This window comes from Cupressus sempervirens, chromosome 5 (assembly GCF_028749045.1).
Source record: "Cupressus sempervirens isolate cs-2001-9-10 chromosome 5, ASM2874904v1, whole genome shotgun sequence".
NCBI lineage: Eukaryota > Viridiplantae > Streptophyta > Pinopsida > Cupressales > Cupressaceae > Cupressus > Cupressus sempervirens.
The window spans coordinates 446268258-446412436 of NC_143122.1; the positions used below are offsets into that span (position 1 = coordinate 446268258).

A 144179-nucleotide genomic window follows, 5' to 3' on the forward strand; every position below is an offset into this window, starting at 1 on the left:
GGTGCTAAGAAATTTATGCTTACCTCGAAGATGATATCATCTCCCCTCACCTCACATGAACCCAACACCAAAACCTTATTCACAAAGCGTCCCCCTACACTATTGTAGCCAATACTTTATATCATTAAGGCAATCATAATACTCTCTCTAGGTGTCTAAACTAAAGCAAGGTCGCCATGGCATTAAAAGAGGTACATTCTAGACTTTGTGGTGCTTACATGAGCAGTATAGTCCTAGCACGAAAGATCCTAAGAGCTAGCTACTATTGGCTTGCTATTGAACATGATGCATGTGACTTTGTCAAAATATGTCTACCTTGTCAGCAACATGCAAACTTGATATGGGCCCCATCTCGAGTTCTTCAACCCATTGCACCACCATGGTTGTTTGCGTGCTGGGCGTTTGATCTTATTGGTGTTAATGTACCCCTATCTTCTAAAGGAAAAAATGAACCATCACTGCCACAAATTACTTCACCAAGTGGGTTGAGGCAGTCCCACTTACTAATGCAACAGGAGTTCAAGTGTCAAAATTTATCCTCTATCATATTGTTTGTCACTTTGGTATCCCTGCTATTGTTTTATAGACCACAAAGGTAACTTTGAAAACCTAAATATGGAAGAGTTGTGCACCTCCCTCCGCATTCATCACTACTTCTCTAGCCCATATTTTCCACAAGGTAATGATAAGGAAGAGACAACTAATAAAACCCTACTTAAAATCCTCAAGAAAGTTGTTAATGATTTTGATTAGGCTTGGCATCTACAAATCAATCCATCCCTATGGGATTACCATACCTCATTTCATACATCCATAGGCACACCCCCATACTCCTTGGTCCATGTTGTTGAAGTAGTCTTACCTATTGAGGTTAAACTCTCATCCTTGTGCATATCATTGTGAGAACAAGTATCAAATGAAGACTACAAAGTTGCTAGACTCACATGGCTAGATCTACTAGATGAAAGAAGGAAACAGGCCTATGACCACCTCATAGCCTATCAAAATTGACTCAAACACAATTTCAAAAAAAAGGTCCTCCCACACCAATTTCAAGTAGGTGACATGGTCCTCAAAGAAAACATCAAAGTCTAAGTAGACCATGAGAAGAATGGAAAGTTTGAGCCCACATGGCTTGGTCTATATGTAGTTATAATATATTTTGGCTCAAGATCATATCATCTATCAACACTAGAAGGTGAACATCTGAATGATCCCACCGACATCATTCACCTCAAGAAGTCCTATGCCTGAGCCCCTTAGTATTTTTCTAATCTTGAAAAAAGAAAAAAAAACATTCAAAAAGCATCCTAAGACATTCTTCATCATGGTGAAAACCTAGCAATTTAGGCACCTGATGGTAACAAAAAATATTTAAACAATAGATTCAAAAAAGAAAAAATAGTAAAGAAAAATAAGTGTCCAATGGTGAAATCTTGGTAATTCAAGTGTCTTGGATAGGTACCTTGGTGAAAACATAGCAATAGGTGTCATGTGTACTCAACCTTCCCATTATATATTATAAATCCACACCCTTCCCCTGCATCTAATCATCCATCTCCCCTTGTTCCCATGGTGTTCCAGCATCACATCATAGCACTATATGTATCATTATCTCAATTCCTAAGCTTGGAAATAGAATTAGAGCAGTGTATTATATCATAGTAATTTCATATTGTATCATAATCATGGCAGTCCCACATGTATCATACTCCCTATATTATAATTAGTTTACTATATCTCACCATCATTATCTCCTCATCCTAAGCTTTTCCCATTATTGCCTCATCTTGAGCTTTATTCCAGTTGTCTCCTATGTTAGATTGGTTTCACTATCTTATCATACTAAGATTTTGTATAGTAGTCTCTTTTGTAAATATCTTGGTCAGTCTATTGTATATCTCCTTGAGGTCAGTCCTTAGTTTACTCTCATTGTAAATATCTTGGTTTTTCATGTCAGTTCATGTCTGGTCACAGATTGAAATTATCTTGATTAGGTTCTTTAGCGAATCCTCATACATGTTGTCCTAAAGGTTCTAATTGCCAGTCCATCATAGTCCCAAATGCTACCAATAGGTCCTTGCAAGGTGCATCCTTCCTCTCATCTGATCTTGGTCCATTGGTATCCAATCCTACTGATCTCTTTGGAAAAAGGTCACCGATTTCACAGATTTACATTTTCTTTCAATTTTTTTTCTTTTTGGGATTCCAAGTTTAGTTCTTAGTATCTTTTCCAAAAAAATTGGTTATTCCCTCCTCAAAGTTGCCACCATATTTTATATCATGGTGTGTTGTGAATGGGGCACTTTGAGAGAAAGGTCTTGATCAAGTCCATCATTTTCTTTATTCCTATGAGTTGATCAGATGTAACCTTTTCATAGTTCAAACATGTGACCACTTGTGGTTGCATGGTACACTTGGGAAGTATTTTTTTCCTGTGGATTACCTATTATTGTTTCCACTCTAATTCCTCTGGGGTTCATGTGTGATGTTGGGGCAATCCTTGTATGTTTGTTTTGAGTCAGTCCTATGTAATATTAGTGACAAGGCCTTGACATTCTTCATAACCTTGACAAGTATCCAATATTCATATATCTAACTAAGTGATCAACTACATGGTGGTGTTGCCCTTCAGATTACTCCACGCTCAAGCTTCAATGTATTCCACTCACCTCCCCTCCACTAATCATCCTATGGAAACACAAGCCATTTTTTAGAATCACACAAAATCCAAAAGAATCAATTGATCCAAGTAATCATATCCAAAATTGCCAATCAAATTAGTCATACAATCATGATCTTACAAATCCTATAGTCCCAAAAGTGTCCAAAGTTTCTAAACTCCCTTCATCCCACAATCACTATCCTGAGGGTTCATTTTAAAATCCAATCAACCCTCACTCTACCACACCCAAAACCTAATTTCTTAACCTATGGTTAAAAATTTGCAAATGGTTCCCTCTCTGTCTTGCACTCCCACAGTGAGCGTATGATTCCCTTTTAGCCCTCTCTTAGCCAACCAGAGTCTTCCTTCTCACCTTAGTTTCTTGTACTTTTCAAGAAGTTGTTGAGCCTCATCTTCTCTCCCCACTCCCTTCTCAAGGGGGCATCAAACAATCCAATCTCTCATCCTTCGTTTTGAGAATGGGGTGACTTTGTTGCTTTACAAATCTTCTTCACGTCATCTATCTTCAAACTTCTTTGAAATAGTGTTGTCTTGAGGGGGGAAATGTAGACACCTAAATATGATTACATTATTTAAGTAATCCTACTTAGTCATATCCTAAGGCATTATTGATTAAATATTAAATATTTAATTAATTAAATGGCATCCCCTAGTTAATTAATTAATTTAGTTGACTATAGTCCAATTGATAAATTAAATGACAAACAAAAGTCTAATTATCAATTAAATTTCTATTCTTCTATTAAATTAAAAAAATACAATATATATATTTAATTTAATTCCAAACTCCTCTTTGATTAAATAAATATTTTCAATCAAAATCCTCAACCCCTAACTAACCCTTAACCCAATCTTAAATCCTTAGTTCTAACTCAACCCAACCCATTCACCCATGCTAACCCATTTAATTACCCAACTTGCTTGCATTCCTTTAACATGCCACTTGCTTCCTAATCCCCCCTCTAACCCAAGCCTAATCCTCACCCTAATCATTTGCACAACTTTACGTATGGATTAAGAAATCTTAACCCACGCCAAAGTCAAACCTCTCATCCCATCTCTTACACCTCTCCTACATTCCCACCCACATGCATTCAATGCTCTTATAGAGACTTAATGGCTCCTTACACATTCCTTACACTCCCTTACATCCCTCTTACACACTTCGTCCCCCTAATAACTCTTCTATCCCTTGACTTTCCCTCCATTTTTCTCATCCTCTCACATCCTCTCTCCTTGTGACACTTGTCACAAGGATATGGATTTAAGAAAGCACAATCCATGTGCTTCCCTCTCTTTTCATCCTAGCCCTCCCTTAAATTTTCATCTTGAACCTCCATCTTCATTTCCCTTGTCCTATAAATGAACCCTCTCCCTTCACAATCCATATGCATTCTTTATGCTAGTATTATAATACTCTTATGAAGAACAAATTCATCAAATACACCCTTACCATGCTCAAATTCACACCCATCTCTCATCCATTGAAGGCTTGAAGCACACTTGAGAACGCATCTCCATCACTTGGAAAAATCCTCTTCAACTTGAAGCTACTTGGAGGAGTGAGCTTTTCACTCTATTTATTTGTTCTTGATTTAATGTTGAAGGTTTTCTCGTAGGTATTAACCTTATTGTTTTGTTGAATGCTTTGTATAATCATGGTGTTTGATACATGAGCATCCTAGGTTGACATGTTATCCTACTCATTTGTGTTCATTTTGCCAATTTTTTCCAAGTTACAATTATTGTCGAGTTGCAGCAATTATCAACCACCAATAATTTTGCAATTTAAGCCGAGTTGAGGTTATCTTGCATCATGTTAACACTCAAGTTAGCGTGTTATCCCATCTCACTCTATAGTGTGTGCCAAGTTCCATAGTGCATGTCGAGCTATTATTTATGTGCTAAGCTATCCTTCATGTGTCAAGTTACCTAGTGTATGATGAGTGACCCTTCATGTGTCGAGTTATCCTATTGATGTTGAACATCAATATTTTGGATGTGATTTTTGCATTTTTGGTGCAAGTCAATTTGCAAGATTTATTTTGATCATGACATTTATGAAGAGATCTTTTCTTAGGATGTGTTTGGACCATTGTTGGGTCAACCTTCCTATTTTGTAATGACATAGAATGTTCTATAAGTACTTTTGGTAAGTATAAATAGAGTGTTAGGCTTAGAGCTAGGATAAATTTGAGGGAGTCTACAACAGAACGTAAAAGTTTGGAAAGTTTGTTGCATATGTATTTGGAACTACAAATTTGATACGGGGTCTTAGATCTTGAATGTATTTTGTATCTGGTTGTACCCCAGAAGGCCTTACAGTTGGGCATGTATGTTGATCATTTGATGAATCAATAAAAGAATATTGTTCTCTCTTTCTCTGTGGTGTTGTTCTCTTTGTGTGTTTGCTTCCATTGTGTTTACTCTGTAAGGTTGGTTTGGATTGCTAGGTGTGCCTTTAGCCCTAGTTCTCTTCCTCCCCTCCTTGCCTTAGGTGGTAACAGATCTCAGTTGTTCTTGAGTGTGCAAGAAAATTGCCGAAGTGTGAGGCAATTTGTACCTAGACCTTAGATCGTGTAGAACCCTGATTTAGATTTATTTGTAGGGTTGCAGATCTATAGATTTGACCTATAACTTATAGAGGGTTGCAATCTTGTAGGAACCAGATTTGTAAAGATGGTTTGTGGTAGAGGAAATATCAATAATGCCATTTTAGATGCATTGAGACAAATTACAACCAGATTAAATGTTATGGAGATGGCCCAAAGGAGAGGAGTACATCTTGAGGATGTGAGTGACAATCAAGTGATAGCACCAAACCCTAATCTAGAATTAGATGAAGATCAAGATGAGGAAATATTACCGAGAGTGTTGTCTATGGTACATTCAAAGCCCATTGTAGAAGTTGTTCCTTATAATGGAAAGTTGGACACCAATGTTTTATTGGATTAGATCTCTGATATGGAGAATTTCTTTGAGCATGAAAACACTCCTGATAATAGGAAGGTGAAGATTACAGTTACTAGGTTGAAAGGTCATGCTTCATTATGGTGGGAGCATTTGCAAACTAGTAGACAAAGGAGAGGAAAGGAAAAGATCAGAACTTGGGTGAAGATGAGAACAAGGTAAAGAACAAATTCCTTCCTACTAATTACCAAGTTAGCTTGTTGAGAAAGATGCAAAATTTGAGACAAAAAGACATGACTATGAAAGAGTATACTGAGGAATTCTATAGATTGGACATCAGATCTAGACATGTGGATGATGATGTTAAGAAAATTGCAATGTACATAAATGGTTTGAGACTTGGAATTAAAGATGAAATAAGTTTTGTAAACTTGGAAAGTGTAGAAGAAGCATATAATTATCCCTTGAAAGTTGAGGAGATCTTGACAAAGAAGCATGAACAAAGACAAAGAGGTGGAGGTGGTATATTCCAGAGAAGCAGAGGAAGATCTTATGGTGAAGATGCCAAATTTGATAGTTTTATGTAGGATAGAGGCAAATATGAATGGAAGAATGATGACAAAGACAAGACCGTGTGGAAAGATGATAGTTCATACCGAGGAGGTATTGGTCCTTACCAAGGAAGAGGTAATTCATATTCTAGAGGTAGTTTTCGTGGTAATTATTTCATGTGTGGTAAAGAATGGCATAGATCTTTTGAATGTAGATCTTCTAAAAGTGGGCAGAATAATAGAAAATGTTGTGATTCAAGAGGAAATTGAGAGTTCATTAAGTGGACCTGAGGCTGAAGAAAATTTGATGGTGAGAAGAACCTTATGTAATAAGGGAAGTGATGAGGAACCTATCCTTAGAAGAAGTCTTTTCAAGACCAGATGTAAAATGGTTGGAAAATGTTGCAACGTGATCATTAATAGTGGAAGTTCTAAAAATTTGGTATCAAAAGAGTTGGTTATAAAGTTTTAGTTGCAGAGGTTGAAACATCCTAAACCTTATCATGTTTCATGGATCAAAGATGAGCATAAGATATTGGTAAGTGAACAATGTGTTGTGAAGTTCAAGATTGGACATTATTTTGATGAAATTTTGTGTGATATTATGCCTATGGATTGTTGTCATATTTTTTTGGGTAGACCTTGTTAATATGATAGATATGTTGTACATGATGGAAGATTGAATCAATATACTCTTTGAGTGAATGGGAAGAAGCAAATATTGTTGTCATTGATTAAAAGTCTAGATGAGGTTAGTTGTACTATAATAAAAGTTTGCATGGTTACTAGAAAGAAATTTAAAAAGGAAGTAAAGAAGAATCAAGTTTTCTTTGCTATAGTTCCTAGAGGACTGAGTGTTGGTAGTAGTGGTCGAGTGATAGCAGAAGATGGTACTAATCGAGTGACAACAAATAGTGGTAGCCAAGTACGAGAAGAAATTATAGAATTGCTAAATGAGTATAAGGAGATTGTTGTTGAGGATATTCCTGATGGTTTACCGCCAATAAAAAGTATAAGTCATTGTATGGATCTGATTCTTGGAGCTAGTTTACCAAACAAAGCACCATATAGATTAACACCTGTAGAGAATGAAGAACTTAACAGGCAAGTGTATGAATTATTGCAGAAAGGATTAATCAAAGAAATATTGAGTCCATGTGTTGTACCTATTGTATTAGCACTAAAGAAGAATGGAGAATGGAGAACGTGTATCGATTCCAAAGCTATTAACAAGATCACAATGAAATATAGGTCTCCTATGCTGAGGATGGATGACATAATGGATTGTTTGAGTGGAGAAAAGTATTTTACCAAGATTGATTTGAAGAGTGGGTATCATCAGATCAAAATAAGAGAAGGTGATGAATGGAAGACTACTTTCAAGATAAAATATGGTTTGTATGAACGGTTGGTTATAACTTTTGGTTTGACTAATGCACCTAGTACTTTCATGAGGTTGATGAATGAAATTTTGAAAAGATTCTTCAGTAAATTTGTGATTTTTTATGTGGATGATATTCTAATATTCAGCAAGAATTAGGAAGAACATCTTAGCATGTTAGACAAGTATTGCAGAGATTGAAAGAGAAGAAGTTGCGGATTAATCTGAAAAAGTTTTCTTTTATGCAAGAAGAGATTGTGTATTTGAGATTTGTTATTTCAGCTGATGGTTTGAGAATGGATCCTAAGAAGGCTAAAGAAATTTTGGAATGGTCTACACCTAAGCATGTGGGTGAGGTAAGATCATTTCATGGTTTGGCTAGTTTTTATAGGAAGTTTATAAAGAACTTTAGTGTTATTTGTAATGTTATGACTAAGACAATGAGAGGAGATAAAAAGGAATTCAAGTGCACCCATGGAGTTGATAAGAGTTTTGAGACTTTGAAACAAAAGGTTATTGAGTTACTCGTACTAGCTTTACCTGATTTCAATAAGGTATTTCAAGCTGAATGTGATGCAAGTGGTAATGAAATAGTAGCTGTATTGAGTCAAGAAGGTAAACCTGTTTCTTTCTTTAGTGAGAAGTTGAATTATTCTAAAAGAAAGTATTCTATGTATGATCAAGAGTTTTACGCTATTGTTCAAGCTTTCAAGAAGTGGAGACATTATTTGATTCCTAAGGAGTTTGTGTTGTATATTGATCATAAAGTTTTATAGTACTTTGGAAGTCAACATAAATTGAATCAGAGACATATGAAGTGGGTTGAGTATTTGCAAAGTTTTACATTTGTAATTAAGCATAAGAGTGGAGTTACTAATAGAGTTGCTAATGCACTGAGTAGAAGACGTTCTTTGTTGACTAAAATGAAAGTTGAAGTTCTTGGTTTTGATGAAATGAAAGAGTTGTATGATGTTGATCCTAATTTTTCTAAGGTGTGGAGAGAGTGTAAAGCACCAAATCTGATAGATCACATAAGTAAGTATGGTGAATATTTCATTCAAGAAGATATGTTGTTCAAAGGTATTCAATTGTGTATCCCTAGAAGTTATATGAGGTTGAATCTGATTAAGGAAAAGAATATTGGTGGATTGGCTAGACATTTTAGAATTGATTAGACATTGAGTTTGCTAAAGGAGAAGTATTATTGGCCATAGATGTATAAGGATGTTCTGAAATTTGTGAAGAGTTGTGGAGTTTGTCAAGTTACAAAAGGAGTAAGTCAAAATACTAGATTGTATACACCTATTTTTATTCTCGAGAAACCTTGGAGTAACATTAGTATGGATTTTGTTCTTGGACTACCTAAAATAACAAAGAGGTATGATTCTATATTTTTTTTGTGGATAGATTTTCTAAAATGGCTCATTTTATACTGTGTAAGAAGACATTAGATGCTAAGAATGTTGCTGAACTTTTCTTCAAAGAGGTTGTTAGATTGCATGGATTATCAAGAAGTATTATTTCTAACAGAGATAGTAAGTTTGTTGGTTATTTTTGGAGAAATTTGTTGAAGAAGATGGAAATTGAGTTGAAGTTTAGTTCTACATTCCATCCACAGACTAATGGATAGACATAGGTTGTGAATAGAAGCTTCGATAATTTTTTGAGATGATTAGTTGGAGATGAAACACAAAATTGGGATATGGCATTGGCACAAGCTAAGTTTGCATGTAATAATTATGTGAATAGTAGTACAAGAAAGACACCTTTTAAGATTGTTACTGGAATGAAGCCTAGAGGAGTATCATATTTAAGGGATGTTGCCGGTGAAGAGAAGAGAAGTGATGCATGAGAAGAATTTTCTGATTTCATGGAGTCTTTGCATAAGGAAGTGAAGCTGAAGTTGAAGCAAAGTAATTAGAAGTACAAGGAGAATGATGATAAGTCTAGAAGACATTATTTTTTGAAGTTGGTGATGAGGTGATGGTTCATTTGAAGAAAGGAAGATTTCTGGTTGGAACATATAGTAAGCTAAAGATGAAGAAGTTTGGACCTTGTAAGATCTTGAAGAAGTTTGACAATGGAAATGCTTATGAAGTTGGGTTGCCTAATGACATGGATATATCTCCTATATTCAATGTTGTTGATCTATATAAGTATCATGAGTCAGATGATGAAGTTTTTGTACCTGGTGATTATCCTAAGAAGCAAATTGAAGAAGTTGAACAGATATCAGATTATAGATTTGGTAAAAGTACAAGAGGAAAGGGCTACTATGAATATTTAGTAAAGTGGAAGAACATACCAGTTGAAGATGCAACATGGATTTCTCAATTTGAGTTGGATTCAGCTTAGGTTGTGACACTTGCATGATTTAGGAGAATCATTTCTTTTTACCCTAGTTCTCTGATGCAGGAGCATCCTGGGTTGACGTGTTATCCTACTCATTTGTGTTCATTTTGCTAGTTGTTGTTGAGTTACAGTCATTGCTAAGTTGCAACAATTTCTGAGTGCTAGTAATTTTGCAGTTGACGCTGAGTTGAGGTTATCCCACATCATGTTAACACTCAGGTTTGCATGTTATCCCATCTCACTCTATAGTGTGTGTCGAGTTCCACAATGTGTGTTGAGCTATTCTTCATGTGTCGAGCTATCCTTCATGTGTCGAGTTACCTAGTGTATGTCGAGTGACCCTTCATGTATAAGGTTATCCTGTTGATGTTGAGCGTCAGTATTTTGGACATGATTTCTACATTTTTTGGTTCAAGCTGACTTGTGGGATTTATTTCAATCGTGACCTTTATGAGGAGATATTTTCTTGGGATGTGTCTAGACCATTGTTGGGTCAGCCTTCCTATCTTGTAATGATCTAGAATGTTCTATAAGCCATTTTGGCAAGTATAAATAAAATGTTTAGGCTCAAAGCTAGGGAAAATTTGAGGGATTCTAGAGCAGAATGTGAAAGTTTGGAAAGTCTGTTGCATATGTGTTTGGAACTGTGAATTTGATGTTGGATCTTAGATCTTGAATGTATTTTATATTTGGCCATAACCCAGAAGGCCTTATAGTTGGGCATGTATGTTGATCATTTAATGAATCAATAAAAGAATATTGCTCTCTCTCTCTCTCTCTCTCTCTCTCTCTCTCTCTCTCTCTCTCTCTCTCTCTCTCTCTCTCTCTCTGGTGTTGTTCTCTTTGTGTGTTTTCTTCCATCATGTTTACTCTGCAAGGTTGGTTTGGATTTCTAGGTGTGCCTTTGGCCTTGGTTCTTTCCCTCCTCCCCTTGTGTCAGTTTTCCATTGGTAATAACAATCATAAGTGATACAACAGGATGGTGACTAGGCAGATGACAAAGACAAGTGAGATAGTGGGAGTGTGACATGTGTTATAAAGGTAGTTGACTAGTTTGACCCATGTAGCAAAATGGAGGGAAATTTGACTTCCAAAGTTTTAATTAAATAATTAATTAATTACCTACAAATGAGTTTGAATGCTCACATAGAGAGAGAAGAATTGCAAAGGGAGAGATGGGCACATGGGTCCTATGTTTATGTTAGCATGAATTATGATAATATTCCTATAGGGGAGCATCCTAGCATTGTTGGAGCATCAGAGAGACAATTAACATGACTGTGTGTTGCATTCTTGACTATGCTTGTAATTGATGTCAACATACTAAGAAGATTTCCAGAGTAGCAAACATATAATGAGGTTGTATAGATCGAGTATTTAAGATGGTCAAGCACAGTTAGGGACATGTTTAGTGTGCCTTGATTTAATGGTTAAGTGTGCATGTAGAAAGTTGAAGACTAGTAGCAATTATTTGAGATTTATAGAAGATAGTTTGCAAAAAGAGTTCCTAAGAAGTGGTTTTTGATGATTAGATTATATCTCTTAACAGGGATAGAATTTGGATGAGCAAAGTTAGATAGAGGAAGATTACAACCTAATGATGATGTTAGTGAATGTGTGAAGTCTAAGGTCGCACATGTAAGAAGTAGTAAATATATGAGCTGACAATATTATGTGATTGTGAAAAGATTTAATGTAGTGTGTTATTCTAATAAGGTCCTGTTGTAATTAATTGGGAAAGCCTCAAGACTAACTCAATGAATTATTTTCAGGACATGTTATAAACGAGCATTATTTTCCTTGTGATGACGTGTATAATATGAGATAATCAAGTATATATGATAAGAAAAGAAGATTGGTAAATGCGAGTAAGTGATCAAAGGGATCATTGTGATACGAGTTTGCATATCTAGTATTGAGATCTAAGAAGTATTTTGGTGCAAAAGAAGCATAGTGAGAGGATAAATCAAGAGTTTGAGTTGTTGAGATCAGTTATATTTCTATTATTTTGAAAGGAGTAATAGAGAGACCAATTAGACAGTAAGTTTGGTGGTCTTGCCCCTAAATTTGTTTGGATAGTGGGTCCTTCTATCATCTACAACTCCTAACAAGGTTGGAATCTCCTCATGTGGATTCGATGTCTCCTAACAAGGATTATATGTAATGATTGTATTCTATTAGTTCTTAATAGAGTCTATCCTCTTATAAGGAACTTATCTATCAGTACATCATTTTGTGGGTACTATCCCCACCAGGGTTTTCCCTCTAATCAAGGGTTTATCTATTTAACATATTTGGTGTTATTGTGTATGTGTATCTTCTTATGGTTGATGCTTATATTGATCACATGTTTAAATTTTAACAAGGCTGATAAAAGTAATATTTATCTGATAACTGATTCACACCCCCCCTCCCAACTCAATTATCTTAGTGGACTTTACTTTCTAACAATTGGTATTAGAGCATCACGTCCTTGAAGGAAAAGCTTAACAACTTAAGGAGATCAATGGCAGGTCATTTCAAAAAAGATATGCCTAAGTTTGATGGAGTTAACTATAATAGTTGGAAAGAGGAAAATAAAAAGAAAGATGAAGGTATGAAATTTTTTGTTTGTTGGACATGTAAAGAATTTGTTCATTTTTCATCCAAATGTCCTAAGAGAGTAATGAAGACTAGAAAGCCCTACAAATAAAGAATGCCTAAGGATTTCCTTTTTGATGATGAGAATTTTTATGCAAGATTAGAAGAATTCTTGAATGATAGTAATGATGAAGATGACGAGCTTGGATTGGTTGAGAAAGAAGAAGTAATGGAAGAGATAATTTTTAGTAACTATTATTGATGATTATAATTTTGATGAAGAAGGTAATCCTAAAGCTAACCAAGAGAATGTTGAGTTGTTTTATGAATCTAGAAATGATTTGTAGAATGATATCCAAATTGTGGAACAAAGAGCATAACCAAGATCTAAACCTAAACTAGAAGCAAGAGTTGAGATAGTGACACCAAATAAGAATTTGACAAAGAATCATCCCATTGATTAGATTATTGGAAGAAAAGATAGAGGAGTTACAACAAGAAATAGAGTACTTGAAGAATTATGTTTGATTTCTCAAGTAGAGCCTGAAAGTGCAGATGAGGCATGCAAGGATGATCATTAGATGCAAGCAATGAAGGAAGAACTAGATCAAATTGTGAAGAATGAGACATGAGAATTGGTCCCTAGATCTATAGACAAAAATGTTATAGGAACTAAGTGGATTTTCATAAATAAGATGAATGAACAAGGAAAGTTCGTGAGAAAAAAAGCTAGAATTGTATCCAAAGGATATTCACAACAAGAAGGTATAGACTATGAAAAGACTTTTGCACCTGTTGCTAGAATTGAAGCAGCAATAATATTATTGGCTTATGCATAAAATAAGAAGTTCAAAGTGTATTAGATGGATGTATAGTCAACATTTTTGAATGGGAAAATTGAAGAAGAAGTCTATATTGAGTAGCTTGAAGGATTTCCTTTGACAGAAGAAGGGGATATGGTTTGTAAGTTGAAGAAAGCATTGTATGAATTAAAGCAAGCACCTAGAACCTAGTATGTGAGGTTGGACAAGTATTTGGAAAAATTAGGATATGTTAAAGGTATTGTAGATAGTAACTTGTATTTAAAAGAAATTGAGAATGACTTATTGATTATTGTAATATTTGTGGATGACATAATCTTTGGAGGTGATGATGAAGCAAGTGAAAATATTGCTATTGAAATGAAGAAGGAATTCAAGATGAGCATGATTGGTGAGATGAAATATTTCTTGGGTTTGTAAATTGTGCAGAATTGTGAAGGTATTTTTATTTCTTAGACTAAGTATTTGAAAGATCTATTGAAGATGTTTGATTTGGAAAGTTGTAAGCATGTTGATACACCTATCATAACTACTCACAAGTTATCTAGTAAAGATGAGACATGTACTCTTGAGCAAAAAAAATATCCATGATTAGGAGTTTGCAATATCTGACTCACACTAGACCAGATATAACAAATACAATTGGTATAGTAGAAATATTTCAAGATGACCATAAGGAAATATACTATGCAACAATAGAGAGGATATTCATATATTTGAAGGGTACACCTAATTTTGGGTTGTGGTATGATAGATCAAATGACTTTACTCTATGTACATATACTGATGTAGATTGGGTAGACATTATAGATGATAGAAAGAGTACAAGTGGTGGAGAATTTTTTCTTGGAGGAATATTGGTTTCTTGGCTAAGCAAGAAACATGATTCTATTTCACAGAGTACAATACAAGTAGCGTACGTGGTAGCAGCAAACAATTATAATCAAATTTTGCAGATAAAACAAATACTAAAGAATTTCAGGATAGACCTTTTAGAACCTATTATCATACATTGTGATAACACAAGTATAGTGACTATGTCTAAGAATCTTGTGTTACATTCTAAGATAGAGAATATATCTATTAAGTATCATGTTTTGAGGGAGAAGGTTGTAGAGAAAGAGATCATATTGGAATATGTAAATACAAAGGAGAAGATTGTAGATAATTTTACAAAGCCTTTGCCTAAAGATATATTTGAGTATTTCTGAGGTATGCTTGGGGCTATACCTCTGCTTACTACAGAGTAGATGATGTAGAGAATGCACCAGTCCAATGGTAAAGAGCACTATTGTTTATCTGGACTGAATGTTTATGCTTCCTCTATGGGGGAGTATATGTGATTGAGCAAAATCACAAATGACTCTTGGTAGCTAGTATTGAAAAGTTATTTTGGATACTTGAGATGGTTGAAGACATTGACTAGCAAATTGGCATAATGATGCCTTTGTCATTGATGTTAACGGGGGAGAAGTAAGCAGATGAAAAATATCTCCTATGAATGGGGGAAAGTGAGTGCATATGAAATTATCTCCTATGAATGGGGGAGATTTGTACATAATATTGATGTTAGTGGGGCAATATATTAATGTGCGAGCATTGTTTGTTCTTGAGAGATTTAGATTTGATTGATAAATAGGATTTGAAAAGATGAGATCAACAACAGAGCAGTATGTTTGGTATTCTTGGAACTTAGGTATTTTTTTAAATCTATATTGCCATCAATGCAAAAGGGGGATATTTTTAGCATGAATGATAATGATATTTCTATGGGGGAGTATCCTAGCATTGCTAGAGAATTGGAGAGACAATTAGCATGATTGTGTGTTGCATTCTTGACTATCTTTGTCATTGATTTCAATGTATTAAGAAGATTGGAAGAGTAGTAGACAAAGATCGAGGTTGTATGGATCAAATATTTAAGATGAGCTCAAGAAAAATTGGGGACACATTCTATAATGTGTCATGATTAAATGGTTAAGTGTGCATGTAGAAAGTTGAATATTGGTAGCTGTTATTCAAGATTTATAGAAGATAGTTTGCAGACAAAGTTCCTAAGAAGTGGTTTATGATGACTAGATTATATCTCCTAACATGTATAGAATCTAGATGAGAAAATTTATATAGAGGAAGTTGATAGTCCAATGATGACATTAGCAAGTGTGTAAAGTGTAAGGTCATACACATAAGTATTTGTTGACAGTATTATGTAATTGTGAAAAGATGTAATGTGGTGTGCTATTCTAATAAGGTCCTATTGTAATTAATTCGGAAAGCCTCAAGGACGACTCAATGAATTATTTTGAGGACATGGTATAAAGGAAATTTATTTTGCTTGTGATGAAGTGTGTAACATGAGTTGATCAAGTATATGCGATAAGAAAAGAAGATTGATAAATGTGAGTAAGCGATCAAAGGGATCATTATGATGCAAGTTTGCAGATTTAGTATTGAGATTTGAGAAGTATTTTGGTGTAGAAAAGGCACAATAGCAGGACAAAGAAAGAATTTGAGTTGCTAAGATCAATTATATTTCTATTATTCTAAAAGGAATAATACATATACCATTTGGATAGTGAGTTTGGCGGTCTTTCACTTGAATTTGTTTGGACAATGGGTTCTTCTTCCTTCTACAACTCCTAATATGGTTCACACAACTTGTATCTGGGTTGGAATCCCCTCAAACGGATTCACAATCTCCTAATAGGGATTGCTATGTACTAAATGTATTTCATTGCCTCGTAATAGAGTCCATCCTCTTACAAGGAACTTATATATTAGTACATCATTTTGTGGGTACCATCCCTAGTGGGGTTTTCCCTTTGATTAAGGGTTCCCTAGTTAACATATTTGGTGATATTGTGTGTGTATCTTCTTATGGTTGTTGTTTATATTGATCACATGTTTAAAGTTTAATAAGGTTGATAAAAGTAATATTTATTTGATAACTAATTATTTCCTCCTCCCCACTCTTAGTTATCTTGGTCGACATTACTTTCTAACAGGTTCATTGGTTGAATTTCTTAACCAATAGGAAACAACTTGCATATTTTTCCAATAGATTTGCGTGCACATATATTTGGGCCTGCATTTTATATATTTTTGACTAGATATTATTTTTAAATCCTTTGAAGGGCATGTTCATTATGTAGGACTGCAACTTCAAATGGATGGCAAGCACACAAATGAAGTCCAAACATGAGACTATCATATACCGTTGGGAAGGTCTCAGAGGTGAACTTTCTAATTTTTGAGACCAAATATGTGCAACTCTTACTAAGTGAGAGATATTCTCAAATTTGTAAACTAGGAGAATTCTCAAAATTTATTTCTTGTTTCTTCCATGGCAGTTCAGATTTAGTTTTTGAACAAATGATGATGTGAGTTTGCTCTAAACTTGGAGAGGATCTTTCCATCAGTGTTATTTTGTTTTTCCAACCATTTGGTGGGCATTTTAGCAGTGATTTTTTTAGGAGATTGGTTTTTCCTTCAAGGGGTTTTCTCATCATTTGGAGAGATATTTTGCAAGTTTGTTGCAAATAATAATGAGATTTGATCTGGTTTTTAGTTGGGAAGAGATGAGAGAGACTTTGCAAAAAAAACATATGGAAAATGAAGGTGACATTTGGCATCCAAATATTAGTTCTGACCCTCTTCATTCCCCTATATCTTCTTCTCTTCTCTCATTGCATAGGGTTGGTTCTTGCTTGGGCAAAGTTTCCATTGTCATGTTTCCACCTTTTCCAACAAGTTTTTCATGTTTTAAACATTACTTTGTATAGTTTCTTGAGCAGATTAATGGATTCATGTGGAGTATTTGTATGGTTTCTTGTATCTGTTGAGTCATAGTTCATTGTATAGTAAAGATAGTAAGGGTTTTCAATTAATAGAATGTTATTGTTTAGATCTCTCCATTGTATTCTTGTACCAATTTTTAAATGAATGGATGAAAAATTTGTCTCATTTAGTCTCTTGTTATGAGATATTTGTTTCTTTTCTTTGCTTTGATTTGATTCAAGGAATTAGTAAAATTTCTTGGTGAGGAATATAAATTGATGACATATTAAAATGGATTCTGATAAGAAGGTTAAATGATTAGGTGTTGATAAAGAATGTTGTAAGGAAACATATCTTAGATCTAAAGCTATGTTAGAAATTTTTTATGCAAGTGATATTGTGCCTCATGTGTACCCAATGGAGATAAGGAACTAATCTCAACTGGAAAATTTGCATGTATTTTGTTGTCTCTTTTTCATAGTTCTTGCTACGATCTTTAAAATCAAAAAACCATTTCCCTTTCATGTTTAAGAGTTGAAAGTAGACCCTCACATAGCTTGTGGATTTATAGGTTATGTAACTACCTATTGCATGCCTATTTTATTACATAAGTATATAAGAATCAGGTTATTATCTGCTTTGTTTAGATTCAAATCTATGTTCTTGCACTTGTAATTTTGATGAATCTAAAGGTCTACCCCACTAGGCTTTATAGAGTCTGAAGTGTAGAAGGAATTGTTGTCTTTTTAATTGGTCTATGTTCTATCCAAGGTGTATTGATCATGAGAATTAGCTATCCTAGATGCATTTTGTTTTAGCTTCTTCATAGTCAAAATCTTGTCAAATTAGGGGGCAACAAGGTCAATACTTTGATACCATGTAGAAGTTGTCAATCCAACTTCATGAAGCCAATATTACTTGCATGTAAAAATAACTTATCATCAAGAAGCATGGAATAACAAAGCAAGGTTTTGGGCTTTGAAAATTGAAAGATCATATTATCAAATTGAATAATTAAAAGATACAATAATCAATCCTTATAAAGGAGATCAATATTTATAAAATAAGACACCCTAAAAATAAATCATTTAATATTTAATAGAGAGAACTAAAGATAACAATCAAGTCAAGATGACTTACTAATTAAGTTATTACTTTATTCCAACATTTAGTACATTGGACCCTGTTAAAGGATAAGACCTTATTAGATGTTTGAAACCTTGTTAGGAGTTGAGAATGAAAATAAGAAAACACTAACTCGAGAATTAAGGTTAAATCGATCTTCTAGATTCATTTTCCAATTATAAGAAAGTATTACAATAATATAGAACTATACATGACATCATAATGTCTCATTAGTCTCGATGAAGTTAGCTTCTATTTTGATCTATCATCAAGGCTCACACATCATACATATCCATATATCATACATCACATCTATCATTTTCACATACAAAATAAGTCCTTTCTTTATAACCTTGAGAATAATTTATTTTATCAACTTACAAAACACTTCACAAAATGTGTCCACGTAACTATCAATAAGAAAAATAGAACCATGCTATCCAAGATTTAAGTTCCTGGATATCATCCCTCCATTAACTATCTAAAGAATTCAATTAGCTAAGCCAAAATGTCTAATCACATAATTTGTCGTGTAACACTTCTATACTAAATCCGTTACACTTAGTATTACCAAAATATATGCTATACAACACATAAATTCCAGTGATCATAACATAAGCTCATATGCACTCTATATATCATTGTTCCAAATTTATAGGCATATCTCAAAATGTTGTTGTCTTTAGTGACAAAAACTATCTGATTGTATTGTGAATTTCTTCTTTGGACTTAGATTTTTTCATATACAAACTTCACAAAATTGATTGTTAATCTAAGAGATCGTGGAAATTGGATATGTTACCATCAATGACAACACCTAAATACTCACTCAACACTCACTTCCAACATGCAGAACCTGGGGTCATCCTTCACTCCTTGCAAATGGTAATAAACACAATAACTTGTGATGGTAGCCCAACTAATCTGATTCTTGTGGCTTATTTATCTTCTTAACAAAGTGAACCATCTAGGGTTCAAATGATCCATTAGAGGGTAGACCCATCACTCTTCTTAGAACCACTATTGTATATTTGATGTCTTCCACCATGTGCCTTTTTCTCATGTCTATCTTATCCAGTAAATTCCCAAGGCTAAGCTCAATGAAATTTTTCTCATTGACCGATTTAAATGTAACATCGGTGTTCTATCTAACCATCGATATGCATTCTCTAAGGCAATCTTGGAAAGTCTCTACCATTTGGATATGTAATGCATCCTCTATAATATATGGTCATATGTCCAACACTACTACTCCAATTGTGTTCTTCAATGCCTTCTTAGTAGGCAAGAAATGATTAGTCAACACCATGAGGAGGTTAGAATATTGTACTACTATATTTGGATGCAAAACTATATATTAGCAAACTACCAATACCATTGTTGTAAATATTTTAGACCTATCATGTGGTTTGAAGCATTGTTGCATACATTCTTCCCAATCCATGTTCCCAAGTTTTAGTGTCCCAAAACTTAGAATGACGATTTTTGAACTTGGAAACAACTTTTTACCTTGGTATTTATACTTCATAGGCTTTGGAGATTCTATTAATGCAACTTGCACAACAAATGTTCATTAGTAATGATTTATTAAAATCATTAAAATATACCACTAAAAACTAAGAAACATACTCAAATACCCTAAAACACTAAGGTACAACCAATGACACTAATAATGCTAACCTAGAATGACCTAAAAGACAAACTTTAGAGATGTCAAAGTTGTGGAGTGTGAGGAAAATTTTAGAGGCCAAATGAATGAAAGTGTAAAAGGTGGAGAATGCAAGTGACAAAGTAAAAGTTTTGCTCAATGTGGAAGTTCAAACCTTCAAACATTTTAGACATTTTAGTGTTTGAATGTCTACAAGGTCCAAAAGTACGATGGAGTTGGAATTTGGTCCTTTATGGAAAGGGTTGAACTCATAAGGTCAAAATTTTCTACATTGTCAAACTCTAAAAGTTAGATAATTCCAAAAATATAGTAGACTTAGTCAATTATGGGATGAAAAGGGTGAGCATGGAGGTGGAGTTCATAGTTGGCAGTGATGTCAGGTTTTGTAGAGTCTGCCAACTCTAAATGTCCAAAGATTTGAAGACCTAACCCAAAATAGAACAAAGGAAAATATAACTTCAGAGGCCTCAAACCTTCAAAGTCCAAAAACTTTCAAGAGTTCTAGTAATGTTAGGACTTAGATGTAAAACATAGAGCGAAAAGTGAAGCTTCAAATTTACTGGACTTTTGGGGTGCAAAAACTCTAGTGACTTTGAGGACTTAACCATCTAGATGCAAATAAGATTCACCAAAAATGATGACTACCCCAACACATTATAGCTTAACAAACTGACCAAAGAATACCTGCAATGGTGGATAATTCTTAGCGACACAAAAGAAAACCAAAGACACTAAAAATAAACCCAAAACACCAAACACCAAACTCAAAATCCAAAAAATGAACTAAGGCATGTTGGATGAAGAATGTTGATAACAACTAAAAGGTTGAGACTTTGTTGGTAAGGTGTAGTCCACCTCAAAAAGATGGTGATAAGGATGCAAAGGGACATAAACAACTTGGTAACATTGGGGTGTGATCACTTAAATGAACTATGAGATGATGAAAAACTCAAAAGTCATAAGTGCAAATGAAAAAAATGACCAATCACACATACTCAAATATGACTAAATCTTCTATCATGTTAGCACTAAACTATAGACAAACCCTAACTTTGGAGTTTCAAACACTCAAACTCTGAAAGACAACTTTGAGACACTCTACAATTAGACATTTAGAGATGTCATACTTTTTAGAGTATGATTAGATTAAAATCCTAAAGACCAATTAAAATTAGCCACAAAATGAAAGGCCTACAATATGACTTCCCAAGCTTTCAAACATGTCAGACATATGATGTCCAACAAGTCCAAAAGTCTAAACTTTGACTAGAATAAACACAAAACAAAAGAAACTTTAAGATCAATAAAACTTATCAAATATTTGAAACTCTGAATCCTCTACAAGTCTGATGAAAAGATAGAGAAAAAGAGAGAAAAAAGGAAAAAAAAACTAACAAGACATAAAAATAATGATAAGTAGAAAGACCCAAAAGGATTGATAGGGGTCATCTAAGACCATACCCAACTATCAAGGACACTTAGGAGTGAGCACAATCTAACACACTGGAAAAGAAAAAGTGAGCAAACAAAAGAAAAGAGAAGGAATCCAAAAGCAAAAAGGGGTTTCAAGTAAGTGCTTGAAATGGGGTGTGAGTTGAGAAACCATAACATGTCATATCTTCTACTTAATTTGCTACTATTTGTGCTATTGACATCACTAAAGAATATGGAATTGGATAAACTACTACTAATGGATCTATAACTAGATCATATGTAGCCAAGTATCGATCATCAACTAGATCAACTAGGTCAACAAATAGTGGTGCTTCAATCGTTTAATATACAAAATAACCCATAATAGATGTTGGGTAAACTACTATATTAAGTACCCATACTTATGGATTTTATTATGCCTATGCCCTTGCCTATATCCTTAGTGTTACCAATAAATGCCTTTGCCATTGGTAGATTTAGAACTACTAGATCCTCTATCTTAGCCATAGATACTCTTGATACTATTGTTGGCGTTACTAGTACTTTTATAAGATCTAGTACTAGATACACTACTAGAAATGTATACGAGTAAGCAATAAATTAAAATAAAATTATACAAACCTAGTTTATATTGCTTAAGCCATTGTCTCTGCCTTTGTTTTTAGGTATGTTTATAGGCACTTATTGTACTACATGTGTTATCAGTTATGCTTAATTCATAGCCATCTTAGCTACTAATCTACTGGTCTTTTGGTTAGATCTACCCTTGCTTTGTATGTTGTTATTGACATTGGTTTTTATGCTAGGCATTAGTTTAGCCGATCCCACTTAGCTCTACTCGGCTCAATATAGTGGTTGCTATCTTGCGTAAACAATACTCTTCTCTACCCAACCTTACCTACCCTTACAACTTACACTTGAATTTGTACCTACACTCAGAGTGTTTGAATTAGGGGGACCATCCTCTAAGCCCATGTATTCCTCAATGATTAATAACGCCTCAAGTCCATTCCTAGACTGGATAGAGGGGCATTGATGACCTTGATTGAATGTCATTATTATTGGTTGGTGTGGTAGGATATAAAGGAGGGAAACTCACCACTGTAGGTTAGCTCCTTTCAGAGGACCAATTACCCTCTACTTTTCTATAGCGACTAAATATTTTTTGTTTGTCATGTTGCAGGGTTTCCCAACCTCCATGGGGGCTCCTTTCTCTTGGGTTGGATTGAGGCCTTTTTTTTCCCACCATCCCACTGTATTGATTCGGTACTCCTCATTGTGGAGAAAGCTTATATTTTCTTATATTTTTGCCATATGCTAGTGTTGGAAAGCCTACCTATTGCTAGAACCTAGATTGACCTTCCAGTTTGACCTCTAGCTTGACTTAGATTTTCTTAAAGCACTATAACACATATGAATCATGTAGTTGCACATATGATTCATAGTTCAACTCATATGATTCATACTTTAGTGCATACGAACCATATAGTTGTGCATATGATTCATACTTCAATGCACATGAATCATACTTTAACACCTGATTCATAAATTGACACATATGACCAATAAAGTGGCACATTTGAATATAACACACAGATCATCAAAATCACACATTTATTTACGAAATAAATGCACTTTCCTCATGTTTTAGTGCATATATTTTATTACATTTTAAAAAGTGAGCAATTCCTAAGGGTTGGTAAAAAATGTAACTACAAATTTGGATACCCTTTTCCTTAGATGCCTAGCGAGTAATCACAATCAGAGTTCAAATTTGTTCAGATGCAATAGTACCAATTCTCTTGTATTAAGCCTATTTTGCTTCTTATTTTGATTTCCAACAAGGATGAATTAGTCTCTTTGATGGATACCTATTAATGATAATTTGACCATGACCTATGATGTTTTTGGATGATGTGCAAATTCTCATGCAATGGCTTGAACATGCCCTTATAGTCTACGCTCATGCTTTAATTTGCTTGGGAACCTTTGGAAGGATGTTTGAATCTTCTACTTGTGCATGATCATGTGATGACTGTGATTTACTTCCAAAACATTTTATCTTTATTTTTGTGTCATGATTAATTGATGCACTTGTTTGCCTAATGTATATCTTTAGTTAATAAAAGAGAGAGTTATTTTGCACATATTTAACCATACATTTTGAGGGTTCCTTGGTGGGGCATTACATATGAGATGACTTGGGCAATTACATCTTTAACATTGGATAAGCTATACATAAAAGTTGATTCAAAATCTAAGAACAAATGCAAATGGTATTAGATTACAATTACGTTATTTGTTATTTTCCACACAAATGTATTATTTTCTAGACTTACATTAGAGATAAACATGTCAAAATTTAAGAAAATAATGTAATATATTAAAAATTGTCATTATAATTTGGTTAGAAATTAAACTCATGTACCTCTATTTTTTTCTCAAACATTATTTTATTCAATATACAAATATAAAAAATGAAAATTTAATGTTTATTTAAAGTCCAACAAAATATGAATACAAATGTAAGATTAAGTCCAAAACTAGAAATGAAGAAGCATAGATTAGACTAAGAATTAAGTTTTTTTTTGGGACAATTTAAAAGATTTATTATTATTATTTTATTAATGATTTAAATTAGAGACAATTGCGGAAAAATGAATCTAGACTAAAAAGGAAAAATATTGTAATATGGACAAATTTCATCATTAAAGAGACAATTTTTCAGCAAACAAAATTATGCAATTCCATGACTAGCCATTGAAAATGTAACTAGTGGAATAACAAGAGCTCTTTGAGAGCTAGAGTCCCTGCCTCTAGGGAAACAAATTGGACGTAATATTTGTTAAAATTATGGTTTTGAAAAGAGAAGTTATAAATTTTAGCAAATTTACTTTAGATTTTTAGTTAATATTTTAAATTTTAATTTTATAGAGTAATGTGGCGACTACCTATTGTCTAAAAGTATACAACATAATGTAATGTATTGTAAAATTGCAAGATTTGAATGAATAGAGTTTTAACTATGAAATTTAAGATTTTAAAAATTTTATTACATAAGTTAAATTTCGAGATTAATTGTTTTTATTTTTTTTAATTGATATATAGTAAAGTTTATATATATAAAGCAATACAATTCTTAATAGCAATAATATATTTTAATAAAAAATCAAATTTAGTAATTATTGATTTATATAAAACCAATTTTTAAAATAATATAAAATATATTAACATTTTTAAATACTATATTCAAAACTAAAAATTGTGATATTAATATTGATATAACATTATTTTTGTTGTGAAAGATAAAAACGTGATTTTTTATTAATAAATCTAATCAACTTGTGACAAATATTAAAAAGATAAAGTTTTAATTATTTTATGACTCTAATGAACTTGTGACAAATATACAAAAGATAAAGTTGTAATTAATAATGAAGTTGTCACAAATATGTAAAAGATAGAGTGCAATTAATGAATTCATTAATGCATGTTAGAAAATATTGTATTTTTTGAAATGGAAAAATAAAATAAACCCCACCAAAAATGCAATGGACCAATTAGAAAAAGGTAATAAATCAACATAAATTAATTTTAAAATAAAAAATTTGTTGAACTTTAAGAATAACTTTAGAAATACAGTAATTGTTGTAAAAAATAAAAAATAATAGAGGGGGTGAAAAAAACATTAGTACCCTGCCTATTGGACTAATAATAATTACAAGTTTAGTACCCCATATAAAAATTCCTTCACGCGGATCTTGCCTAAGACAAATCCATCTGATGGCAATTCTGCATTTAAGACAGTAAAACAATTCTTTATATTTCGGGAAAGTGTCCCGATCCGATGTTTTCTGAGATCTAATGGTATAAAACGACACACCTCATTGTGAATATGCAACTATTTAAGAACCGAATTTGAAAGCTGCTAAAATATCAAAGCATGCATGGCAGTCATCCTGCAATCTCACGGGAATATAATTAAGCTTGTACAATGATCAGTGATCTTTAAATTATGGTCCTCTTTCGAAACAGTTAAATAAAGGCGAGATGGATGCTCACTGGGATCTAAATCAAAAGAATCCACGAACTCCACGGAACATTTGAATGGGATGGATTCCGATCTGATATTCCTCTGAATGACTGCTGGCGGGACGCCGGAACTGTGAAATCTTGAATCAATAATATCTCATACATTGATCTCTATGAGCCACGTTCGCTAATTCGAATCCGAAAGCCGTATAATAAAAAAGTGGCTGGCATTCACAGTAGAACAATCAGAGTCTCCGAGCCTACGATTGAAATAGGGCCACAGGATTCCTCGAAGTAGAAGGGTGTAAAAAAGTTGACTTTTAACCAACACTGGAAATGGCTGGTTTTGGCAGTAGGGTAATGGTTGCAGCAAAATCAGGTGCCATAGCTCCCTGGGTGGGGCTCGTGGCTGGAGTTTGTATACAAGTGTTAGCAGGGAATCCATACAACTTTCCCCTCTATTCCCACAAATTGAAAACTGTGCTTGGGTACAATCAGTCGCAGCTAACCATTCTGGGAGTGGCGAATGATTTTGGAGAGAACGTGGGTCTTCTTGCTGGGTATCTCTGCAACAAGATTCCACAATGGACCATTCTTTTGATTGGAGCTGTTATAAGTTTTATTGGGTATGGCGTAATTTGGCTTGTTGTGAGCCAAACTATCAGTACTTTGCCTTATTGGGTGGTAAGCAAGATAATTTTTTTCATTTAAAAAAAATTTTCTTCTTTTTTGAAACGTAAGATTTCTCTTCTTCTTCCCCTGTTTTTGCCCCTTTAAGAAGATGGAACTGCAAGTGACTTTACGGCTTCTACAATACTGAATTAATTCTAGATGAATAAAGTTCCATGTCTTTAACTAAATTATGCATGTTTTAGGTGTCAAATTAGCTTGGACTGGTCATGACATCCCCCGGTTTTCTTGATGTATGGGAACCGTGTGAATAATGTCTAAAATGTGTTACAGAATAGTAACAGTCGACAAACCAGCTTCTGCATTTTTGATCGGGTTATTTTCCACAACTTCTAATCCCAAAATTACATATAATATTGGGCTATGAATACGTGCTTTTTGTTTCAGTCTTCCGAGCAAGATTTTATGAAGTAGAAATGTAAACTCAGCTAATTTGTGCCTCGGTCCAACAAGGTTTTGATTTTAGCGGGTGAGCGTCGGGGCTGAAATGTTCAGGTATAACAGATATTCTATTTCCAAACTCCACGCAAATGAATTTTAGATGCTGTTGGGAAAAACTGTTGAAGTATATTCAATGTTAAAATCCCTTCCACTGTTTTTACCGATCATTCTAGATTTCATGTTAACGGTTAACTCACGATTCTCAGGAAGCTCAAGTTAAAAGTTCAATTCTGTGGTGAGGAGCAAGGAGTGAGCTGGAGCAACACAAGTGTCCTGGAGTCCGGCTTATTACGCCAAATCATGCGAATTGCAACAGTCCTGCGATGCTGTAACATCAATTCAAACTTGAAAAGTCTCAAATAAAGTTAGTGGCAGAGTGCGGGTGACTTGAGGTGAGAAGTAGCTGGTGGGTGGCTTTCTTACTTGTGAATACTGATATGCCAATAGTTTTACTACTACTTGTCTGCAAAAGGGTTTGGCACACACCGTGGGACGAAAGGCAACAGCTTCTATCAAGAGGCAGAAGCCCAAGCAGCATGAATGACTTGGATTATCTATTAAACCTGCCTTCATATATCAGAAATTAGTTCTTTCGGAATCCAGATAAGTCTTTATGGTGATTCCCCATTTCAAAGATAACTGGTCATTTCTATTATTTCAGACATTCACATTTGTCGGTTCAATGGACTAGGGCACGGATAATACGTTCCTGTAGTATTCATTACATAGAAATCATCTCTCTCTTTTCTCATCTTTTAGAGAGGTGAGATATTGAGTGAGTACTAAGAACTCAACTCACGGGGGCTGTAACCTGCACGGGGTTTCTAAGTTTCCATCACTTTTATATCTTTTTCCTTTTTCCAATTTTTTGCCAAATTCAAAGTTCCCTCTGAAAAGAAATTACCAATTTATAGCTCCCTTTTGTCATTTTGATTATAATTTTGATATCATTGATTCAAGAACTATTGCTTAGTTTGGAAAAATCTTGTAGTGGTGATTCAATACCCTTTAGTTGATAGCAAAAGATTTCAGATGTTCAGAAATGGGGAAAGCATCAGAAAGCTCAAAAATTTGAAAGAAAATGAGGGTTTATATCCTCATCTTGTGAGAATTGTTGTCAGTGTTATTTGGCCATCTTGAAAACACCATTTTCAAAATTTGAAATTGGGTGCTCCTGCAGCTGTGCCTTTTAAAACATGCTATGTGCATGTTTTTTCATGAAATCATTTTAAAGGACCCTGGTCAATGAATGGCAAGAGTGATAACGGAGCTATAGGGTAACACAGTGCGAGCACATGGTTGATTAAAAAGTTCCTCTTAAAACAAAATCTGTGTTTGAGAATTTTCACACAAATATTATCAAAAGAAAGATTATAAACTAAGATCAGCTGAGAATGAGATTGAAGTGCTTCTATGCATAAAAACAAGAGTATTAATATAATACTGTGTCCAGCTTCTTGGAACATTGCATAGAGGTATAGTTATGTGTTTTAGAGTATATGCCGGTCTTAGCTATTTTCCACTTCGAAAGGATGGAACGAACAAAGCATAGTGTGGCAAATCTTTCAATCAGTGGTAGTTATGTTGATTATCTAACTGCATTGTCAATTCTAGTTTTGATTTTATTCACAACAAATCTTTATCAGTATAAAGAGAACTTACAATAATTTCCACTATTACAGAAAGAAGTTGCATTTCAGAACATTGCAGCAATTTGATTGAAATTTCTGTAATATTAAACTGAGCACAATGCCTATGGAAAATTTGAGACCATCAGGGAAACCGTAAAGTTTGAATGAAATTACATGCATCACAATGGCACAGAATGTACTCATTTGTAAGGTACTTTAACTTTTTTAGATCCAGCAAGAAAGTTTAACTACTAGTTGTGTGGTTTTCACACCATCACTCCATTTAATGGGGACCCCCGTCTTTTGCTTTAGCAAGTAGGAGTCTTTGTCTTTGGCGGTTTGGTTGGCAACATTTTTCAAGTCTCCAAGTCCAGGGTGAGTTTGAGCAATTTTGGCTTATTGGGAAGCTATTTTTGTCTCAGGGTTGTGCGGACACTTTTGGTGCCACTTTGAGGAATTTTCGTGGCCCAAGTCCAAGTGGAGAATGTAATTTTTAGTTCGGGAGAGAAGGGTTTGCATATTTGAGAAATGGTACGAAGTTTGTGAGAGAATCTTCCCTCTTGGGGAAACTCTCCATCTTCGAAAAGGGAAATTTTGCATATTTGGAAATTTCCTGCATCTTCAGAAATTTCCCTACCTCATTTCTCCCAAAAACCTCAAGACTCCCCCTTTGGGCAAAATGAACTGCAAATGCTTTAGGAGGCCTATATTCGATGGCAATTTAAGCATTGCAATATTAGAACAATGAGGGGAAGAAATTGATAATTTTCCAAAGGATTTTCCTCCTAGGGAAATTTCACATCTTTGGAAATTTGCCCACATTGAGTCTCCCAAATTTTGCCATCCTCTAACGCATCAGAAGTTCGATTTATGGCATGAGGGCAACACCATGAACAAGAATAGATCAAGGAATTGCCAAGGAACATTCAAATGAGGAAATTTTAAGGATACCATGTCTTGGGGAAATCTTGCATCTTCGGAAATTTCCCTCCTCTTAGGGCTTTCCCTAGCCAACTATCATCCTTTGTTAATCACCAAAGCCATCCTAAGAGAGAGAAAGTGCGGAAAGCTAGAAATAAAAAATAAAAATACTAATAATAAATGGTTTTGGATTGTGATGAGATTAAACTTTGCCTTGACTTTGCAAAATGGTTGGTTTTAAATTGGGATGAGTTTTATTTATTATTGATGTGATTTTATTTCAGATTTTTCCCACAAGCGTAATGTTTTTCTCCTTTGTTTAGTAAGATGAATTCGAGAAGGAGAGGCTAGAGGGCAAGGTGATGATCAAGGCCTCAAGACTTCAAGCAGATACTACAAGAAGATGGCTCAATCTCGAGGACTCAAGTGAGAAGGAAGGATTCATGGTCAAGCTATCAACTTGCAAACTCAAGTTAGAATCAAGAGGAAATTCAGGAAAGCATAGAGGATCTAGCTACATGAAGACATATCCAAGGAAAATCAAATGAGATAAAGTTCATAGGTTCACAAAGATGCAAGTGGTTCAAGTCCATTCCATGAGGAAATTTCGAAGGTCAGAGAAAATCACAAATGTTGGGGATAATCTACAAGCCAAGACTCCAGGCACACGATAAGGATGAGGAGGTGGCAATTGTTTGTCTCCAGTTGGAAAATTTCAGTTTCAAGCACAATCAATCACAACATGCCAAGTGTCCTATATTCTCATTGGTTGGAAAAGTCATTGTAATTTTCTCGCTGACCCATAAATTGGTGCCTTCATGTAGTTGTTAATAAATTGGGCAACCCTACATAGGGTTTGTGGGAAGAAATCTTGGCCCTTGTTCTTGAATCGATCTTGGTCTTTCATTGTCATAGAACTACTATAAAAGGCCAAGGCCTTCTCATTTGTAATTCATTAATTTAGGGGAGGAACTTTTGGATTATCTTAGAGATTGGAGGTAATAGAGAGCTATAATGCTTGTTAAAGTAATTGATAATTCATTGTTGGTTCTTCATGGTGGATTACTTAATATTGCTTTGAAGTTCTTGTTGAGCGGGGAATGAATACAATTGAACACATGGGTGTAATTGAGGATGAAGGTGCTTAGCCCAATTTCATGGTTTCTTCTAGTTTGACTGCATTTTCTAGTTGTTGGATAAGTGGAAGTGAAGTTGGTTAAAGGTTCTTGGTTCTGCACAAGTTTTATCCTTGAAATGTTTAGGAACATTTCTTTGGGTAGGTACTAGATGTTGTGTGGTTTTCACACCATCGCCCCATTACAAATGGGGATACCTAGTTTTGCTTTAGCAAGAGTCTTTGTCTTGGGTGGTTTGGTTGGCAACATTTTTTAAATCTCCAAGTATAGGGTGAGTTTAAGCAATTTTGGCTCGTTGGGAAGAAATTTTTGTCTCATGTTTGCATGGGCACTCTGGTGCCAGTTTTAGGAATTTTCGTGGCCTAAGTTCAAGTGGAGAGTGGAATTTTAGTCCGACAGAGAAGGGTTTGCATCTTTGAGAGATGGTACAAAGTTTCTGAGTGAACCATGTCTTGGGGAAATTTCCCATCTTCAGAGAAATTTCCCTCCTGGGGAAATTTCACATCTTTGAAACTTCCCTACCTCCTCATTTCTCCCAAAAACCTCAAGACTCCTACCCCTTTGAGCAAAATGAAGTGTAAAGGCTTTAGGAAACCTTTATTCGGTGGCAATTTAAGCATTGCAATATTAGAATGATGAGGGGAAGAAATTGATAATTTTCCAAAGGGTTTTCCTCCTAGGGAAATTTCGCATCTTCCAAAATTTCCCCATATTGAGTCTCCCAAGTTTTGCCATCTTCTAAGGCATCAGAAGATTGATTTATGGCATGAGGGCAACACCATAGACAAGAATAGAGCAAGAAAGTGTCAAGGAATGTTCAAATGAGGAAATTTTAAGGATACTGTGTCTTGGGGAAATTTTGCATCTTCGGAAATTTCCCTCTAAGGATTTTCCCAGCCAACTATCATCCTTTATTAATCGACAAAACCATCCTACCTCTCCTCAAATGAAATGAAATTAAACAAAGAAGACGAGGAGAGAGAGTGACGAAAATTAGAAATAAAAAATAAAAATACTAATAATAAGTGGTTTTGGATTGTGATGAGATTAAAATTTGCCTTGACTTTGCAAAATGGTTAATTTTAAGTTGGGATGAATTTTGTTTATTGCTGATGTGATTTTATTCTAAGATTTTTTCCACAAGCTCAATGCTTTTCTCCTTTGTTTTGTAAGGTGAATTCGAGAAGGAGAAGCTAGAGGGCAAGGTGATAATCAAGGCCTCAAGACTTCAGGCGGATACTACAAGAAGATGGCTCAATCCTGAGGACTCAAGTTAGAAGGAAGGATTCATGGTCAAGCTATCAACCGGCAATCTCAAGTTAGAATCAAGAGGTAATTCAAGAAAGTATAGAGGATCTAGCTACATGAGGACACATTTAAGGAAAATCAAGAGAGATCAAGTTCATAGGTTCATGAAGATGCAAGTGGTTCAAGTCCATTCCGTGAGGAAATTTCAAAGGATGGAGAAAATCACGAATTTTGGGGATACTCCACAAGCCAAGACTTTGGGCACATGATAAGGATGATGAGATGGCAATTGTTTGTCTCCTCCAATTGGAAATTTTCAGTTTTAAGTACAACCAATCACAACATGCCAAGTGTCCTATTTTCTCATTGGTTGGAAAAATCAATGTAATTTTCTTGTTGGCCCATAAATTTGTGCCTTCATGTAATTGGTTGTAAATTGGGCAATCCCAATTAGGGTTTGTCAGAAGAAATCTCGGCCCTTGATCTTGAATTGATCTCGGCCCTTCATTGTCGTAGAACTACTATAAAAGGACAAGGCCTTCTCATTTGTAACTCATTAGTTTAGGGGAGGAACTTTTAGATTAGCTCAGAGATTGGAGGTAATAGAGAGCTATAATGCTTGTTAAAGTAATTGATAGTTCATTGTTGGTTCTTCATGGTGGATTACTTAATATTGCTTTCAAGTGTTGCATGGTTTCCTTAATCTATCACTTGGAGTAGATTTATTTTCGTGTTAAATTAGTTTAATTGAATGGAAGTTATTGTGGATGTTTTCTTGTTTGACTTTAACAAATCCAAGCCACTAGCCTCTTGCTAATGGTAAGGGTGGCTTGTAAGCCGATGATTGAAAGTACGTAACTTCAATTGATATTCAACCTTTAGTTGCATCTATTTGATGGGATTGAAGAGGAGATATTTATGTGAAAACCATTTTTATATTCCTTAGAAGCTTGCACTAGGTGGGTGGAGCCATTGGTGAGATTACATCTAGTAGAGTCAAAGTTCATCCATGATTCCTTGCATTCGTAGTAGAAGTAGAAGTAAAGGTAAGAAGTTTAAGTTGGAATTGAAGTGAAAATTGGAAATCAAAACTTAATTTTTTCATTGCACATTGTGAAACAAAATATTTAAAAGTGCAAGAGTTGATATCCATTGACTGAGTAGTGTAATTCCCTTTGTGATAACCAACATATCACATTATAAAAGTGAGTGAACTTTGTGATTAAGAAGGAACCTTGAAGTCATTTCATGATCTTACTTTGCAAGCTTAGCATGAGAGATGACCTTCTATCAAGAGAGGATTGAGTATTTGGTGTTTCTCCTCGAAACATTAAGTATTTGATTCTGCATGTTGTAGTGGAACAAAACTCACATCAACACTACTTCACTTCAATTTAATGAATTTGAACATTTATATGCGTTTTGCCATAGCTGCTAGGGCATTATCAATATGTGCATTTTTAGGTCGTGAACTATTTCTGGTTTCACTTGAAGGAAAAAAATTAAGCAAACAAATAGGATAGTTTTGAAGTTCTTGTATTTTTTTCTTAAGACAGTTTGTATGGCCCTTCCTGTGCACTTCTCCAAGTTTTTAAGGTTAGTTGTGGTCTTCAAATACTATTTTAAGTCGCATTGCCCAAAAATGTCCAATTCCATCTTGCAATTTAATGGAATTTTGAAAATTTGACTCAAATTTTTAGGTTTGTGTTTTAGATCACAAAATCCTTGAACACTGTATGGTGTAAGGTGTAACACCTATGCATCAAGGTACTCCTTTACAAAGAATAGAATATTAGTCTATTTGGTTGTATTCCAAGGCATGGAATTTGATCAACTTAATAGTCCCATTGACCCAAATGTGATTTTTTTCAATGTCTATGGCCGGTAGTTGGACCATGGTAGCATTAATTAAGATTGGGATTGACTTGGCAAATCAAAAGTAGAATTACAATTTAATTGGAAACTATGAAAATTAAGAAATGCTGAAAATTATATATTGTTAATGTTATAATTCTGTTGGATAAATTATATTATATATATGAGATATATAATATATGACAAATATTATATATGGAATTATTAACTTATATTAAGAGTGATATATATATATATATATATATATATATATATATATATATATATATATATATATATATATATATATATATATATATATATATATATATATATATATATATATATATAACAATTATAATATATTGAGGGTATATTACTTGTTTTATAACTATAACTATATAAGTTAATATGTTACAGAGACATGTCGCTTCAAGAGACATGCCTCTTTATTTCACATTTATATTCATTCATATAGTAACTTGGAAAACACATAAAAGATCTACAAGTGCTATTACAAGTTACATAATACTCGATCCTATTTCACTAACATGGTATCATAGCAGTGTTGTGATCAAGACAGCAAATCAGAGATCTAATATCACAACAGATCATTTCCCAGGAATAATAGAATCACACGCCTGAAATAATGATGGAGAACTTCTGAACCACTGAAATAACTATATCTCTGACTCACCTTGTGCGGCATCAACTTTGTAGTATGTAGCACCCAACACAGTATAGATCTTTGAGGAATTTTTATTTTAATTGTTGATGCCACCGGCTAAACCAAAGAATTTATTTGAACTCAGATAGGAACCAACGATGGAAGATTACCAGGTTATAACTTGATATGTATCAATAGAAAGGAATGAAGAACATTGTATATGTAGCGAATCATGATATACATAATGTGTTATACAACTATGCCGATGAAGGAAGATGTCATAGTAGTTTCAGTGAGTAGCTCTCTTCTATGCAAAGCAAGTATTGGTACCAAAACTACTTATAAAACTCCATGGTGAGGATGGGAAGTATTTATGTGTTGATGAGATCAACCAGCGTCATCTTGTGATAACACATTCAAGTCGATGTTCCATTCCGTCTTCTTATTGGGAAATCTTACAGTTTGACTGATTTATTATTCACAATATTGTTATTGGGATTTACAGTTGAGTGCAGGAAATCTCTCCAACCAATGCAAATCCACCAAGCATTATAATTAAAAGAAACTGTCAATCGACGAGACTCCTCAATTTATAGTGGGTGAATTACTTATGATTTCCATCAGTAATTTGTTACAGTCAGAGAAGAAGCATTTTCCAAGGAATTATTTGAGGAACTAATAAATTGAAAGTGACTTGTAATCTTGATGTTACGATGTTACTTCATTACATTTATAAACTTGAAAATATGTTGCAGAGGGGAAACATAAAACAACAATTATATATCTCACAAAGGTAGAAGTATAATGAAGTGTGATACTAATAAGGCACTGAGACTGAAAAGTTCATTATTTTTGGTGACCCATCTGCTGGGTGAACCAAATAAAGGAGCTGTGTGGTGGGACAAATGCCACAGATAAGACCTCATTCAATTAAGAGGACCGTGGCTATGATGTGCCAACACAGGGAATAAAATTGCTAATCATTGACACAAATCCTCATTTATAAAATCCTTAAAAGTTACCTTGACATAGCAGTGGTGAATATGCAGGGGGAGCAATTACTGTCATTTGGGGAGCTTCTAATCTGCTTGCAAGGGATTGCATAAGATTGATAAAGCAATATTATATTGTTGACTGAACTGCTGACATCTTTGCATTTACAAGGAGTTGGGAATGAAAATACACATCCATTCTTACCAATACTCTAGGTTTCCCATATCAATATCAATGGGATGGAAATAATTTTAGGTTTCAAATATAAATTTTAAAGGCTCTATCTTGGAAAAAATAAGGTGTGGATATGTGTGAATGAGTAAGAATGTGTAGTGTGTGTGAAATGAAAAAAAAAGACCAATGGAGCGTGCACACACATTCAAATAAATCTGATCATTTTAACATCAATACAGTCTTCTACTGTTCCCAACACAGTTTACTGATCCACAATACTATTTTCATATCATTGAAAATAACAGTATAATAATGTTTATAAAAGAACAATATTTATATAAAAGAATTCAGAATAGTAATTAAGTATTTTTAGCACAACACACGCTAGAATCGCAACATAATATGGGAGTACAGACAGTATACCCAAATTGTTGGACAAATTGACTTAAGGGAATGTTGCCAATAGATGGGATGAATCGATTGGAGATTACTCTAAGGGCATGCATAAATATTTTCGTGAAAGAGAGTGTATGTGATGTAAAATAGAATACTACAACAATAACGGATAATATGGCTAATCCAAGATGATTTGATTATGCGGTATTTGTAAAACCCATTAGGAAGAACCAAACCATCTTATCAAACTATCAATATGGCTAGTCTCTCATTCTACATACTACGACATTAATCCTTCTTGACATGTGTAACCCTTGTACTAATGAAGTCCTTGCATAGCCATTGGAGTTCAGACGTACTATGAATTGATATAAGAGTGGACATTTTCCATGGGGGGGGGGGGGGGGGGGGGGAATAGTAATCAATGTTCCATTCCCACTTGAACCCTCTTTAGAAGGGAGATGTTCCATTCTCAAATAATCTAAGAAGGAAATTTCTGATTTGTTGCATATGGACCCTCGTTGGAGCAATTGGTATTAATGATGCTTATGTGCAGATAAGTATTTATCCTTGAGTATTACATTTATCTTGTCTTTGTACTCTCTCTCTTATTTTGTATTTCTATAATTACTATAAAGAGCTATTTGCCTTGATCTTTTCCTTTGTCTTTGAGGATGTTCTTGCAGGAAAAGGAGATTGCTACCAAATAATGTGCAGACTCAATCTTATGATAGTAGCTTCAAAGAAGCTATGATTTAGGATTCACGAATCATCTGATGACTATGTTGGATAATGCGAGTTTCTTGAAGCAAATATCCTTGATTAAAATTATGAGAGGGAGTCTGACAATTCATTAGAAGCAACCTTGGAGAAAGAGAGGGAGCAGAAAATAATAAGTGTTTAAATCAAACTTTTGATGATCTTGGTTCAGAAGGAGTAGACCTTGATTGATGGATTATCCACTAGTCAGAAGCTATAATAACTAAAGGACTATGATTCATGGGATAAAGTCTCATGTATGTATGCTGGAAGGCCTTATGCTATTAGGATAACCATTGAACTAAGGAAGCATGACATGACTTGCTACAAAGAGGATAGAAGTATGATAATAGATTTAGAGGAAGTCTAATACTTCATCGGAGAGAACCTTGAGCTAAGAGGTCAGAAAAGTTGATATCAAACTAAGAGGGGGAAACCTTATTCTCTGATATGTTTTATGGTGAATGTTGTGACAACATCACATGATAGTATTCGTGGAGACTTCATGCGAACCTTTGATGTCATACATGTATGAGCCTGTCCCCTGTGTACATCATGAAGAAGTGACGACTTCTAAATGATTATCAATTGTATTAGGAGAAGTTGTTGTAAAGTGACGTCCTTACAATAACTTTTAGCATGATTCATTTTTGTGAAATTGTTTCGTGTAAAGGCTTTATCTTATAAATCAACAATTAGGCGGTTGATATCATTAATTTGATTATCTACAAGTTGCTTGTATAGATATATTTTCGGTACTTGGTGTATATCTTGCCTTGATATTCTGATAGGCCATTACCACATTGAGTACTTGGTGGATATCATTTAGTTGATGTTCTGATAGGCCATTACTCAGAGTATTTGGTGAATATCATTTGATTGATATTTTGATAGGCCAATGCTCGTGTTACCAAATATGACATCAAATAGTAATTGGTGAATATCATATGTTGATATTCTGATAGGCCAATACTTACATGATATCATATTCTAGAAATTTTCTGATCAAAGATTTCCTATGTGTTATTTTTTGAAATATTACCTATGGTGTAATATCTGTGTTTTATCCTTCTTCATTAAGAGGGAGTGTAAATGTTATAATTCTGTTGGATAAATTATATTATATATATGAGATATATAATATATGACAAATATTATATATGGAATAATTAACTTATATTAAGAGTGATATATATATATATATATATATATATAACAATTATAATATATTGAGGGTATATTACTTGTATTATAACTATAACTAATATAAGTTAATATGTTAAGGAGACATGTCGCTTCAAGAGACATGCCTCTTTATTTCACATTTATATTCATTCATATAGTAACTTGGAAAACACATAAATAAAGATCTACAAGTGCTATTACAAGTTACATAATACTCGATCCTATTTCGCTAACATATATAAATAGTGAGAAATTGTTGTCTTTATTGTTTCAATTTTCAAACCAGATAAAGGATATAAAATGCTGCTTTTCCAACTGGGACAACTGTGTGTGTTGAACCCATAATGCAGTATTTAGGTCCTAACTAATTGACAATGGAACATATATTTACTGACAAATGAATTTCCTTTTTAAAAAAAAAAAAAAAAAAAAATGCGCCGGGTAAACTTTTTAACGTGATCGGTAGTGCTGGCGCGACACACCCACCGGTACCACGGGGACGGGGGAGACTAGAACCCGTGACCAACCCCCTGCAACAGGGAAGATTTAGCCAACCGAGCTAGGGCCCCCGCCCACAAATGAATTCCTTTTAGTGTGGTCTAATCTTATCCAATTTTGGTTACTTTGGGAAAATTCAATTCTACAATGTAAAAGACGAGGTTTTGACTGAAAATTCCAATGAGAAGAATTTATGCAGCAAATTGAGAAAAAACAGTGCAATTATTAATAAACCAAGGTTTATTTTAATTAAGCTGACCTCAAGATCTGTGCTGATGATTAGAAGGATAAACCAGGAATCTACAATTAGTTGTTATTTGTAATTTATTTCTGCTATTATGGTGTTTACGTTGAATTTCATGAGTTCAAAGGTTGGTACCTACATGATCTTGGACCAATGGTACTTTGTGAATCTTTTCATTTTTTTTCTTTGCATTTCACAGTCCTTAATTTTAATTTATAAAAGAAGACATTCCCTCCTACACTCAGTTCAGTATTGACTTACAGACAAGCCTAAGAAGAAAAGAGCGAATGTTACAAATTGTCCCCAAATAATAGATGTTAATAGATATGAACCAAACTTAACCAAGTTTTACATTACAAGCTAGTTACAAGTTGGATGGATTCACGAGGTTTTTCTAGCAAACTTTGAAGTAATGGGGGTGAAGCATGCCTATCATAGGTAGCCATTTGTTAGCATTTGTTTATTCTTTTGTTGAACTTTAGCATAGGAAATAGTGGAAATAGAACAACTCACAAATTGTAATATGAGTTTAACATTCATATTCATGAATTGCAATGAACAATTCTTTATAAATGAATAACCATATGACCAAGAAAGATCCCTTGATAACTCTTGTCATAAGCATATAGTTGGCTCAAATATGTATTTTTTGGATAACTGTTTCACACCTGCATATGCTGATTACAAGTAGCGACCATGAATAATCAAACACCACTACATCATGGGCTCTAGGAAAGAAATGATTTCATGTTTTACTCCCATTGTCTGACTTGTAAAATTAACCAAGATCTTGATTCCCCACAGCAGACTTAATGTAAAAGAGTAATTTGTCTCTCAGCTGTTGAAAGTACAGAAGGTAACTAATGCTTCATCCTTAATCACTCTCATTCAAGTCAACCTGAAAGGTAGTCCACAGCACTCTATCATTCAATGCAGTTTTTATGAGATATCTACCACATCCTGTTGTTGCTTGAGTTTTTGGAAGCTTTTGAGAAAATCATCTATTGACCTTAATTCTTTACTTGCAACTCTTCTATCCTTGTTTCCATTGGCCATCCATAAGCTACAATTTTGCCTAATTGCACCCATATGGAGTCAGCCAAAAGAAATTGGATGATAGCTGTTTAGCCCCTGAACCAAGCAAAGGTTTCATTAGATGTTCAATATATGCTGTGAATTTCATTACTTTAAATCTGCCTCCCACGTATTCTTTACTAAAAACATTCTTTCAGTGTATTGTACTTTTTTCAACCTCTTGTTCCTTATCTGGTGGTCAACTTGTTGTTTGAGGCTTTGAGCTTGTAGTAAACCCTGCTTATCTCTTCTCAAGAATATTTTCCTATATGCTTTCTTCATTGGAAGCTCTTGTAATAACAAAGAGATCACATTTAGATTTAAGGGAGCTGACTCAATAACTTTATTTTCTTTGCTACCATGCTTTCAGTCTCATGTGGCAAATTCTTCCTCGTATATGTGATTATTTCTCTCAGGAGACTGCCTATTTCCCAATAGCTGTCGTGTCTGTTTTAGTTGATTTGGACTGGTAGAGGAGATGGAGTCGGAATTGGATGGGAAGGGCAGAGGTAATGGGATGGTTTTTGAGGATGGGGAATCAGGGAATGGTGAGAAGACAACAATTGCAATTGTCAGAAATACCCTGAGTTTTCTCCGCAGGAGACTAGAGGTGCATGGGTCTTGGTTTTCTTTCTCAAAACTCAAATTTTCTAAATTGCATTAACATATGTGCAATTAATAAATCTGGATTCATCTCTCTCTCTCTCTCTAAAAATTCTTTCTATATCATCTTGAGCCAATACCTCTATCCTTAGTGGGATTCCTTGGATGGCGGGCTCTTTGGAGAAAAGGCAACGCTAGAAGTTTCCCCACTCTTATCTTCTAGAAGACTTCCCTCTTTTACCTGATTCTCTTGTAGGATTTTCCTCACAAGTCTATTAATCTCTGCATTATTGTCCTTTTCCTTTATTAAATGAAATATTTACTTTCTTGGACCAATCAATCTAAGGTAGATGTTTTGAAGATAGCTGGTTTTGTTCATATGAAGGGGATTAGAGGTCCTCTTATAATATTTGAGACCCTTTGGCACCTTGGGAATGTTGAAACTTACCATCCTATCTACAAGATCGTGGGAACAGGGAAACTAAAAGTTTATGATCTCAAGATCATCTACACAATCACCCCAAAATTTTCTTTGTGAAGGACATGTCATCAGTCTTTCCCTTACCTCTTTCATTATTCCCGTGGGATCATTTGTGATCTGGGTTTGAAGACTTTCAAGATGAAAAATTATTACTCCTTATTCATGTACCTGTCATCCTATGTGGATTTGCAGATATAACTACCTATCCTAATTGGAAACTTGGCTCTTGTATTGTGCCTTCACCTAAGAAATTGGCACACTACAGCGAGTTGTCTGCAATCGTTTGGCAAAATCATCCTGTTGCTTGGATGATGAAGTGTATATGGCTTCAACTCATAAAATATATGATTGCAGGGAATTGGATAAACTAATCTCTCAATTCACCAGCAATATCCTTGGCCTCATGTGACATACTTTGTGCATTCATTCCCTCCATTGCCTTAATCAATAAACACAAGCATCTCATAGACCCCTTTTGAAGTGAGCGAATGATTGTTTATACAGTTAACTGCAACGGACACTTATAGGTTTATTGAATGAACATAGTTCATCATCCTTTTTTGGATTGGTAAATATTGTGTATTTGGTTAATAATCAAAGTAACAGATTTACAATGTATTTTTCCAAACCAGGGCATCTATAGGCCCTCTTCTGACCTGCATCCCACCCCAAGAGTCACACCTGAATAACAGACCTCTCTCCTGCTTAACAGCCTTCTAGCACCTGAGGACAGACGAAGCACCAAAATGTGCATATATAGAGCTTTACAGAACCAAAATAGGCAAGATAAACAATAAGCAACAGCCCAACTAAAACAAAGACACACAAATCAAAATCTGGACTACATCGCAGCCTGAATGATCATGTCGCATGAGAAGAGGAACCAGCTTCAAGCCTCCTAGTTTTGCCACTCTTGGTAGGAAACCCCGTTGTCGCTTGGGATAATCTGAGACTAGGGCCATCTATCCACCACAAGCTCTTGTCTCCTTAATCTGCTAAAGTCTTTATGTGGGCTCAAGCCCAGACTATATACACCCCCATGCTCCTGTCCCCCGCCGCCATCCCCAAATTGAGGCCCCTCTGTCCCCCCGGCCCAAAAACCTGCCCCCTCATCCTGACATCCCCCTGTCCCCCAGGGTGGTGTAACTATGGATGCAGCAATGCCTACCTGGTAAACAATAACAGAAATAAAGATTGGGTCTCAATTCAAGGAGTAGGCATTCTTAGAGAAGTGTGTGAGCCATTGGAACATGCAATACCAATGTGATGTTGAGGAAGGACTATGTTGAACAAAACACACAAGGATCCAAATCAAACTAGGTGTACTCTAACTACACAACTAGGCACATTGGTCCTTAATTGGGTCTATAGGCATATATCTTCCAGTCTTAACAAATGGCATAGCATCTTGGGCTATTCAACCCCTCTCACCACACATCTTGATGCTCTACAATCTATCACTCCATCTACTAACTCAAAACATTGCACTATTCTATCAAACCCTCCATCAACTAGAGTTCTATGACTGTTACCCTGCAAAATGAAACACACAGTCATGTATAACTTGCACAGATTGATATTTCAGAACTTATCCTTTGGAGGAAGTGTGGGAAGCATTAGGATAGTGGTTTCCACCATGTTTCATGGTTAATAAACAGGAAACCTTTGAGATCAAAATTTTCTTGCTACCTGGAAACCCTAGTTCTGGGTTAGGACAGTCAATAGTAAAAGTACCATAACTCATTCAAAACTTAACAAAAATGCATGAAACCAAAAACATCTGAAAGATAAGAAACCTCACCAACTTATCCAAGTGGGTGTGGGTCCACACCAATCCATACAGGTTGTACAAAACTCGAGTTTGAGACTGATTACCATTACAAACTTGGAAAAGAACAGTCTACAATTATTCAAAAACAAGTTTTCTTGTATTCAAACTTATTCTTTAATGTTCTTGGTGTGGGTACAGACTTATTTCATCATTTTACATCCAGTCTGACAACTCAAACCTATTGCCTAAGCCATTTTCAAAAGTTGCAACAAGGTATACACCTTTGTTGACAACTTTGACAACATTTTTTGATTTTTGCAACTTTTCCACTTTTTTGACAATTAACTCCACTCTTACAAACATGAAGGTAAGAGCTAATGCCTAGGAGATCTACATGGCCTTCAAGACCTTATTTGCACAAATCAACCCAAAACTATGGTTGACGAACAAATCCAAACTCATTACAAGCCCAAACTGCTCTAGGAAATTCAAATTGGGTTTTGGTGGGAAACTCCCATTCTTGAATTCCTAGACTTAGTAGCACAACTTAACCCATTTAAATTGACCTCAATGATCCCTTAAGACCTACAAAAACCCCAAACAAAAACTTGAACATCAAAACGAGTACACAATTGTATAAAATGGGATGCTCCTGTATTGATCCTCTAAAGTATCACCATCAACTGGAATGAGACAATTTGCGGCAAGATCTTTAAGATATGGAGAGATGCAAGGGTCTTAATGGATCTCCCAAAGGCTAGCCTAGATTGTGTGAGGACAATCACTGTTCAATACAACACACATAGTTTTAGGGTCAACATTAGAACAAATTAATGCTACAACATGATTACTGATGATAGCATGTTGGACTTAATAGTGAAACCCGTAGCTTGCAGAAAACACCAGTAACTAGTAACACATTAATGGTGATAAGGCTGTATGACTATAGAAGATGCCTTCTTACTGATTGCTTTTTAATTTTTTGCAACTTCAAAGATTTGGAAGATTTGACATGTTCTTAGGGTTTGTGGCTATTTTGGATCCAACAGTAATGCTCATTTTTCTCCGACATGAGCTTATTTTTACTCAAGCTTGGATCTCTCAAAAGTTAGACATGAAGTCGTAGATCTTAAGCTGTGAAACCATGATGGAGTTGATATTGAACTCCACAGCTCCTAGAAATTACTTGCAACTAAAATGCCTACCATATTTAAAGAAAAAATGCCATGATTGTGTGCAATGCAACCTTGAGAGAGATTGATCCAAAATAGAAATTGCAGGTGCATTGATTGAATACCTGGATCGAATTATTATATAGGATGACTACAATCTACAATAATGAATGCTTTTAAAAGAAGAATGATACAAACCCTGGATGAAACTTTAGATGAGGATTAGATTAGATTGTAACAAGTGTCCTTGTCCTATGTAGCTAGACAACATGACCAATAATCAACTCAACCTAAATATAGAAAAACACTGCCAAGTTTAGCTTAAGTGTAATAAAGTAATGGGCACCTAAGTACTTAGTTGATGATTAATTAATTACTAGGCATCAACCTAATTACTCCACCAGATGGAAGGTGTTTATGCCCTTGCTGACAACAAACACCGTATGGAATTATATAGACTTCTAGATAATTATTGTTAAATCTCACACCAATCAAATTCAGTTACAAATAATGGTGGTAGGAATGGTTTTTTCTAGTGATTATGCTTGGATCAATAGTTTTAATGCAGTTACTTCCTTCGAAACAGTCTTTATATCGAAAGTCTAATAGTTACTAGGAGACAAAAGGGTAGGGATGAGGACAGCAATCAAATTAGGGTACATAAGAAAATGAACAAGGAGAGCTATATTCTATAAAAATGTGTCATCATAACTTGTGGGTATGAGGATACTTATGTGTTCTATGTTCATATATTAGAGTTACTTGGAAACTATAATTTAAAATTTGTATCATCATTCTAATCTAGAGGGCAAGATTTTTTGTGCCAATAGTTTGTGCACCAGCCAATTTGGAGACAGTTGTTCTTGCAACAAGTATTCTAGAAACATGCCTTTTGATGTTAAATGGGCCCGGTGATAACATTTCAATAGGCATTCTTTATTATTTGAGGAATCAATTCTTAAATTTGTACACGTAGATACCAAAATAGTAAAATACAATAACTTCTCAATTAATTGTCAATAAAGTCATCTGCACCAAATCTGTTTGGTATATATTTGGTTTAACTCTTTAGACACTTAGTGATTCTCTTCTGTGCTATATTATGATATTGTCAATCTAGCAACTCTGAACTTCTGATTCCTTTGTTCTGTCATCATAAATGTGCTATGGATTGGTTCCCTATTGCCATTTATACATATTATAACATGGGTCTAAAAGGTTATTTTGAGCTCAAATAATCTTCCTATCGTTTCCATCCTATGAAAATGACAGCTAATTGCAAATAATACTCTGATGCACTACAGAGATGGTGCAGGAGCACCTATCAAAAAGGCACAACAAGAGGCTCCTTGGGGATGAAAGACCTTATTATGATTTTTTAATTATAGTTTGAATCAATTTGAGTCAATATGTAAGGCTAAACAAAGCCATTTGTAATAGATTGTCAAAGTTGTCTAGTATGGTCAAATTATGTAAATAAACTCATGGAATCGTAAAATGTCGTAAAATGTCGTAAAATGTCTATTTTGATATGTTAGTAAGGGTTTTATAAAGTTTAAAGGTCATCTATGGAAAATACAAAAGTTTTCAAATATGTAATAAAATATTGTCTTCAAAAGTTGACAATATGTAAAGCTGATGTTAGGGGAAGGTGAATGGTCATGGGGGGTAAATAATAATTAGAGGATTTGTAAAGGCATTAAATTTTCATGTAATGGTCGTGATTTACAGATTTGAATGGTTGGAGAACTTTTGAGGAGAATAGAAATGGAAGGAGATATTGTTTTGCAAGTTTAATGTTAATTTTCTGTGTAATTTTCCACAAACTCGACTGTTGTTTCTATTAATACAAATTCATATGAAAAGCTACAGACCCGCAATTTATATTTTTGGAAAGGTATTTGAGTTAGCTCTCTTTTGGTTTTGGTTTGATTAAATTTCACCTTGATTCGGGAAAGTTATGGTCATTTTAGTGCAGATTGGTCTGAATCTGATTTTTATGTAAACAGTTTTGGAAGAAGAATAGTAACTTTTATTCTACTTATCATTTTGAGCTATAACTTTGGAAAAACGTGTTTAACTAATATATCTACTCTCTCATAAAAGGAATTGGTTTTACATCCTCGTTTGTAAAAGTTATTAATGGTTCTGTGGAGAGTTTATATTCTGTCCTAGATGATTAAGTTGGTAAAAGTTCCTTAATTGATGTGTAAGAACCCATTGTTGAATCCTCTTGAGTTTTAATCCTATGATAAATGTTCCAAAGGTGTACCTCTACATCATTTTTAGTATCAGAGCTCAGTGAAAGCTTAGGGAAAAAGTGAGTTGTGAGTTTGTGTGGGTTGTGACAGGTTGAGGAGAGAACATGTAGAGTGGCCAAAAGACTAGGTTGAGTGGAGAGAACCTAGATATGAGAAAATGGTCACAAGAGGAGATTTATCTCATGATAAGAGGATACTATTAGATGCATGGGTTGCATATTGGGATTTTCAGAAAAAGAAAAAGGAAGAGGCAATGAAAGAGAGGAAGAAAAAACAAGAAAAGAGAAGAGGAAGCTAGAATGGAACAAGAGATAGAAGAGAAAATAAGAATCCGAATGAGGAAACTTGAAAAAAATGAAGACAATTTAGAGAGACTAACGAAGAAAAATATGGACAATAAAAATAGTGATTTGGAGCAACCACTCATTGAGGATACAAATGTATGTGAAGATGGAAGAGTTGTCCATTGGAAGGACAAAGTGAACTAATTGATACTGATATAAAAAGTGAGCAGCAAATAGTTGTTGATGAAATTTATGATGAAAAGGTTCTTGAAGATAGGAAAGAGATGGAAGTGATAGTTGTTGATGAACCTTATGATGAAAAGGTTCTTGAAGATAGGAAAGAGATGGAAGTGATAGTTGTTGATGAACCTTATGATGAAAAGGTTAATAAAGATGGGAAAGCGATGGATGTGATGGTTGTTGATAGAACCATGGGATGACATTTGAAGTTAAGTAGGAAAGTGATATGGGATATCAAAAGGCCAATAGTAGAATATTCATCATGAAGCCAAGAGGATAGAGGATGCTAAAATAGTGATGAATTTTTCTCCAAGTATGGAGATATTGCAGCATGAAGACATTGAACAAAAGGATACAAGGGTTCCTATGGTGAACCAAATTGATGAATTTATCCATGAAGAAGCCCCATTTCTTTTTCCTAATCCATTTATTGCAGGTTTTTAGGGGTTCTACTTGGATACTTATGTGGAGAAGGTTTATGAGGACATACAAATTGATGACTTGGATAATTGGCAAGAGTACAAGCAACAAATACAAAAAAATTGGAAGAGGAGAAAGAGGAAGGACAATCCAAGGGACTTGGATTCTTTTGTCCTTGGGAGTGTTGGTTCCCAAAATTGCAGATTGGAAATTCAAAAGCTTGCCACTTCTCCGATAGGATCTCTCAATCAGTTCTGGCCAACAAATGGGAATACTTCTTGATTCCCCTACACTTCAGGCTTTGCTACACCCAGGTGGTTAGACCTTCACCTCAAATACTGACTGCTTGGTTTACGGCTTTTCTATAGTTAATTTAAGCTTTGGAGTTCTCCGAGTGGCAAGGTCTTTGAACTTGATTAATATGGAGTTATGTGATAGTTTGAAATAAATGTTTTGTATAAGGTTTTTAACAATGGATTTGAGGTTTGTAAGAAGGAAGTTATAAATTTTCTGACTTCAAATATAAATCCAATACTTCAATGATAAGAAGACCAGTGCTTCAACTTATTCGGGCAATAGAGTCAACTACAATAAAGATTATAATTTTCTATGCACATAAACTATAAACAATTTAATAATCAAGACGTGACGGATCAAATATATACACAATTCCAAACTAGTCTAGATTGCGCTTTAACTCCTAAGGTTAGTGAGACATACTGGGCACAAATTTGGAAACAATTAAATATTTCACAATATTTGCGATGATTGAGTTTAAAATGCCATAGAGTACCTTGCCCACTTATCTGACATAAATTGTTTATAGAATCAAAAAAATGATTACAAAGGACGAATTAACCGCAGTTTAAATCTCTATGCCTTTTAATAAAAATAAACAAAGGACTTTTTATTTTATTATTAAAATAAAATATTTGAATTTACATTATAATGCCATAGTTTTGCACCTTATTCCTTCGTACAAATATATATATATATATATATATCTGAATGGTTCATCTTTTTTTGAATATCCCTTCTTGTTTGAAAAATATTCTTTATTTACACTCAATTCAAAAGAGGGCGTGACTTTTCAAGTGAAGAATCATTCCTTTTCCAAAATTAAATTGCACCCTTTCAAATTAAATAATTTGTTTTTGTCACCCGTACTTGGACATATTCCTTAATCGCATCCTTTGTTAAAAATAATTTGTGTATGATTGGTAGCTTTAATTATTAATATTTGATTTCTCCAAACATTGTTTATTATATTAATGCTCTTTGTCTACTGTAGACTATGGTCTTGTGATGAAGATTTCTAGTTTTGCTGCATGTCATCTCTTACTAGGATTGTAGTGCATATCTACTTTTATTCCCTATTCCCTTGTTATTTCCTTATTCATTCTGTATAATTTGCTGAATGCATAGTTCCAAGAATCACGGCGATTCATGCGAATCACGGCGATTCATGCGATTCACGCGATTCGGCGATTCGATTCAAGCCAAACGATTTTTTGTGAATCGGTGAATCGAATCAGCGATAAAGGGTTTATGAAATAAGTTACTAAATTTCAAGGGTTTTTTAAATTTTCCGATTCATGGCCGATTCGATTCCGATTCATGGCCGATTCACGATTTGATTCGGCCTTGCCGATTTCGATCCGATTCCGATTCTTGTTACTTTGGCTGAATGCATGGGATATCCGTCTTGGAAGTAACCCTTCTATTGTGAGGTTTTCACACCATCGCCCCAAAACTTTGGGGACCTCTTTTTTTTTAGTCACCTCGGAAATTTTTTGGATTGCCCAACAATTTTGATTTTTCGAGAATTTTGAGCTTTGGACACCTTCAGGCCAGTGGGAGAGACTTAGCTTATTTTCACCTGGTTTTGCTTGATTTTCTAGAGCAACCAATTTCATCCTTAGGTCAGACAAAATTCAACAGGCAACATTTGGCAGGATAAAATTGTAAATTTGTACTTCGACGTTTTCTTTCGAAAATCAGGATATAACTGTGTAAATTTGAATAATTTTCAAATGGGAAATTTTGTTAGACTCGAGTTTTGGAAAATCTTAAATTTTTCTTTGGTGAAAATTTTAATTTTGTAGAAGTGAGGCTAAATTGCAAAAAATTGATTTTTGACCCTAGAGGCAATTTTATCTTATTTTGGTAAAAAAAAAAAAATTCTAAATAGCCTAGCAAAATTGATTTGGAGGAAAATTGCAAAAAATTGGCTTTAATAGATTAAAATTGCCTTGAAAACTTTTAGCTTTTAATGAAATTGGTAATTTAATATTGAAAAATGGCTTTTGGTTAGCCAAAATCCAATTTTAATGACGTATTAATTACTAAATCCTCATCAAATGGAAATATATAACATCTCCAAGGCACCATTTAATTTCTTTTTGCAATTTAGAACTAATTGGCAATTTTAAAAGGCAATTTTCCTTTTGGTAAAATTAAATTTTGGTTAAGTTTTTAATTGTGGGCCATAATTTTGCATTAATTATTGTTTTTCTTGCTCCCAGGGTCCAAGTCGGCCAGCTTGGAGGGAGTAAGAAAGTTGGGTATAAGAGGAGGCCTCTCTCCCATTTCCTCCTCACTTCTCACTTCTCCTTCTCAAGGTGTTGGCGATTTTGCAAGAGCAGATCTGCACTCTTCTTGCTCGGCGAATTTTGTGGGAGCCGAAATTTGTGGGAGCCAAAATTTGTGGAAGATAAAATTCTGATTTTTGCAAGAAGTTGCGATTTTTGGCCCTAGGTTGGATAATTTTATTTGGAGGTGAATTACATGATAAATTTCTGATTTGCCTCTACCTTTTAGGTATGAAATCATGTGGACTACCCACTTGAAGTTTAGGGACTTTGTTTCTAGATGGTAGTCCACCCTTGTCCATGTTTAGGGCTGCAAAAAAATGGAAAGGATCCGAAGAGAAATCAAAGGTTGGAGCAAGTCCAACTTTGGGGACATTTTTAAAGATAAAAAGACATTAGCTTGAAATTGGATGAACTCCAAAATTAGGTGGCAACTGGGGACTCCTAGGAGGAAGTACTTCTGGAGAAAGAGGATAGCAAGGCCAAATAGAGAGATATATCTTGAAGGAAGAGATCTTCTAGAAATAACGATCTAAAGTTCAATGGTTGAAGGAGGGGGATCAAAACTTGGCATTCTTCTACAGGTCTGCCAATAGGCATAACAAAAGGGAGACTACTAAGTGCCTTGTAGATGATTATGGAAGAGAAATCACGAACTAGTCCTGATTGGGTTATGTTGCCCCTTCATATTTCCTACAACTATACTTAGATAATGTCAACAGAGGTTGTGCTGAGTTGCAAGAAAATTTCTTTCATCATCTCCTCCATGCTATCACCAATCAAGATAATGCTCTTCTACTATTGCAAGTGATTGGAGAGGATGTTAAGGCTGCATTATTTGTTATGGGTGCTTACAAAGTTTTGGGGCCTGATGGCTTCTCCCCAGTCTTCTTCCAAGAATTTTTGAACATTGTCAGATATGATGTTACTTGTATTGCAAGGGACTTCATTAGGACGGACAATCTTTTGAAAACTTTGAATGACACTTACATTGTTCTTGTCCCTAAAACTCAAGATCCAAGAGGTACGATTGATTTTAGACCTATCAGTTGATGCAATACTATTTATAAGATTTTCACAAATGTGATGATGAACAGAGTCAAGCCTCTATTGGATAAGATTATCAGCCCCAACTACAACGGATTTGTCCAGGGCAAGCAAATCCTTGATGCTACTCTTACAACCCATGAAATTATCCACTCTCTAGACAATTGTAAGGAACTAGGTATGGCCTTTAAGTTGGACATCTCCAAAGTATACAATTAGATTCTCTATGCTTATGAATGGAACTCTGGGTGGTTTCTTCAAGCCTGGTAAGGGCATCAGCCAACTTGACACCCTTTCACCATATCTCTTCTTTATGGTTGCCGAAGTTCTTGGGTGCAATATCATAAGTTTATCTATTGTTGGTAAAATCCAAGGTGTTAAACTTGCCTCTACCCTTCCCTCCTCTAATTTACAACAATTTGTTGATGACACATTCTTCTTTGGCAAATCTTTGTTATTGAGGCTAGAGAATGGAAGATGTTGCTTGACAATTATGCTACTGCCTCAGGCCAATGTGTTAACTATGGAAAAAGTAGAGTTTTCTTTTTCAACACTAAATAGTATCTTTAAGCTAAAACCCTGGATATCTATGGCTGTCAATCAGCTAGCCTTCCTAGCACCAATTTGGGACTTCCTCACTATTAAGGAGGTTACTTTGGACTTTTGGAACTCAGTTTTGGAGAAAACCCAATGGAAGTTGGGTGGTTGGAAAGGGAAGTTTTTAAGTGGTGTAGGAAAACTTCAACTTTACTTTGCCTTCCTTCAAGGCATCCCGATTTACTTCCTATCCCTCTTCGAGATTGTAACATCCCATTTTTCCAGCCTGAACTAACACTATCATATCATTGACAACAATTAATTTTCCATATTCATAAGCATGAGAAGGCAGTTATAACAACTATTTTACATGTTCATATGAAAGAGATTAATGGTTACAATCAGTTTAATTGAAATATCTTAACTAACTATTGAAGGAGTATTCAATCAACAAACATGATGAATATAATTGCCATCGTAAGTAAGCATTACTTAATGGAAAGAGAGATCTTTTTCTACTAAGTTCATGCAATCAATATTGAAGAAAATATTTGTAACTGTCACATGATCATTTCATATTTAACAAAACTTGAACAACATAATAATAAAATACCCATTAAAAGTAGATGACTTGAATGCAGATCATATCTCTGTCTTGTGCAAGTCTTGGCGTTTGGTGGAGAGGAGAAGCATTGTCAGGGGCGTAACCTCTCAACCGTGGACCCTTAAGTATCCCTACACAATCTCAACTGAGAAAGGCTCTCCCTACTTGGGATTAGGCATAAGACATCCCTGTCCTTCCACTGAGCATTCAAGTATTAGAGTGTCATTCCAAAACCGGCTTGACAACAAGAATCATACCCTTAGACCAGCATGAGCCTACTTAGTTTGTTAAGTTACTTGTAGTTAATATTTGTTTATTAGTTTCTGATTTCTTTGTCTTAACATGCAAGGATAATCCGTGGTTCAATGATTATCAATACACACCCTTCATCTCGACCTTGCTAGTTTTCCTTGATGAATTCTTGGAGTGACTGTCTAAGCATTGTATAATCACAATCAATTGCATTCTGCCTAATCTAGGCTTAAGGCTTAACAAGAGATTCATGATGCTTTGTAATTTATTTCTTAACTCTACATAGGAGTGTTGTGTCTTATCTCAGAGGTTATATAGTAGATACCCCTATATAAGTGATGCAGTACAAGGCAGGAAAATCCCCAAAGGAAATGTCCTAGCCCCTAAGAAATAACCACACAACATAAGAATAACAATAACTCAGAGATTTAAATCAAAACAACTCATATTCTCATAATACAATAATTAGATTTACATCCAACATGCCTAGCTGTAAGGTCTTCCGAGATACAGCCAAATACATTAGCAATTTCAATAATAATTCAGTAAGACCTCAGACCAAACTCTAGCTAGCTTAGATCCACAATTTGGTAGAAAACCCCAAGAAGAATCTAAACTTGTGCTCGCAAGCCACCAAGCAACCTTCTTGTTTCCCAAGCCCACACTTAGCTACTAGCTTTGCTAAACTTCACTCCTCTCAACTACTCCATGCTGAACTGAATGACTCTAGACATTATAGGACCCTCTACTTATACTAGACCAAGCTAGAAGTCGGCCTAGCAAATTACATTAAATAAACACTCACATTAAATGCACACTCAAGCCATAAGTCGGTCTGACAAACTAAATTAAATAAGCACTTAGGAAAAGCCCCTAAGTTTACAATGGATAACTCATATGACAACATAAAAGTACACGCCCTTAGGCATGGGTCCACATGCCATCCAATGATTAAAATCCAAGAGCACATAAGCCAAATCCCACAGATAGAAGCTTGTAGAAACAATCTCCAAGGTCTGCTAGTAAATTAGGAACACGTTACCAACAGTCACCTAAAAGGCTCTAACTCCAATGTGATCACTCCAATACAATCACTCCAATCATTATGCACACATAGGGAAAGGTCCACCAGTATGTCACGAACATAACCCTAACCGTGTGAAACATAAGTCCACAAATCAGAGCTCGATGCTCCTGTATACAAGATTGTTGACTCCCACAAGATGCTCCTGCATTAATAAGCTTGCACTAGTTGGATCTTATTCCAAGCCAAGCAACAATTCTGAAAGGAGATGTTTTACAAGTTGCTACAGATTGCTTGATCATGAGCATTTTTGCAAATTTAGACAAAATTAATATAAGTTGTTCATTTCAGAGCTAGGCTCTGTCTATGATATCATTGCCTTCTTTACTTCTAGGCTAAGATTTATGAGCTTCTTATATTAATTTGTAAGGAATAAAAATAAGCAGAATTATTGCATGACCTGGCTGTCATATCTCTTCCTTGAATGCTCAAATCAGACTCTAAGCAAATACTAGTAGATGTAGAACCACGGTTGCAACGTAGATCAAAGAAATATTTGGTACAACCTCCAATGTGACCCACGAAACTTCTATTCTTGTGACCTCCAACAAGAATGCTTGACATGGTATGGAAAGATATGTGCAAGAGATTTCATGGTGAATTGATCACACAACAATGATGCATGGTTCAAAAACCAAGGCAAATGGAATTGCAACTGTATGCGATTGTGAGGTAGTATGAGAGAAATCACCAACAATATGTGATTGTGAAACAATCTGAATTGAAACCTAGGCAATATGCGAGTATGAAATTGTGATATCTCTATTAGGATTTTTCGAATGCCTCTCCTTAGGAACAATTGCGCAAGTAAAATTTGTCTTACTCGGTTGCATGCTTGGTTGCAAGCAAGAAAGTAAAAGGTGACGAAGAGTTACAAACAAAGAGCTACCGACAACATATGCGGCAATATTATAAAATTTAAAATGGCCACTGGAAAAGATATAAGGTCTCGATGAAAGAAGATAAGAAATATGACCACTCATGAAATAATATTAAAACCATTGCCAAGGTCAGAAAAATAATAATAATAATAGCTTTATAAGAGGTTGACATAAGGATGAAAATAATAATTTTATTTTTATATTTTATTATAATGATACGCCTACTATATTTACGTATATTACAATTGTACTTAGTTTGTTTCATGCTCAAGTGAATACTTTTATAAATTTATTAAAGGTGTTGGTCTGGTTAGCGCATGGTGGTTATTTGGTATACCGTTGCTTGCCTAGGCCATTTTCCTCGGCCATGGTGGTTTAGGACCCATGCCTGTTAACTCAATGGTAGGCTGTGCCCTCATGCCCAATTCCCGTTCTGGTAATATTTCCCCTCCTTCTTTGTGCTCGTGCAAGAAAAGAGTTTACTGTGGTAATTACATATTTCTCATCATTTTATGAAGTCAAAATTATCATAGCATATGCTCATTAGCCAACCAATTCCAAATCATATGACATCATAATGATTAACCAATATTCTAATTCATGAAATCATAACGAATAACCAACACTTTGTTTTCACATGAAATCATAACGAATAACTAATTTAACCAATCACTCAACTTCGTAAGAAGCTTCAATGGTTATGAAGGAATATTTATAATTAAGCCAAAAAATTCTGATGTAACATACCCTCTCCCTTGTGTTTCATCGTCCTCGATGAACTTTGCAATTTTAAACACTTAAAGAATATTCAAAATACAAGATATATATATATATATTGCATCATGAAATCACCTCATTCTAATCACAATCTGAGCTAAGATCAAATCAAAGCCCATCATCCCATTTTCTCAATGCTTTCAGAGCGAGAGGAAAAAAATGCTCACACCATACCGTAAAATCAAAAGCGAAACACACACCTACCTATGTCATTTTTCTTCACACAATAACCCTGTGTGATGTGGCTTTATCAAATCGCTTTAATTTATTTACTCAAGCCTTTTAAATTGTTGTGTTGTATTGTTACTTTTGACAATCTTCAGAAAACGTTGCATGCTCTAAACAAATTAACTTCCTCTTTGGGTTCGTTACTTAACTGTAGTCACTGCTTGAAATACTGATCATGGGGACCAATCTATGTGAAAGTTTTCCTTCTCACTCATATGCTTTATTATCATTCTCTCTCTGTATATTGTGTTTATATTATGACTATTGCTGCTGTATGTCTTTCTTCATTCTTTAACAGACACTATATCATTATATGTCATTGCCATCCATGTATTTATGTCTGTGTATTTTCAGATTAATATATGTCTCTGTATGATATCATATTAATTTAATCTCCAATCGATACAGTCACTCTAAAGCATACAAATTTCAGTATTATGTGCTCATATATCTATTCATATTAGTCTTTATAAATTTGGAATAAACTTCTCTTTATTCTTCTTGTAGTCTGATCATAATTCCCATATTTTGACAACTTACTTTTTACTTCAAACATCTTTATTATAATGATATGTATCTTTTATTACTCACCCTTGTTTCAATATCACATGATAATGTTTGTTTCTTCAATACTATTATTTCTTCTGTTTTTTATCATACCTTCAATACTAAACTTAATTATTGTGACATGTTTGCCCCTTTGATATTGATGATGCTTATTGTTTTTTTCATCCTTTGACATCAATGACAATACTTTCATCAATCTTCCCCTTTGTCATTGATGGCAATACTTTCTGTAACATGCTAAAAATATGAAGTCTACATAAATTAACTTAAAACGAAAAGGCATCTATCTTGACCAAATGAAAAGAGATAGAGTTAAATCAATTATTCTATTCTTTCACATGAAGGGAAAATACGAGATCACTGTAATTTACATTTCCAAACAATTTGAAACTAACAACCATTTAACTACTAGATTCACATGACATTCAGTTAACAACTACCATTTTACTTGCATTACCTAAACTAATTTCTTGAGTTTAGGAAAATATTTAAATACATGAAAGCAACATATTTATCAAATGAAATGTGAAGACCATGGAAAGGTTATCAAAGAATAAGTGATTGATGACCTTGAGTTGTGCAAGCCTTGACATCTAGAAGAGAAGAGAAGCATTGCCATGGGCTTAACCTCCCAACCGCTGACCCTTAGTATCCCCATACAATCTCCATTGAGAAAGACCCTTCCTACCTTGAGAGTTGGCTTGGGACACCGATATCCAACCACTGAGCATCCTAGTGTAGAGTGTCGACTAGTCACCTGACGAGGCTGTGGATCACAACTGCTAGCACTCTGATCTGTGGTGATCATTGTAGCAATCATTCCAATAACTACCTCGGCCAAGAATTTTGGATGGACAACTTAAATGCCCAATCACCCACCGCTCAACTTGACAACAAGAATTTATACAAAGGATTTCCATGAGCTAACTTAGTTATTGTATTTAAATGTTATTACTGATTTTATAATTTTCTTTCATTGTAGGATTATTCTCGCTCTCTCTCCCTTCATCTTGACCATGGTGGTTCTCTTTACTAGGGAGATTCATTATATGATATCTGACATAAGAATACTTATACATTTTCCATCCTTCATGCCAGTTTTGGCTTATGGCATCATAAGTGAATTAGGCCTTCATTTTGATTGTTATTTTATCATATAGAGAAGTATCCCATCTCAGAGATATATTAATCATATCTCTATATGGGTCAACACTCATGACAAAAACATATGTATTTTCAAATTCAAAAGCTTATCATTGGCAAAGCATTTTGACAATCGAAAGAATGCTTCAAAATAACACATCCAATTCTAGACTTTGAAACAAATATAAGGGCTGGCTCTAAGAAGCAAATGACAAGTTCAGATTTCAAAACATAAGCATGATGAACTGTATTTAAAAGTAAAGCATGACTTGTTTCAGTTGGCACGATTTGAGAAATATGAATAGAACACCCGCCTGTGCTACCAAGCTTCCAATGGCATCCGAAAAGGAATACTAAATTAATTCACAAGCTTCGGCATAGACATAACACAACCGCCAATTACAATCACCCTCTTGGGATTGAGTAGAGACAAGTTCACTTGAACAAGGAAGGATTCTAGGGTGCGGAATGTAGAAAAAAAAATATGAACGCCTGAGTGGGTGAGAGGAGAAAGTATATAATGCAACAAAGAGAGCGAGCAAGATAGGAAAGGATCACCCGGGTGCATGCTCAGTTACGCATAGGCTGAGGTGGCAACAAAACATTCACACAACCTTTCAAATACATATTTTCAATAAGAAAAAATAAGAGACTATAGCTCGATGGTATAAAGACGAGAAGAAAGAAGGGTGGCAACTCAAGGCAATAAAATAAATAAGAAGTCATAGCAATGGTTCAAAATAAAAAATAAGGGTTGCAAAAACCTCTTTGCTCATGCCTTAGTATATTAATGTTGCCCCTTTATATTAATGCTTGTTTGAGTAGCCTTAATATGCATGTATATATATGTATGTATGTGGATCTCAAAATTTGGTGTATATATATATCTGTGTGTGTGTGTACACATTTTATACCCACTCAAGTGTGAGTATAGACACAACATTATTATACTAAGATGTGATAGGATAACAAGGTACACGTAAACTTATCCATACAATGAGGGTAATATTTCTTTGTTGAGTTTTTATAATGTTTTTAATTTAATTGGTTAGCTCATGGTCATCCTTTGTACTTTCTTGCTTGTCTAGCCATTTCATCCTTGGTCCACGTACTTTCTTGATGGTTAACAGTGGATTTGGGTGTCCCCTTCCTAACTCCTATTTTGGCAACACTTCCCCCTTCATCATGCTCTTGCAAAATAGAAATAATTATGGGTTTTGATAGATTTCCATAATTTGAAATAATAAAAAAATATCACATAAACATTTCCAATTTCTAAGATATTAATTTTTCAATTCTCATTATAATGGCTAACTAACATGTCACGTGAAGCAATAATTAATAATCGTAAATCCATTTCACTAGAATCAAAATATCTCAACAACTTTATCAATAGTTCAATTTCACATGAACAATTATTTCAACAAATTTACTGAACAACTAACTTCACATGAATTTCCAACGGCTAGAAAATTATTTTCAATGTAGCAAAATTTGGGTTGTAACATACCCTACCCTTTGTGTTTCATCGTCCTCAATGAACCTTGCAACATAACAAAATACTATAACTAAACATAAAATCAATTATATATAATTTAGAGTTTTTTAATAGTTCCAGCCCTTGGAAAAAATGAGGAAACTTCTAGAAGATTTCATCATAGTCTTCCCAAGTGGCATTTTCCTCAGACTATTGGTCACTAGCACTTGCATTGAGTTATGTCTCGATTCTGCAAGTGAAGCTTACACATCTCGAGTATTTTGAGTGGTTCTATTTCCACCACCCCTGGGTCTCACACCTGCAAGAGATTCCAATCAATGACATGCTCATGATGGGTTATATATTTCTTAAGGTATGATATTTGAAACACATTATGCATTTTGGCAAGGGTTGGGGGTAGAGCAATTACGAAGGCTCTCGGGTTTATTATCTCTAACACTTCAAAAGGTCCCATATATCTTGGGGCTAGTTTTGAGTTCTTGCCAAACTTGATAGTGCTTTTTTGCGGCTTAACCTTTAGGAGAACCTTTCCTCCCACTGAGAACCCTCTAGGGATCTTTTTCGCATCTGCATAACTCTCTTGTCAGTCGTTTGCCTCCTTCACCCTCTAACGAATTTGAACTACCTACTCCTCCATTTCTAGAAGTGTCTCAAGCCCCAACAATAGTTCGGTCCTCGATCTTGTTCCAACTCATAGGGGTTTTGCAATTACGCCTGTACAGAGCCTTGAAGGGGGTCATTTTAATTGCAGATTGGTAAGAATTGTTATATGCAAATTCCACTAATGGAAGATATGTTTCCCATTGGTACTATTGATCCATAGAATATACCCTTAGGAAGTCCTCTAGTACTTGGTTCACCCTTTCTGTTTGACCATCGGTCTCAGGGTGATAAGTAGAGTTGAGATTTGTTTTGGTTACTAAGGCCGAGAATAAGGTTTGCCAAAATGTGGATGTTATCCTGGCATCTCTATCGGATATAATCTTCTCCAGAATTTCGTGGAGTTAAAAAATTTCTCTTACAAACTTGTGAGCAATCTCTGATGCTCCATCTATTAGGTTACCTGATATAAAGTGAGCCACCTTAGTCAACCTATCCACAACCATTAGGATTGTATTATGTTTGTTCCAAGTCATGGGTAACCCTTGAATAATATCCATGGTAATTATTTGCCATTTTCATTCTAGAACCTCATTTGGATGTAATAGTCCAACTGGGTAACAATGTTCTTCCTTGACCCTTTGACATTCGAGGCATTCTGCTACACATTCTACAATTTCTTTCTTCATCCCTTTCCAAAAGTACAAAGTTTTTACATCTGCCAACCTTTTGCTCATCCTAGTGTGTATAGAATAAGGAGTAGTATGAATTTCTCCTAAGACCATCCTTCGAATTTCTGAATTCTTGGGTATGTACATCCTACTCTTATATCTCAAAAGTCCATCTTCCTCTAGGTGGTATCCTTCATATCTGGGATCTTGGGGATCCCTTTGAAGTGCTTGACTGATCTTGTTATAGAAGTTATCACCACGTAGACACTCTAGTATTTGCTCCTTGAGTCCAATATTTAGTGCCACCACGGCTGATATATGCCTTCGTCGGCTCAGAGTGTTTGCTACCTTATTTTCTTTACCCTTGATATAACTAATCTCGAAGTCATAATTTGCTAGAAACTCCAACCATCTTCTTTGTCGAACATTGAGGTTAGGTTGGGAAAATATATATTTCAGCCCATGATGATCTCGATCGAAGTTCGAAAGGCTTCCCAATTAGATAGTGCCTCCACATTTGCAGAGCGTGAGTAATGACTGCTAATTCTAAGTCATGTGGTGCATAATTTTGTTTGTAATTTTTCAATTTCCTGGATTCATAGGCAATAACTTGGTCTTCTTGCATCAATATGCCTCTTAATCCTTCCCTTGATGCATCCATTATAACCACACACTGACCTTTTGAATCAGGTACTCTAAGTATGGGAGTGGTTGTTAACTTTTCCTTTAGGTACTCAAAGGCTATCTGGCATTTTTTAGTCCAAATTAACTTCTTCCCTTTCCTTTGAAGTCAGGTGATTGGATATGCAATTTTGGAGAAGCTTCTAACAAACTTCCTGTAAAATCCGGCTAAGCCCATAAATCTATTGGCTTTTGTCACATTCTTAGGTATTGGTCAATCTCTGATTGCATTAATCTTGGCGGGATCTATGGCAATTCCTTGAGCTGATATAATGTGCCCTAGATACTAAATTTCCTTTTGGTAAAAAGAGGACTTGGATAGTTTTCCATACAACTTATTTCTCGTAGCCTCTAAAGGACTATCTTTAGATGCTTCTAGTGTTCCTCATTTTAGGAGTAGATGAGAATATCATCAATAAATACTAACACAAATTTGTCCAAACAATCCTAGAATATACTATTCATTAGGTTTATGAAGGCTGTCCGAGCGTTGGTTAGTCCAAAAGGTAAATACCGTGAACTCGTAGTGACCATAACGGGTTCTAAAGGAAGTTTTGTGAATGTCCTTGATTTGAAGCTGATGATAGCCCGATCTCAAGTCGATCTTGGAAAACACGATCACTCCCCTCATCTGATCATTTCAAAGAACCAAAAATTGGAATTGACAAGGCCTACTCGAATTGTGAATCACTTATGAATCGGCTACGAACTGATAAGGTGAAAAAAGCCTTGAAATTCAAAGATTTAAATAATTTAAAACCTATTTCATGCACCCTTTATTGAATATAACTTAGAAGCTAAAGCCTAACATACATAAACAAAGAACATAAACAATAAATCCATCACATACATTAAAAAAAATTGGTGATTTTTGTTAAGAATGTTAGCTGTTTAGTGAATTGAAACATCTATTGAAGTATTGATTATATATATATATATATATATATAGAGAGAGAGAGAGAGAGAGAGAGAGAGAGAGAGAGAGAGAGAGAGAGAGAGTCATATGAATAATCAATACTTCAATAGATGTTTCAATCAATATATATATATATATATATAAACAAAATCTACTATAACCTTATATTGCAAATATTGATTTTCGATGAGAGTTTGTTCTTCCTACCTTGTCATTAATAAACCCAGAGAGCATATTATCTATGTCAGTTCTTACTCACCGATTACCATCAGAAGTCTTACCTTATGTTCACCTTAATTACTATTGGGTGTCTTGGTTTACAATTGCTTTATTAGTATCGGGTTGGTTTCACCCTAATTAAATTGGTTACCTTATTTTGTCTAAACACACTGACTAATATTGGTTATCATGTTTTGTCTATAACATCGATTCTGTATCGGGTTGTCATGCTTTATTACCAAGTAGTGCAGTTAAGGTTATGTTAAGACATGATCAAGTAGAGTCATGCCCCTACGTGATTATGCTTCAATATATATGAATGAGGTCTATTCAATCTGCAGATCATTCAACAATAAATTTGGCATATTTGATCTTAGATCTATATCAGAACACTACTATATATATATTGAAGATATCTTGAATTTACATAAATCATCAAGCCTTCTTATAATAAACTTCAAGGTCTTCACATTTAATTCCTCTCAAGTCAATAAATATAATTGCTTAGTCTCCAGCAATAAGATCTATTAAACTTCGCATGGTATCAGAGCCAAATTGGTAGAGAGACTCTCAAATTTAATCTTGAATCAAAAGGTGACAATATGTCAAACAATGTTAGAGTAGAGGACAGACTTGAAGGAGCAACAAATTTCTTTTCTTGGAAAATTTGGATCATTACAATTCTTGAAGAATTAGAACTAGAATCTTTTATTGAATCATTCAATACCTAAAGATGAGGCAGAAAAAGCCACTTGGAAAAGGTAAAATAACAAAGCAAGGAAAATTATTGTGGACTCAGTAAAAGATCATATTCTTCTTTCCATCTCAAATCTAAAAAAGGCATTTGAAGTATTCAAGATAATTAAGGATACATTTGAAATCAACAACTCAAGTAGATTGATTACATTAAAAATCAGCTAATGAAATACTAAGATGAATAAAGGAGAAACAATCTCATCCTACTTTGGGAAGATTTCCAAAATTAAAAATCATCTATCTTCTATTGGAAGGAAATTAGAAGACCAAGAACTATCAATAATAGCACTTAGAATGTTACCCTTCTCTTGGGAAGCATTCATTCAAGTCTTTAGCAGATCTTCAATACCAACGTTTGATCAACTAAAAAATGATTGCACATCAGAAGAATCAAGACTAATCTCTAGAGGGATCATCTCAAATCAAGAGGGAGAAAATCAAGCTCTTTTCTTAGTCTCTAACAACAAAGGGAAAAATAGGAAATTCAAAGGAAAGAGAATAATAATTACAAGAGAAATGACTTCTCCAAAGTTAAATGTTATAAGTGTGAGAAACTCGGACATACTTTTAGAAATTGTTCAGAAAGGGAAAAGATTTTAGCTTTTTTAGCCAAATCAAAGAAAGATGAAAATCTATTATCCTACTTCGCCTTATCAAGTGAGATGAAATCAAATGAAAATGTGTAGATAATAGATAGTGGTGCTTCCCAACATACACCAGGATTTAGAGATAAGTTTGAAACTTTTGGAAATTATCGCACTGAAGGAGTCACCATTGGAGACAACTCCATCTATCTAGATAAAGGAATTGGGACCTGTTCTATACAACTAAGGACTGGAGTCACACTAAAATTAAAAGATTTTCTCTTTGTACCAGGCATAAAAAGAAAATCTAATATCAATTTCTGGACTAGCTGATGAAGGGTTTCAAGTCACATTCAATGATGACAAATTTTTGTACTAACCTAAAAACTCATATAAAAAATGCTATCACCATAGGGACTAGAGATGGGACCCTATATAAACTATGCAACATTCAAACACAAGCTCTTAACCACAGTCACAAATTCTAATGAAGTATGGCATAGAAGACTCGGACATATTGGATTTAGTTCACTTCCAAATGTAGAGAAAATCACCACTGGAACATTTAGCCTAAATTCAAAACATATAGGCACTTGTAAAGGATGTGCTCTAGGAAAGAACATTAAAAGACCTTTCCCTCTTAGTGAACACAAGTCTAAATTAGTTTTGGAACTAGTTCACTCTGACTTATGTGGACCTATGCCAACACTTTCTCTACGAGGTTACTCTTACTACATAATATTCATTGATGATTACTCTAGGAAAACTTGGATTTATTTTCTAAAGGTCAAAGAATCAAATGAGGTTCTATCAAAATTTAAAGATTCCAAAGAATTGGTGGAAAATCAAACGTCAAAAAGAATTAAAACCCTAAGACCAGACAATGGAGGAGAATATACTTCTAAAAATTTCAAAGTGTTTTGTACCTCTGTTGGGATTAAGAGGGAGTATACAATACCTTATAATCCTCAACAAAATGGGGTAGCAAAAAGAAAAAAAATAGAATCATTGTTGAAGAAGCAAAAGCCATGCTTCATGATCAAAACCTACACTTCTCATTTTGGGCGGAAGCCACCAATACTGCTGTATACATTCAAAACAGATACCTACACTCAATACTAGAAAATATAACACCTGAAGAAGTGTTTACAGGAACTAAACCTGACTTAAGTCATCTTAGAATCTTTGGTTGCCCTGCTTATATTCACATACCTAAAGAAAAAAGAACTAAGTTAGAACCATATGGGAAGAAAGGGATATTTGTTGGGTACAGTGAAAACTCAAAAGGGTAATGAGTTTATGTTCCTGGATAGAGATCAATTGAAGTAAGCAAAGATGTCATATTTGAGGAAAACACTGTTAAAATTATCAACAAATACAGAAGATGAGCCCTTTACAGACTTAGATGAAAATCTACAAACTAAAATTCAAAGGGAGAACATATTAGAAGAGAATGAACAATTACCAGATACAGAAGATAGAGACATCTCCAATATCAAGAAAAGACCATTATGGGCAAGAAAATGCCATTATGAGCAAGGAAATTGATTGAAGAAAATAATGTTGAGCCAGCTGAAATTTTCAGGGAAAGGAAGAAAACCAGAAACAAATCTTGTTATATTGCGTTATTAACTGAGCTTACTAAATCTGAACCATTAACTGTTGATGAAGCCCTATCTTGTCAATCTTGGAAAGATGCTATGGTTGAAGAATATCAATCCATACAAAAAATGAGGTTTGGGATATTGTACCTAGACCAAAAGACAAATCAATTGTTTCTTCAAAGTGGTTGTACAAAATCAAATATGCTTCAGATGGCAGTATTGAAAAACACAAAGCAAGGTTTGTTGCTAGAGGTTTTTCTTAGAAGGTAGGTATTGATTATGAAGAAACCTTTGCCCTTGTTTCTCAATATACTTCAGTAAGAACAATTATTGCAATTGTAGTAGCCAAAGGATGAAAGATACACCAAATGGATGTCAAGACCGCATTCCTAAATGGGGTCATTAATGAAGAAGTATATATTGAACAACCTGAAGGTTTTGTTATAAAAGATAAGAATCTATATGTGTGTAAACTCAATAAAGCTCTTTATGGCCTCAAACAAACACCTCGAGTTTGGTATGAAAGAATAGATAGCTACCTCACCAAATTAGGATACTCAAAGAACGAAGTTGATCCCAACATATATTTTGAAATCTCTAATGATGATATGTTAATACTTGTTTTATATGTTGATGATCTATTGATAACTGGAAATAGTCACTTATTGAAAGATGCAAACAAGATCTTGTAGCTGAATTTGAAATGAAGGATCTAGGTCTACTACACTATTTTTTGGGTCTAGAACTATGTCAAAAGAAAGATCATATCTTTCTAAATCAAGGAAAATACACTCAAGACATCTTGACTAGATTTGGAATGATGGACAACAAACCAGTTGCAACTCCCATGGAAACTAATCTACACAGACTAAAGGAGGAAGCAGTACATTCAAAATCTATTGACCCTACTCTCTACAGGCAAATCATTGGATCACTCATGTATATGGTAAATAGTAGGCCCAATATTTGCTATGACACAAATATCTTAAGTCACTTTATGTGTGAACCAAAGAAGATAGATTTAATGGCTGCAAAACATATCTTGAGATATCTACGTGGCACTATTGGTCTTGGATTAAAGTACATAAATGTTCAAATCAAACTTGAAGGTTATACGGACTTTGATTGGACTAGTTGTTCCATAAACTGCAAGGGTACATTAGGATGTTGCTTCAGCTTGGGTCAGCAATGATATCATGGTTCAGTAGAAAACAACTTGCAGATGCCTTGAGCTCCATCGAAGCAGAATACATGGCAGCCTCCATGGGAGTACTTGGTATGACAAATTTGTAATTACATTTGTAAATTTATATATATTCATGAATATTGAAAATTAGATTGTTTGCGAACTTGTAAAATGAAAGGTGACAATCTTTCATATGTGTTTTAGGTCACTATTATAAGGTGACGATCTTATCAATAATTGACCTACCTTCTGACACCAAATGTGTTGAAGGAAAGTGTTATCATTATTCTTCAGGCCGGATTTTACCGAACACATTGATAACCTTCATGGTTCTTTAGGCCGGATTTTGCCGGACACCATAATTGATTAACCATAGTTAAGTGATGTTTAAAACTTATATATTTGTTTAGTGAATTGAAACACCTATTGAATTCATATATATCTATACATTATATATATAAAAACATAATCTGATATAACCTTATACTGCAAATACTGATTTTTGATGAGTCTGGGCTTCCTACCTTGTCATTAATAATCTTGGAGATCATATTATCCATGTCAGTTCTTATTGATTACCATCAGGAGTCTTACCTTATGCTCATCTTGATTACTATCAGGTGTCTTGGTTTACAATCGCTTCATTAGTATCGGGTTGGTTTGACACCAATTAAATCGGTTACCTTGTTTTGTCTAAACACACCAATTAATATCGGTTATCATGTTTTGTCTATAACACCAATTTAGTATCGGGTTGCCATGCTTTATTACCAATCGGTGTAGTTAAGGTTATGTTAAGACATGATCACGTAGGATCATGCCCCTACGTGATTATGCTTCTATATATATATATATATATATACATAAATCATCAAGCCTTCTTATAATAAACTTCAAGCTTTTCAGATTTAATTCCTCTCAAGTCAGTAAATATAATTGCTTAGCCTCCACCAATAAGATCTATTAAACTTTACAATTTTTGGGGCTGATTTAGGCAATTTTTGCCTCAAAAGTCAGCAATCCAATTTGATGAGTCAGAAAAAATTGCCCAGCCTTCCTCTGATTGCAAAATCATTAAAATCGCTCAAATTGCAGTGATTCTTGTTACTCTAGATCAAATAGATCGTTAATCTTGGGGAGTGGATACCTGTTCTTGATGCTGACCTTATTAAGCATCCTGTAATCTATGCACAGTCTCATAGTCCGTCCTTCTGCTCCCCAAGGCAACGCAATAGGTCAAATGAGTTTCTTATCTAGGTAGGTTTTGCAGCTGCACTTGTAATTCCATCAATTCAGTAGTGGTCATTCGATAGGGTGCTTTGATATGGGTTTTTCCCAGGGCACCAAATCTATAGTGAAATCAAATAGTATGGATGGAGGTAGACTGAGGATTTCTTCTAGAAATACATCGTGAAAGTTTTTGAGGTATAGATAGCTTTCTTCAAAAGATTCCTTCAGTTTTTCTTTGATTTCCCCATCTTCAAAGATGTAGTCATCTTGATAAGTGGTTTCTTGGGGTTCTCTCAAGTCTTCAATCTTTACAACGGAGATTTCACACCCTTTCCTTCTACATCTTTTAAGCTGCATGGCTGAGATTTGGTGAGGTTTTACCTCATGCATTATCCCTTTTATGGGTTTTCCCTACTCATCCAAACACTCTACTGTCTAGGTAAGACAATCTACTTTAGCCTTGTGCTCAATGAGCCAATTCATTCTCATGATGATATCATAAGACCCTAAAGGTGCTACATATAGATTTACTTCAATAGAGAAGTTCAAGAAATCTAGCTAGGCCTCAAATAGACACTGCTCTACCCTAGCCCTTGTCTCATTTGCATACTCAACAATCCAAGGTTTTGCCATAGATCCAGTTCTCTTAGCAAACCTACTCAACAATTTTGGGGAAATAAAGCATTATGATGCTTCTGTATCAATCAATATAGAGATGGGATCACCATAAATCTTATCCGGAGTTTCTATAGTGCCCATTTGATGTTCAACTTGCTGTTGTCCAATGTTGCATGGATCCTCTGTTGATAGACAGCCTGTTGAGGAGGTAGTGGGGGTCGTAGTTGCTGATTGGTGTTGAACTTGTTGGGACATTGATTGGCGTAGTGGTCCTCGTCGCATGTAAAGCATCCTTTGTGTGACCCTTTCTTTTCATTCTCTTAATTGCTAGCATTGTTACTGGGGATACCTTTAACCTCCTTACCATTGTTTCCCTTGAATTTTGGTTTGTTGGGTGTGAAGTTCTTAAAACTTCTTTTTTGGGTTCCTGAGTCTAAATTATCAGCATTCCAACCGGTCTTCCTCTTGTTATCTTAGATGGAGTCATCCCTTTTAATTTTGTGCTCTTGTCCAAATGGCTCTCTCGAGAACTTCCTCCATAGTTTGTGGAGCAAGGACATCTACAACTTCCCCAATTCTATTGTTTAAGCCCATAATAAACATCCTAACTTTCATTTTTTTGTCTTGCTGATAAGGGGGAACATATTTTAATAAATGGGTGAACTTCTCCCAATACTTTGTACACAGTCAAATATTTTAATAAATGGGTGAACTTCTCCCAATACTTTGTACACAGTCAAATCTCCCCACTTGAGATTCTGGAAATCCAACAATTTCTGGTCCTAGAGGGTTTAGGGAAGCCATCGGTTTTTGAAAATGGAGACAAATGTGTCCAAGTGATCTTAGTGGTCTTAATGCTAAGCTCTATTTTGGTGTTTCCCCGCGAAGTAGCTGCTTCTCTAGATAGATGGTATATTTCCCTTACTGTTTTAGATGTTTCCGAAAAGCTCCTAATTTTGAAGTATTGCTCCATCTCAATTAGCCATGCCTCGACATCTTCTCCAGACTCAAAGCCTAAGAACCTAGGAGGTTTGATCTTCTTGATATCGATGGGCAGATTACTAACTATTTCTTGTTTCTTTTGCTTTTCATAGGGTGTTAATGAAGCTTGTTTTTCCATTTTGTTGTGGCTTGAGTTCTCAAGTTGTGTCCTTGGAGGGAGCGAGGAGTGAGTCTCCTCCTGACCTCGCCCAATCTAGGTTACCATTTCATTCATTCTCTTTTCCATATTTTTTAATTCTGTTTGCGTATCTAGAAAAATCTGGCTCAATAGATATGAGGAGTTCTGAGGGTTGGCCCTGTTGGTTACCTCGTTTTCTATAGCGTTTCCATTGCTGGCCATTTTGCAAGGTTGAGTTTTTCCTGAGATATAATTGTTTCTTAAATCAATATCATGCTTGCATTTGTTTACAAAAAGTATGATTGCTTAAAGAGATTAAATACGACAAAAGGGAAAAAGAAAAAAATGCCAATTGCTCATTTAATTGCTTTAACTGATTTTGATTGTTGCAACTGCAACTACATTATTTACAAAAAACATTACACATCAAAAAGAATTACTTAACAATAAACTGGACACCCTCATCCTGTGTATTCTGTCCATTTTCATCTCTAGGATTGTCTTGCCCCTTACATGGTTTATGATAAATCATAAGAGGATTAGTTTGCCTAACATTCCATGCCTCAATAAGTTCGTTTCTCATTATTGCCATCCTGGACGGAGTCCACCTAAATCTATCTTTCTTGATTTGTTGCAATGCTTGCACTAAGGTTTGGTTATCCTTGGTATGGAACAGTAGGAAGTCATGTTTTGGCATGTCCTTAATTAGATAGAAAAATGTGGGATGTCAGGGTTTCTTGCAAGGTGTCATACGGCTATACACATCCTGTTTAACATCCAAATCTATACTTCCATTTTTTCTAGTTTGACCAAAAAGTGTGATGAGCCTAGAGTTCAAAGTTGAACCTAGTGCTCTGATACCATATGTAACATGCTAAAAATCTGAAGTCTAGATAATTGATTAACTTAAAAGCAAAGGCATCTGTCTTAACCAAATGAAAAGAGATAAAAGTAAATCGGTTATTATACTCTTTCAAATGAAGGGAAAATCCAAGATAACTGTAATTTACATTTCCAAACAATTTAAAACTAACAACCATTTAGCTACTAGATTCACATGACATTTAGTTAATAATTACCATTTCACTTTCATTACCTAAACTAATTTCATGACTTTAGGAAAATATTCAAATACATGAAAGTAACATATTTATCAAATGAAATGTGAAGAACATGAAAAGGTTACTAGAGAATAAGCGTTGCCATGAGCTTAACCTCCCAATTGCGGACCCTTAGCATCTCCACACAATCTCCAGTGAATAAGGTCCTCCTTACCCTAGGAGTTGGCTTGGGACACCTTTATCCAACCACTAAGCATCCTGGTGTTAGAGTGTCGACTAATCAGCTGACGAGGCTGTGGACACTTTCCAATCAGCCTATCTCACAATTCCTAGCACTTTGACCTCTGGTGGTCATGGTGAAAATCATGCCATTAACTACCTTGGCCAAGGATTTTGGATGGGCAACTTAAATGCTCGATCACCCACCGCTCGACTTGACAATAAGAATTTATATAAAGGATTTCCATGAGCTAACATAGTTACTGTATTTAAATGTTATTACTGATTTTATAATTTTCTTTCATTGCAGGATTATTCCCACTCTCGCTCTCCCTTCACCTTGATCATGTTGGTCCTCTTTACTAGGGAGATTCATTATATGATATCTGATTCAAGAACAATTATACATTTGCCATCCTTCATGCCAATTCTGGCCTATGGCCTCATAAGTGAATTAGGTCTTCATTCTGATTGTTATTTTATCATATAAAGTAGTATCCCATCTCAGGGATATATTAATCATATCTCTGTATGGGTCAGCACTCATAACAAAAAACTTTGTATTTTCAAATTCAAAAGCTTATCACAGGCAAAGCATTTCGACAATCAAAAGAATGCTTCAAAATAACACATTCGATTTTGGACTTTCAAACAAATATAAGGGCCGACTCTAAGAAGAAAATGACAAGTTCAGGTTTCAAAACATAAGCATGATGAATTGCATGTAAACATAGAGCATGAGGTGTTTTAGTCAGCATGGTTTGAGAAATATGAGTAGAGCACCCGCTTGTGCTACCAAGCTTCCAATGGTGTCCAAAAAGAAATACTAAATTAATTCACAAGCTTCGGCATAGACACTACACAATTGCTGATTACAATCACCCTTTTCCTTGGGATTGAGCAGAGACATTATCTTGAACAAGGAAGTATTCTGTTCTTCAGAATGTAGAAAATAATATATGAACGCCTAAGTGGATGAGAGAAGAGAGTATATAATGCAACAAAGAGATTGGAGAAGATAGGAAAGCATCACTCACGTGCATGCTTAGTTACGCCAAGACTGAGGTTGCAACAAAACGTTCACACATCCTTTCAAATACATATTTTCAATAAGGAAAAATAAGAGACTATAGCCTGATGATATAAAGGCGACAAGAAATGAGGGTGGTCATTCAAGGCAATAAAATAAATAAGAAGTCATAGCAATGGTTCAAAATAAAGAATAAGGGTGGCAACAACATCTTTGCTCATGCCTTAGTATATTAATGTTGCCCCTTTATATTCATGCTTGTTTGAGCAACCTTAATATGCATGCATATATACACGTACATATATATTTGTATACGCCAAATTTTGAGATCTGCATACACACACACATACACACACACACATGTATACATCAGTGCACATTTCATTCCCACATAATTACGAGCATAGACACAATATTATTATTCTAAGATGTGATAGTATAACAAGGTACACTTAGACTCATCCATATAATGAAGGTAATATTTCTTATTTGAGTTTTTGTAATGTTTTATAATTTAATTGGTTAGCTCATGGTCATTATTTGTACTTTCTTTCTTGTCTAGCCCTTTCATCCTTGGTCCAGGTGGTTAGATTACATACCTGATGTTTAACAGTGGATTTGGGTGTCCCCTTCCTAACTCCCATTTTGGCAAAACTTCGCCCCTTCATTGTGTTCCTGCAAAGTGGAAATGGTTCTGGGTAATATCATATTTCCATAATTTGAAATAATAATAAAATATTAGAAACACATTTCCAATTTCTAAGATATTCATTTTTCGATTCTCATTATAACAGCTAACTAACATGTCATATGAAGCAATAACTAATAACTGAAATTCCATTTCACAAGAATCAAAATATCTCAACAACTTTATCGATAATTCCATTTGACATGAACAATTATTTCAACAAATTTACCAAACAACTAACTTCACATGAATTTCCAATGGCTAGAAAATTATTTTTCAATGTAGCAAAAAACTTTGGGTTGTAACACTTTTCCATTCCTTTGGCTCTCCTCCTTTAAATATATCTCCCCCTTTGACATCAATGGCAAATGGATAACCATTGAAAATAGTCATCAAATGCCCCTGCCATGAAAGTTTACTCGTACTCCCCCTAAGAAGAATTCCTCAGTGCTCTTTCATGCTCTAGCATTTCCTCTTTTAAACTTTGACATCAACTTTTTACTATAATAAACTTATCTTGAATCATCTCATGCTTTTCTCCAAGGGTTTAATGAATACTCTCATTTCTATCTCCCCCTAAACTTATGCTTCTTTCAACTAGGAGGTGTATAAACTGCAAGTAGCACTTGCATTTGTTTTTCCTTCTCCTTTAGTTAATCCCTTTCTCCAAACTTTTATAGTTTTTCATTTCTGGTTATCTTTGGCATCCCATCTTTTGTCATCTCTATGAGTTTCTCCAACATCAAGTCTATAATGTTTTGCTATATGCCCATAGTTATTGCACATATAACATACAATGTTATAGTTCAAATATGGAGCAAAATTTCTGCTTCTCCAGCCATGGTGATTTCCCATTTTTGTTCTGCATTCTCTCGCCTTGTGACCCAAATAGTTGCATGAATAGCAATATCCATAAAAGCTAGGTTGAGGTCTATGTTTATATACTTGATTTCTATAATCTCCTATAAATTTCATGGATGAATCTTCTATACTACTTCCTTCCTGATGAACCCTTTGAGTGTATGATTTTGTTTGTTTGATTGTCCTTCATAACCTACTATAGTTTTTCTTGTGGATGGTCTTTGACTATCAATTATATCTGTTAGAATTTCAGAGCTCTTTTAAAGTTTGAGACTATTATTCATTTCGATTTTTCTCTCATCTAGGTCCTTTTTCAATTTTTCAAATTTCTAACTCAATTTGGTACACTCTTCTTTTGCATTTAGATTATTTTCACATCATTCTCAGCTTGTTTGGATTCTTCTAGTTGAGTCTTTATTTCTTTAATTTGCATCTTGTACTTAGTGACTTTCTCTTTGAGTTTCTTATTTTGTTTGTACGCATAGTGCAATTCTTCCATGACATCCACATCTTCTTCACTAGATCACCCATCATTTTCTTCTTCTTCACTACATGCCTCATCAACATCTTTGTTTTCAGCACTTGTCTCACCATCACCTTCATCCTCTACTTGCTCGCTGGTTACGGCAAGAAAGAGTATCTCATTGTCTCAATCACCACTTTGGTACTAATCATTGCTAACTTCTGATGAGCTGCTTTCTTTAATTGAGAAAAAGATCTTTTTGCTCTTGTGAAACTTCTTCGTATGATTGTTTCAATATCAGATGATAATGTTTGTTTCTTCAGTTCTGTTATTTCTTCTTTATTAATCACAACTTTAATATTAAACTTATTTATTGACATGTTTATCCCTTTGATATTGATGATGCTTATAGTTTTATTCATCCTTTGACATCAATGACAATACTTTCATCACTATAGACTAGCTCTACATGCACCTTCAAACAAGGGAATACTAAGATAGTCCTGGTAATTTACCCACATTCTTTTTTTAAACTGGCATGACAATCAATGACTTATGTGCTAAATAGAAATAAATATACCCTATTGTAAACTTACAACTTGACCTGATAACATTTAAAGAAACCATAATAATATCAACATCTACGTATAAGATAGTCTTAACAAACCAACCTATATGACCATTTTAACTCTCTCTGATTGATAGACTTTATAAGTCACCCTCATAATAGTTGTCGATATGTAATGATGAAGCCTATGTTGAAAGTCAAAGGTCAATGAAGGCTCAGATTTGTAGAAGTTGCGACCACCCACTTGAGATGATAAAGAAAGCATCACACTATGTTTTTGAAAAAACTACTTTCTGCGCCAAATCTTTTCTCGAGGGCCAATCGTGTATTGTGTATGACAATGAAGAAATGGGGAATTGGTCTGAATCACAGTTTCAAAATGCAATGGGAAAATAATTCAAAGCCATTGAAGGTTAAAAACCCAAACAATAATCTCACCAACAAAAACAAGAACAGTTATGAGGAAGCCACAAGATAAACCTTGTGAAGCAAAACAAAAATGATCTCTGAAACAATCAAACTTGTTGATCCTAGCCACAATAGAAACCTCTGATATACGAAAAATGTCTTGCTTCACTCATCCTCCACACCATACTTAGTCTACATATATAGATTGTAGTTTTCCTGTAATCTAGGAAACCACTGAACCATAAATCGATTGAAGAGGGGTGACTACAACTCACATAACCCACTAACAATTCTATTTAATATGAGTTGTTCATACAACCAACTCATTTACATATAGTAATACTACTACATTGTAATTTATCAATAACCATGTGAGCACTAATATGATTTCCAGCACATTGGTTTTTTGGGAGGGACATGTTGGTTCCCAAAATCACAGATTGGAATCCTATGTGCTTTGCCAATCTCAATGCTGGGATATTGAATTGGTTATTGCCAACTTAATAGGACTAATCAACTTGATTCAAATCTTCTGCACTTCTAGCTCTACAAGACCAAGGTGGGTGCACCTACTTCTAAGCCAACTTCCCTGGCTCAGGGTTTTTATAGCAGATAACTTGGTAAATGAAACACTAAGATCCTTTCCAAATGGCAAGTAATCTGGAGATCCTTAGTATGCAGATTTTAAAATCAAATTTTGTAGATTTTTATAACTGTGCTTACTGAAAATATAAATAAAAGAATTTGATAAATTGTAATAATGAGTGGGTTGATTCCTTGAAAGGGTAATGCAGAAATAAAACACCAATTTTCAGGTTATGAATCAAATGAATGTATCTTGATGAATATAAAAACCAGGGCCTTGCTTATATGGGCAATAAAGTCAATTACATAAAAGTTTTTTAAGTACAAGTATATAGGACTCTATGCTTTAATACTATCAACAATCCAATTATCAGAATGTAAAGAATCAATTACATATGCAATTCTAAGTTAGTCTAGATTGAATTTTAATTTCAGTGGAAGGAAGATCAATTACAAAGATCATGGAAACAAATAAGTATTTCACTTTATCTCTGATAATCAAACTTAAAATGCTGTAATTTATCTTCTATACAATCAAATACCTAGAATTGCTCACAAATGCCTTAGTGACTGAACTTATGTCTATAAAGGACTGAACTTATCTCTATGCGGACTCCTTTTATATAAGCAAAAACATTGAATCCTTATTTATCATGCAATGATAAAAATGTCAGTTGAAATGCTTGTGAACAAATGTCTCTATTGTCGGCCCCTTTCTCAGAGCTCTTTGTATCTCAGAATGATTAAATTGCTAAAGTTGTCATGTATTTTTCATTTCTTAAGAATGCTTGTATATGGAAGTTGTGTCTTTTTATGTGTCTCCTTTTTTATCTTTTGCCACTCCTATTTATAAATGATTGAAAGGATGAAAGACTATATCCCTACCAACGCACCCCCTCATAAAAGACAACTAATCAGAAGTTTTTGTTATACAACTTATAAATTCATTTGGAACGCCGAATTAATATGTTGGCCAAGTATGAATTTGTTTATATGTTTCAAAACAAGATGGGACATTGGTCGGCCTTATACACGAATAAAATAAATCGCTTGCCGTGATCTTGTCCTCAGGGCCCTCGAACGTCTTCTTAAATGAGTTCCTTTATATAAACTCAAATTTTCTTGACTATCGTACTTCGCTCGAATTACTTTCTTCTTCAATGTGAATCATTCTTCGCAACTTACCCAAAATGGAGGAGAATTAATCATGTTGGCTCTTGGGCACATTCTCCCCTACAAACTTGTCTTCTGTAGAATCAACGTGACCAAAGTTTGATGCTGCAAACATTGCCTTGAATCCAAATCCCTAGGACTGTGAAATTCAAAGTTGTTCTTCAGATTCTTTCTAGAAGTGAGTGGTAAGGCAATGATGATCATGGAGCTTAGGAAGAGGGTGGAATTCTAAGGTACCACAGAGGGTCATTGATTGCTACATTCTCCGATCATTTGAAGGACAACATTATTAATTAGGTTGAGGAAATGAATCTTTTTGGGGTATCAGATAGTCTGCATCTATTGGAATTTGGCATTTTGAGATTGAAGGGGATTGCAAACTCATCATCGATGCTATTTGTGGTATTGCCATGGCTGGTTGGAGGGTGGAGGAAATTATAGGAGACATCAGAGTACTCTTGTCAAGTTTGGAAGGTTTCATCCTCAAAAATACTTATAGGGAGGGAAATGTTGTGGTTGACCCTTTAGCAACAATGGGTCTATGGCAAATGGGCTTACGATGTTGGAGAGATGTCAATGTGCTACCAAAAGAGATGAAAATTCTCCTGAGGCATGGAGAAAGTAATGAACCATATAGCTATTATATAGACATGATTATTTTATGTTTATTGGTTTGGCGTTCTTATGGCCATATGGGTAAATTTTTTTGTTGCCCTCAATTCAAATTTGTATGAAGTTATAATGAAGGTTGAGCAATTACATCTTTGTTCGTGTGGATGGTGTTTAATGACAAGTCATTGCCCTCAATCAAATTTAAATAAAGTTAGGGTGACAAGGCTATTATATTAAGACTGACCATGTGGATAGTTCTTTAGGACAAGTCACAACCTTTGCACCCAATAGAACAAGGGAGGTTGTTTTCATAATTCAAATTTGGACCAGAGTAAAAATATTAGGAATAGTAATATTTATCATCCTAATCGGCCACTAGATTATTTTTGATAGGGGGATGGTTTAAATGTCACTTTGAATTACCTTGATGTTGATATGATGAATATGCTGCATGTGATAGAGGACACCTTGAATGAGGCTTGGAGAAATATCTTTTATGGTAATTATGAAGATTTTCATAGTGACTTGGTTTTACGATTAAAGGTGCATTTGGTTTCCTTTTTGAGCCTTACGTTGCTTTGGGTCTTCATCTCTAATCTCTTTTATGTTATTGAATTCAAGGCTTTTCTATTTGCTGGCCTGGGTTGGGATTGTCTATGTGTGGAACCTAATAAGATTGATGAGGTTTACAAGAGCGATCCAACAATCTAGTTCATATGTAAGGAGGATGACATAGTCTTCTTCATGGAGAGTATGATGGTGACAAGAACCTCGCCAAACCGTTTGTAAATTCCTGGAATGAGTGTCGTGTTATTGTGGGGGGGCATTACCTTTGAAATCAATGAAGAAGTGATTGGGAAATCCATGAGCCCGTCAAAAGATGGTAGAAAATTAAAAAAACAAGCAGAACTTCGAACATGGCTAACCTCAACTAGTTGTTCAACCTCGACAAGCAACCTGTTAAGCGTTGTGATGGCTTCAACATAGAGAAGTTGCTAGATATATGGCCATTGGTGTGTACCATTGTTATGAAATATTTCACTTTGCAGGGGTGTTTAGGTTTTTATTATTATTACCATTTTTTCATTTTTGAACCACCTTCGTAATAGTGACCTAGTCTCTATCTTGTTCTATTTGCTTCACTCCCTAGGTAGTAATGTTTAGGTGATTAAGGAGGCCAAAGATAATGGAAACAATTTCACTATTTTACATCATGGTTTAATTTATAGGTTCTATAAATTCCACTTGGTACTTTGCCTTCTGAGGAATATGTTTGCTTAGTCATCCTCTATCGCCCTTTCCCCTTCATTGAGTGCCTATTCCCCTCCTGTGGGTGGTGTCCTTCCTTCTGTTGGGCCTTGGAGGAAGAGATGTCTTAACATTAAAACTTTAAGGTCCCCCCAAGACAATTCCCCAACAACTGACTCTGCTGAGGTTTAGAAAAAGAAAAAATCTGGAAGCCCCACCCAAGAAAAGAAGCTAAAGAGAAAACCCAAAACTAGTGTTTACAATGTGGATTCAAAGATCAATTTTATAGAAGAAACCCCTTCTCATTCCAACAAAATAGCTACCAAACCAGGAAATAAGGGTAAAAAGAAAATTGTGGAGTCTAGTTCTGAGGAGTCGGAGGAGTTTGAGAGTAAGGAGAGGAGAAAATCTGATTTTGTTGACTCCTCTTGTGTGTCTCCCCTGCCCCTGAGCTTAATGTTGAAGTTAACTGCCCTCCCCCTTTTTCTACCCCTGCTAAAGATAATATCTAAGTTGCCGGTTTGGGTTCGGGATGGATTCAGGCTTGAGTTCGGGTTCGTGGGTGTATATATATAAACTATGATATATGAGATGTTTTATGATCTGGCGCAAGTAACAATTGGAGGTGATACATGAGATGCTTTATGATCTGGTGCAAGTAACAATAGGAGGTGATACATGAGATGTTTTATGATTCTGGTCTATTAATTACTCAGTTCAATAAGCTAAACTACGTAAAACATTATTCAAGATTTTAATGTGTTGCATCAAACTTTCATAACAAGATTCATATGCAAGCGAGAAATTGGGAGGAGTTAAAAGTATCTTTTAAAGGTTTTAATCACATCATTCTCATAACCAAATTCATGTACAACTACATAAATACTAGTCATGACCTGAAACATACATATATTTCTGCATATTTGTGATGAAAATTGGACCAAAAATTTAGGATAAAAATTATAATATTATGGGATCACATCAACCATTTTCTGAAATTCACAAATAGACAGCTCCTGAGAAAGTAAAAATAGTTTTTTCATTGACTAAAGGTACAAAAGATGAATACTATACTATATTGTGTTGAATCAAGCTCTTACATGCCGTATTTTTTAGAGATTGCACTACAATGCTTTAGCAAATACTAGAAAGAATTGAGTACGAGCTGACCTAGACATCCTTTTTCTCTATCCAGCAATAAGAGATAATATAGGACACGCTTCTAAAAACAATTAAGGATATTTGCTTTGACTTGGTAGTTTGACCTGTACTTGGGTCCCCAAGGTCCTTGACGGGTCCCCACAGGGCTCGTATTTCAGACTGTGGGTCTGTGGCTGAACCCACAATCCAAAATATGGAGCTTGTGGGGACCCGTCGAGGACCTGGGGCAAAACACAGACCTGCCGCAAACCCATACCTAGATCCCCCTGGTAGAGTCTGAACCCAGTAACTTAGGATAATATAATCATTGAGGAAGTTCCTATGAAGGAAGCCACTACTGCCTCAAAGGAGTCTGATGGTTTGGTTGGGAAATTGCAGGTATCGAAGATGACCTGAGGAGTCTTAGGAAGGAGGTTAAGGGTTTGGATCATAGACTCTAGATGGCTATATGGCTGCTGGTTGTGTGTTGTTTGTCTGCTTTTGGGGCCTATTGGGCCATTGTCCCAAAAACTAAACCAAATTGCTGAAAGGAATTATGTCAAACAGTTTGCATTCAACCTCTTATTTCTCTGTTTAATGTTTTAAACCCCTTATAACTCCAGAAATCAAACATTTATTTGTTTGTTGTGTTTGTGCATGGAATTGGTATCATACAACATAAACAAGGAAGAAACTACAATAATATGCAAAGTGGAAATGAACTACAGCCAAATAAATGTTATTTTCAGAATTCATAAAACCAAATACATGGCAGATTTATCAACTCACTAATTACTCCAGCATTATTAACAAAATACTCCAGCACATGCTTTTGAACTTGCTGCTACAGTACTTTGTCCTTCAATCAGTCCACTACCTTCGTAATATCATTCTCTCAAAGCGGCATAAGCGTCGGACAAGTAGTGAAGAAGATATGAGCAAAATACCAAATCCGCCTGTAGCCGGAAATGCAACTAAACTGCTTGATAATGAAGCCGATAACAAAGAATTCCAAAGGCCAAACCCCAAGGGAATGACGTCTAGAATGTTACAAGAGAGGATAAACGTCCTCAAATGCCAAGAACGGAGCTGCAACTCACACGCCAATTTCTTCTCATATTCCACCTTGTCTAATGAAGCCACAAATGCTTCCTTTTATTCTATTCCCAAGGGTCCGCTCAACTCATATGGGCAATGTGGGATAAAAGATGTGTAATATATAAAACATATATTAAAATACCCCTTATGTCTCCCTTGGGTACACATCACCATAAAATAAATATTAAAGTAACACTTTAATATTTTACAATTAAATTAGACGTTACTTTAATAAAACTTCAGGCACTAAAATGTATTAGCAATCGGACTCCGAATAATGCGAGTGATAGCTCATCGGAAAGCTCTCATCGAGGAGTATCGAATCCAATCACCAAAATTGACCTACACTGTGTCCTGCCGACTTACTAAAAATAGTAAGTATGCCTGAAATTGAGTAAATCAACTTCGTTTTGGCCCAAACTGGAAATGACTAGGCCAAAACACTCCAGGATCCCATTAAACCCTTCGTTAGCCCTCGGGACCATGTAGAACAAGGCTAACGCACACACACTTGGTCAACTACTAAAAGAACGTGAAGGCCAAAAGATGGGATCATTACATTTTCATTACTAGTTTCTATATGTTTTAGGACTTTTGGTTATGTTGGTTTTGCTCTGCGTGGCAGTGTTTAAAAACTTTACACTTGAATTCTGTTAGGTTAGCTTATGTTTATACTATCTGCTTGTTTTTTGTTAATTTTTTAGGATGGTTTTTGATAAAGGCAAGTATAGGTGGCTGATGGATGTTAGTAATCCTTCGAGATAGTTGTATATGGGTTGGCTTCCTGGTTTTTGCTGCTGCTAATATAAAAAACAAATGCTTATGTGCAAGTTTGTTCCTTTGCCTTACACATATTACCAACATATACGAGAAAAGATTTGATTAGTGTAAATTATACTCGTTGATATTATTTTAATATGACTATATTGGTCAAATCCCACCCAAATCCAAAATTTGACTGACATGCTTTTTATTAAGTCTTAGTCTACATCTCTAACCAGATAATCAACACAGAGTTAAAATAGTTTACTGTAAATTCCTTTGTTATTTGGTTCATCAACTCCTGGTTATTATTGTTATCGTTTTTGAAGTTTTACTTTTTCCTTCAGATGTGGATAGCACTAGTTCTTGCAACAAACAGTGCAACATGGTTCAATACTGCTGTTCTTGTCACCAATATGCGAAATTTTCCCTACAGTAGGGGCACTTTAGCAGGCATTTTAAAAGGTTATGTTGGCCTAAGTGCTGCAGTATATACAGAAATTTACATTGGAGGCGTTGAGAAGGATTCTGTGAAGCTTCTGTTTCTTCTTACCGTGGGTATTCCTGCTGTTTGTCTTCTTTTGATGTATTTTATTAGGCCTTGCACACCAGCTTCAGCAGAAGACTCGGAGAAGCATGGATACTTCACCTTTATCCAAGCTACAAGCATTGTTTTGGCATTTTATCTTCTAACTTCTGCGATTTTAGATGATGTTTTCTCCCTAGATACAACTTTTATCTCTAAGATATTTTTGGGCTTAATGTTTGTCCTCCTTCTGACACCAATTGCAATTCCTCTCAAGCTCACATTTCTTGCAATCAGAGATGATCCTCACAGAGAGCCCCTTCTGGGTACTGAAGATAATGGTTCAGCCTCCAAGTCTGATGCAATTGAAAGCTTACAAGTGAATGCCTCAAGTGAAAATCTCCTATCAAATATGCCAGATACGAATGAAATGGAAAGGGATAATTCGAATATGTACCTTTGTGTAGCACACCCATCCTTTACAGAAGATGAATTGGATATAGATATTCTTTTAGCAGAAGGAGAGGGAGCGATTCGGAAAAAAAGGAAGCCAAGAAGAGGAGAAGATTTTAAACTGCGTCAAGCACTTGTCAAGGCTGATTTCTGGCTTTTATTTATTGTCTACTTTTGTGGTGTAGGTTCTGGTGTTACAGTCCTAAATAATTTAGCACAAATTGGTATTGCTGAAGGCTTAGAAGATGTCACCATTTTGCTGTCACTGTTTAGCATTGCTAATTTTATTGGACGACTTGGTGGTGGTGCAGTATCAGAACATTTTGTCAGGTTTGTCCATTTTTGTCCATATATGTTGCTTCATTTGCCAACTCCTCTAGCAAAAAAAAATCATTTTTTATGTTTTCTATGTTTTAGTCAATTAGCAAGAGAAAGAATAAGCCATTGTTATAATAAATGAATTTGAGTTCTATATGGCAATATATGATCTAAGAGATTTTCACAAAAATCATTTTTGACTCCAGGAGCTTCATAAAATTGTTAATCATTCAATTTTTATGATTATGTGATCCAACTAAATAACTTAATAAATGGGAAAACCAAAATATTGCTTGATCATGCTGTGATATGATTTTTTTCTTTCTATTAAGCAGATCAAAAGCAATACCTCGGACAATCTGGATGACAGTTTCACAGACAGTAATGATTGCAACTCATATTTTATTTGCATCAGCTATTACAGGGTCCCTGGAAGTTGGTTGTATCCTTTTGGGTATATGCTACGGAGTTCAGTTCTCTGTCATGGTGCCCACTGCTTCAGAACTTTTTGGGCTTAAGCACTTTGGAATGATTTACAATTTCCTTACCATAGGGAACCCATTAGGGGCTTTGATCTTTTCCGGCTTGCTTGCAGGCTATATCTATGATATAGAAGCTGCAAAACAAAGTTTTCTATTAACATCAGATGTTGAGTGTGTAGGTAGCAGTTGCTTCAGGCTCACTTTTTTAATCTTAGCAGGGGTATGTGCCGTGGGTTCTCTTTTAAGCATATATCTTACATATAGGATAAGACCTGTTTATGAAATGTTATATGCAGGAGGTTCTTTTCGCATTCCAAGGACAGATGATTCTCAGGAGCAAAAGTAAGCCCCTGTGAATTTTGTTATTTAGAGATCTACTGATGTTCAGTGGTATGTCCTAGATTGTTGCTTAGAGATCTACTGATGTTCAGTGGTATGTCCTAGATTGTTGCTTAGAGATCTACTGATGTTCAGTGGTATGTCCTAGATTGTTGCTTAGTATATTAGGGTTAAGATTTGAGACTATTACACAGTTTTATGAATATCATTTGAGAGAATTTAAATTGCTGATGAGGAAGTGTATTCTACAATTCAGAGCTCGTTTATAAAAATGCTATTATATTTATTGTCATGCATATTGCTGACAGAGGAATAGGAAAAACTAAGTGTTCTGCACTAATATTCTATTTAGTGGAAATTATATGACATTCTTTTAGTGTAACCCATTACAATAGATCCAAATTTGATCATGGTTAAAATGTTTTCAAATTGCATCTCATTCTTTGGGATATTTAAAACTACCATGTACAGTACTTTCCTGAGGCTGAAAAGTGATAAAACTGCATTTAAAGAACATTGATTCCCCTGTTTATAGAAGGATGATGTGGGCAGGGTATGAAGTATTTTCTGTTGGGTGCATAGACTATACTGTTTCCTTCTGGTATATGGGGCAAAAGAAAATTGCTCCATTTTATATGATAAGTTCTTTGTTTCTGTAAGTTAAATGGAATAATTTATATTCAGATATGCTTTTCAATGGAATTAAGTATGATCTTGACAGTAAATTACTTGGCTTGGAGTGAAAAGAAATCTATTTGGTGTTTGAAAATTGAAAAAGGCAATTAAGAGTTGCAGGAAACACTGGGGTAAGCAGAGATTTGTTTCTGGCCTCAAAAACACTTTGGAAACATAAATTACTGCCCTGGAAATTAGCAGGAACTGCTTAGTAAGAAAAGTAACATGTGTCTTCACCATTTTTCCATCTCCTTTTTATTTGTCTACAATTTTGCATTCAAATATTATTTGCAAGAAATACGGGCAAGAATTTCAATTAAAAATAAGATTTAGGACTGCTCAAAAATAATCAGCAGAGGTTACATCTATGGGATCACTAGCTCCATAGATTGTTCCTTAGAAAGTTAAGAAGCTACTACTAGAAAAAATAATTGAAGCAGCAGCATGGAGACTTGCCTGTAGAACCTAGGAAGGAGTTCATCTAACTCTAATACCACCATAATTATTTTTCACAATACTGACGCTTAAACCTGAGCCACCTAATTTAATAGGCTGAAACACAACCCTCATAAACACTAGTGAAATGGTAAAGGAACTTGGTACAAGGAGGTGTCATCATGCTAGATGATGCTGAGATTATTTATGTCACACAGGACAATCTTCAAGGTTCATACAAGCTAAGGCCAAGGCAAAACCTCGAGAGAATCAAGAATATTAGTTAGCCACACAAGATAAGCAAGCATTCCAAATCATTGAATTGGAGAACTTGTCAAAGCTATTGTGAATACACTGCACATCATGAAACACCAAATGGCATGAAGAATCCGTTTTTTAAATACAACACAAGAATCCATCTTATAACTACAATATTTGCAACACTTGCTTCCAACAAGAAAAATTTCCTACGAAGGACTACCTACATAACACACTAGTAAAATAGAACACTCAATGGAAGACACTGAACCTCTCCTTCCCATTAACATCAAGTTGAACTATGTAGAAACGAAATCAGACAACATGACAACTCCTACAAGAGTCAACAACTGGGGAGACATTAGATGCTGTGGTACACACCATGAATAAATTCCAGAGTTGATAAACGGGATGTTGTGGCAGCCACCATGAATTAATTCCAAGCAAGATAATGCTAAAATCAGTACTCCTAATCAGCTTGTCAAACAAGAAACTGTATGGGTGGTGTGGGTAGTCATAAGGAGTTGCATAAGTTTTTAACATTTGATCAAAGATCTCATTGACTGAGATCAAATGACAAAGTGCTTACATCAACTAAACTGAAATGCTTTTTTAGAACTTCGTAGTTATCTCACTTCTTCAAACATCTTTCCTTCCACACGACCCTCAATAATGATTTTAAAATTACCTTCCACCTCTATTTTGTGGAGTTAGAAGTAAGCTAAACCTAACTGTTCAAGGAGAGCTACAACCTATACATCATTGGTAGATTTTGAATAGAATAAGAAAAATCCCATTTTCAAGAAGACATTTGAAGATAATTTGATGAAGCCATTACTATAAATACTTGCCATTTTTTTCCATTCTTTTTATTGATTACCCCATTATAAATTTTAATTACTTGTTACATTTTAATTAACCTTAGATAGTTTAGATGAGGTTTTTGATAACCTTCAACTGATGAACCTAACTTTTGGTACAACTTAGGAACCTTTTGCAATGACTTCCCTTTTTATTGTTGAAACGCTTGTGAGCTCTAGTACTTTTCCATCCACTATTGTTGGTTTGTTGATAGTTATTAGATAATTGGTTGTTGGGTCACCTCCTCTTGATTTGCCATTGACAACCATTGTTGGTTCGTTGTTGACAATTGCTACTAGTTCACTATTGATAACCATTGTTGGTTTGTTGTAATGTCCACTATTTAGCACAAGTTTATAAGTTTCCCATCAGCCTACTTCTTCATGGTCACGTAGGCTAAGCAAGACATTTACAATATTTTGAAGCCATTTGGCCTAGGTAGTTTCAGTTGCAAGACAATATGAGGTGTTTGGATACAGGTTTGGGCACACTTAATATTTATAGTAAGTCATTATGGACATGTTAGAATTTCAACTGCAATGGCATGTCGACAATAATTTGGATATATCGGCAAAGATCATTTATTTATCATTAATATAATTTATTATACATTAGTAAAGTTGTTTTATAATGGTAAATTTAATTATTAAACTTTATTAAGGCATAGTCTATAGTTTGTGGGAAATATTCAATTAAATTACCCTCATTATTCTACAATACATTGGAAGCATAAATAAAAGTTGGTGGGGGTTTAAGTGAAGGAAAATCATGTTATATAGCATGAATGTAAGAATTTGCCTTTGGCAAATAATGAAAATGCCAAGATCTAGAAGCTTAGTTGATAGCACAAGAAGAGAGACAAATGATATTATCCTCAAATGAGTTGATTCATAGATGATAAATAATAATGGGTAATGGGATGCCCAAATCAGATTCAGATAATGAAATAAGAGACAATACATGTAGATATGCTTGATTATATAAGTAATGCAAGATAATTGGGAGTCATGTAAGTGATAAGAACAACAACTAAGCTCATGTCCACTAAAGGTGGATTATCCTCCATTGTGCATGAAAGTATGTGTGGCTATGAGAGGATAAGAACACTAAGGTGTATTGGACAAAGAGAGAGGTGAGACAACATGTGCTCAAATAAGGTGCAAACTCCTATGTATCTATATGACAACTAATATGACAATACATTATCCACTCCCTTAAGTGCGACCTAGGGGAATGCACTTAAGCTTACAAAAGCTAGATGACAATGCATGATGGGTTTCGACTATTAAGTCATGTTAGGTACCCATGTACAAAATGCAGAAACAAATGATATGCAATGCATTCTCTCATAAAGTGGAGAGAAATAGGGAAAACCTCAAGGGAGAAACCCTCCCTCAAAAAGAGAGATGAAAAGACAAGATGCATGTATGGACGGAGCAATCAAGACACCCCCCCACCATTATGACATACATCATGCATATACAGTGCATGTATGGATGGAGTAATCAAGACACCCCTCCTTCCATTATGACATACATCATGCATATACAATAAGGAATCCACATGTAAGAAGGAAGAAGTGGAAGAGAGACCAAGGAGCCCCCCTCCCCTTGCCCCTTCCTTTAATGTAGAATGTACACTTGTGGTAGATGCTCTAGGCGTGATGTAGAAACTTCTCCATGAGTATAGAACAACATTCCTGCCCTTAGGAAGAAACAAAAACCAAAGGTGCACCAATGAAGCCTCCCCCATCTATAGGAAGAAACCTCAAAATATACAAAATCTCTAAGACCTACTTAAGTGTCCCCATGTCAATACTGAAAGTTGCCTCCTCCAAATCATGTGTACCATGCCACTCTGTTGAAAACGACAAATCAATATCAATTGAGGATGAATGTAGAACATGTGCCGAAGACTCTAATGTCTCTTATGAAGATAAAGTGACCTCCTCCAACTATTGTATCAAAGTATCCACCATCATGTCAAACTTGAAAGAATGATCAAGTAGAGAATGAAGATGAGGGTCAACATGTTCTCTTGGAACAAATTGAGAAGTATCATCTTCACCAAAGACGAGATGAATTCTGTCAATAATGTCTCCTAAATTTTCAATATAGGACTCCACAAACAAACCCACAATGTCTGTTAAGTAATCATACCATGGAATTGAGTTTGGAAGACAAGATATGTCCTATGGCACTAAATCACTTGAATCCATGGATGTGTAAATGCAAGCATCTCAAGGACAACAATAGATGTTATCTCAATTGGAGAAGTAGGAGTTGCAACTAGAGGCTCGGGATCATTATGATTCTCAATATGTTCATGAAATGCAATCATCGATAATGTATGCTCATCATAGGGAATATTATCTTCATCATCAAGTAGAATGAGAAAATTTGCAATTAGATCTTCTAGGAAAGCAAGAAAATGTGGATCTGAAAAGTGAACCGGAAAAATGGTCCAAAATGTGCATGAGCAATTAATATCATCAAGGATAGATCTGACTTCAGAATAGTAAGGACCCATGGTGTAAGCAATCAACCCCATGCTATCTAAATTCATTTTCTTCCAAGAAAACTTTTTATCCTTGGACTTTGGCCTAGGAACAAGTCTATAAAGATTCGACAATATATTTAGCCATCTATAGTATGATGACGCCCTTTGCTCATGATGCATACTTATCCCCAATAAAGACTATAATTGTAGGATGTTTGGTAAATGCATTGATTTTATCCATGATATACTTCTCTCCCAAATAAAATTGAGATCAACAACTCATTGCTATATATATATATATATATATATATATATATATATATATATATAGAGAGAGAGAGAGAGAGAGAGAGAGAGAGAGAGAGAGAGAGAGAGAGAGAGAGAGTTTTGGCACTTTATACTTTGTGTGTGTGTGATTACCAATTGTCAAAATGGACCAAAGTGGACCTCTAATTTGGATGATTACAACAAAAATTGTGAAGCTATAACAGACTCAACAAGAAAAGACACAAGATCGCTCAAAGATCTAATCAATTACAAGTGCCAAAATAGACCAAATGTTGAAAGTATTATGTCTACTTAAAACTTATCCAAACCGATACAAGATTTCGAAAGAAGACAAAAAAATGTACTTAAAAAAATTTGCACTTGAAAATGTGTTTGTATGAGCCTGAATGAAGTCTTTGAAGTTGCAAAAGCAGGATTTGTGATTTAAAAAATAATCAAGATCAAAGATCATAAACAACTTGCACCAATGTGTAGTCCACAAAACTCTACCCCCACCCCCCACCCCCTTGAAAAAAAATTGCTTGAAAAATGAAGTTTGAATTAGTGTGATATTGCTATTAGAAAATCACCTCTATTGCACATGCAAAATTCAAATGACTCTAGATTTGGCCTTAGATGTCCGATTTGGATGATATGAAAGTCAATTTTGGGTTTTTTAGACTTTCTAAATGTGATGCCAATATATGATTTGCACCAAGCAACTCAAATCTTGACCAACAACAAAATTCTCTCCAAATAGGCTATGAAATGAAACACTTATGACTCTTATAACATATAAGAATTTGCCTAAGGCAAAGAATGAAAATGTCAAGATCTAGAAGCTCAATTGAAAACACAAGAAAAGAGACAAATAAAATGATCCTTAATTGACTTGATTCATAGATGATCAATAATAATTGGTAATGGGAATACCCAAATAGGATTTAGATAATGAGATTATATACAATACATGCAGATGTGCTTGATTCATAGAAAAAAATCCAAAATTATTGGAAATGCCAAAAAAGTGATTTGATTTGTCCCACGCTCTCAAGATGAGTGAAAAAAACTCTTAGAAAATACTATAAACGAGATGGAAATGCCCTCATTCAACATGATTGGATATTGATGAAATTGGCGACTTTGTGGAGATTTCTCTCTTGAGTTAGGAGGATGCAAAATCTCTAGGTTAACAATCTTGATGTCATTGGAAGACATGGTCTTGAGAGCCAAAAGCTAAATTTGAGGTTTTTTTGTGTTTCCAGGTAGATTCTTATTTGCAGAAAGTTATTGTATCTAGGTGAAAAAGTTCCAAATTTCTAGACTTCTGATTTCTTGTTGTCATTGATAATATTATTGAAGAGATTGAATTAAATCCAAGTGTTTTTAATGTGCTTCAAACTTCACAATACATCCCTATTGGTTGTACTAGGTAATGTGTTTTAGAGGTAGTAATTAATCTTTGGGTAGTTGTGTCAATTCCATACTTGATCGTAGTTCTTTCTGAGTTTTGTCCAATATTTTCCAGCTATGTGTTGATTATATATGGACTGGGTAGGTGGATATAAGACAACCAATGTTGTACTTACTCACTATAGGAAACCATCTTCATTCTAGAAGTAGTAATCTGCACAACAGGATTCAAAAATAAGTATATGCAGTAGGAATTTGAGATTGGATTATTGTTCGAACTAGGATAAAATGTGGGTGATAGAACATAAGACCTCAAGTTAGCAAGTATGTATCCAAACACCAAAACTCCGGAGGCCAGAGTTGGTGATGGACCTGCAGCTTATTCAGTTAGCATGTTTGTAAGCCCAACCGACAATAGGCCAGGGACCCCACCACCATGTGGGTCCTAGAGTGCATTGGCCCAACATTAACACCACATGGGGAGAGGGGTGAGAGTAGAACATAAGACCTCAGGTTAGAAAGTATGTATCCAAACACCAAAACTCCAAAGCCCGGAGTTGGTGATGGACTTGCAACTTATTTAGTTAGCATGTTTGTGAGCCCAACCGACAACAAGGCAGGGACCCCACCACCACGCGGGTCCTGCGGTGCATTGGCCTAGAATTAACACCACATGGGGAGAGGGGCGAGAGTAGAACATAACACCTCAGATTAACAAGTATGTATCCAAACACCAAAACTCCAAAGACCGGAGTTGGTGATGGACTTGCAACTTATTCAATTAGCATGTTTGTGAGCCCAATTGGCAACAGGCTGAGGACCCCACCACAACATGGGTCCTGGGGTGCATTGGCCCAGCATTAACACCACATGGGGAGAGGGGCGAGAGTAGAACATAAGACCTCAAGTTAGCAAGTGTGTATTCAAACACCAAAACTCCAGAGGCTGAAGTTGGTGATGGACTTGCGACTTATTCAATTAGCATGTTTGTGATCCCAATTGGCAACAGGTCAAGGACCCCACCACCACGTGGGTCCTGGGGTGCATTAGCCTAGCATTGACACCACATGGGGAAAGGGGCGAGAGTAGAACATAAGACCTCAAGTTAGCAAGTGTGTATCTAAACACCAAAATTCTAGAGGCCGGAGTTGGTGATGGATCTACAGCTTATTCAGTTAGCATGTTTGTGAGCCCAATAGGCAACAAGCCAGGGACCCCAACACCACGTGGGCCTTGGGGTGCATTGGCCCAACATTAACACCACATGGGGAGAGGGGTGAGAGTAGAACATAAGACCTCAAGTTAGCAAGTATGTATCCAAACACCAAAACTCCAGAGGCCAGAGTTGGTGATGGACCTGCAGCTTATTCAGTTAGCATGTTTGTAAGCCCAACTAGCAATAGGTCGGGGACCCCACCACCATGTGGGTCTTGGGGTGCATTGTCCTAGCATGAATTTCATTTTTTGAACAACAAGTTCAGACTATTAATGTTGAAGCCAAGTATGCTATAACATTGTCATGACTTGTAATGAATTAGTTTAGTAATAAATCAAATGCATTTATGAAGGTTGATAATTTTGTAATTGTAATTACATTAAAATCAATATTGTATGCACACATTTATTCTTTTGGTTGGTTAAACAAATGGAAATATGAAAGTTGTCGATATATAGACCTTGTATTGCATTGAGATACCCAACAAGACACAATTATCAGATTGCAAACAAATTGTTGGTCAAAACTCCTATGAGCAGAGGAGAAGAACAAAACAAAACAAAGCATCCTATTACATATGTCATTGACGATCATTGTTGGTTTTTTGTTTTCTAATGATTTATCTTTCAATTCACTACTAGTGAATGATGGTTTCCCTATTGCAAAAAAAATCCCACCTTTTGGATATGGCTCATTATAGGTGAATGCCCTCGCTTCTTCCCCAACTTCTTTATCCTTTGCTAAGGTGGTTGACTCTTCTGGTGGTAAAACCCCTTCTTCTACTCCCATGCATCCATTTGTTAGGGGTATACCTTTGTGTTTTTATTCTTTAGTCCCAATTATTTTTTATTAAGGCAAAAATGGATTTTGAAGGGACTCGAAACCCTTTACAAAAAACTTACAAAAGATGTATTATTAGAGCTCACCGACACAAAAAGAAATCGAGAAACAATAGGATAGATAGAAAACAAAATACATTAGTCAAACCCAACCCAACTCCATCGAAAAACCAAAAAATTGCTAATGAGAGAAACCAAACAAAAAGACAAACATAATCCAACTAGCCCAAAATTTCAAAGTTTGAGTAACTTCCTCTTCCAGTTGCATCATATTCCAAGACACATTTATCATATCATTGATGTCCTAGGACAAGTTATAAGTCTTCTTTTATGTGCTTTCCCTCATTCTCTTACTTGGACCTATAGTCTCCCCCATACCAACCTCTTTCTCCTATCCGGATCCACAAAGGTCTTATCCTGGTATAATTTCTCTATTTTAGCAACTAGAGACTGCATATTCTTAGTAGAGGACCATATGATGATTATGCTTCATAATCTTCCACAAGGTAGGGTCATAGTGTTGATCTTTTGATTAGCATCTTCAATCTTCTTATCATATATCTGCCTACGCTTTCTCTATGGCCTCCACATTTTTGGACAAGCATCCTGCCATCACTTTCTTCCCATCCTCCTTCTCGAGGGCACACCTTGAGGGGTCATGAAGGAACTTCTTTAATCCCAATTAATTTTTATTAAGAGACAACATGTTTTGAAGGAACCCTAAAACCCAAAGAAAAGAAGGTTTTAAATAGGGGGACCTAAAACCCTGCTACAAAAGATATGCAATAAACTCTTCAAAAAGAAACAAGACACCAATGAGACTAGAAAAAGCCTAGTTAAAGGGAGCCAAGAAGCAAAATTTCTCCAACAAAGTAGAATTGGCAGTCCTGAAAAGATGAAACATAAGATCTATCGACCACCCAAAACAAGGAGCTGATAGAACCTAAGATTCCCCTTTGATCCCTTCTTATGGGATCTTGAGGTCATATCAAAAGAAGGTGATAGCTTCTTTGAGTGCTTTCATTTGATCATGATCCATCCTTATCCAACCAAGGTAGTCCCATCTTTCCAAGAACTTGTCCACGAAACAACCATAACCTACCAAGATAGGGGCAACATGCACAAGAGGAACACAGACAATAGCAAAGCCAACATGAGGCAAAGTCATACTTCCTCAAACACTAATGACAAAAAGATCCTTAGACACAATAGTAGTATGTGAAACATGATCATCGACCTAGTAGGAGTGCAACATGTGACACGAACTGGTGAGTAATTTTGTGGGTATGGGTGACACATGTCAAGATCTCACATTGTCACTAGGAAAGATGCTTGATTATTAAGCAACATGAGGCAACAAGGTGCTGACATATGTAAACCAATAGAGCATAAGGTGGGAGATGACTATGATCCAAGGAACAATGATATCATGCCACATGGTTTGGGTGACACATGTTGAGATCTCACATTGTCACTAGGAAATATGCTCAATTGTTCAACAACGTGAGACAACAAGGTGTTGATACATGTCAACTGACAAATCATGAGGTGACATATAACTGCAATCCAAGGACCAACAGGATTATGCCAAATGGCACCGATGTGGCATGGAGCCCAACTGAGGTGCTTGACATGACAGAGAGGTGAGTTAATATGGTGACAATGTAGACATGTAGATTTCATTATCCAATACCATGTTGACACGTGGTATTCAAAGCTAGTTGATTGGAGTATGTGGAGGGAAATGCATATTTCAAATATTTTAGAAATAATAATTAATTCAGTCTTATTGGTTGAGTTCTCATTTAAAAGTAATTATACAATAGTTTGTGGGGCACACATGGAGAAAGAATTGGAGGGTACCATAACATATATAAAAGTAAATAGTCCCATGTTGAGGTGGGGACCACATAAAGGGGGAGAATGACCATTCAATCAAAGGTATTAAAAATGAAATTTCATTGGCTAGGTTTGAACCAATAAAATGAAGTCTACAAATATTTAAATGAAGGCCTACATAATATTTAATGGGAATATAGATAGTTTGCACAAAGGATAATCAAAGGAGCTTGCATTAAGATAAATTAAGTGGATAAGCATATGATGTATAAAATAAAATGTAAATGCAGGTCTACGGTAAAAATAAAACAAAAAAGGGCACAACAGTTGGAGATATTTTAAATTGAATAAAGTAAAACAAGGGGGACTATTGTTGATATTTTATTTCAACATAAATATATTTTTACACAACAGAGGTACATTTTGCTACAGGAAGGGCAATTTCAACTAGATTTTACAATTGAAGCAAGTTTTTAGTAAAATCTTTATCTGTGGGTTTGTGCCAAATTTGGGTGTAGGGGTTCTTCTAGTTGTATTTCTTTGTTGTTGGAGCTATTTGGCATGCAATTTATTAGATGATTTAATGGTATGTTGGCTTCTTTTATTGGATTTTCTTCACCATTATGGAAGATATATGTGATTTTGTTACATCAAATGATGAAGATTTGATTCTCAGTTGAGGTGGGATGAGATTGAAGGTTTTTCTTCTATAGACAATTGAAGCTTGAAGAAGACAAATAACACATGGATATCAGATCCATGATTCTTCTTTTTATATATCTTTCTTTCTTTCTCATTCTCAAGTGTTGATTCTAGATGTTAGAGTAAAGCGTTAATTTAATTTAAATTATTAAATTACCTTCACTCCCTTCTTAAGCTTTCACTTTATGCACTTTGCATTTTCATTTAATAATTTATTACTAATTATTAAATGCCATTTACCTCTTAGGGTTTCCCTTTTAGGTTTTCAGTCTCCTTCTGTAAGGATTGATCTTTTGTAATTATCTCTCATCTTGTCAGTCTGATAATACAATTTGCATATTCTCATGGCAAAACCCTTGCCTCTTCTTTATTTTTTCTTCTCTGTGATAGGTTCTTGCATGCATGTATTCTTTGGGCTTTGTGGATTTGTATTGCTCAAATCCTTCATGGTATCAAAGTCGAATTTGTTGTAGCTTGTTTAGTATTTGGAGAAAAAGAAGAACGAGGGTTTGACAGGACATATCTGACATTTTCAAGTATTTTATGTGAAAATAGGGGGCTCTCTAATTTTCAGAGCACTTTGAGGCCAAACAGACCTCACAGTTGGATTCAAAAGGCATAAAAATCTCCATTCTCATGTAAAATTTATTGATTTTGGACAATGTTGACTGGGGGCAATTTTTTTTGCATAATAGGGTCATACGACCTCTGTACACACTCCAAGGTAGAAAAATAATAAAAAATTGTTGATTTTTTTTGAAAAACCATAGTTTTTGACTGCTAGCAGTTTATAAAACACTACAACAGTTATCGAAACCACTAGCAGTCATGGTAAACCATCGCGGTGATCGTAGGTGCTTAACCTTAACCATTGCAGTCGTCTGTCACAATGCCACCACAGCTCGCCACCCCATCGTCACTCAATCTACGCTCCGCTAAGCTTGTCACTTGTGAGCCACCTCTGCCAACGCACCACCCGAGCTCTACTCAAGGTTTTTAATTATTATTTTAAAAAAGAAGTTTTTCAAGCCTTATAGAGGCCTTAGCGATCTTTTTACTCTAACTTGAGCATATGGGGGGGATTTTTTTGATCCGAAAGAAGCATCGAAAAGCTGTTTCAAAGATAGAGACAATGGTGTAGGTATTTCTTGGATTTTTTTTCAGTTCGGTACCTTTTTTCACTTGAAGTCCAATGATGTCTTCAATCTTTTGGGGATGTAACTTGCTTGTTATAGCTTCATTTTTTGATTCGAAAAAAGTGCCAAAAATATCTTTTTGAGCACTTTCCAAATTCTCTATCATTTCCCCAGTATTTTATACCAAGTATTTGTGATTTTCAATTGAAGTTTTTTTTTCTCTATTCTTGTATACACATTCCTATTAGTAGCTGGGGTTTAGTTTTTTGCATTATGGGGGGTGTTTTGTATTATTGTTTCTATTATTTACATCAGTAAACTATGACTTTTCCAAAAAACAAATCAACACCTTCTAAAACAATGGCTGAGACCTCTTCTTATCTAGAATTTATGACCCCTCATAACTATCACACATGGGAGACCTTGATGATACAACTTCTCCAGTCAAAAGGGTTATGGTCTTGTTTAGATGCAATGCAACCAGTTTTACAGAGGCCTTTTGAGGTCATGCAACACAAGAACAAGATGGATGAGGCAATGGGGTTGATTTCCTAATAGGATTTTGACATTCTACAGTTTCATCTTGATGAGTGCAATACCCCTATAGATATGGGGACCAAGCTTGATGACTTGTTTGGTATAGTGAATGAGTTCAGGGAACTTCAGATCGACATAGATCTTATATCTCATGTATTGGATTCTTTTTCTTCCATCGAGGACTTCTTGATGAAGTTCAAACAATAATGAACTTTATTGTAGGGTTGTAGGAAAACCAAGACTGACACTGAGTGTATTTACCTGATTCTTTCTAAGCTTCGTGGAAACTTTTAGATTTTTGCTTCTACCTTTTATTCCACCAAAGATGCTTTGGGTAATAGATTTAGCATGCCATCCTTTGAGGTTTTTTGTGATCATTTGACTCAAGAGAAAGCTAAGCTATCTTAGTTGGATTCTCTCATAGGCTCATATAATTATGCATTGATATCTCAACCATCTTCTAGGACGAAGGAGAAGACACAAAAATCACTTTCTATAGTCTCATATTGATTCTAGCCCTCACAGTTCATAAGTGCCACCTCCTCCTAAAGGTGGTAAACCAAAGATAGAAAGATTGAAGTGTGCTTATTGTAGTAAGCCTAATCATGATGAGTCACATTGCTATGAGAAGAAGTTAGATGGCTATGTGAAACATGTTTCAGATTTGATTGCTTTTCTTCATAAGAGCAACATTAGTATTCCTTCTACTTCTCACAGATCGTCTTCACCATCATCATTTTAGTCAGATGGTAAAGATATAGCAAAGGTCATGTATTATGTACAACTGCTGCACCCCATTCTTCTAGATGGTTACTAGATTTAGATTCTTCACACCATATGACATCTTCTCAGGATTTGTTCTCTTCTTTTGAGACTTCTCCTACTCCACACATTTCGATGGGGAATAACACTGTTATGACTGTATGTGGAAAATGTTCTATTGGCATTGATGATGGTACATTTTATGATGTACTTTATGTTCTATCTTTTTTCTCTAACCTTCTCTTTATTTATTAGATTACACACAGTGGGATAGGGAAGACAATTGAGTTTGCAAAATATTTAGTGCACATCAAAGATAGCAAGACATGAAATATCATTGCTACATGGATTTCATGGATTTTTGATCACTCTTCCTACCTATACTCTTTCTTTGATTTTGGTCTACCATCCCCACTATCAAAGATTCACTCTCCTTTACGAGAAACTATTGAGGTGAAGTCAGGTCACTTGAACTTATGTGTTGTTCCTGAGACTAGTGTTGTGACTTCTACACCTCCACCTCCTATTCAGATTCCATCTATTGCACATGTTTACTTTTCAACATTGCCTACCATTGTAGCTCTAGTCATCGAGCCACCTACTATAGTTGTTGAGGATATATCAGAGGACACACATCTCCTCTTAGATGATAGATTCAACACACATGTTATCCCACCTCCATTGGAGATTCCATTTGAGGATTCTCATTCATTCTCCTTTGAGCATTAGCTAGGACTTCCAGCTTCACCTTACATTCAGGGGTTTTACCCTACTTGTCCACTACCTTTGTTTCTTTCAAATTGGAGCCACATTGGTATGTTCATTGACACAGGAGTTCTATCATTCTCGAGGGGCTATAGAGTCTCAAGATTCTATCATAGGGGGTTTTGTTGTACTTATGGTCTTGAGAGAGTCTCTTGAGATATTTCATTTGTGCATCATTTTCTATCTCTTTTTGGAGTAGGGTATTTCCCACTAGGTTTTCTCTATTTCTCCATTTCATAGAGATTTGATTGTGATTGGGTACCTCATTAGACCTTGTTTTCGGGATCCAAGTTTGCTTTCAGCATTGCTTTGTATTTTCCTTGCTTTTTCTACATTATTTGTAGTTGCATCGCTGCTCATCTTAAGGGGGGTGTTAAAGTAAAGTGTTAATTTAATTTAATTTATTAAATTGCCTTTACCTCCTTAAGATTTCACTTTATGCACTTTGCATTTTCATTTAATTATTAATTAGTAATTATTAAATGTCATTTACCTCTTAGGGTTTCTCTTTTAGGTTTTTGATCTCCTTCTATAAGGATTTGATCTTTTATAATTATCTCTCATCATTTTAGTCTGATAATACAATTTGCACATTCTTGGAGCAAAACCCTTGCCTCTTCTTTGCATTTTCTTCTCTGTGACAAGTTCTTGCATGCAGGTATTCTTTGGGCTTTGTGGATTAGTATTGCTCAAATCCTTTACTAGATTTTGGAAAATTTCTCCAACTCTATGATACCATTTCCAACAAGTTCTTGTATGAGCAACATGTATAGTTTTCCTTTCAGAAAATAAATGAATCTATGTTTCTTGAGTTATATTTCATTGTAAATATGAGATAGCATGAAGTTTAGTAAAGAAAGAGAGTTTCATTTCGATCTCTCCATTTGTAAATCAGTAAAGATTTGATTGAAATGAAACAAAGTCTTATGTTCTTTCAATATCTTTTTGTTAGATGTGTATTTATTCTTTCATGCTTCAATCCAAGGGATTGATGAAAATGCTTGGGTGAATACAAATTTTATGATTTTATATGTAGATCTGATAAGTAGAATAAATAGAAATCATAGTTATGAAATTGTGTAAAGGAACACTACAAAGACCCAAAGCTATTTCATAAGTTTATTCTACATTATTTCATTTCTTTTGACTCAAATGATCAATGGATAAGGCATTGATCTTAGTTGTAGGAGCTTACGATTCTTGTTGTCTCATTCATATTTCTTTTTGTAACATTTAAAATCAAATTTTGTTTCCATTTCCTTTTTGTAGTGTTAGTGAGTTCTACATCTCATGCTCCTTTAAGATGTGAGTTTAATGGGTAATTATCCATCATTTAGTAACTCTCTTTGTAGTTGATGTCATTGATATGAGATTATTTGTTTATGTATTCAAGAATAAGTTTTAGCACTAGTTGTATTTAGTGAATCCAAGGTGCACCTACCTAGGTCTTGAAGAGTCTTAAATGTAGAAGGATGTGTCTTTGTTAGTTGGTCTAGCCCTTCCTAGAATTTGAAATTTGGAGTTGAATTTCTCCTTACACTTTATGTGAAGAGTGTTGGTAATAAACATGCATTTTTATTGTAGAATGAACAAGATGGTTTGCAAAGAGTCGTGTAGAAGTGGCCTTTTTTTAAAAATAGGTCGAACCTAGATCCAAAGAGAAAATAGAAGATTTGTAAAGAATAAAAATTATAGTATTATGCATCTAGTCTCTTGACTAATATTTTTTTAATAAAATGGATAAGACTAAGAGAGTCAAACCCTCTGCATACAATAAACTATTCTTATTTTTTTAGGAAAAATGTATCATGGCTATATTTGTGTGCTCAACAAAAGATATAGTTAGATTTACTATTTTGAAAAATATTTTTATAGGATGGTAGGTGTTAGTCTACTTTTAGCACCGAACATTTCAAAATTTTAAAAAAATGAGCTCCATGGGAAATTTCCTTAATTTCTTTCAACATATTATATTGATGTTGGGTTAACAATACTCTTGTGAAGATTTTCTTTGTAAAGAAAAACCATTGAAGGTGAACTATTGAATTTCAACCCTGAACTATAAAGTTTAAGGTTCAAAGTTCAAAATGTAGGTTGGTTAGTTCAACTTCAAATACTCGTGGTTTGAGATTGCAAGTTCAACAATACATGTTCAGGTTCAATTTCAGTTGCAAAAAGGTTTAGAATTTAGATTCAAGGTTCAAGAGTTCAGAAATTCAAAACAATTAGTTGGTCCAATGATTCTGAATTATTTTTCAAAACTTTTATGTTGACAAGTTATCATATTGAACTTGAACCTTGAACCACATAGTTCAAGTTGAAAGTGATTCAGAAGTGTAGATCCAAGTTTAGATTCAAAACCCAAACGTAACTCAAGATCCCTAGACCATGAATGTAGTTCAAAATCATCATAGTTCAAAAGTTCATATTTATAGGTTCAAATTCAAAGGTTCAAAATGTGCAAGTTCAAGTTCATAGGTTCAAACTATTCAATTTTAACAATAGCAACCTGTAACACCATATTTTTTAAAGACTAAAAAAATAGGTCTCAGTGTGAGGGGAATAACCTTTAGCTCCATTGTTGGATCTTTCTAATTTTTGGATATGTTGTCCAAACTCAAATTCTCTAAATAATCAATAATGCAATTTCAAAATATGGTCGGATCCAAAAGTTATAATGAACTATATAAGGGTCTATGAAGTTGAGTAGCAACCATGAATTTGCTAAATCAAGAAAAACAATCATGTTTTGGGGGCCATAACTTTTAATCCTTCTTTTGGATTGAGCTAAATTTTTGATACATTTAGGGAAACCTAATTATTTGATCTCTCTCCAAGCCTTCCTACAAAATTTTTCATGGATCAAAATTTATGAATGTCAGAGTACAAAATTGTCTAAAATATCAATAACAACCATAAGATGATGAAAACACTTTGTCACCAACATATTCCACCTGTCAAAAAATATATATGGGCTTCATTTGTATTTGGTAAACATATTTGTTATTATCTATGTAGCTTTAAAACAAGTTAAATATTAAATTTTTATAAAGTGATAAGAGGGGAATGATTCATGGGAATAATCAAAAGGATTTCCAAGAAACAATTACAAGAACTAAAACACAACAGAAAAACATTATTATTGTAAAATTCTCAACGTGCATGGGGGTTCTTTCTATGAGAGTTATGTGGCTATAGGAAGGGAAAATTATTTCTAAAATATAAATTGTAATGGAGGGAAATAAGAGGAATTATTTCATGTCTTCTACATTCCTTGATCTATAATAACAAAACACAATTGATCTCGTGGTCACTTTATGATATTAAAAAATAAGAATGAATTTATACTATAGATTATGTGGTCTATATATTCATTTATTTTGATTAAGATTGATTGTATGGTTGTCTTTTGTGTGCTTTTTAATATATTTTTCCATTATTATATATTTTTAATATGTATTGTATTATTACCAAGAGTCTAGATAATGAGATTGATGTAGTGTTTCCCTTAGGAGTGTCTAAGAATCCTTTATTTCAGCTAGAAGTTGGAAAGGGTCTTGGAAGTTCCTTACAAAAGGCTAATGAAAAACCGGAAATCTATGATGAAACATGGCTCTTTGGACATGATGTTTTTCTTGCAAAGTTCTTGCATACTCTCCATTTGATTTTCAATGTTGAAAAATGGTGGCTATTATGGGATACTTCATATGGATGCAGTCCCTTATTCTGGAGTGGCTTATTTTTCTCTCATCCAGCGGATGGTTTTTCTCAAATACCTTTTTTTGCTAGTCGTCATGGTGGAAGTTTCTTGCCAATGCACATACTAGTAAATTTCTTTCATCTTTACAAGTTTTGGTTGTGTGTAAATTAGCTTACTTCGTGTTAGCTGTGGTTGCTATTTTTTGTGGTGTTGGTAGTTAGATGTTTTGGTGTGTTGCCTTGCTCCCCTCAACCCTCTTTGCAAAAAGCTCCCTGTTCTTTGTGCTCATTCTTATGACTATAATCCCAATGGCTAGAAAATAGTCTACTACCATATATTTATTGGATACTCTATGTCCCTTGGGCCCATATCCTTATTGAGAGCTAGCTATTAATCGACTTTTAGCACCCGATCTTTCAAATTTTAAAAAAAATGAGCAGTATGGGAAATTTCCTTAATCACTTCAAGTATATTTTATTGATGTTGGGTTAACAATACTCTTGTGAAGATTATGTTTGTAAAGAAGAAACATCGAAGGCCAAATATTGAACTTGATCCTTGAACTACAAAGTTCAAGGTTCAAAGTTAAAAACATAAGTTGGTAAGTTTAGGTTCAAATACTTATGGTTTGCTATTGTAGGTTCAACATTCATAGGTTCAATAATATAGGTTCAAGTTCAATTTCAGTTGCAAACGGTACAAAATGTTGGTCTCAGATTGGTTTTGACAATTGAGTGTCAACACACTTAACCAATTTCCAAGATGATGTTGAGTATAATATAGATGTCGAGCTACAGTATGTGCCAAGCTAGAAATTCAATAGGTGCCGAGAAAGATTCAAGTGCCAAGTGATAAGTGATGCCAAGTCACTATAGGTGCTGAGAAAAGTATAGATGTCGAGTGAACAGAGTTACTATAGGAGCTGAGCAAGACATAATTCCTATATTTGCCAAGCATCAGTAATCAGTAAGTGCCAAGTACCAAAGAATCAACATATGAGTTTGTGCCTTCACAAACTCATATGTAAACCATTTTTGAAGCTGACCTAAGATGAATCTCAAAGGATCTAAAAGATAAGATCAAATCTTTTACATTCCCTATGTAATCGACATGTAGCCAATAAGAAAAATTGGAGAAAGCATGCAACCAATAGGAAAAGTGTAAAGATTTAAGTAGGAAAGATGGATGAATACTAATCATAGATTCATACCTAGCCCTAAGTCTTCGAAGCCTTTAAAAGGAGGAGGATACCCCATAGTTCGTGCATGAGTGAGAGTTATATGGGAGAATGCTAGCGAAGTTCAGAGGGGTGTAAAGACTTAGAGAAGGAAGAGAAGCATTGCAAAATCTAGTTGGTTAGAACAGAGTATCAAAAATTCGAGCAGGGACATATCAGATCAGGAAGGATTAGAAGATATTGAGCAGAATAAGGATTTGAAATCAACAATTGAAGATTGTAAGTTATCAGGTCAACACATTCTAATACTTTCTAGCCATTGTATTAGGAATGAAAATCCTATGATGATAGGTTGGTCTAACAGCCATGTTGTGAACCTTTAATAAGGTGCTAAATCCTTTAACAAGGTAACATTCCAAGTGAATGTATATAAATCCTTTAACCAAGTCACTTTTAACAGAGTGTAAAGCCTTTAACAGGGCAGGCCTTTCATAGGGCAGACCATTGGAAGTGGTCAAACTTTGCAACCTTAATCAATTACATATTGCTACAGTGATAATTTGTGGGGTCATCCCCATCCCAGTTCTACCTTCTCATTTTGGAGGGTTTTTGGGGGACCAAAATCTAGTGTTATCTATTTTCATGCATGTCTTTACTTTTATGTTAATTAAATATGGTAGATGCATGTGAATGATCTCAGTTAAAAGTTTTAGAGGTTAAATACTGTTACTTCTGATTCATCCCCCCCCCCCCACCCCTCCCCCCCTTAGAAGTAAATCTTCCCACCTATAATTTCAACAATTGTAATCAGAGCCAAGTTGAGAAGCCTTAAAACTTGGAGAAAAGATCTGGAAATGGAAGTCTACAAACTCGAGAAGATCATAGAAAACTAGGTGATTGATGTACAACTCACTCTACATACTTTGGAAGAAGTTAGGGAGGAATTGAGAAAATCCTTAAAGAGAAGAAGAGAAATTGCCATAGTTGAGAATGATACACAATATAAGTAGATTGACACCTCAAAAGTGTTTGCAAATGGACATTCCAAAGAGTTTGATGCAACAATAGCAGATCTGATGGAGAAGAATAGAACCCAAGTAGAAGAGATCAGAACTCTCAAGATTGAACACGAATCTCAAGCCATGATGCTTTGTGAAGTGATTGAACATAAGAAAAGAGCCATTGAAGATAAGGCTATGCTAGAAGATGACAAGATAAACCTTGCTAATAGGTTGGAATAAAAGTTAATTGAGGTTGCAAAAATTTCCAACATGTAGCTAGACACCCTAAGTCAGATGATGAATGCACATCATGAATTGTATGTCAAAGACATTGAGATCTCCACACTAAGGGTACAAAATGGACAACTACAAAATGACCTGAACAGAGAGAAGGAGATTGCAAAGAGATTCAAAAAACCAAATGAGGCCATCAAGTACTTTGAATAGCTACTAAAATCACCAAGAGTCAAAAATGATACTTCAGGACTAGGATACACCATCACCAAAAAAGGAGAGTCATCCAAGATTGCAGAAGAAAGAAATAACAAAATTAAGAACACTAAACCTACTTGTCATTTTTGTGGCAAAAAGGGACATATCTCTAATGTGTGTAGGAGAAAGAATGTCCATCAGCATGACAAACCTAAAAAAATGGGTCACTGTCACAAGTGCAACAAGCAAGGACATCGAGCACATGACTGCAGGACTAGGACTCTTAGAACACAAAGATTTGAAGGTCACTGCTACAATTGCAAGAAGTATGGACATAGAGCTTTTGAGTGTAGATCAAAGCCTATGTGGACACCTAATCATCCAATAAGGGGAAATAATCATGGACATCATTATAATTGAGACTACAACACCAAGTATAGCTTTCACTACTGTCAAGAATATGGACACATCCTTGAAAATAGCATAAGAACACATTTCAGTGAAAACTACAGTAGATGGTTGAGCCAAACTACATGCTTCAATTATTTGAAGATTGGTCATATTAGCAAAAATTGTCCAACAAAGTCAAAGGCACCTAACTCAGAGTTCAACAAAGGAAAAGGAAAGGTAGATGTTGAACACATGAGAGGAGAAATGAATAAAACACGGAAGAAGGAAGATGGAAGTAGCACATCAACTAAAGGGGTCACTTCACCTAAAAGGTCAAGTGGTCACACTTCATCCAAGTAAAAAAAAGAAGGTATGTGGGACTGATATACAAAGCTTTATCATACATCAATCCCAAAACAAGCAAGTACTAAAAAGAATAGATTAGCATGAAGAGAGATGCAAAGTTAAAACTTCAAGTTTTCACCAGTGTTGCCAAGTTGCCCTCAGATGTTGAGTAAAATTCCAGTACATGCCGAGTTGATTGCCAAAGTCAGTAGAAACTGAATGATTAGTTACAGCTAAGTAGTAGTGGATGTCGAGTGAAGAGAAACTCTAGTTGAAGCCGAGTAAGGGAACTCCAGTAGATGCCAAGTGGTTCAAAGACAATGGATGCCGAGTAAAGTAGAAATGCTTAAGAAGTTGAGTGGACAACTATAAACACACTAAGCATTAAATGCTACAAAATAAGGGTATATGATTGCATTTTGAACCATTTTTCTTCATGACGAACTAAGAGAAAAGATGAAGAAGAGTGCAAAATGATTTCAAAGCAGAGAATCTAGCATTTGAATAGATTTCTACACAGATTCAACACAATTTCATCAATTCCAAGGTATTTATATTAGTGCCAAGTTATGCAGTTTCAAATTTCTTCATGTTTAAACCCTAGATAGAAGAAATGGCCTCTAGTTCTAGGAAACCTTAGGAGAAAGAGCCATTTGAAGTTCAACTTGTGTCAAATGAAGTCAAGCAACTAGATTTTTGGCCTATCCCTGAAGTTGCATACAAAAATGACCTGGCGAAAGCCTTATCCGTAATTCCTCCTAAGGTAGTTATGGTCCAAGATGTTAGGATATGTTATAATTGTAAGATTGGTGCTATTGGAGACATGGAAATGAGAGAAGCATATGATAGGTTGTGTGAGAATGGAGTTTTGAAGGTTCCAAATCATTGAAAGGAAGGGTTTAACTTGTGCCTTAGAATTCCCCACTGTCTTCAAAACTGAATGGATCAGAATAGTGTTAACTAGGATTCATGATGGAAGTTTATGGTTAGAAGATGACCCAATCAAAATATCAAAGATGATTGTTCATAGAGTAATAGGGTATCCAACCCTAGATTGGCCCAAAACTCTCAGAAGTGACTGTAAGGAAGCAATTGAGAAGAATACATGAGAAAAATGGAATAAGAGAGGCATGATCATACATACCATTCAAGATCCTCTTGTTGAATTTTCTATTAGAGTTATTTCACACAAATTTTATCAATCTAGCAGACTCAACAGTGTTCCATGCATTGTAGTAGATGTTGGGTAAAAATTAGTTAAGAAGGATCATACTTATGATCTTGTAGAATTGCAATTGCAACAAAATAATGAGGACTTAGGAGCAATAAGGAGAACTAAGGGAGCAAAATGCAAATTTGGTGCAATTTTGATTTGTATATTTTTCTATGTATAGAATGAATTTCCATCCTTTGGAAAAGTTAGCTAGAAAACAAATAGGACCATTGTAGCTCAAGTAAATGAATACATTGAACAAATGGGAGCTAATTTTGAAACACTTATAACCAACTATTTTGAGGATTTCAAGAAATTCATGAAATAGAGACTGAGTATACCTGTTTCATTAGTTGAACAACATGTAAATGATGTATGTTTTCTTGTGGATATTGATTATACCTATATTTAAGAAGCCCTACCAAGGGTTAGATGGCTTACATCTCTTGGTTATGAAATAAACATTGATGAGACATCTGCAGCAATAACAACATTGTTAGCAAAAGAAGTGGATAAGAGTGCACCACATTTTAGCACATATGATGTGGTGAGATCAAAGGTAGACATGGAGTTAAAGACTTCTTCCACATTGAAGAAAAAGGATAAATTGGTGAAGAAGCTCAAAGTGAAATTTGGAGAGGGTACAACAAAGGAAGAAGAAGATGAGGAGGTAGATGATGATGAAGATGAATAAGGGCAAGAGCCATTAGCACTAACCCAAATCATAGGTGAGGATGCTAAGGAAGAAGAAGGTGCCAAGTAGGAAGCACCTAAGGCAAAACCCAAGAAAAGGAAAGCACAGAAACAACCTACAACACAACCAAAAGGCAAGAAGAAAGTAGCCAAGCCAAGCCTAGCCAAGCCTACCACAAGGGAAGATATAAGGGCAACAAAAAAGTGGCAAAGGAATAGGAAAATAAGAAAGCCATAGAGCAAGGAGGGCTAGAAGAAAAGAAGAGAAGAAAATATGTGGCACCCCTAGAGTCAGATGAGGAAAGGACAAAATCTGACAATGAACAATTTAGAGTGGTAAGTCACACCACTAAATTTGACCTTGAAATTTTTTGTGATAACATTAGGGATAATGTAGATTTAACTGGATTGAAAAGCATTGATTTTAATAAGTTGACAAGAGAGGAGCAGACCATAGTGGAAGAATCTATCTATACTATGATGGCCAAGTTCAAGACTACTCCACTTGAACTTGATAATTCTATGCCTAAGGAGCTAAGTTCAATTGTTGAAAATAAATGACATTATTGCCTAAACATGGAGAAAGAAATAAGAGAGTCAACTTTGGCTTGTGTAATGCCTGACCTAACTAAAGGTCAAATAAGCAAGGCTAGTAAGAAACATGGGAGCAAATTTTCACCGAAATACAGAGCCTTTAGTATTCTACAAAATAATATTGAGGATGTTGTAAAGAAGTCCACTCTCATGTGGAAAGTTATATATGGTCTCCAAATAGTAAAGAAAGTACAAGAATATCCATTTGAGGGAAGAAATAATGATGAGGAGGAAGAGGAAAATGAAAAGGAGGAAGAAGGAGAGAAAGTGAAGGAAGAAGTTGCAGTGGAGAAGAAGACACAAAAGGCGATGAGGCAATAATTGAGAAGTAGCAACAAGAACAGAGTATCTAAGACACAAAATTGCCACCACCTAGTCCTCCACATAGAAAACCTACATCTACAAGAAACTATAATTGTAAAGGATGTTCTTGGTACTTCAAGTCAGAACATCAACCCATTGACTGCACAAGATCTCAAAAAGATCCTTCACCAGACTATTCTGCAAGCACAATTGTGCACAAATCCAATTCTGGTGAGTGTAGAAGAATTAAAAGAGGTAGTAGCTGAAATAACCAAGGAGAAGGTGAATACATTAAAAAAAACCACCTTCACAAACTCCTACAACTACAAGAGCAAGCAACACAAGACTCATTTGCTAAGGTTTATTCCATGGTTACAATAACTTCAACTACCGAGGAGCAAGCCGAGGAGCAAGCAAAGGAGCCAATAGGAAAAAGGGACACCCCTGATCCTATAGCACAAAGCCAAGGTGCACCTTCTCTGATCACTATAATTGATCAAGGAAAAACTGAAGAAGACAAGGAAGAGGAGAAGACCCCTAAGGAGAGAGAACAAGAGGCAATACAAACTCTAGTCAATTTTCCTACTATGAGGAATCCTACTAAGTAGTCAAGCATTGATACAGTACCACTTCAAATTTTAGCACCAAGATCGAGCTCTACCAAAGTAGCAAGGGTACTTCACTATGGAGACCCTGTAGTTGATGAAGAAATAGTCATACCAAGGTATAACTACAAAACAATGAACATAGCACAGATTAATGAAGTGCAAGAGGCACTAGAGAAGAAGAAGAAGTAGAAGATACTGAGAAATGAGTATAAACAAAGGCAAAAATTGATATAAATCAAATATATCTTTCTTGATGCTTTCAGCCTGCCATTACCTGATGAAACAAAGCCCATTATGGAGAAACTATCCAACATAGTGGACCAGGTACAAAATGAAAACCTTGATACCAATGTCAAATTATTGGAATGATCTGAAAAGATATTTCAAATGAAGGTCAATGAGAATTTTTTTGGTGAGATAGCACTATCACAAGTAGAACTGGCTAAGAAAGTTGAGAAGGTGAAAGCATTACTTGAAAACATATTCTCATTATACTCCAAATTGTGTGACTCTTCATATTTCACACAAGAGAATAGCCAACATATATTGCACTTGGAAAGGAACCTTAAGGTATCAAGTACACAACTACCAAAGGACCCAGCTCAAAGTGAGAAGCATTTTGCCACAACACTTCACACTCAAAAGGAGTTAGCTGTATTAACAACAGATGAGGCTAATATTAAGGCCAAATTAATACAGATCTTATCTACAATCACCCCACACATGGAAGTATTGCATAAAGAGATGGCCTGTGTAGAGAATGTTTTGAAGAAAGATCCAAATATTTCTACATTAGAAGGCCTAGTACACCTTGCAGCACAGACAACCATCCAACTCAAAGCACTAGAAATTGCCTTAGACAACTGGGATGCTTCTCTGAAGATTATCGTGGAGGTAAATAAAATCTTTTTGGCTAAATATTCCATTCATTCTTAGGACCCTTTGACATAAGTGTCAAAAAGGGGGAGATATAATGAAGATAGGAGATAATAAGAATGGGGGGGATATAATAATTTGGGGCAGATAATAAATGAGATACTCAAAGGAGATATAGCCAAAGGGGGAGATAATACAATTTTGAGCAGAAATAAGGAGATGTGTGAAAGGGGGAGTAGACACAGAAATAGAGAAGACACAGTAACAAAGTAGACAGAAACAGAGACAAGTAGAGAAATGATAAGGCAAAAAATGGAAACAACATGAGACAAATTTAGCATAAGGAATTTTGGATACAGTAATGGTACATCAGCTTAGGGGGAGTTACAAGTTTTTGAGGTATATAATCTTCTACAAAATTTTGAACAAGGTTTTGAAGTTTTGTACATATGCCGAATAAGATGTATGTTATACTTATTAGAGATCAGATCCATAATGTTTAGTTAAGTGTTTTTGGCACTCATGTCAAAGGGGGAGATTATTGGTCTCAGATTGGTTTTGACAATTGAGTGTCAACACACTTAACCAATTTCCAAGATGATGCCAAGTATAATACAAATGTCGACCTATAGTATGTGTTAAGTCAAAAATTCATCAGGTACTGAGTGAACTTCAGGTGCCAAGCAAGATTCAAGTGCTGAGTGATAAGTGATGCTGAGTCACTATAGGTGCCAAGCAAAGTATAAATGCCGAGTGAGACAAAGTTACTATAGGAGTCGAGCGAGATAGAATTCCTATATGTGTCGAGCATCAACAATCAATAAGTGCTGAGTAATACAGAATCAACATATGAGTTTGTGCCTTCACAAACTCAGATGCAAACCATTTTTGAAGCTGACTTAAGATAAATATCGAAGGATATAAAAGATAAGATCGAATCTTTTACATTCCCTATGTAATCAACATGCAGCCAATAAGAAAAATGGAGAAAGCATGTAACCAATAGGAAAAGTGTAAAGAATTGAGCATAAAATATGGATGAATATTGATCGTAGATTCATACCTAACCTTAAGTCTTCGAAGACTTTAGAAGGAGGACGATACCCCATAGTTCGTACATGAGTGAGAGTTATATGGGAGAATGCTAGCAAAGTTCAGAGGGGTGTGAAGACTTAGAGAAGGAAGAGAAGCATTGCAGAATCCAGTTGGTTAGAACAAAGTATCAACACTTTGAGCAGAGACATATTAGATCAGGAAGGATTAGAATAGACTAAGCAGAACAAGGATCTGGAATCAAAAATTGAAGATTGTAAGTTATCAGGTCAACACATTCTAATACTTTCTAGCCATTGTATTGGGAATGAAAATCCTATGATTATAGGTTGGTCTAACAACCATGTTGTAAACCTTTAACAAGGTGCTAAATCCTTTAACATGGTAACAGTCCAAGTGAGTGTATGTAAATCCTTTAACTAGATCACTTTTAATAGAGTGTAAAACCTTTAACAGGGCAGGCTTTTCACAGGGCAGACCATTGGAAGTGGTCAAACTTTGTAACCTTAATTAGTTACATATTGTTGTAGTGATAATTTGTGGGTGTCATCGCCACCCTAGTTTTACCTTCTCATTTTGGAGGGTTTCTAGGTGACCAAAATTTTGTGTTATCTATTTTCATGCATGCACAAGCGCCCCCCATCCCCCCCCCCAAGAAGTAAATCTTCCCACCTGTAATTTCAACAAAAAATATAGGTTCAAGGTTCAATAGTACATAAATTCAAAAAATCAATTGGTCCAATGACTCTGAATTGTTTTTCAAAATTTTTAGGTGGATAAGTTATGACATTGAATGTGAACCTTGAATCACATAGTTCAATTTCAAAGTTCATGTTCACTAGTTCAAAAGTATATATCCAATTTCAGATTCAAAACCTAAATGTGAATCAAGATCCCCAAACTGTGGATGCAACTCAAAATCATCATATTTCAAAAGTTTAGATTTATAGGTGGGGGTAAGTGCACCAAGTTGTGGTGCCAAAAGGGGGGTATAAGTGGCCACTTTTTTTTTTCTTTCTGAAATCAACAATTTTTGAACTTTGACAAGAATTTGAAGATAGTTATAGTCAAAATTTTAAGATGTGACAAAAAGAAAATTAATATTCCTTTGAATATGGTTTCTAAACTACTATTTTTTTCAAAATGGTTTAGTTTTAGGTTCTCAAAAAGGAGGCCACAGAAAGGGTTACTATTTTTTTAGAAAAAAACATAACATAGTGCAAAGTGCGGCCCTACTAAAATTTTATCTTTTAAAAAAAAAAGTTCTTTAATGCCTTTGGTCAAAAGTTACCTAACGCTGTGTATTTTATCCAACATTTTTAAGGTAATTTTATTATGTGCAATTTTTTTTAATGAATTTTATAATTGGACACATCCCAAAAATGTGAAATATTTGTTAGCTCCCCCTAGAAATGATTGAAAACTAATTTAAAATCAAAACTATTTTTTCAAAGTGTGTAGAATGGAGTCTAGTTTCTAAAAAGCCAAGTTGTTGGGAAATTCAATGAACGAGCTAAAATCTACACCCAAATTAGTACATATCAGTTTTTGAGAGAAAATGGACATATATTCAAAATAAATTATAGTTGAAAGGCTTGAGATAGTATGAATTAGAAATAAATTATATCGTTATATAGCTAACATAGAGATCTACAATATCATGTCACCTGATTTTATTGGTGCTCAACCATGAGGAGACTTGAAGGAGAGAACACAAGAAAAATCAATTATTTTTTGTATACTTGCTATAAAACATGTCCCAAACCAGTTTAGAGACTCCAAACCTTTGGGTTGGATCCCCAAGGAAAATCCAAGCCTTAGGCTTGGTAGAATCTAAAGCTTTAAATAGAGCGCATGCACTATTTAAAGCATTTTTAAATGCAAGGTTTACATAACACGTACATAGGGAGAGAGGGAGGGAGAAATGGTTAGAGTAGGGGGATGGGAGAAGATGGATAGGATGAGAGAGAGAGAGAGAGAGAGAGAGAGAGAGAGAGAGAGAGAGAGAGAGAGAGAGAGAGAGATGGGGAGAGAGAGATTTTTTACAGTGTATACGCACTATATGAAAACACCAAAAAATGGTTACAAGGAAAGTTTGGTTCCCTATTGACCCATATTCTCTCTTTTTTTCTATTATTTGTTATGTTGTTCTACAAGAAAACACGGGTTTTTTCATGGTATTGGAAGCTAGCAATCACCAAATTCAATCATTGGATACACTATTTGAAGGGTTTTTGAACATTCTTTCTATAGAAAAGGTTAGTGCAGTCATTTTAAAATATTCTTTGTTACTATAGAGACAAATTTCATTATAATTCGACAAGTTATTTAATATATAGTGAATTCATTGAAATTTGTGTGTTTGTAAGAATTATTATTTGGAAATAGTTAGAAATTTTAATGTATGAATAATTCATTATAATTTTAGAAGTTGTTTAATATATATTGTGTATTTATTGAAAGAATTATAATTTTTATATGTGTTTGAATGATTTTTTATTTACAAATTGTAAGTAATTTAAATGTTTAAATAATTTGACATATAGAAATCATCATCATGCCAAGGAAGAAACCAAAAACTCAAACAATGGAAGAGAGGGAGAGATATTTGGCAATTAAAGGAGATAAATTAAAACTACTATGTGAACAAAGAAAATTGCAATGCAATAATGAAGAATTGTCTTTTGAAGAGGAACAAAAACCACCAATACAAAGAAACAAAGAGGAAGAATTGGAAAGACAAAGAGAACGAATGAAACTCTTACACTTAAGAAGACAATTGAATTGTGAAGCTACACCATCTTCCAATGTTGAAGTCATATCATCATCTCATGTTGAAGAGATGCTAATTTCTATATTTGATGATGTACACACTCCATCATGTCATGTTGAAGGCACAACATCAACATATCAAGTAGGTGATATTCCATCTTTTGCATCTTTTTGCCAAGGTACATAATCTTCGGTTCAAGGTACACAAAACACTCAACCTTATGTTGATGTTCAAAATGTTGAGGGAATGGAAGAGATTATAACACCTTCTATAATTTATTTTAGAAGACCAAAATATTTGATTGATATTGATACTAACATTTTGAAATCAATGCCTAGCATGATTAACAAGTGTACTTGTCAAAGAAAAGTTAATCGTATGTTGAGATTACTCTTTGAATAATTAAATTTGACAGGTCAATGCCAATTATTTGTTGAAATGATGAGAAATTTGAAATTTTGGACCATCATGAAGATTCTTGGGCTAAGAACGATGGATGATTCAAATAAAAAAAATATTGTAAAGAATCTAATGAGTGCATATGACAAAGTGGGTTCTAAATCATGCACCAAAGATAGTAATATCACAAGATACATACTTACATTGATAATATTAAGTACCCAAATGAAGAAAGCTCGAATCATGAGAAAAATAAGCAAAACATTGAAAATTGATAGAGGCACTCTAAGGAGAGCCATGGTAAGGCACAAGAGAGCAAAAGATCCAACAAAAAATGAGTTCTGGACATTTAGTGGTAGACTACCCTAGAAGGATAAAAAAATTAGTGAAGCTTTGAAATCATTGATTTATGATTTTTGGACAAATAATAAACATGTTTCCCCTAATCAAAGAGATGTTGTAAGGATGATTAGTAGCTGAAATTGCGATCCACATGCAAAACACAACTGATACACAATTTTTTGCAAACTTTATTGGTATGTATTCTCAAATTTGAATAAGTCAAAGATTTTTTGAGATGGGTAAAATTTTTTATGTGAAGATAAATCACATACACACTTCTTGTTGTAGGATACATATTGAAGTTTCTAACCATTTTGATGTTTTAAGGCATACATGTGTATTTTTGCATTCTAAGTTTGCTTTATAGGATTGTGACATGAATGAGCCACCTAGATCTTCAAGGGAATTCATATCTAACATTTTATGTTAAATAGGGTACAATCAACAATTTTACATGTCATTCTTGGATGATACATGCTTTTTTTATGGTTATTTACAACTTTTATCCACTTGTGAACATATGGATAGTAAACATGCAATTGGAAATAAAATAATAGATTATGGAAAATATAAGACAATGACATATGCTCTAAAGATGGAAAACAAGGTAAAAGATGTGATTTAGTCATTGAAAAGATTCCAGTGTATGAGTTCATGAAGATTTTTTGTGAAAAGATTATTTACGAGTATGCAAGGCATACACATAGAGTTCAATGGCTAGATTTCAATTCAAGTTGTGCAATGATACATTTCCACTAGATACCATTATTTTGGTTGTAAACTCCACAGAGAAATAAACACTACAACCACAAGATGAGGTGCAAGAAAAATATTATACTTCTCAAAAATTTTCCATATTTGTTCACATAACATTCATGCATGCACCTACAAGTACAGAGGATGATAGGAAGATATTGAGGGAGTACCAGTTTTACATCAGTGATGATTGGTCACATTCTACAGAGTTTGTACATGGTTGTTTTAAACTATTTTATAGAGATTTGACTAACAAGGGCATACCATATCACCAACACATTATTTGGTCAGATAATTGTGCATCTCAATTCAAGATTACACAGATGTTCTATCTAGAATTCAATGTATGTGGAATTTTATTGAGGTTGGTCATGGAAAGGGAGAGCATGATGGTGCAAGCACGTGCATCAAAGGAGCCTTAGCTCATGAATAATTGAAGTACAAAGATGGAGCAACATTGATAGATGCAATATCCATCTTCCACTAGTGTAACACTATAATGGGTCTAGGTAAGGAAGGTGACTCTATGATTCGTAGATTTTTTTGGTTGATAGATAATACTAACACTACATCATATGAGGATTGTTGCACACTAACAAGATCAAGTGAGTTGCACTCTTTTAGAATCTTTGATGTAGGTTCATGGAGTATCCACACATGAAAAATGACATGCTTTTGTCCATCATGTGTAGAGGAAAATTGAGATGAGTGTGAGTTGACTGAATGGGTGGACAATAAGGATATATGGGTTTTGGAACCAATTGACACCTATCATCCCCCACAAGCACTAGAAATGGTATAGATGGATTCATCCATTGACTTTGACCACTTGTTTGATCTAGTGTAACCTAGTAATACAATATGTAACTTTATAGATTTTACCTAACCATTTGTTGAATTAATGACTACATTATGTACATTTAATACCATAGACCATGTTTTTGTTGTTATTGCACCTAAAGATAATGAAGAAGGGACACATTATTATTTGTGTCATTGTGTCCAGGCTAAAAAAAAAATGGATCACTTGTTTACAAATGGTGAAGGTTTAGAGTACCATATAGGTGCAGTGGTTGTAACTGGTACATGGCTTAGATGATATTCTATGAAGAACCCTAACTTGTGGTTATTTGAGGATTGGTAAACAAAGAGGAAGATTTTTCAGTATTTGAACCTTGTTGTTACATCAAATGTCCTCTTGATAAAATATGGAGAAAAACCATATAATATGACTCTTTGGAAGGTTCATGAGTTAGACCATGAGTCAATACTTGAGACATTAAAATATAAAGTAGATCCAACTGGTTCATTAGATTGAATATAATTACAAAAACATGGACCTCTCTTGCTTTTTGTGATGGAGAGTGCACAACTAGGTAGCTTGAAATAGACTTTCCCACTCTTTCACCCAACCAAAAAAATACCAAATCTTCAACCTTCTCACAAGGTTTTTGATGTAGTTGACAAGTGTGATGGGGCCCAACCAAGTTTACAATGTAAAAATGTGCAAGGGAAAGGCAATGTTCCCCAAACCCACTAAATAGCAACTATCCTTTTGAAAACTCCTACATTGTGGATGTGTTTCACCTATCTAAGATGGATTCAAGATATTTCAAGTGGTTTTAGATCCTCAACCCAATCCTAGCACTCAAATTCCTCAAAATTGCCTAGTAGGCCCAATTGCCCCTCAACTAAGTCTCCAACAAGAAAGATGTTAATTTTGCTCCAAAACTCTCCAAAATACTTCTGAAATAAAATAGGTTTTTAGATACCCATTTCAGCCTTCTTTAACATATCTCAACCTTAGTATAGGTTGTTTTGGACCAACAAACAGATCCTCCAATTAGGCACCCTTTTAAAGCATAAAATAGGGTGGTTTTCCAAAGCAACTACCTGTTGCCGTTGCTTCTAATACTCTAGACTATCAACATTATCCTCAAATGGACCCAATCAAAGGAATATCAGGTCAATTTTGATGCTCCAATCTTTGCAAGTAAGAAACCCCAAAATTGGTCTCTAACAAACCTTCAAACCTAGTGCTTTCTCAATGTGTGAATTCCAAGCCAGCTCCAATCAACTGAAGGTTGATTCACCATCTCCAAGGAATATTTATACATAATCTACCATAAAATACCACTCTCCAATGGATAGATCTCTTGATGCTTCTCCTTAGGCATGCATTTCATGCATTATATAGGAATTAGATTCCTACATCCATTGAATGACCAATTGCTCCCTAAGTGCCCAAAACTTGCAAAAATTGATTAAAAGTTGCTTGCAATCAACACTTTTCGAAAAATGGATTCTTACTTGTCTTAATGCACTAGAAATGAATTATATATCATGCCAAAAGATCAAAAAGACCATTACAACACTAAGAAACTAATGGAATCAAGATAATACACACAAAATTGCTCAAAAATGGAGTTTTATTGCATTCTTCACCAATAGGTCATACAATTGCTAATGGAATCCATACAATGCTCTACTTGCCAATCCTATTCCTTTATTAGGCTATATAGGATGAATTAAAAATTCCCCAACCATATTCCATTGGTTGGAATCCATTAACAGGGTTAAAACATTCAAACACTTGTTTTCCCTCCTAATTCAAGATATGACCATTAGGATCCAAAAATTGAATTTAAACCTTTTTTGCTTGTTTTATTTCTTACTTTATTGCTTCCTACCACTAAGGACTTGTTTTAAGAACCCCCTAGGACCTATTTGATTCCTCTAACCAATCTATATCCATGTTTGGTACTATTGGCCACCCTTACATCATTTTTGTGCCTAAATCCCTTATCAAGACCTTTAGGACTTTTCAAGTTTCCATTAAATTGTTCATTACACATTGCCATTATAGGCTTCAATATATTCCAATCCACCTTTAGGGATGTCCCAAACAAGACCCTAAAAAATTTAGGGTTTTGGATACCCTTTTTAGAGTTGTAGCAAATCCTAAAGCATTAAGTTCCAGTTCCACACCAACACTCCCTTTCCTTCACTAGGCAACACAAACCTAATTGATCAAGTTAGGCTTTGTTTACAAAGAAAAATAGAGGAAATTGGTTGATGGAAGCACACCCAACACTCAAGAATGACTAACAACCTTATTTCAACTTGTTCCCAAATGGTCAACCCTCCAACAGGTCTCTAACTCCTGCCATACTCCAAACAACACATCCAAAAGGTCAAATCCTCTTAGGTACTTGACCTACGGTTGGTTAGGAAAAATAGAAAAAATTCTTTTCTAGTATTAAAACCTTGGAATTTTTGAAAGGGCCCTACTAACTACGATTACCCAGGAGGCCATGAAAATCCAACCATAAAGATTGTAGTCAGGGGCCCTTTTATGGAATATGCACAAAATTGTTGTCTTGTGAACCCTGTTGCACTAAATATTGAATAACTTGAGGAAAAACAACACTTATAAGGATAAAACCAAAATAAAAAGAAATTTAAGTCAAATATTCTTCCAAAAATATCATTATATTAGACCTGCCAATCCATACAATATGACCAACGTATAGAAAATAGTAAAAATGGCTTCAAAACTCAAAATTCCTTATTGCAGTTTTTCCCAATCTGTACAATATGCCCCTTCAGAACTCAAAAATGAAGTATGTATCCATCCTAGGCCTATTCAAATGGTTATAACTATTATTTGAATAGTTATAACTCCTTTTCAACCAAGTTACATTTTTGAGCAACTTTTACAAGTTTTCAATTTTGCACAAAAAGTGCAACTTTTGCAAAGTTCATTAGATTTCACTTCTAGGACTTGGAAAAGGTTAAAAATTATTCAAAAATAAATAAAAATACCTAATCTTAGGCTATCTTGACCAAAAGCTCAAAAAGAACCAATTTTGTGTAATTAGCAACTTTTGCTCAAAGCTTGCACAAAGTGGCCTAAGCATACATATCTTGCTCATATCTCTCTCATTGTTTGTCATGGGATCGAATTATCTAATCTGTTAGCTCGAAGTGGTTAGGTAAAACCTAATCCCAATCTTGTTCCATCTTGTTGACTGCTCAAACAGTCTCAGGCATGCCGACCAAAATTGATCTTGAGTGTTATTAAATGCCATAGAAAACGATATTTGAGGAGACATATCTTAGAGCTCATGCATGGTATGGATGCAATTTTTGGTGCTATAGGATTGTGTTTTTAACACCCAAAATAACCTCTCTCATTTTTTGGAGATCAAATTCCATTTTGATTTTGTGGCCCCATCTTGGGTGATGTTGAAACTTGTAGTGTTGGCCAATACAAAGTTGCCAACTGGTGAATGTCTCTAACCATTCATTATGAGATCAAACTAGCTGCTCCATTATCTCCAAGTAGCTAGGTAAACCCTAGTCCCAAGATCTTCCCATCCCATTGACTGCTCAAATATTCTTGGGCACATCGAACAAAATTGACCCTAAGAGTGACCAAATGCCATAGGACAATGATCCTTGATGGGATATATCTTGGAGCTTGTGCAAGGTATGGATGTAATTATAGGTGCTATAGGATTTTTTTGTTGACACCTACAATAACCTCTCTCTCTTTTTGGAGATTGGATTATATTTTAATTTTGTAGCCCTATCTTAGGTGATACTGAAACTTGAAGTGTTGGCCAGTACAAATTCGCTAACTAGTGAATATCTCTAACCATTTGTTGTAGCATCAAATTGTCTACTTTATTAGCTTTAAGTACCTAGGTAAACCCTAGTCCCAAGCTTGTCTTATCTTGTTAACTGCTCAAACATTCTCAGGCATGCCAAATGGAATTTACTCCTAGAGTCACTAAATGCCATAGAATGATGATCTTTGACTAGGCATATCTCAGAGCTTGTGAGAGGTGCAAATGATATTTTGGGTACCATAAGATCATGTTGTTGACACCTATAATAACCTCTCTTTTTGGAGATTGGATTCCATTTTGATTTTGCAGCCCCATCTGAGGTGATGCTGAAACTTGTAGTGTTGGCTAGTACAAAGTTGCCAACTAGTGAATCTCTCTCACCATTCGTCGTGGGATCAGAATATCTACTTTGTTAGCTCTAAGTACTCAGGTAAACCCTAGTCTCATGCTTGTCTCATCCTTTTGACTACTCAAATTTTCTCAGGCATGCCAAACAAACTTAACCCTAAGAGTCACTAAATGCCATAGGGAATCGATCTTTGACGAGGCATATCTTAGAGCTCATGTGAGGTATGGATGCAATTTTGGGTGCTATAGGATCATGTTGTTGACACCTACAATAACCTCTCTCTCTTTTTGGAGATTGAATTCTATTTTAATTTTGCAGCCCCATCTTGGGTGATGCTGAAACTTGTAGTGTTGGCCAGTACAAAGTTGCCAACTGGTGAATCTCTCTAACCATTCATCATGGGAATGAACTATCTACTCTGTTAGCTCCAAGTTGCTGGGTAAACCCTAGTCCCAATATTTTCTTGTCTTGTTGACTGCTCAAACATTCTCGGGCACACCAAACATAATTAACCCTAAGAGTCACTAAATATTGTATGTCAATACTTAGAAGAATGAAAAAGATGCAAGAAGTTGAAGATGACATCCTAGGGGTATAAAATTTTTTCTTGGGGATGCATCCTTTGGCACAAAGCATCATCTCATCACTCTACCTTTTCCAAATTTGGTTTTAACTGTCATCTACATTCAAACCACAAACTCCTCAAATTAGTACTGTAATTCCCTAGCCAAGTATCCAAAACTTGCCTAGGGCATAAGTGAAAAATTAGCTAACTCCATTTGTAGGGCCCAAGCTTTATGATAAATCATGTAAAATGTGTCCTCTCTCATTTTCCTCAATTCCATGATGATTCCATGGTGGGAACTCATGGGAGAGTCATTTTTGTGCGAGCTGCCTATGCAGGACCAACACACAGGGTGTTTAGAAAACAAATTCTTAAACCTTAATAGATGAACACTTAAAGGATAGTTTAATGAAGAAAAAATTAATATAAAAACAACATGAAATAACATAATCCAAGGTAAAACTTCAATGTTCAGTCCATTATCTCAAACTTGCTTTGCAAAATCCAAAAACTGTTATTGGAAATGTAACAAAACGTTTGTATTCAAATTCAAGAATGAACTCTTCCAACATCCAACCAGTAGATTGTCTTCTTCTAGGTCTTATAGGACCTCCAAAGGTGTGCACATAGTTAAACCAACCATCTTTCCTTCCTTCCATGCCATAACTAAAATGTTGCACAAAATATTGTGGAGCAACTTTTAAAAGTTGTTGACTACATTGCAATTTTTGCAATTTTGACTTCTAGACCCTTGAAACATTTTTGAATGGAACCAAACATGTTCAATAAAGGTGTTTAGACATAATGTGTCCCCCTGGTAACCAATATGCCTCTTTTTTCCCCTAGATCCATTTGAGCAACTTCTTGACAACTTAACAACTTTTGACATTTCAGATTCTAATTAACCAACATTATATTTTTTGAGTTCCAAAAACTTGAAAAAGATGAAAAATCACTATTTAGGACCTAGTTGAGTCATATCCCACTTACTAATGACTTGTACAAACTTTGACCCACTTTGACCACCTAGTGTTAATCGCACATACCTAAATAAGGCTTAGTTAAACCAACTTGATCTAAGCACACCAACACACCACCTTGACTTGACTAGAATCACAACAAGCTTAAAAGAAGAAACAACATAAACAAAGCCAAAACAAGGGTTCTTAGGTGCCCTGAACTAGTGTAATGATAGACAAAAGATATCCAAGAAAAAAGACAACTATAGCTATATGAATCATAAGAAAAGGATATATAATGTGTTTCCATGAATGAAGTTCTTGAAGAGATGGATGAGCAAGAAATATTGATATAATATTTCATGAATAAATTAAAAACTTTATTTCAAGTCTTCTTGTGTTCTGAAGATAAAGCATATATAAACTCTTGACATGTTTATGACGACACTAAGATTCAAGCTTAAACATTTACATAATGTAGCCAACTCAAGAGTCAAACTTCAATGTTAATTGTATAATAGTAATAAGAATTCAAGTTTTATTATTCTCATCGTAACAAAAACTCTAAATAAATTACTTGTAATCAAAAGTACTCACAACTTGTACAATCTAAATACAAATTAATATCATAGCCTTATTCACATGTCAAAAGATACTACCAAAGCTTATTATAATGATTCCTACCCTTATTTTGGATGCAATTTACATTAAAATGAAATACATGAAATACTTAAAATGTAAACAAGAAAAATAGGATATATGTTATGATAACCAATAATGTCATACATGAACAAACTGATGTATCAAATTTGTAAGTCTAATAATGTCATGCATCAAATATATGCCATAGATCAAATATAAAATTTCATATATACATCAAATGTATGTTGAATATGTCCACTAACATAAAATCCAAGATATATATCCACTAATGCCTATACATGTGTCCATCCCTATATCTTCTCCTTCCCATGAGGTGAAGGAAACAAATCCCTAGAGATCTTTGATCATTTCATGGAGGGAGATGATGGGGATGATGGGGTACTCCTCACATGCTCGCTTGTCCTCGTGTTTATGCTCCTCTCTAATTGGAGTTGATACAAACAAAGTATATATGAATCAATAATTATTATACATTTAAATAAAATATATTTACTGAAAAAATTAATTAATTTCTTACCACCATCAAATAGTCACTATGTACATCCACCTCAAAGGTTCATGGATGATTGGGAGTAGCAAGGCCCTACAACAATTCAATCAATATAATCACTCGATCTTACTTATAAATACCATTTGAAATTTCAATATTAACTATTATAAATAACAACTAAAACTATGAAAACTCTTTCATACCTCAATCAATGGCTTTCAACTAGTCATCATGAGAACAAGTCCACGATCAATGGATTGGTGAAGATGAGGAGGAGTCTCTGATGTCAACAACTACAAATCATATAATACAATTTATATGTTTTCTTTATAGAATATAATATAATCAAATGAATTAAATTAATATGAAACAAATGTACCTCTATGAAGCTCATATTATTTCTAGGCTCAGAGTCCCTTGTGAATGTTGGTGGTCCAGTAGAGAACTAATGCACATGGATAAATATTTTTTATCAATCCTTAATATGTTTACTTAATAAATATATGTATTAATTTAAATGATTAAATTGATACATACCCTTTGACGATGTAAAATGGGACTAGGAAATATGTATTAGGGCTATCAACACTCTTATCTTTAATTTTGAACAATGTCAAGAAAAGCTAATTAATAAGTCATTCATTGTACATATGAAATGTGATCCAATTAGTTTATTATAACTATAATTTCCCTGTGTGTCAATGCCAAATGCCTCAGGAAGTCATCAATGCCTAGCCCATCATCCATAGTATCTCCAATGTGACTGCCAAATTTGCATAAGGATCCACATGACATGTACATGTGACTATGACACAAAGAAGGCTCCTCCTTAACTAATGGACTAACATAATGAATGAGGGTATGTGTCAAAGAATTGATAGTCCCTAGAGTATTGGTCTCTATTGATGTTCCTTAACAACTGAAGGAATAATGAAATGCTCACCCCGTGGTTTGACAACATGTGCCCTAATTGTATTAGGGTCATGATGTGCCCTTGACCTCTCAAATGACAACCCCCCAAGTCTACCCTGAGAATCTAAAATGGCAAATAATTGGTGATCTTCCCAAGGAAAAATTCATAATACAATTTCTTTAAGAAATATATTAGAATCTCATTATTATTACAAGGAGGGGCATCAAATACTATCCACCATCTATCCCAAAAGTTATTTCTAATATTATGTATGCACCAGTGGATCCTTTTAGTTATAGTTTTAACAATGTCTTGTTCTCCTAGTTTTTTAAACAATACACATATGCTACCTTTCGTTATGTCCTTTTTTATTACATCTTTATAGGATAATTTGTTTGCATAATATCTTCTTTGTTGTTCTCTCTCAACACTCCAAATATCCAACTAACCACTAACATAAGCTACATGGCTCATAATGGACTTAATGGAGGATGCTAATGGTGCTCTCATAGGATTAGTTTTCTCACAAGCTTTCAACCTATCAATGATTGCTTCTAACTCATTTTCCCCTTTTTCTATTTCATTCATTATATTGTCTTGGGTTTCATTATGAGGTCTTACAATCGGTGGAGGTTGAGGAGGTTCTTGCTCTTCCTTACGAGGGTTTTTGTTTTGATCTTGTGGAGGGTTTTCATTTTGATTTTTTTGATTAAGCTGGTAGATTTTGTGGTTGATTATTCACATTTCCTAATAAGAAACCAATTGCATTTTTAGTAAATAAAAAAACTTGAATCAAAACTAAAAAAACATACAAAACAATGCTAAAACATACAAAACAATATAAAAACAAGAGTAGAAAACATACTTGATGATCTCGATCTTGATCTCTAATGACGAGGAGGAATTTTAAGGAGGAGAGTGAGAAAATATTTTAACTTTTACAAAATGTGTGTGCTCTATTGAGGGCAAAGAAGGCACTAGCAAAAGAAAACCCAAAAAATGGAATGAGCAGCGAGCTTGCAGTCCATATATAAGTTTTTTAAAAAGCGTGTGCATGCTTTTTAAAATTTTCAAAATAAAAGACATTTATTATCTTTTTGGCACCAAAACTTGGTGCATTCACCTAGGTTCAAGTCCACAGATTTGAAATGTCCAGGTTTAGATTCACATGTTCAAACTATTTAGTTTTAACAATAGCAATCTATATGTTAGGATTTGATTGAAAAGATCATTATTGAAGAAGAGAGATTGTTTGGAAAGAGGGAGATTGTTGATAAAGAATGTTTTCAATCATTGTTTCACCATTGATGTCAAACCTATTATTTAATGGAATGACAATTGCTTATAAGATCCAAGTACTATCACTTAGTTGATTGATGAAGATGATTTAATCAATAAGATGTAACAAAAGCACCTAAGGGAAAAGTTGAGTTATGGTTTTGTAATGAAGTACAAGGATCAGTTAAGATAATGGTAAAATGATGTATTGACAATATACTTGAAGATACAAAGGTTGGCTACTTTAGAAACTCTGGAAGAATAAGTTGTAACAAAGTTGTCTGCAAAGCTTGACTAAGTTCATTAGTGGGTGCCAAGCAAGCTAGTTCATGTCAAATAGATAATCAGTAAGTGTCAAGAAAATGCAAAATCTAGTGTGTGCCGCGTAAAATAGAAAGATCAAAGAAACTTCAAGTGCCAAGCAAGTAATAGGCGTCGAGCATCAATAAAAACTTAGTTGATGCTGAGGGAATCCACAGTACGTGCCGAGCATTAGAATTTCAATAGTGCTGAGCTGCTATATTATTTGAAAAGTCAAAGATTCACCAGATATGAGCTGACAAGTTTGTTACTTTGAATTTTGTGAACTAGATGGAGGATAAGGATGATGACTTGGTGGTACAAAATTTTATGTAAACCATTTTTGGGCGAATATAGGAGGATTCTTCATGATGTTTCTAGAAGAAACAAGATAAGGGGTAGATTGATTGAATCTTACCTAATTCATTCAAACTACAATTAAAAGAAAAAAAATTAAGAGCGAAAAAAGTATTCCAAACTTCTATTTATGGATTTATAGGTCAATAAGCAAGAGTACTTATTGAAGTGGTTGGTAGGATGTCAAGGTGAAGGCATCGAGAGAGAGAAAGGAATAGAGTATAGAGACTCTACTTCAATAGGTGACCACAGAGGAGATTGCACTAGTACATCGAGCATGGAGACTCAAGGAGACAAAGCTTGAAAGGAGGACGCGTTGTCAGAGCTGCAGAGGTCGAAAGCCAGGAATATTTGTGAGTTGAATCGAGATCTAAAATCTATAAGTTATGTTGTGAGTTGTATCAGATCAAAAGCCCTAATTGTTACTCTCTAACAATTGTATCAGCTAGGGTGAAATCCTATGGACTTAGGTTGGTTTAATAGCCATGTGTAAATCCTTTAACAGGGTGGCATTCCAAGTGAATGTTCTAAAGTCCTCTAACTAGGCCCACTTCTAACAAGGTGGTTAAAATCCTTTAAATAGGTCACATTTAACAGTGTGTTGTAGCTTTTAATAGGGTAGACCTTTCACAGGGCATCACTTCAAAAGAGTTAGAATTGAGCAACATGTTACTAGTGGTTTTTCCCAAATTGGGTTTCCATGTAAATCACTATGTTATGTGTTGATCTTTCATGTTTTATTCTTGCATGTTGATTCTTCAATAACTTGCTAAGTAGAATGTTTAGCTTAGATGCATGACTAGTCAAATGGGCTGACTTTACTTAGTGAAATTTTTTTATTAGGACATTTAGACCTTGAATAACTGATTCATGCTCCCCACCCTTCTCAATTATTCTAAGGCATTTCTAACAATTGGTATCAGAGCCATCTGCTGATTTAGTTTAAAGGTACTAGAAGTAGGAAGATCAAGATGTCTAAGAGAGAAGTTCCCAAGCTCAACAGAGATAACTATGATTCATGGAAAAGTTTAATGAAGCTGCACCTTGGATTAATAAGTGACCATGGAAAAACCTCAACTGAAGTAGAACATGTTGATCTAGCTGTACCCACTGCAGAAGATATGAAGAAAAAGAAGGAGCATAATCAGACAATGCTAGAGATTGGCTTTGCCCTCAACTATGTTGAATTTGATGACATCAAGGGATGTGAATCTGTATTCAAGATGTGGAAAGCCTTGACTGATATTTATGGAGGAGATAACAATATTCAAAGAGCAAAAAGAGAAAGCCTCATAGGAAAGTTTGATGATATGAGAATGGAGGAAGGTGAGAACAATGCTCAATGTGCCTCTAGAATGAAAGTAGTAAGTACAATAAGAAGTTTGGGTGGTCATTTAGATGATGAAACTATTAATAGAAAATTCTTAAGAACCTTTCTCCCCATCTATGCTATTAGATTTTCAGCCATACTAGAATTAAGGTATAGTGGGAAGAGTCACTGCATTTGAGTTATCCAACTTTGATAACTACAGACCTAAGAATCTTGAATCTTCTTTCAAGGCCAAGCTATTTTTGAAAGACACTGAGGAGGTGAAACCAAAGAAGAAGAAGAAAAAGAAAAAATATGCATCCAGTGATAACAACACTAATGAAGAAGATGTGGAACAATTGGAAGCAATGCTGGCTAGAAGATTTTATAGAGGCTAAGGTGAATTCAAAGGTAAGCTACCTATCATATGTTTTAATTGCAATGAAGTAGGACATATTGTTGCAAGATGCACATAGAAAAAGAACTACAGAGAAGGCAACAAGAATAAGAACAGAAGAGAAGATAATAGTAGAGATTACAAAGACAAAGGAAAAAAGTGTTATATTGTTGAAGAAGAGGATTCTGATGAAAATGATGATCAGGTAGTCTATGTAGCCATGAAGGATGAGTTAGATGAAGAGAAGAAAACAACACTAGTAACCTGTGCGAACAAGAATGACAGATGGATCATAGACAGTGGATGCTCACATCACATGATAGGAGACATAGGTAAGTTTGTTACCTTTACTCAATATGATGGAAAGAGTGTTAGATTTGGAAATGATGCTCCATGTCTAATCAAAGGAAAAGGTTCTGTTAAACTTATAGAGAAAATTTCATGTGATAATGCATACTATATTGAAGGATTGAATTACAATCTACTGAGTGTGTCACAATTAGGCAATGTAGAATTTAGAAACAAAAGTGTTAAAATCTATGATACTGATGGAAATTTGATAGGAAAAGGAGAACAAACTAGGAGTAATTTATTTTACCTAAATATGGAAGATGCATCCTTTCCTGTTGTTAGATTTGATGATGTGTGGCTATGCCATAAAAGACTATGTCATGTCAACTTTGATAATTGATTAGCATCAGTAAAATGAAGAAAGTTAGAGGTCTAACAAAATTGAAGAACCCTGACAACACAATGTACAAACAATGTTAGCTAGGAAAGATGACCAAGTCAAGTTTCAAAAGAAGAACCTACACTTCCAAAGAAGTATTAGAGTTAGTCCATACAGATTTATGTGGCCCAATAGAAGTGCAAAGCTACAAAGGAGATAGATATATAATGTTGTTTGTTGATAACTACTCTAGGATGATGACTGCCATGTTCTTTAAAGCAAAAATATGATGCATTTCAAATGTTTAAGTGGTATTTGGCCAGCGTTGAGAAGGAAACAAGAAAGAGTCTAAAGTGCCTAAGATTAGACAGAGGAGGAGAATTCACATCAAAAGAATTTGAGACATTTTGCAATGATAAAGGAATCACGAGACAAACATAAACACCTAGAACTCCCCAAAAAAATGACATTGCAGAGAGAAGGCATAGTTAAGTGATAGACTATGTCAAAATATTAATGATGGAGAAGAATGTTGCACTAAAGTACTAGAGAGAAGCTATAAGTACAACAATCTACACCCTGAATTGAGTACAAGTCAAGAAAGGTACAAATGCAACACCTTTTGAATTATGGTATGGTCACTCACCTAATGTAAAAAATTTCAAAGTATTTGGTTGTAGATGCAATATTCTTAAAGATACTAGAAATAGAAAGTTTGATGCAAAGAGTGATGAAGGGATACTCCTTTGATACTACACTAGAAGTAAAGCATACACGTGTTTGAACACTAATACTAACAAAATAGTGGAGAGTGTAAATGTCAATTTTGATAAGCATGCAAAAGTTCAAGATAATGAACCCATCAAGAAACCAAAAGAGTACAGATCCTTTATATACTTCTATGAAGGAATGCCTATTGAAGAAGAAGCTGCCAATCAAGTTGGGAATTAGCAACAAGTTTTAGTATCAACCGAGTCACAACTAGTGAATGTTGAGTTGCATTTAGAAGTTGAGTTGCAAAATGAAGATAATGCACATTTTGATTCTAAAATCAGTACACATGAAAGAGATGATGAAATACCTGAAAGAAGTGTGCATAGTGACTCTGAAGTTGAAAGAACAAACATGGAAACAAGGACAATGCCAAGACTATCCAAGTATGTGAGAAGACATCGCCCTATAGAAAAAATCATTGGAGACAAGGAAGCTAGACCAATGACAAGGAACAAACTAAGGAATGAATCATGTCTATTGAGCAAGATTGAACCCAAAACAATAAAAGATGCACTGCAAGATGATAATTGGTATAAATCTATGGAAGAAGAGATAGATGAGATAGAGAAGAACAAAACTTGGACTTTAGTTCCAAGACCAACTAATAAGAATGTGATTGGTACCAAGTGGGTATTTAGGAACAAACTAGATGAGAATGGTGAGATCACAAGAAATAAGGCTAGACTAGTCTGCAAAGGTTATGCACAAGAAGAAAGACTAGATTATGGGAAACATTTGCCCCTATTGAAAGGATGGAAGGAGTAAGAACACTACTTGCATATGCTACTTACAAAGGTTTTAAAGTCTACCAAATAGATGTAAAGTTTTCTTTTTTGAATGGTATACTAGAAGAGGAAGTCTACATAGAACAACTAGAGGGATTTGTTGATGACAACAACAAAGATATGGTTTGCAAACTACATAAAGCACTCTATGGTTTGAAACAAGCGCCTAGAACATGGTATGAGAGATTGCACAAATATCTTGTGAAGATAGGATTTGAAAGAATAGATGACAACAACAACCTGTATATCAAGGCAAAAAAAGGTAAAGACATTTTGATATCTGAAATATTTGTTGATGATATAATATTTGGAGGTAAAGATGCCCTATGCAAAGATTTTGCTGGTCAAATTAAACATGAGTTTGAGATGTCAATGTTTGGAGAAATCAAATTCTTTGTTGGATTGCAAGTACATCAACTAAAACATGGCATATTTGTGACCCAATCAAAATATATCAAGGGGATACTCAAGACATTTGGCTTAGAAGATTAAAAACTAGTCAGTACACCAATGGTAACATAGCCAAAGTAAATTAGACCATGTATAGATCAATGATTGGAAAGTTACAGTAGGTTGTGCATAGTAGACCAGACATTGCATGAGCTATTGGAATAGTGGCAAGATTTTTTGCAAACCCAAGAGAAAATTACCTTATGGTAGTAAAAATAATATTGAGGTACCTAAAAGGAATTGATGACTTTGGATTGTACTACAAGAGGACTGAAAAGTTTGAATTGAAAGCCTACACTGATGTAGATTGGGGAGACAATATTGATGAAAGAAAAAGAACCATTGGAGGAGCACTTTTCTTAAGTAAAATATTAGTCCCTTGGACTAGTAAAAAGCAAAGTTGTACCTCACAATTCATAGTAGAAGCTGAGTATGTTGATGTTGCTATCAATTGCACCAATATTGTATGGATCAAGCAACTGTTGAAAGATATGAAAGAAGAGGTAACTGAATTTGTGATACTCTATTGTGATAACACAAGTGCCATTAACATATCAAAGAATCTTGTGATGCATGCCAAAACAAAGCACATTGCAATCAAGTATCACTATGTAAGAGAATTGGTGGAAGACAAGCAAGTGAAGACAAAATATGTCAACTCAAAAGAACAAATTGGTGACATTTTCACAAAAGCATTACCTAAAGATGCATTTGAATATCTTAGAGGAAAGTTAGGGGTGATACCCCTATCCAAGGCTACTTGAGTAATAGCAAAACTGCCCTACATCAAATGAGTTGATTGCTGAAATGAAATAAATTGATGCAGAGGATACTTACTTTAGGTACTACCTGAATTAATCAAAGTACTAAAATTCCAAATCAATCACAAGCAAGGTGACAAAGGGAGAAATTGGATTTCTTGTAAATGCTACACTTGCATGATAAGATGTTGAAATAATATGTCTTTAGCATTGATGTCAAAGGGGGAGAAATAGTAGAAAATGATCAAACATAAACATAAACGGATCAATGCATGTAGAGGAAGAAATATTGTGCAGAGGGAGAAATAGAAAATTTAAAGAAACAAAATGTAAGAGGGAGAAATAACAAAAATGATAAAAAAAGGTAAGGTACAAAAAAGAGGGAGACATATAGAAACTGATCAGATATGTAGAGGGAGAAATAATAGAGCAACATCAAAAAGGAAGGAGAAAGGAAACGACAACTAAGAGGGAGAAGTAGAAGAAAAGGAATCAGTCAAGATAACAAGTAAGAGAGGGAGCAGAACAACAAAAAGGGAGAAGACAGTTTATCAGCAAATTTTGAAAGAGGGAGTTACAAAATTCAGAGGGAATCATAAGAAATTCAAAATTGCTGATAGAATGAATAGTCTTGGATAAAGTTTTCTTTTTGGCATTTGATTTACTATTTTAACCTAGTTACCATTTTGATAACTTGGTTGATTAGTTTGGTTTTCAATCAATGCCAAAGAGGGAGATTGTTAGGATCTGATTGAAAAGATCATTATTGAAGAAGAGAGATTGTTTGCAAAGAGGGAGATTGTTGATAAAGAATGTTTTCAATCACTGTTTTATCATTGATGTCAAACCTACTATTTGTTGGAATGACAATTGCTTATAATATCCAAGTACTATCACTTACTTGATTGATGAAGATGATTTAATCAATAAGATGCAACAAAAGCACCTAAGGGAAAGGTTGAGTTATGGTTTTGTAATGAAGTACAAGGATCAGTTAAAACAATGGTAAAATGATGTATTGACAATATTCTTGAAGATACAGAGGTTGACTACACTTAGAAACTATAGAAGAATAAGTTGTAACAAAGCTATCTGAAAAGCTTGACTAAGTTCATTAGTGGGTGCCAAGCAAGCTAGTTCATGCTATTGTGATGTGAATATCAGGATTTAACTGTGTGATTTTTGAGTCAAACTCGATGACCCATGTTTCATGAGTAGTGATTCAACATGAATCCATCTCTCATGAGAATAAATGGAACACTTAACACTCATTGGATCTAGGTGATGCTCACAGGGGTGAAGCACCGAGACTTCCCGGGAGTTCATGCTAAGCAGATTATCAGTAAGTGTCGAGAAAATGCAAAATCTAGTGTGTGCCGAGAAAAATAGGAGTCAAGAAACTTCAAGTTCCATACAAGTAATAGGTGTTGAGCATCAGTAAAAACTTAGTTTATGTCGAGCAAATCCATAGTAGGTGTCGAGTAACACAATATGTGCTGAGCATCAGAATTTCAATAGTGTTGAGCTGCCATATTATTTGAAAAGTCAAAGATTCGCCAGATCTGAGCCAAAAAGTTTGTTACCTTGAATTTTGTGAACTAGATGGAGTATAAGGATGATGAGCTAGTGGCACATAATTTTAGGTAGACTATTTTTGGGTGAATATAGGAGGATTCTTCATGATTTTTCTAGAAGAAAAAAGATAAGGGGTAGTTTTATTGAATCTTACCTAATTCATTTGAACTAAAATTAAAAGAGGGAATATTAAGAGTAGGAAAAGTATTTTAGACTTCTATTTAAGGAGTTACGGGTCAAGAAGCAAGAGTAGTTGTTGAAGTGGTTGGTAGGATGTCAAGGTGAAGACATCAAGAGAGAGGAAGGAATAGAGTATAGAGACTCTGCTTTGATAGGTGACCACAGAAGATATTGCATTGGTACATCGAGCATGGAGACTCAAGAAGACAAAGCTTGAAAGGAGGACAAGCTGTTAGAGCTGCAAAGACTGAAAGCTAGGAAAATTTGTGAGTTGAATCAAGATCTGAAATTTGCAAGTTATGTTGTGAGTTGTATCAGATCAAAAGCCCTTATTGTTATGCTCTAACAATTGTATTAGCTAGGGTAAAATCCTATGGACTTAGGTTGGTTTAACAACCATGTGTAAATCCTTTAATAGGGTGGCATTTCAAGTGAATGTTCTAAAGTCCTCTAACCAGGCCCACTTCTAACAGGGTGGTTGAAATCCTTTAACTAGTTCACATTTAACAGTGTGTTGTAGCCTTTAACAAGGCAGGCCTTTCACAGGGCATCACTTCAAAAGAGTGAGAATTGAGTAGCATGTTATTGGTGGTTTTTCCCAAATTGGGTTTCCACATAAATCATTGTGTTATGTGTTGATCTTTCATGTTTTATTCCTGCATGTTGATTTTTCAGTATCTTGCTATGTAGAATGTTTAGCTTAGATGCATGACTAGTAAAATGGGCTCACTTTACTTGGTGAAAAAGTTTTATTAGGACATTTGGACCTTGAATAACTAATTCACCCCCCTTTTAGTTATTCTAAAGCATTTCTAACACTATAAGAACAAATTTTCTAAAGATTGAAAAAATAGGTCTCAGTACAAGGGGAATAACTTTAAGCTCCACTGTTGGATCTTTCTAATTTTTGGATATGTTGTCCAAAATCAAAACTTATAAATAATAGAATGTGATACTTTTAAAATATTATTAGATCCAAAAGTTATAATGCACTTTATAAGGGTCTATCAAGTAAACCAACAACCACAAATTTTCTAAATCGAGAAAAATAGTCATATTTTGGGGGGAATAGTTCTTTTAATCCTACCATTGGATTGAGCTAAATTTTGGATATGTTTGGGGAAACCTAATTATCTAAAATCTCTCCAAGTTATTTTGAAAAATTAGTCATGGATCAAAAGTTATAAATGTCAGAGTGCAACACTATCTAAACTATCAATGACAGTCATAAGATGATGCCAACTCTTTTTCACCAACATATGCCACATGTCCAAGACTACATATGGGATTCATTTTAATTTGGAAAAAATATTTGATATTATATATGTATTAAAGTTTTATAAAATGATAAGAGGGAGATGATTCATAGGAATAATCAAAAGGATTTCCAAGAAATAGTTACAGGAACCAAAATATAATAGAAAAATATTTTTTTATTGCTAAACTCTTAACACACATGGGGATTCTTCTTTTTATGAGAATCACGTGGCTAAAAAAAGGGAAAATTCTTTCTAAAATATAAATTGTAACACAGGGAAATGTGAGGAATTATTTCATGTCTTTTGCATTTCTTGGACTATAATGATAACACAAATTATCTTGTGGTCACTTTGTGCTATTTAGAAATAAGGATGAATTTATACCATAGATTTTGTTGTCTATAATTTCATTTCTTTTGGTTAAGATTGATCACATGGTTGTATTTTTTGTGCTTCTAAATATCTTCTTCCATTATTACCAAGTATTTATTATATGCAATCGTATGGTTCACAAATTCACATTTTGTAGATTAAGATGTTTAGTTTCTCTCTTTTTCTTTTGTAATGTAAAGGAATCAATAGGTAGTTGTGTGGATATTTATTCATCTTTCTTTCTTTATTCAATTTATGATTTTTTATAACCACATTTATCCCATTTTTATGGGTGAGTGTTAGTAAGCCTTAGTGCCTTCTAGTTAAAGGCATATCCAACTATCCAAATGCATTGAATATCTTTCTAAGAGGGAGTTATACCTCTCAATTCCAAGGAAAACTACCAATCTCATGATATTCTATCCAACTGATTGTTATGTTTGTCTTCTCATCTTAGGTATTTATGGGTCATTTGTAAAGGTATTTTTGTGAGGAAAAATTTGTTTGCTAACAATTGCTAAGAGTGAGATCTAGAAGTTTTGTACTTTTTGTAATATTTTGTTTACTACTTTTTTCTAATGATTTTTTGGGAGTGATCGCACCTTGAAAATTTGGTACATGTTCTTGTGCTAGGCATAACTTGCATCAAAATAACTAAAAATGAAATCTTCTTGTTTTTCAAGTGTGTTGATTCACGTGTAGAAGTAATATGCAACTTGTTTTGCAAATGGTATGGTAGATCAAAAAAAGTTAAGAAAAGGTAGACATATATGTCTATGAGGCCCAAAAATACACTGGTAAAGAAAATTAAATCTTACAATGTTGACATTGTCTAAAACTTGAAAAACTTAAATGATTAGAAAGATAGGAAGATGTGTGAGATTATGGTGGTCATTTCAAAGATGCCCACTTGATTATTTGTAAACTTGGTAAGGAAGAAGTGGATAAACCTATTTTGAAGAGAATAATATATGAAAAAGGAGAGCAAAAATGTGGTAAATTAAGCTCCCAGGCCTCAAAATTGTTATTAATTCATATTAACTATTATTGTACTTGGTTTATTAATTTACAAAAACTAATCCTAATTGGTGTATTTTAATTTAAAGTCAGTCAATCATGCTAGGGGTGTTTGGTGGTTTTTTTTGGCCAAAGGTCACTTTTTTTGCACACCATCTTAGTGCACTTACCCATTGCATATGTGCAAGAACAATTCTTCTATCATCTTCCATACTCTCCAACATTAGCTCCTACTTGGACATCAAGATATAGAAAAAGTTTTGTAACTGCCTCTGGCATATTTTCTTGCTCACTCATCTACTACGAGTCTTCACCAAGAAACTATAACTCATCCAAAATATCATATAATGTATAGAAAATATAGACATGATTTCTTCACCTTATTCTACACAAATGTAAGGTTGTATATCAAAATTTTTCAAATACTCTATGCACTAAACTAATTAGTGATCTGCAACATGCATAATTTGAGTATATCCTTATCTAAAGAACATATATTGTGTCAATAAAAGAATCTCTCATTAATACAACATCTTTACAGTAGTCCAAGTGCCAACATCTCCTATTTTCAACAAACTCTACACCTATAATAATATGTATACTTTCAAACTCCATCTTTGATGTTGTATGTAGCCACTAAGCTCATAGTATAGGTGGGCCAACATACTACTACCCCATGTATATACTACTTGGTTTCTCTCAATCCTCAAAACTGTATGTGTGAGTGGAGTAAAAAATATAGTCCCTTTAGTATTATGATCTACAAAAATAGAAATAAGGCATAATATTACCTTCTTGGTCAAAGCTCTCTCTCTCTCTCTCTCTCTCTCTCTCTCTCTCTCTCTCTCTCTCTCTCTCTCTCTCTCTCTCTCTCTCTCTCTCTCTCTCTCTCTCTCTCTCTCTCTCCATGCAACATTGCCTTCACCTTAATATAATGTTTTTCTATGTGAATCCCAAAACACCCACATCAATAAATTTGATCTCTCAAAATCTTTACATCATCCCTAGAGGTGTCTATCCTGAGACAAGTAGCCTTAGCATCCTATCTATGTCCTCTAAGGAGAATTTCATCTCATTAGAAGGTAGATGGAATGTACATGTCTACTCATTCAATCTCTTCATAAGAACCATTAACATGGTTCCATGAAATTTTACATGTAGGGGATAGTATAGCTAGTATAGTCCCACCTCCCTCAATAATTGTGTATCTTGTGGCTATATTATTGCATGCTACAATCTCAAGAAGTTAATGACCTTTATGGCATGATGAACCCAAAAACTTAAGCTCCTACAATCACATTTCAATAGGCTCTCATTAGTATATCATCTTGATCAATAAAAAACTATTGAGTCTGTATAGACTAGAAATACCCAAGAATAAGCCAAATTTCTAAGTACATGCTTACATCCTTATCCAAGTCTAGATTGACTTCCTAGGTATAGGTTGTCTAACTCAATATTGGTCAAACATTTCATGGGTTTCCAAGCTAAAATCATATGTTAACATCACTTTGATCATTATTCTACACCTACAACCAAATTATAAGAATGATGGGAATAAAGAGTATAAGAATCAAGAAATACCTCATCTAGAGATATGCCATGTGCCATGCCAACTATTGCAACACCTCCAATCTCAAGAGATCCAGTACTACCTTCCTCAAAATCCTTCTTCAAGCTTCTTCTTCCTCCTTCATAATACATGAACAATAAAGGTAAGAGTTGCATATGACCCTTCAAAAGGTAGGATATAACTTATACACACTTTCTAACTAACTTTTTCTTTTCACTAACCCTAATTAATTCTCCTACAACCTATACAATTCTCTCGATTCATTTCATCATAACCTAAGCTAGGAGGATCTAATTTTATCTCTAGGATAGGTGCTAGAATAATTTCAATATCCTTGATTTCCAAATACCTTTTGAGATAGTTTGAGTTCACATGAAGGGTTTTGAAATGAATTTTTCATTATTTTTTACTCACACTTGCTTGAAGTAAACATGATTCCATGTTTCACCTTTAAGCATAACCAATCAAAATAGGGGGTATATAGATACCTATGCACTTCAACACTCTCCTTAGTAATTCATATGTGGTTTATTATTATTACTAACATGTGGTTTTGCAAGGTGTGGTTACTAATGTTTTCTTATAAGATTTATGCATTGTGGACTTTCAATATCCATTTTCATTTACTAACGTTCTTTCTACTCTATCTTGCATATGCACATAGTGTCATATATCACTAAAGTGGAGGATAAATATATCATATTGAATTGTAAGAACATGTGTGATCTATAATTTAAAGGTCTTTTAGCACACTCCTTAGTGTAAATATATTATGTATTTAGATTTTAATTAATGTAATGTGATCACACTCGATTTCCCTCTCTCATGGTTGTAAAAGTTGAGGTAGAATTTAAAGTTCATGCATCCTCCTTTTCTTTTCCCTCTCTATCTTGTGCAATAATCAAGTTAGGATATCATATCTAAGAATTTTCCTCTATGGTTCCCTCTAATCACAAAATTCACTCTTCAACTAGGCCCTATCATGGTAAATTCAATATTTAGATGCCTTTTTATAAATTTTCATCATGCATCTTTCCAAACTACTCCAAACCCCTTTAGACTTTATTAATCTATGCACTAGTACCTTGGAAATGGTGCTTCCTAGCATGGGTCACCTAGGGGCAACCTATACTCAATATAGGTTTTATGGAGGTGATCTATACTCTAAGAGGTTCATTTCAAGGGTTGCGAGTCTAAGTAATACTTATTTATTCTTTCCCACCTAGTTGAGTTAGCTGTGAAAAAAATGAGTTCCAAATTCACTATAATAGACAACCTGCTCACTCATTTTGAGATACATGAGCATCCAAGACAAGAGGATCAAGAGAAACAATACAAAGCTATTTTCAAGGTTGAATCCCATTTTTCAATGTTATCTATTCCAATAAAGGGTTGTTATTCACATTTGAGCATTTCAATCAAAGATCTACAATCAAACATTCAATATGTAATATATCATGGAGTTGCAACTAGATTATGGGGATGGCTATGATTATTTTTTCCCTTGGGGGCTTGGTATGATTTCCTTGTTATTTTTAGATCTATGATTTGTTACTTCATATTTCATGTCACTTACATGTTACTATTTCACTTTTAGGGTTAGATATTAGCATTTACATTACATTTCATTGGCATTTATTATATCCCTTGCATTCTACACATACAAATCTAAATTTATGAGCATAATCACACACTTAACATCTCCTTGATTATTTGTGAAGTTTGGAATCCCCAAAATGGCGAGTTGACTAACACAAACCCATATATAGCCACCCCACACACACTTTGTTAGATTTGCATGTTTTAGAAGCACAATTATAGGTATAGATCCAAATGCCCATTTGGGAGATTGGTATATATCCATTTTCTATTTTAGGATTTGACAGAACAAGTTATAAGTCACCAAATTTGACATATACCTAGAGCAACTAGAATCTCAAATCTAATTATAGGTATATAAAACTAGTCTTGGAGCATGCAAACCTAGTTTTTATTTTTTATTCTAACTAAATTAGTTATAAGTTTCCAATTTTGACCTATACTTGGTATACGTCACCCCAAGTTAACCTATTCTTGAGAAAAAAACTAAAAGAAAAAGTTTTCTAAGTCCTCCATTTTCCATTTTTCTAATCCAAAAATATGAATATTTGGGGGTCTTGAAAGTCCAAGAATCAATCCTTTAAGCTATTAGATTCTTCTTTCATTTTCTATGTGCACACATTCTTGTATCCCCTTTTAGATCTCTTTTGTTAGATCTGATCTATATTTATGCTACATTATAGTTAGGAATAAAAAACTTTCTCAAAGGGAAAGAAAAGGAAATTTGGATCTATAAGGCTTAGATCCTATGGTTGCATCCTTTTGGTTTTGTTTGTTGGATCTATCCTATCTTGGAAGAGTATTCCTATTCTTTCCTCTTTGATTGCTAATGTATATAGTCCATTTGATGGTCTACCATTGATCACTATTTCACCATATACAATACTTTACCATGAACTTGAGTGACATTCAAACTTTTGCCAAAGTGAGTGATGAATATCGTGTTATAAATTGTACTCCATTAATTATTGAGTTTAATTTCACTCTCCTATGTAAAGGAATTTGGATATGAGATAGTGATCTAAATACTTAGATAATACTATTGATACTAATTACTATTCAAGTAATTTTGAGCTTGCATTAGTAAATGCACTAAATATACAATGAGAATATATCAATAAATTTTCAATATCACTGATATTTGAATTATGTGAGAGTGATTGCAAACACTACAATTTTCTATTGTTATTGATTGAGTTGTGTGGCAATTTACACTTTATTAAATAAGATAGGGAAGTCACCCTTTACGTAGAGTCACTACTCTACGTGGTTTGGGTTGTTTAGGGTCATGACCCTATGCGGAGGATTGCTGTCCACAAAATGACATAACCACTGATAATCCAATTAGTAATTGTGGGCATCAACATAACTTGTTGAACACCAATATCATGCATCTATATAATGATATCATTGATGATAATATTGTGCACCATTAACGTGTACCAATGAACATGTAGATTCAAGTAACTTTGGTGAATACAATAGAATCGGTGCAAATAAAAATTTAAATAAGAGATAATGTTAACTACACAATTTTAATCTCCAATTGATTGTGATTTAATTATGATAATAGTATAAGATGAGCCACATGTATACTTAAATGTATGTATATATATTTATGTATGTATACACACACACACACACACACACACATATATACATACATATCTATATATGTACATACATATATGTATATGTATATATACATATACGTACCTACATACACACACACACACACACACACACACACACACACACACACACACACACACACACACACACACACAAATATATAAATATGTGTGTGTGTGTGTGATTATGCTAGCAAGAATTATATTTGATTGATGCTATATCTTGCACATTCTAGCATTCATTTTGGATTTCTTCTCCTATAAAATGCTTTTAGGACCATTTTCTAAATTTAAATGAATAGTTAAATGAAGGATATATGAGTCTTGTCTTATTTTAAATCTCAACACTCTTTGGACCAAGTACATGTCACATGAATAGAGAGAGGAAAATTTGATCATTGACTGGATGGCTAACAAGATGGTCAAAAGGGACATGACCTATAGGTGGATTAATGGTGATGGGATTTTGGTGATAGCTAAAATCATGATTGCGATTGAGAGAATCCAAGGGAGGATAGGAAGTATTAAGAGTAATTATGAAAGATAATGTTGTCAGTTCCACATTTAAATTAATGAAAGATAAGCACGGATCAAACACAAGTATTCTTAATTGGGAGGCTTTTTGGCACACTTTTTGGGTGATTGGTAATCTTAATTACTATTGCATTCCTAAGGACAAAGGAAAGTTTTGTTTTGGTGAGATTTATCAGAGTTCTATTCTTCACTCTTGGAGATTATAGAGAATTTTTTCTACTCTTACCAACAAAATGGTGGGTGAAAGGCATTGTAGAGAGCCGAAGGATGAAGTGGCAAAATGGAAAAAGAGGTCAAAGGTTTGGGAGAAGCTGAGGGAAGGTGGCATTTTGAATTCCATTGAGAAATTACATTGTTGGAACCCTAAGGTTACTAAACTTATGGTCACGTCTTGGAAAGAAGGGAAAGTGAAGATTTATGGTATTGATTTCCAGGTTGATGAAGGTGTTATTGCAGAGGTCACTGGATACCCTTCTGAGGGCATCAAATTCTTTAAGGATAAGAAAGTTTCCATCAATGTTGTTAAAGACTTTGCAAGAATGCCAAGGAGATGAAAGATTTGGTGAAGATGAGAGCGCACTATGATCCAACTTCAATTGAAAAACTATGGAGGTTCATTCTTAGGGTGATTATCTCTTATATTACATGGGACACTAGGTATGATAGAGTTCGTACCCATCACTTTGTCATCCTTAACCACTTCAGGCATGGCATTAAAATCTCCATCACCTACTACCTCTTCTTCTCTATTAATAAGAATATCATGGGATATAAGAAGAAATTGTATGCTAATCTGGCTTTCCATGAGGGCCTGTTGTTACTAATTTATGAGAACTTCCTGCTCGAACCTGTGGCAGATCCATAGCCCATAAAGTGGAGTCCTTGGAGGACACATAAAGCTCCTATCTCCCTTCTGATACTAAGGATAATGTTGGGCTTCATTTAGATGATGAAGAGCAAGTGGCCAAGATTATAAAGAATTTGGGCAAAAATAAGAAGAAATAGGTTGGGAAAGGCTCGATGAGTAAAAGTACAAAGTCTAAGGTTAATTCTATCGAGGAATATAATGAAGAGGATGAGGGGATGGATACAAAGGAGGAGAATAATGTGAAAGAGGAGGGAACTAGCAAGGTCTCGGTTCACAGGAAGATGGTAAGCTCTACCAAGAGGAGAAGGGGAATTGATATGGACACTGATCAAGATTGTGTTAAGGGACAAGAGACCCCTCTCAATGCCCAAGAGGAGAGAAATAAGGATTATGGCATGAAAACAACTACCTGTACTTTTGGCTCTAAGGGCAAGAAAATGATCTAGAGGAATTTTGAAACTCAGACTGTGAAAATGGGCATTGTGAGAGAAACTATCCAACCCAAGGTCTTAGAGGGAAATGATGGTAGACTTCATTTGAAGGAAATTATTGATTTGGAAATGGTGATTCTCAGTGACAATGATAGGGAGGTGGGGATGAATATCCTCAACAATGCCTGAAATAACATAGTGGATCAAGTGGATTTTCCTTGAAATGGAAGAGATAAAGAACATGTTGCAGGGTTTGGAAAGGAAGGAAGGGGAAGATGGGACCGACAAAATTAATAATTTGGATTCCAGGGTAACTGAGATGGAAAAAATAATGGATAGGATGGAGAGCTCTCTCCACAACTCTACTAACTAGAGCCTCAATATTATCAAAGGCTTAAATGATAATATCAAACAACTACATACTATGATGGAGGTTAGCACAGGGGTGAAATATGACATAGATAATGAGGAAATCAAGGTAACTAAAGAGGATGTCAACCCCTTGGTTGAGAGCCTAAGCAATAAAACAAGATCGAACAAGGGGAAGAGGGACAAGGAGGAATCTCCAAATTACATTCAACTGATGATTATTGTGGCATAGACCATGGAAAAGCTGGAGCTTAAGGTAGCAAAGTTGATCAAAGATACAGTGCCTTGATTGGTTCTCCTAGCTTTACTATTTTTCCTTTGGTTTTTTGGTTTGCTAGGCTTTCCTTCCTTAAGAGGTTGCATTTTCCTACAACTAGTTCTTGTGGACTTTTATGGCCTGTTGTTTTAGGCACCCGTTAAATCCTATTTTACTTAATCAAAAACACTCTTTGGACAATTCTTTAATTGTATTATTTATATTATATCACATTATGCTTACATGGTTCATATCTTATTATTTAGTTCAATGCAATTAAGGTTCCACTTCAAATTTTCTAATGCCAAAGATCATTTCCAAAAACTAATTCATGAAACCAATATAAATTTATGGTCTTATAACTAGGTTGTATAATGTTTTCATTCCCAAAGTTTGAGCCAAAAAGGGTTGGACTAATTTGGCAATTATAAACTATATGTGAAATTCAAAAGTGTCCAATCACTTTTTCATGAGGGTGGATAATTTGGAGCCCTTGGGATTCCCAAATCTAGTCTTGGAAATTGGATATGACCATTGTAGATTACCTTGTGAAACCCATATAAAGAACCTCTCCTAGTTTGTATCATATCAAACATTCACAACACATCTACAAGTTTCCTCTCAAGACAGTGCGTCTTCTCAAGATTATATGTGATCTATAAATAAGAATTCTACAATAAGGCATCTTTGGTTATATGTTTATGATGAATTTTGTGAAGATTCATCATGTTATTGCATCACCATTTGGAGAAATTATCCAAAGAGAAGTACACCAACAATCAAGGGTATAATTATTTAAAGTTAAACATTCTAATTCAAGAACTTATTTCAAATATGAGATTTCCTTTTGATGTCAACACTATTTTTGGATCGATTCAAAACTTGAAGTTTGAATAAAGAAAGATTGTGTCAGTCCATATACAAGTTATTTGTGATAGTTGTAGATCTAAGAGTGTACAAGGTAAAGCTACCAAATATTTCTGAAGATTATGACCCTACAACTCTAACAATTAACACTCTTGTCCCAAAGATTAGGGTCCCTAGCACCATAACCTCCTTATCTAGGGAATGTTACACCATAGTCTAAAAGCTGTTTTGCAAAAATTGTCAAAAAAGATTTATAGAGGCTCTTGATACCATATCTCTAGATCTAATGTATAATTTGAAGTCTATTTAAGGATACTATTAAAAATGTCTAATCGATCATGAATCAACTTGTAATCGCATGTACCCCTTTATACTTTAGTTTCAAATCTTGGTTCTAAAATAGTTTGCATCTATAGTTTATTTTCTTAGTTTATTTATAGACTTTTTATTTACATGCTTTTTCACTTAGTTTTTGAATTTATCACTTTTCAATCCCATCCCAATCAACTTAAAATGAGTTCTTCCAATTTATGAAAGGATATAGGTGTAAGCTTCCCAATTTGTACACAAATCCTAGTGAAATCTACCCACACCTATTTTATTCATTACGTAAGTATATTATACTTGTAATTATAATTATATTGTTAATAAATATATTCTTTATTAGAAAATTACCACATCAATAATTATGGAAACAAATTGAATGTATTATATGTTATAAAAATAACGTTATATGGGTCAAGGACTTGACTGATTGATACGAGCTTGTTGTGGTAAAGCATAAGGTCACAAGGTCCAATCTCCCCCAATGCACATGATATCAAAGGATGTATTGCACCAATTCCACTAGTCATATTAAAACATTTACTTGACATGGTGTAGTTTATAAGTGGTGCTATACCCGATTCTAGCAGTCTAAAAAAAGTATAACATAATATATAGTATAAATTGTTACTAATGGCTATACATTTATGTATTATGATTATCAATATATACAATATTTATTAAAACTAAATATTATCAATATTTATTATATTTTAATGACATTCTACAACTATAATTATGTTGAAGATGTTCTCTTCTAGGGAAAGATGATGAAACAATTCAACTAGCTAAAATGATCATAGAGGTGCATAAGAGAGACAACTCAAAATCTTTATTGATAAAATCAAACAAAGGGAAAATAAGGTGGCTACATCCACAATGACCACCTCAATAACAAAATACTTGTGACATTGTTATCAAGATTTGATTGTGTAGTTTTTAAGTTTATTGTTATCAAGATTTGATTGTGTAGTTTTTAAGTCAAACTCATTGAACCATGTTTCATGAGTAGTGGTTCATAAGAACCTACCTCTCATTAGAATAAATGAAACACTTCACACTCATTGCATCTAGGTGATGTTGACAAAGGTGAAACATTGAGACTTCCAAGGACACTCTAGTATTGCTCCATCTCAAGCACACTCAACCACAAAGTTTCCTCCAAAGTTAAGCCAAATTTTCTCGCAACTCCATTTCAAAAACCTTCACCAAGTTTTTTAAATATTTATGAACCATTCATTCAAAAGCCCCGTAAGCTCATCAATTACTAAGGAGGAAACTCTATGATTAAGCATGCTTGAGTTGGAGTAGTACTGGGATTTGTGTCCTCCCTAGTTTCAATGCTTCATCTAAGTTAACATCAGATGTAATGAGTCATGTGTTTCATTCATGGAAGACGGGTTCTTATGAACCACTACTCATGAAACACTAGTCAATGAATTTGACTCCAAAAGTACATAGCTTGATTACAATATCACCATTTAACATGATGTGAGAAAATACGCAATACATATCTCATACTTATCAACAAAACATTTACTTTCTAATTTTAAGACTTTTTGAATTTAAAAATGTTAGAAACTTTTTAATAAAAATAGAAGTGAAAAAAGTTTTTTAAACCATAGCCCTAGAGAGGAAACTCTACTAATTTGGTCTCTAGTGAACCCCACCGAGTGGTAAAGAACAAAACCAAACAAATCACCGAGGTAAACCCAAGGTGGCCAAATTGAAGTGGAATTTAGTGGTGGCAAGATTTGAGTGGGCGGAGTGCGGTTGATCACGCAAAAAGATTAACAAAGATAAGATAGAAACGGATCTTCCATTTACGGATGTTACCTCCATCCTATGATTTATCCGTCTGTTCTCCCAAACCCATCACAAGCATGACACGTGTCCACAATCACTGCAAAAACTTCTCCTTTCCCATAAATCAGAATCAACACCAGATCTCAATCTTACCCGACGCTTCCAGAAAGTGAAAAAATCTAAGCCTTCAAGTCGGATAACGCGTCTATAAATTAGCGACTGTGGGAATCTCATTTTCGGTTGCTTCACCGAATGAACCGGGTGACGGATGGATTCCACCGGCACCTCACTGCAGCTGCCATCCACACCGCCTAAAATGTTTCACCGTTTGCAATCTGCTGCGCCCAAGGGTCGAATCTGGCGAGCTCCTCAGGCGATTTCTTCAGGCGCTCAGCCAAAGAGGACATGCATGTGCTCGCCTACGACGCATCCAGGCTCCTTCCGCTGCAGTTTGCACAGACAATCGTCCTCGCGTTTTTCTTCAAAGTTGAGCGCGGGAAGATCTTCAAGGCTGAATTCCTTCGCCAGGAGCGGCGGCATCGAAGGGGAATGGGCCAGACGAGCTCTCACCGCGCTCATACGACCGTCGTCTCATCAGATTCGGCGGAGGATGTCTTTTCAGCCGCAGCCTAGCCGTCTCCGGTATATGACCAGGGCAGAAGAATGCTTCTAGTCATTTTACCTCTTAGCTTGCTGAATATTTGTAAATAATCTGTCACGAAAAATGGATGTAGACTTCTTTTTTGTTTAAAGCGGTATCCTTTGTTACGGCCATTGAAAGCTTGTTTTGAGGTTAATGTAGGCTTTGAATCGGTTGCAAATCCATCTTACAGGTGTACTGTTTGGTTTCGTCTCGCATGTAACCCTAACTGTTTTTAACAGTTGCAGTCAACAGGGAAAGCTGAGCGATGGATCAAATCTGATATTGTTTCGGTACGGCCGCTTAATTTTCATATGTTAATGAATGAGCCATTGGCAAAGAGTTAGGGTTCATAAAAAATCTTTGTATTAGTGAACGCAGTGGGATCAGATCTGGTAATATCCCGGTACGGCCGCATCATAAGCAGTTCGTCAATCACCCTCAGAGAAATGTTTGTATTTCTGTACTGAGTTACA

The 144179-nt window shown here is 34.8% G+C and overlaps 2 protein-coding genes across 4 annotated transcripts in view; both read left to right on the top strand.

Moving 5' to 3' along the window:
* Positions 1-25556: 25556 nt before the first annotated feature.
* LOC149556702 (Major facilitator superfamily protein) lies at positions 25557-82181 on the top strand. 3 transcript variants are annotated; one of them, XM_089831166.1, is made up of 4 exons: positions 26396-26503; positions 26656-26841; positions 80119-81080; positions 81404-82181. In XM_089831166.1, exons 3-4 carry the CDS (start codon positions 80119-80121, stop codon positions 81894-81896), a joined length of 1455 nt encoding a protein of 484 aa, XP_089687292.1. In that variant the 5' UTR covers positions 26396-26503; positions 26656-26841; the 3' UTR covers positions 81897-82181. The 3 variants fall into 3 exon arrangements, with proteins under 3 accessions (XP_089687291.1, XP_089687292.1, XP_089687293.1); XM_089831165.1 differs by lacking the exons at positions 26396-26503; positions 26656-26841 and adding an exon at positions 25557-26002; XM_089831167.1 differs by lacking the exon at positions 26396-26503 and having other exon boundaries at positions 26658-26855.
* A 61021-nt stretch (positions 82182-143202) lies between these two features.
* LOC149556703 (uncharacterized) overlaps positions 143203-144179 on the top strand; it is a 1127-nt gene continuing 150 nt past the window's right edge. The window contains exon 1 of the mRNA XM_089831169.1: positions 143203-144179. This exon is cut by the window's right edge and continues 150 nt beyond it. Within this exon, the coding sequence (XP_089687295.1) occupies positions 143332-143736 (405 nt within the window). The 5' untranslated portion in view covers positions 143203-143331 and the 3' untranslated portion in view covers positions 143737-144179.

Excerpts from the sequence above, each read along its gene's own strand:
- LOC149556702 (XM_089831165.1), top strand. The coding sequence starts at position 25,655 with ATGGCTGGTTTTGGCAGTAGGGTAATGGTTGCAGCAAAATCAGGTGCC. Across the intron at positions 26,003-80,118 it reads GTACTTTGCCTTATTGGGTG|ATGTGGATAGCACTAGTTCT; the intron begins GTAAGCAAGATA and ends TTTTTCCTTCAG. Across the intron at positions 81,081-81,403 it reads GTATCAGAACATTTTGTCAG|ATCAAAAGCAATACCTCGGA; the intron begins GTTTGTCCATTT and ends TCTATTAAGCAG.